The 114,808-nt window shown below is 52.6% G+C and overlaps 3 protein-coding genes across 3 annotated transcripts; 1 reads left to right on the top strand and 2 right to left on the bottom strand.

The window, feature by feature from the left end:
• Window positions 1-4,864: 4,864 nt before the first annotated feature.
• Window positions 4,865-22,791, bottom strand: Dbh (dopamine beta-hydroxylase). Its single transcript, XM_051166640.1, has 12 exons — window positions 22,441-22,791; window positions 20,075-20,221; window positions 17,873-18,130; window positions 16,634-16,810; window positions 15,554-15,656; window positions 13,505-13,671; window positions 10,652-10,795; window positions 10,376-10,414; window positions 9,969-10,028; window positions 7,236-7,363; window positions 6,674-6,833; window positions 4,865-5,701 (listed from the first exon to the last, which is right to left on the bottom strand). Exons 1-12 carry the CDS (start codon window positions 22,789-22,791, stop codon window positions 5,564-5,566), a joined length of 1,872 nt encoding a protein of 623 aa, XP_051022597.1. The 3' UTR covers window positions 4,865-5,563.
• Window positions 22,792-46,487: 23,696 nt separating this feature from the next.
• On the top strand, window positions 46,488-79,632 carry Fam163b (family with sequence similarity 163 member B). Its single transcript, XM_051166669.1, has 3 exons — window positions 46,488-46,783; window positions 77,244-77,359; window positions 78,038-79,632. Exons 2-3 carry the CDS (start codon window positions 77,267-77,269, stop codon window positions 78,446-78,448), a joined length of 504 nt encoding a protein of 167 aa, XP_051022626.1. The 5' UTR covers window positions 46,488-46,783; window positions 77,244-77,266; the 3' UTR covers window positions 78,449-79,632.
• A 2,188-nt stretch (window positions 79,633-81,820) lies between these two features.
• Adamtsl2 (ADAMTS like 2) lies at window positions 81,821-114,165 on the bottom strand. The gene is made up of 19 exons (XM_051166348.1): window positions 113,957-114,165; window positions 112,155-112,245; window positions 111,426-111,568; window positions 110,706-110,781; window positions 109,466-109,568; window positions 108,665-108,810; window positions 108,414-108,537; window positions 105,489-105,569; window positions 103,087-103,262; window positions 98,574-98,922; window positions 96,612-96,984; window positions 92,013-92,110; window positions 88,996-89,122; window positions 87,705-87,918; window positions 87,465-87,620; window positions 86,700-86,870; window positions 85,826-86,002; window positions 83,128-83,272; window positions 81,821-82,438 (listed from the first exon to the last, which is right to left on the bottom strand). Exons 2-19 carry the CDS (start codon window positions 112,242-112,244, stop codon window positions 82,320-82,322), a joined length of 2,868 nt encoding a protein of 955 aa, XP_051022305.1. The 5' UTR covers window position 112,245; window positions 113,957-114,165; the 3' UTR covers window positions 81,821-82,319.
• Between the last annotated feature and the right edge of the window lie 643 nt (window positions 114,166-114,808).

The following is a 114,808-nucleotide window of genomic DNA, read 5'->3' as shown; positions in this document are numbered from 1 at the left end:
GGCAGAGAGGGAGGGGTGGGGGATGGGGACACAGGGGGGAGGTAAGTGGAGTAGGGAGGGGGAGGGAGAAGAGGGCAAGGGAGCAAGGAAAAGGAGAGGGAAGGCCTCAGCTCCACTGCCCAGCCTTCTCTCCCCCCTCCCCCATTCTGGTTGTGTAGTCTGACCAAGACCCCTGGGTTGGGCCAACGACCACATACAGCTCACAACCTGTCCTTGGGGACAGCTCAGGACAAGGGAGGTCTGAGTGCTTTTCCAGCCTACCTCATTTCTCCCAGGCTTTGCATGCCTTTCCCATGCCTGCCTCCCCCATGCACAGTCCTTGGAAGGGTGTTGGGCCTCTGAGTGAGAGCAGCTGTCAAGAATCCCCGCTCAAGCTCACCTGCTCATCTGAAACGTCCCTGGAGTACCTTGGCCCAGGGCATCTCATCCTGCATGCATCACAGAGGCCTCAGGCCTGGCTTCCCTCACTGCTAATCTGGAGGCACATTTCACAGCTATATTTTAAAACTTTTTTTCCCCCTGGAAAATCAAGCACCACGGCTCCCACTGTGGCTGAGCACTGTCTATCAGAAACCACTGGAAAACTGATGTGAAAATGCCTCAAGTGTGGAGAGCAGAGTGTCGCTGGCAGTGGAGGGAGAGGAAAGGGGTCTTGGTCCCCTCAGATGTCTCACTGAGACACAACAGTGTTGGGGTTCAGAGGTTTCTGGGTGGAGCTGTCATTGTGGGAGGAGGTTTTTTGCCCAGCCATTCTCCGTGTACACACACAGGCTTGCTGCCCCTGTTTTCTTCAGGGCTGGAGTGAGGACTTGTGGGTAAGGTACTTGGCATGTAAGCGTGAGGACCTGAGTGTGGGAACCAGGTGTGCTGGCACAATTCTGAAACTCTAGCAGCGAGGGTGAACTCAGGTCCCCAGAACCTGCCGGCCACCCAGCTTAGATACTCAGTGAGATCCAGGTTTAATGAGTGCTCTGGCTGGTTTTGTGTGTCAACTTGACCCAAGCTGAAGTCATCATAGACGGAGGAGCCCCAGCTGAAGAAATGCCTCCATGAGATCCAGCTGTAAGGTATTTTCTCAATTAGTGATCAATGGAGGGAGGACCGAGGCCAAGGTGGGTGGTGACTTTCCTGGGCTGGTGGTCCTGGAATGTAAGAAACAGGCTGAAGAAGCCATGGGGAGCAAGCCTGCAAACAGAACCCTCCATGGCCTCCGCATCAGCTCCTACCTCCAGGTTCCTGCCTGCATGAGTGCCTGTCCTGACTTCCTCCAGTGCATTTTGATCACGGTGTCTCATCATAGCAATAGAAACCCTAACTAAGACAATAAGAGACTGTATCTCAAACAATAAGCATAAAGGTGGCAGAAGAAGACAGATGACATCAACCTCTGGTCTTTGTATGTATGGATACACATGTGCTTGAACACCCATAGATGAGTACACACAGAGAGAGATGGCTTGGTCACTAAAGGTTAGGCAAACAACTAAAAATGTAAGAGAATATGCCTGTATTAGACCAAGGCCAGCACACTATGCCACACGCCTCCCAATGGAGACGAGGAGGGTCCTCTGGCACAATGAGATGCCCAGACTCAGGCCTTGGTAGAAAAATGTCCGGTCACTTCCAGTTTCTTCCCTCCCACACATCCTAGAGGCTTCCTACGCATAGTACTGGCACCAGGCCATGTCCCTTTAGCCTGCATGGAAAGCAGCAGAAACATTCAAAGAGGAGTGAGGCACAGACAGGTGGCAGGCAGCAAGCTGCTCATATGCCATGCCCCTGAGGTAGGCCTCACCAACATGCTACATGCCCTAGGTGGTATCTCAACCACCCACGCCGCAGAGGGGACTGACAGATGGGACTGTCCCACTCTGCCTTAGCTCAGGGACTCTGCCTGGAGGACCAACCATTCCCTCTGGAGCTCCATCCAGCCTGGGTGAGCTTGTCCATTCATCTTGCCTCTACCCCGAGGGGGCCAAAGACAGCCCCTGAGTCCTGCCCTGTAACTCTTGAGGTTAAGGAAGAAAAGACAGTCAAGAGGTTCTGCATCTCTGGGAAGTGAGCTGGACAAAGCCCACAGGCGCTCCAGGCCCAACCTAACTTGGGAGGAGGGAACCAGGCTGTCTTTGGGCTGCGGTGAGCGGCAAATGTGGGCATCTGTGAAGGACGTCAGAAGAAGGCTAAACCAAGCTGTTGCCTTCATTCATCAGGTGTCCATCCTGTCAAGATATAAAATGGCCAGTGCGCTCCCTGGCCTCATGCTGTCGCAGCCACTCCTGGCCAGCTGTTCATAGCTGTGGATCCAGTCTAGCCAAATAGTGCTGAACACCCAGCATGTGGCCCCTTCTACCTTGAGTCACCTCCCACTGTCCTCCTCACTCTCCCGTCTTCAGTGTAAACGTGCTGAGTATCTGAACACCAAACTTGGACTGCTTGGGCACTGGGACTTCCGGCCTCTTCCACCGAAGACCCGATGGTGCTCTGCCTGTGAGTAAGCACTTCGCATGGCTAGCCAGGGTCTTAGCTTCCCACTAGCAAACAGGTTCCAGCCAACTGAAAGGGCTTTGGACAACTGGCAATCCGAGGAGCCTCTGTGTGTGCAAGCTTATACGTTTTAGGAGGTCGGCTACAGTTTGTAGGGTGCCACCAGTTCTGCACTGGAGGAGAAGTCTCCACCTTCTGCGTCATAAGTAGTAGGTGCTCCCCTAGCCTCCAAGACAGTAATCCCAATCTGTTCCCCACAATGATGAGAGGCTGTGTGGATGCCCCATCCAATGTGGCTGCCAGGAATCGCATACTGTTGCTGAGCCCTGGCATGAGAAAATGACACCAGAAAGGGAACTGTAAATATTTCAGTGTGTGTGTGTGTGTGTGTGTGTGTGTGTGTGTGTGTGTGTGTGCCATTACGTACATTTACACATGTGCATGCACATATATGTACATAGAGGCTAGCGGTCAAGCTTGTGTTTGCTCTACCTTGTTGACAGGGCCTCTTCCTGGAACCTGAGGCTCACTGGGTAAGCGTGGCTGACGCGTCAGCAAGCCTTGTGGATGCCTCACGCCACCCCACCCGACAGTGGTGGGACTATGAACATGCACCTTCACATGGGTCCTGGGTTGCATGACAATGGTTTTTACCAACAGAGCTGTGTCCCTACCCAACCTCCATCTCAGTTTTGAGACAGAGCATCATGCAGACCAAGCTGGCATTGAACTTGTGTAGCCAAGGATGACCTTGAAGCTTTGATCCTCCATCTCTACCTCCCAAATGCTGGGGTGACAGGTGAGATCATGTAGCTGTGCCCAGTTTTATGTGATTCTAGAGACAGAAGCCAGGGGTGTAGGCTTGGTGAACTGAGCCACATCCCTAGTCCTGGTGCTTATAATTTAAAAAAAATTAATCTAAATAATAATTAAATAGCCACTGAGACAGAGGGCTACCTGATAGCACTGCCTGGGAGCAGTTCAAGACCAGCTCATGCTAACCTTATCCTTTGCCTGGGGGCACTCTGCTTATACCCAAGGCCCTCTCAACACTGATTTAGACCAGCACACCCCATCCTCTTCTGGAAGGCTGGAGAGTCCTCTGCTCCAGGGGCTACCCAAGCCCCGTGAGGGAAAGTAATACACTCAACAGAAGTAGGAATAGCTCACACTCAGGCCTTTTTTTTTTTTTTTTTAACCACCGCAATGCAGAAGAGGGGTGGTTCTGAAAACTGGCTTTGGCTTAGAGCGTATTGGAGGGACGTGGTCTCAACAGCCTGTTACCCTATGTCCTCGTGTTCAATTCTCATAGGCGCACTCATGACTCCTGCTTGGAAAATAAAGATATGAAGGCTGGGAGCCTAGATGCTGGTGTCAGACAGACTTTTTGGGCTCCACAGCTCACTACGGGGACCTTGTCATCTAACCCCAGGGCTCTGAACCTCGGTGTCCTCGTTTGTCTAGGGAAGAGACATAGCAAGTCCTTAAAGGTTTGGGTAACCTCACGTGCCTCAACTGGCACTCATAACAACACCCTCGTCACCCTGGTGAGGCCTGTTGTGACAGAAGCAGCAGATAACCACCTTGGAGAAACAGCACGGAGACCCTAGAAGGGAAGCAGGGACAGTGGGGCTGGGCAGGCCATGTGGGTAGCAGGCAGGTTCTCTGTGGTTCTTGAGCAAGGTGCTAACTGAAGAGCCAGGAAAACGGAGGTTTTCCTGGTGGTTGGCACAGCACTAGCAGTAGGGTAGCTGTGCTGAAGGCCAGGCTCCTCAGCGCCCTGTGAGCCTTTCTTGAACTCTCTGGCTCTAGGCTACTCAGGCGGCCATTGCAGGAAGGCACAGCCATGGAGACTTCCTGCCTCCCTGTCTCTGAGTCTGTACAAATGACAAAGGGCCGAACACTGCTCTGGGCTGTCAGGCCTGGCATTTCACACCGATTACGGCCATGACTTACGGGCGCCTGGAGCCATGATTCATACCACAAGGCACAGAGAGTCCGGGCACTTTCGCTCCCCAGTAATAAAGTGCCTTGCAGAAAGGGAGGCAGTGCTTGGCTAATGTCGGAGGTGGGGGTGTGTGTGAGGGACACGAGGCTCATCCATCACCCTTCCTGCCCGAAGGAACCTGGCCTGCATTTTGCTGAAATAGCTAAAAAGAGCCCTTCCAAAGCCATCAAAGAGCTGAGCTGGCCCTTAAACAGGAGACTGAGGGAGAGGAGTCAGGGAGGTAGAGGTGACGAGAATTACAGAAGCAGACCTCAGTACAGGGGGCGACATGTGCGACACTAGAGAGCCCAGAAGGGCTCAGCACAGGGGTAGGGGCATTGACCACGTGTATGTGTCCACAGTCAGTGTGAGTGAGGGTGAGTCTCATTTTATAGGCAAGAAGACTGAGGGTCAGACAGCTACTGCTAAGTGGCTTGCTCTAGCCCTTCCTTTATTAAGGGACCAAGCCAAGTTTTCACCTACCTATTCTAGAGCCTGGCCTCTCACCAGCAGGAAAAGCAACCGGCTCTAATTGTCCCATTCTCCCACAGAGCCTGGCTCTAGCCATCTTGGCTCTCTGTCATAGAACCACTTGGGGTTTCCCTTTTAGGTGGGCGAAAATATCTATTTACTTTGCCACGAAGCGAGTCTTCTAATGAGCTAAATGCCTTGTCCTGTCTTGTCATGGGGAAGCCGCCCACTGGGAAACACGAGCCACACTGCAAAGAGATATTTAAGCAGGGCCATCCCGGCACACACCAACACAAGTTACCACTTGGAGCACTAACAGGGTGGGCTCTGTGGGACTTTGGGAGTCTGCCCCCAGCCTGGCAAGGCCGTTCTGGAGGCAGGGTAAGGTCCTATAGTGTTGAATCTGGACCCCCCAGAGTGAGTTGTCCCTACATGGAGGCAGCAGTGGGTAGATGCTGTTCAGGTCTGCTCTGTCAAGGGATTGTCAGTCACGCAGGTGTCTCGGAGGGGGAGGGAGTAGGCTCCTTGAGGGACTTCTTCACACAGGGGTGCACAGAGCTGGTGTGAGCCCATGGGGACATCATGAGGAGGGGCAGAGGAGCAGCCTCACAGAAGATGAGCCTACTTGGCCCCTGCTTTGGTTGTGATGACCACGCTACCGCGGTCAGAGGGGTTCGGAGCCTGGTGGACCGGGCAATGAAGGCTGGGTTCTTTCAGTTTGGATGTGATCTTGGGCAGAGGCTGCAGGTTCCAGTCACCCTGTAAGAAAGGGACCAGGAGGTAAACTGAGACTACCTAGCTGGTTAGGTTCTTGTCCTTAAATTCATTCGTCCCCATGCTCAACATGCCCCACCTCTTTCAAGTCACCCTTTGATGGTTACCAGCAAAGGATCCACTCGCTTCCCTAAGCTACTGTGTTCTCTGGACTCAGAAACCTGTTTCCCCACATCCATGCCTGCCCCTTCACTCAACTGTATACCTACAAGCAAGGATCAGACTTCTTGGAGCCAGGCTGTGGTTTTAGCCACCGTCTCCCCAAAAGGCTTCTGCAAAAGCCAAGGTCTAGCCTCATCAGGCTGTGCCCCAAAGTGCTCTAGGGTGAGCGAGCCTCCCCATGGCATGGGTGTTTGGGTCAGCAATTAATCCAGCATCAGAATGCTGCTGTTCGCCTCCTGCTGCAGTGCCTGCCTCCCCTGCCTAACACAGCAGGCTGGCTCTGCTGACCAGCGCTCTGGGCTGGCACTACTGCTGCTGCTGGCTGGCTCTGCTGGGAAATAAATTAGGTGTCTCTGAATCCCAGCAGGCCTCCAATAAGGAGAGAAGCTGGGCTGGGAGGCTCTTGCCCCAGACTGCTGTTTTCTTGCTTCCCCTGCCCATAGCTCTATTTTTATGTCCTGAGGAGGGTACTGGCACTCGCTCACACACCGTTCAGACAGAGGTGAGGTTAGTCCCTTGTTGCACTGTGTCCAGGAGAAGTGGCCTTCCCCTTACCGCCTAGCTGTCTGTCTGCCCGACTCTATCACCATCTGGTGTCACTTTCTCTATCTCACATGAGTGCCTCTTATTCTAAGCTCAGAGTGTCCTTCCCCAGCCCACCTGGGGTCCTCCTCAGGATATGGACAGTCCAGGGACTGGAGATTCAGGCAGTGGTGTGGTTTGTTGGTATTGGGTAGGGGCGAGCTAGTGTTGCACGTCTGTTGTGACCCACCACTTACTCCCATGCGGCCATACCTCAAAGCGGACGGCAGAGGTCTTGTTGCAATGCATGGAGATGGGGGCAAAGCCATACAGAGCCCTGAGCATGTCACGACTGAAGGAGTTCCAGGGCACAGAGGTAAACTGCTCCGGCACAGAGGCCTGAGGGCAGGTACACACCTCTTCATTGTTGAACCTGGAAGGAAAGAGAATAACTCAGCTTAAAGACAGAATGGAGGCATGGAGACCCAGCACGGCTCCCTACAGCTGTCCTGTGTCACCTCCTCCCAGCCTTGCCTCCCTTAACCACAGCCAATAAGGTCCCTTGGCCCTGCTTCCACCTCTGCATCACCTTTGATTGTTGATGATGGCTACTCTGGCAGTAGCTTGTAAAGCCGAGAGATGGATTAGTGATACCTGCCACAGGCACCTCCCAAGACACGCAGGGCTGATGGGTTGCATGCTAGCTTTGCTTCAGGAACTTAGCTTACATTCTGCATTTGGTCACCCAGCCTCCTAATAGGGCAGGGAGCAGGGTGCAGGGTACAGAGTTGGTCCCTGTTCCTCAGGGGGCAGGAAGCAGGAGGAAGCGCGTCACCTGTTTATCAGGTGGAAGTATTTCTGTAGGTAGCCCTCATCCACGGCGCTCTTGCAGAGCTCCAGCTTTGTCTGGGGGTAGTAGTGCACATAGTTGACACACATCTCCTCCAAGATTCCAAAGCCTCCCTGCAGACGAGAGAAGACCCTGTCGGCCCTCAGCACAGCACTATTGGCACCACCACCCCCTACACCTATGGCTTTCTCCTCTCTACTTGTTTCCTAATGCATCCATCTGCGCGCAGCAGTATGGGTGGCATCAAAGCCCCAGAGATAGAGCTGGGAGGGAGTCCCTGGCTCATGGGGTCTGCTGGTGGCAGAAACAAAGAAACAGGGTCTTGCTGTTCTTGCCTTACGGGCTATAGCACTGAGTCTTAGGGAGTAGGGGACAAGTCCCTGTGGTCTCCAGTGGGAGCTGACCTTACTATACGTTGCAAGCCTCATTGGCTACCAGTCATATTGGTACTGCAAGACTTTCAGTACCTGGACTAGTCTCCAGTCCCCAGGCCACCTATCCACAATATGGGAGGGACAGAGCTGGTGACATCTCCACCACTTACTTCCCATTTTCTGAGCTAGTGAACTAGCCCTGATGGGGGATTTGGGGTGGGGGTGGGGGACAGCAACTCCACACCAGGGTCAGGAAGCAGGCAGAGAGCCCAGCCCAAGGCTGTCTCAGCCTCATTCCAGGATTTTATTTGGCTGGTCAAAACTGGTGACGTGACCAGACCACAAGGATGGTGCAAAGCTTAGCTGGCCCCTCCCTGAGTGGGCAGAGCCTGGGTAGCTCTACAGAGGTGTAGAAGAAGGATGTTCACCTTAAGAAGTCAGCTTGACCTGTGTGCTAAATGGGACTTCCTGCAGTGTCCTCATTTTCCAGCTTTCTTGGCCCTCAGTGAGCATGGGAACCCATCTCCTCCCCCTCCAGCTCCCCCTCCTCCCACCCAGCTCTGTCACCTCAGAGCAGATTTGTCTCCCCTCCTCTCTCACTTTGGGAAGGAAGCTACATTTCAAAGGTCATTTTCTCCTTGGATCCACAGGTTGTCAGAGGCAGGAAGCTCAGGTCTGCTTTCTGGGAGTACCCCCCCCCCCCCGCATTTCCTCTGATCTCGGATGGAGCCACCCTAAGAAGCCAAGGAGGTCCCTTGTCTTTGGGACTTGGATCTGAAGATCTAGGATGTGCTAGGCCAGCGGCCACAACCATGCTCAGACGAGTAAGGTGCTATTTACCAGCCATGAAGCTGGCAGACAACCTCTAGCAGAGCAGGCTCAGGGGTTGGTGGGGGCGCTGACTTCCACCAATGACTGGCAGGTGCCTCCCCACCCCCACCCATAGCAGATGCACCTGCAGGAAGGAAGATGATGCCTGTGAAAGTGCCCGGGGAAATGCTTGCTTTAGAGACTGGCGTGAAACTAAGATGGATTAAACGTACGGGAAAGAATCCAGCCACAGAAAGCCGTATGTCATGTAAATCCAGTGATGAGAGAGGTCCAGAATAGAAACATCTAGAGCAAGTGGATCTGTGTTTGTTGGGCTGGGCGAGGGGACCTGACTGGAGGTGACAGCTATGGCTTGACTGTGTGCATGGATCTGTGAGCACGCTTCCAGGCAAGGAGCTGCATACTTCACACATGTCAGCTGTGCACTGTGTGAATCATCTCACAATAGAGTTATTTAAAAGACACACGTGAAACAGAGCCGGGGGGGGGGGGGGCCTGGACCTTGGCTGAAGGCGTGGTAGACTGCAGAGGACAGTGTGACAATATTGATAAGAGTTCCTGGGGCTCAGGGTGGGGGGTATGTAGCCCCTGATCTGGCCCACTCTGAACCCCACAGTTGATGTGTTAATTACCAGGTGCTCAAGAGTCAATTCAAAGGTCAGTGGGATTAATGGCTGGAAATAGTGGTGACCTCAAGAAAACAGTGGAAAGCATCTCTCACTCTGCCTCGTGTTGCCCAGCTGGATGACACATTTCCTGCACACCTCAACTTCAAATTAGTCCTTCCATGAGGAACTCTTTCTCCTCCTCCTCTTCCTCCTCCTGGGACTACACTCAGTCAAGCCAAAACAAGAATCGTGTCACTTCCCTGGAGTGGCCAGCCACACCTGCCTGCCTGTGCTGCCTTCCCTCTCACAGCTAAACATTTCCCTATCCAGAGAACAACGCTTATCCTCTGAGACTTCTGGCACTTGACCCCAGCCAAAGCTTTTCCCCATATCTCCCTGACTTTCCCTTACGTCACACCCCTCCTGTTGTCTCTGGGTGATGTTCTGGCTCTGGTAAGGTTTCTGTGACCCCATCACTGCTTATCTCCTATAGCAGGTGTGGCCTGTCTCCCCAGGTGGACTTTGAGTCCCAGAGTGCTTCCTGCCTGCTTCTCATGCCAGAGAGACACGTGGGTACCAGTGCGAACCCACTGCAGTATGTTCTTGGATGAGGGCCTGAAGCTATATTGACAGTGTCACCTCCCTGTCTGGCTCAGTGGGGCAAATGCAGTGGCCAGCATGCTGCCTGGATAACAAGCAGTGGGGATCTGGGGTAGGAGGGTTGCTAGAGACAGTGGTTCAGAAGCATACCCTACGAATGGTCAGTCCATTTGGGGAATGCCAGAGGGGCAGTCCTGCCTCTGGAAGCCTACACTCAACTACAGGAAAATGGTTAGAAATCTTTAACCAGACTCTGGGCTGTTCGCTTTTCTGTGTGGGTGGCTGGAGAAGCCAGTCCGACTTACCACCGTGGCCAGCTTCCTGTCTTCCGTGTTGTACGTGCAAGAAGTGATAAGTACGTCCCCCTGGAGAGTGAGGCAGCAGACACATTAGCACAAGCTCACCCAGTTCCTACAGGTGCCCTCAGCTCCTCCTCATGGTGCCCGGGTCACTGTGATGTGTGATCTCCCATGAGGAGCCCAGCACCCTCCCCGGCGAGATTCACAATCTAAGCATCCCTGGGACTCTTATATTCTACTAGTGGCTTCATGGCCTGGCTAGTCATGTCAGAGCCCCAGTCCTGCATGAGTAAGAACTGCATCTTGGCATGGTCATCTCCTTCCAGCATTGTTGGTGTTTGTGTGTGTGTGTGTGTGTGTGTGTGTGTGTGTGTGTGTGTGTGTGTGTGTGCGCGCGCCTTCTGGGCACTCACCGGTAAGACAGACACAACCTTCTTCAACATTCTGATCTCCTAGAGTGGGGAAGAGAGATGGAGAAGCACTGAGGGCTGACCCAGCCCCCTTGTTCTTTCCCGCCAAAGCCTCCCCGGGGTATCAGCCCTGCCTCAATCTCCCTGGGGGAATCAGGGCTGATTAAGTGCCACCACTGTTGGCACCCAGAAGCCCGGGTCAGGGTTCACCACCAAAGGTCAGAGGACCCCCCCTAGGAAACAGAAGGCCTGGGAGGCTGGTGACACACAGGTCCCCACCTGGAAGTGGGGGCTGTAGTGGTTGTCTCTGTTCACGATCTGCCTCTCTGTGCCATTCCTGGCGAGCACAGTGACCACCTTCCTGCCAGTCAGGTGTGTGTGGAGCTGTGAGGCGAAGATGTGGATCCCAGAGGGTGGCAGTGCCTGTAGGAGGAGCAGAGGCAGACCCCAGAGGGAAGTGACGAGGACCCAGAGCAGAGGCGACACCTCCCGGCTTACCAGAACACTTGCTTTTTCTAGATGATTCTCTCTGATCTCTATCCTAAACCTGCCGGAGAGTGGCTTAAGGGTATTACTGTGGCCCGAAGCCCAGGACTTTGAAGCAGTAAGCTTCAACCTGCAGCCAGACCAGAACACATCCAGAGTAGATGGTACCTCTGTCCTTTGGTCTCCTTGGAGCGCCTAAAGGCTGAGTTCTCTTTCTCCTCAGCTAGCAAACCTTTAAAGTCCACCCCCTGTTGCAGAAGAAGATCTCCCTTCTCTGTGGGCTCCCTGTCAACTGATGCTTGACAATTCCCACCATAGGCAGGGTGCCAGGCCGACCTCAAGTGCCCTATGCACAAGAGGCTGTATTCGCTCTGAGGTCACTGTGACCTTGGTCAACAGCAATGACTTTGAGCACTATGCCGGTGGCAGAAAGATGCCAGCTCTCCTGTGAGGAGGCCTCCCTTCCTCATTAGGGCATGAGGGCACCTTTCCTAATCTGCATTCACATCTTCAGATACAAAGTTTCCTCAGATACATCATGACACAGGCCACCACTCTGCCGCCCTGCATTGGTCCTCTGCTTCTTTCCTGATGCTGGCAGTTGGCATGGGATGACTCTGGACCGCTGTGCTTTCTACAACTCATCTGCCTCTACTTTCTGTCTTGCTCCGGCCAGCTACTGTCCCTACCCTTGACTTGTGGGTATCTTTATCTGCCTTGCAATGAAAACCAGGGCCCTTCATGACTAAATCTGTGGCTATCTATGTTGGGCCAGGGGCCTTTGCTAATGAACCAGGGAGGCAGGTGTGTGGCAGGTGGGATGTGATCTGTGGGCACAGGTCTCAGAAGCCAGCAGCAGCCTTCTGACCTGTCTGTTTTGACTGAGGAGGGAAATTGATTTCTTATCCTGGCCTCGGGCTAACGTCTTTGATTGAGTATAAGAGCGGCTGTGTCCAGTGTCTCAGCCTAATATTTGAAAGACCAGGTGCTCAGGTGAGGTGGACTCTTGAGAACGGTCTGTGAGTATGCTGGGAAGGAGCGTTCACTTTGAGTCCTGGCTCCGGAGTGCGGCTCTGGGTCCCGTGTCCTCTCCTAGCAGGCCTGGGTCTCCCTGACTGTGATCTAGGAACACAGACACTTTCCTGACAGGTCAGGGTTACACTGTAAGAAGCAGAGAGGCAGCCAGCAGAGAACACAGGACACACAGCAGACAATGACATCACATCTGTGAAATCAAAAGCGCTCCAGACAGAAAGGCCGATGGTGGCATGCCAGAGATATTTACAGAAGGCAAGGGCAGCTGTTAGCAGAAATGGACAGACAATGGAGTATGACTTTCACATGAACTCTGGTGCCTCATATTTGACCATGTCCCCTGGAGGGGGAGACCTGGTGGCACTCAGAGGAAGGATAGCAGGTTACCAAGAAGAGACTTGATACCCTATGAGCATATACAGGGGGAGGAAATCCCTCTCAGGAACAGTCATAGGAGAGGGGAATAAGGGGAAAATGGGAGGAAGGGAAGAATGGGAGGATACAAGGGATAGGATAACCATTAAGATGTAACAAGAATAAATTAAAAAGAATAAAAAAAAAGAGAGAGAGAAATGGACAGACAAGTGAGAGCTCCAGGTCTGTGTACTTGCTGCTTCCCAAACCATGGAGCACCATCACAACAGCCCATTGCATGAGTGGGAAGCAGCGTAGACCCTTTACTGAGCAACATGGCACCTCTAGACCTCCATGTCAGGAAACCCCGCATACCAGACCCACTGCAATTTCTTGACAGGTGGGAGGTGAGCCCAGCTAAGACAGTGGCCCAGCTGGGAATCAGCGCACCCTGGCCCAGGCTGGGAAGGAGTGTCTACTCACTACAGAAGCCAAGGCCCACCTGCTTTACCCTGCTGTGTCACCTTGTGCTTGCATAGCCTCAGGGGCACTGGGCACTTTGCTGCGTCCCATAGTCCCTGCTTGGTGGTGACACACGGCATGATGGGAGGCTGGGCAGCCTATGAAAGGTCAGTTTCATTGGAAAGGTTTGACACCCCCCATAACAAAAGCAGTGAAAATGTACTGTGTGGGGTTACTGGAGAGATGGCTCAGCTGTGAGAGTGCTTGTTGCTCTTCCAGAGGACTTGGGCTTAGTTCCCAGCACTCTGCTTGGGAGGCTTACAACCACCCAACTCCAGCTCCGTATAAGAGCTGCAACATGCTTTTCTGCCTCCATTGGAACACACACACACACACACACACACGCACACACACACACACACACACACACAGAGAGAGAGACAGAGAGAGAGGCAGAGAGACAGAGAGAGAGGCAGAGAGACAGAGAGAGAGAGAGACAGAGAGAGACAGAGAGAGAGAGAGAGAGAGAGAGAGACAGAGAGACAGAGAGAGAGGCAGAGAGAGACAGAGGCAGAGAGAGACAGAGAGAGACAGAGAGACAGAGAGAGAGGCAGAGAAAGAGAGAGAGAGAATATAATCACACACATAAATAAAATATTTAGAAGTGACGGTGTGTGGGCATGGACCAGTTCTTCCTGGAGATGGGGGTGTGCAGAGACTCGGATAACCTTGGTCTTGCTGCTCTCCCCTGGCCATCACAAGCAGAAGGACGTGTGTAGAACCCAGTCCACTTACCATCCTGGTGCACTTATCAGTGCAGTAGCCGGTCAAGACAAACTCTGTCTCCTGAGGGGGGATGGCCATCAAGGGCGTATACACCAGGCCAAGCTCCATGATGCCTGCATCGTAGCTCCGGAGAGCAGATGTGTAGTGTAGGCGGATGCCAGAGGAGTCACTCCGGCCTGTGGAAGAGGCATGTGTAAGCAGTGGCCCCTGAGGCTCCCCTTGCGGGACAGTGTTCTCAGTCACCCTTTTGGACTGAAGAGAGCATGAAAGAGAGGTGCCAGAAGCTGCTCTTAGGTCACCTGTCACTTCTATGGGAGTTTTTCATGGCAAGGACGGAGAAACTGAGCCAGGAAGACTGTTGCCTAAAACCAAAGGTCTGGGAAGGATCTGGACTTGGCCTCACAGCCAGGGCCTGGGATGCAGGGCTGGGATGCAGGGTGCTGCTGGCAGGACCTGACTCTCTTCTGCTCACTGATCCCAGGGTGCCTTCTTTTGTGCTCTCTCCACATCCCCACCACCAGGCCAACAACATTGAAACTCAAACAGCCCCTTGTGTCTCTGGGCTGATGACATCAGAGGCAAATAATAAAAAGAAGAAGCAATTGGTTAAAACTTAGATGGGGATTAAATAATGAGATAATCGTGGATTTTGATATTAATAGAAAAGCAGCCTGTCTCAAAATTCACCAAGTGACAGGAGCACCCTTATATTTGGCAAAAGATCCATAAATATACATGCAGACGATCTGGGAAGACAGACTTCCCTGACACCCAAGGAGTTTTCAAAAATCCACTTGCTCTCAGCTTTTAAATGAGCAATAAATCCCCTCTGGTGCTCAGGCCCCAGCCGCCTTCCCCTGCATGCTGCAGATAATTCCTGTGGTGGTGGAGGAGGCATGCTACAGCCAGGGGCAAGGCACTTGTGCCATTAGATTCCACATACAGCTGGGAGCTGGGTGTGGGAGTTGCACCAGCCTCACTGTGGCCCCAGTCTGTGTCTCCCAGACTCTTCCTGCTCCTCATGTGCCATTCAGAAGGAGAGGGAGGGGAAGAAGGGGGGCGGAGACCAGGAAGGGGAGACATTTGATGGGAAATGGGGTACAAGAGCAATGTAATGTTTCTTTTCTGCTGTGGTATCCTCTGTCAATCCCCTTCGTGGCCCAATCAAGTTGTTCACATTCAGGCATGGGGTCACCTAGGCACAATGGGGACTTCCTTTGTCCTTGTCCTGAGATTATGCTAAGCCTACGAGATCTGTACTAAATACCACCATAATTCCAACCATGTCACATGGACTCTAGCCCTTGCACAGGTTCTTGCCCCTCCTTTGTATGCAAACATGAACACACACACACACACACACACACACACACACACACACATGCATGCACGCAAGCACATGCACACGCAGGCATGCACACACACACACACCCCTTGTCTTCCTTCTAGAAGCTCTTCGAATCATGGTCGTGTCTTGTTTGCCTTGACATTCCCTTGTCTAACCTACTTATTCTCAGGCTCAGCAGGCTACCCCCTACTTTTCTGCAGCTCTGTGCCAGGTGAGGGGACACAAACAGGTAAGCAGGTGTGGTCCTGCCCTGGGCATTTCTGAGGTAACTGGACAGCTTGGGCTGTCAAACACAGGACACAAGCTGGGGAAGGAACCTGGTATGGAGCCGTCAGCTCCTGGCTGGCTGTCCAGCCTTCTGCATCTAAGGCCTGCTGTGTGTCTTGGGAGGAGGTAGATGACATCATGTCCACCCCATGGGACTTATGAGGCTCTGCCTTCACTGAGCGTTCAGGTGCTGCTGAGCACAGCACCAAGCCCTGCCCCGGGGTCCATGGCAAACATCACTAATCAATCAGAGCCCTGGCTTGAAGGGGCCACCCAAACCCCAGGCAGGGAACTCATTAGGCTGCTGACTACAATAAAGTAGACAAGGAGCAAAGTCCTTGTGTTGTCGATGGTGTGCACATGTGCACCTGTTTCCTCTCTGCCTGGACAGGCTGCACCCAAGCATCTGAGAGGACCAGGAGATAGGCTCTCAACACTCTTACCTTGTACCTTCCCCGGATTGTGGTAATGAACTTCCAGTCGGAGATACCTGGAGGATCCCAGGCCCCCAAAGGCGACACCAGCTTCTTCTGGATAGTAAAATGGCTGTGTAGGACAAGGATATTAGACAGGGTCCTTCGGAGGCCCTGGGACAAACCTGCTCAGCAGGGGACATCATCAAGTGGCTGGATCAGAAGGATTATCTCCTGGAGCACTGAGCCCGAGCTGAGCCCCCTCCCAGACCTTCTAGTTCTGCCCTCACCCTGGCCCAGGGGCACAGAAGGGGTTTAATAAGACTCTTGGGCACAGTTTGTTGACAACTTGACCCACCAGAGGCAGCATTAAGATTTTGCTGTGCACAGACTCCAGATGCCTACAGTGATGACAGCACACCTGCATGAGAGGTACACACGCCTGGTCACGTGCATTTTCACAGAAGGCTGGAAGGAGCTTTTTATGGTCCCAAAGGACAAAGGCAGAAGCATCCTAGAGGCAGCTGGGGCTGTTTGGAGCCTGCACTCTGCTGGTGGCCATGTGTACCTTCTTCCCTTCTGTCTCTTGGGACTTTTTTTCCCCTTGGGAGTTTTTATATGTAGTTTTGTGGATCTAGGAGCAGGGAGTTAGAATCCTGAGGCCTGGGGATGGTGCAGTGGTGTCCTAATTAACTTTAATCTGTTAAGACCACAAGGCCTACAGTCATCTGAGACAATCTCAGCTGTGGGGTTTCCTCCATCACATTGGCCTGTGGGCTTATCTACGAGGTTTGTTTTGACCACTGTGGGCAGCACCATTCCCTGGGCTGTGTAAAAATCCTATCTGAGTAGAAGATGGCCTGCAAACCAACTAGAAACCATCATCCTCCATGATTCCTGCTGTACTTCCTTGGCTACGAGCTCCTTGGTTAGAGGTGATGTTAGAATATCAGGCCGGCCCACCTTGAGTTCCTACCTTGACTTCCCTCAGTGACAGGACATGACATGGAAATGTATGTCAAGTAAATCCTTTGCTCCTCTGTTTGGTCATGGCATTCATCACAAGAACAGAAAGCAAACTAGAACTCTCACATAGCAATATGCACGTACCTTGGCACCCAGGGCCCACGCGGCCAGCACATGGCGACAATAGTTGAGTCGTTCAGGCTTCATGTTGGAGTCACAGGGCCCGCTGAATTTGGGGATGGTCTTAAACTCATCTGCGCATTGGAAGACCTCCATGTGGTGCACCAGGGCCTCGTTGCCCTGCGTGATAATGGCCTCATACTGCAGAGGAACAGATCACCTTGAGCTGCGAGGCCAGTACCCACCCAACCCTCCCTCTGTGCTGAACCAGCTGGTCCTTAGCTGCCTGGCTGTAAATAGTAAGTATGGCCTGGTGGCCCTCAGAGGAAGGATAGCAGGCTACCAAGAAGAGACTTGAAACCCTAAGAGCATATATAGGGGGAGTAGGTCCCCTCAGTCACAGACATAGGGGAGGGGAGTAGGGGGGAAGCAGGAGGGAGGGAGGAATGGGAGGATACAAGGGATGGGCTAACAATTGAGATATAATATGAGTAAATTAATAAAATAAAATTAAATTAAATTTTAAAAAAGAGTAAGTAAGGCAGCCTCAGGAACGTCAGGGCTGTCAGTGCAGAGCCAAGAGGTACCAGAACCCATCAAGAGCTCCGGGAGAAAACAGTGGGGACCTGCACAGATCATTCCTGATAAGATGGAACTAGTAGGAAGGCAGTTGTCTTTGTGTGTGTATGTGTGTGTGTGTGTGTGTGTGTGTGTGTAGGGGTGACTCTGGGTCCCCAGAAAGCCACATTGGAAGGCAAAATGGTCTCCTGGTTAGAGCCTGGGCCTCAGGCACAGCTACACAACCAGGCTACTCTTTGCTGCGTGATCCTGGGCATTCACGTGAGCTTTCTGGTTTATTCTTCCTCTTCTGTTATGCGGACAGTATTTGGTTCTGGGCACCACTGTGATGAAGTCCCTAGTTGCAGCTTTGGAGGCAATGAGTCAAGCTATTTCTACATGAGAGGAAGTGGCCAGAAAGATTGACAGTTCTAACATCAAGGGCAATTCAGAAGTAAAAATTATACACACACACACACACACACACACACACACACACACACATATATATATGATGCTTTGGTCCAGGCAAGTGAGATATGAATACAGGGGCCTTGAGGCAGATGGTGAACAGGGTCACAGGAGACCAGTACATATGTGTTGCTTCCAAAGCAGTCAGGCCAACACCTCTGACTCATGCACCATGAGAACCACAGTAACTCTGGGGCCCCGGATGGAAAGCAGAGCATCTGGACCCCCACGTACCATGATGATGTGATGTCGGGTGAAGCCTGGGGGCAGCTCAGTGATGTGACACCAGTATGTGGTCTCCTTGTTGGGGATGAGGACGTTAGGGGCCCGGATCTCCATGGTTTTCACATCCGCAGGCATGGGTGGAGTGGGGAACTCCGACTTTAGAAGCTGCACCCGCTGCAGCCCCGTATGCAGGCCTGAGATGTTGATGGCCTCCAGCGACTGGAACGGCTCTTCCAGGATCCCATATACTAGGTGGACCGTGTCATCCTGCAGCCCAGTCAAACAGAACCAGTCAATCACGCACTCAAAGCCAGCATCGGTTCAATGCTGAGTGAAAGGAACCATGTGCCCTGTCCATCCACTCCTGCCAGGTAAAGCTCCTCACTGTCATCAAATGAGACCATGAAGCTCTGCCTGCCCCCAGGATGCTTGGGAATCCTGTCTCCACCTGTCAAACACTTTTTTTTTTCTCTCACATACTCTGCATTTCCTTAACATCCAGTTATGCATCCAACCACTAGGCCCTGCTATGAGGCAGGCTGGGATTCTTCCCCTATGAAAGACCCCAAGGTCCCTGGGGGCAGAGGAAATGTGTTGGTTGGCTCACAACTGAGGAGTCGGTGACCATGGAAGGAGTCAAGAAGCCATTCTGCAGAACCCTGAGTTCGACAGTGAGCTGTGTGATGGAGTTTTCCCAACCCCCACAAGCTGGACATGTAAAGATCTACACATCATTGCCATGCTGGAGGGCCCGACCAGACCACAGAGATGGAGCTGGGTTGGTTTCCTCACAGGTTACTGTGGATGGAGGCTGGTGGCTCGGGGCAGATTCGATGCTGGATATGCCTGCAGCCGCTTTGTAGGTACCCATGGTGGACAGTTCAGTGTGCTCTGGTGGGTAGAAATCCTGAGAGCTGCTCTTGGGAAGGGCATCCTGCAGGTTCTGTGCAGAATCTCTGGAGCCAGAGCAGGCAAGCATCCTAGGCCTGCCTTGCAGCATATTCTAGAAGGTTCTCTGACTGCTCTTGCCTTGACTGCAGGAGGGCAGGGACTAGTATGACCCATTCCCAATGGCCTAGCCCTCGCCTCTTTGTGCCACGAGCTCCTGAGTTCGTCTAGCTCCTCCCTGGCTGCGATTCTTCATTTTTCTTGGAACTGGATTTGTCTGTTTAACACTCACTGACCGATGACAGATCCAAGCAAATGACCAGAGTTGTTTACTCCTTCCCTGAGATCCATTTTTAAGATGGGTATAACCCACCTTCCAGATCCTGTAGCCCAGGGGAGCCCAAGCCACCACCTCCTCTGTCCAACCATTTTACCCCAAGCTGCTATCCCCCCTGCCCTAACGTGGCTCAGAGTCACAACTGATAAACACAGAGCAGCACCCTGAAGGCCTGACAAGTCAGAACTGCCCAGCCTGCTGCTTCCCGGGCCCCTGTAAGCCCAGGGAAGCACATTGCCGGGGTTCTGCCCTTGTTTCCACCCACTGACCGAGCTGGTGCTTTTGCACATGCTGTGCTGGCCACTTCCTGGGGACTGTGAGTCCTAAGTCTCTTCCCATGGCACCAGCATCTCCACTGTGTCGCTCAGACACCACCATGGCAAACTGTCAGGCCCTGTCAGTGCTGTCAGGGTTAGGGTTGGCTAGATAATAAGAGTGCAAGGGTTCCGTCATCATAGGCAAGATGGATGAGCTTTTCCTAACTGGGGAATGGCTAAGAAGCTCAAGTGTTTTGGAGCTATGTTATAACCATGAAGTACACAATAGGCCTTGTCTGTTGGGAATCCAGTAGCTCCCAGCCTTATGTTATAGACTGAACATTGGAGGAGAAAGGGATTGACCCTGAGTCTCACCACAAGGCAGCCACTGGGTAGGGTAGAAAGCCAGGTGTGCTGTACAGAGTACTACATGGCAAGCTGATGGAAGCAGGATAGATACATCCCAGGGCAAGAGGGTTCCAGACAATGCTCACATCTGGAAAGAACACTGGCTACTTGTCGGCGAGGAGCTTCTTTGGAACCTCACGCGGCTGGCAGAGCTAGAGCCTCTCACACACCTTCCACCCACCTGGTGGCTCTCTCTCTCTCGTGGGTGTGAGTGGCTCTTTCTCACCTCAGGCTTCCCAGGGAAGGAGGGGCCTTGGCCCTACACTGTGTAGTACGCAGGGTCAATTCAGGCAAACTGTGTTCCCGGACTGGGTGGCCTACCTCAATGAGGTAATCCTTGGAGTCGCACGTGACAAAGGGCCTCTTGAAGAGCAGGGACAGGCCATCTGAAGTCCTCTGGGCCTGGAGCAGCTGGTAGTCCTGCTGGGCATCCAGGTGGATCTGCCCATCCTGGTCACTCCAGGCGTCCTGCAGGGACAGGCTCAGAGTCTGAGTGGGAAGGAGCCCACAGGCACGGTACAGTACAGCTGTTCTTCACCAGGAGAGATCACATCCACTACCCCTCGTGAGTCACAGGTTCCACAGAAACAACCTCTGGGGTCAGGGCGCTGCTGAGCCTTGCTCTTGTTGAATCTTATCTGTCTCACTCTTTTTCAGGGTTGGGGATCAAACCCAGGGCCTGGTATATGCCGGGTGATCAGTTTACACTCGAGCCAAGTTTTCTAGCCCCCATATCATATCCTGTCACTGATCCTGCTTGTACTTGCACCCCATCCTTCCAACCTGTCACACATAAGCCGGGTACCTGAGACTCCCAGGGACAGTTAGCCATACAGATTCTCAGCTTTAACACTGCAACCTGGGGAACCGTACTGTGGGTGACTAAGGGTCTGGACCAGGATTAAAAATTTGAGACTCAAACCTTGAACCTAGACTGGTGATGATGATGGCACCTGAGTGGGAAGAGGCAGGGCAGCATTTAAGGTGGCATTCACTCCCAGGTGCCCACTCCACACTTGGATAACATTGACAGCAAAAGCCGCCTTAAATACCGTACTTTAGGAATCTCCTATTTCACTCTGCTGATATCCTTGCCTGGAGAGAGGAAACTGAGGCCTGGACTGGGGAGGCTGTCCCAGCCACACTGGTGGCTGGAGTGAGCATTTCCCCAGAATGGTTCCTAGAGCCTAGATCACTGGTCGGGCCTCCCTGCCTTCCCCAGCAGGGCTCCAGGCCACTGTAAGGGAGGCTGGCTATAGGGCAGCATCCAGCAAGTTGGTCTCCCTGTTCATGAGCACCATGGGGCTCTGCTGTGAGGACTGTTGGGGCTTTTTCTGTTTAATCCTACCTCCAGGGCTACCACAGTTTGAGGGAAGCCAGAGGACATCAGTAAGGCGAAGCTCCTGCTGGGGACCCCGCTGCCTTGCAGCAGGACCAGACAGGCAGTTGGTGTTGCTTCTGGGACTCTAGAGTGTGCTCCTGAGCATACTGCAACCCAAAGAGCCCCAGTTCTTACATTTGTATTCAAAGGAATTCATTCTACAAGTGAACCTGGCAGGGGTGGAAAAGTAAAGCACCGGCCGCAGCATGGAGAAGCTGCGTTGGGAAGGGGAAGGGGGCAGCAAGCCCTCTGGGGCCCAGTAAGGCTCTTCTGTTCCCTACACATCTCAGACAGGGGCTGTGAATCCACAACCACTGTGGAGCCAGTCCTGCTCTGTCACCTCGCCTGACAGTTCTGAGCAAATGACTGGCCTCACTGTGAAACAATGCCTGTCCTGCTCAGCTCAAGAGAGCACCTCCTAGTCAGGCTCAGTGGCTCACACCTGTAATCCCAACACTGGGGAAGCTGTGGCAGAAGGCTTAACACAAATTTGAGGCCAGCCTGGTATGGAGAAGGCGCCTTCTGATTTGTTAAGGAAACCCTTGGCCATCCTTTCCCTGTAGCTGTGACCCTGAAAGTCAGTCCCTTCTGCAGAGAATGGAGGGGTGGGCCCCAGAGGAAGTGTATGGATGGGTCTCCCCTCCCTCTACTGACCCTTGCTGGGCCCTGAAGGACTCTTCAGCATGCAGGAGATTTCCTTTGTGCCACCCTTGCATGCAGACATTCAGGTAGGTTTTGAGCAGAAGAACCAGATGGATTCTGTTGGCCTTGGCTCAGCTGGCGTGATGAGGGTGGGGTTGTCCCACACCTGGGTTGTGGTGGCATCTGCATCTATTTCTACCATCATCAAGTACAGCCCAGAAGGCCTGTGTGTGCTGTGTCCCAGGCTGGTGCGCATGCTGCCTCCTCTACTAAGCCTCATACCACCACCTGGTCCACGACAGGCGTGCGTGTACTTCCAGAGTAGCACGGAGTTGTTATTTGTAAAATCAGAGCATACACAGGGTCTGTACTTATGTGGCAGGGGGTACTGTGTGGCATGTGCTTAGCCTCCTTGAGATGGCTGCAGCCATTATTTGTGGGTGCAGTCAAGGAGTCCAGGAAGAACCCCACTTACCATTTCATCATCTAGTGAGTGTCCCTATGTTGCTGAAGGGTGGGGCACAGGCTTCATTCAGACCAGTGACACCAAACACAGACGCAGTAGGCAAACTTCCTTTGCTGATTGTAGAGCATGGCTGTATGAGGCTAGCCAGCTAGGGGGAGTAGGTGTGAGGACAGGAGAGCAAGGTGGGGGAGAACTCACCGCAAAGTAGGCTCTGTCCCCATCAGTCCAGAGCATGACGAGGTCGGCGTTCTCTATCTCGCCTCGATCCGACATTCCAAACAGGACCCCAGCCATCAGCCCTTGCACCTGGAGCTGGAAGTGGATGGTCTCCTGCACATAGCTGACGTTCCACGAGAGCTCCAGGATCCCCTCAGGGTCCAGGGGGACGCGGTAGGGGAAGGGGTTCTCCGGGGGCTCTGAGCCCTGCAGCGCAGCCACCAGGATGACCAGGAAGATGGCCACAGCAGTACCGTACATGGAAGCCGCCTCACGAACATTGGGGCTGGGGAGGCTGCTGCAGCAACGCTGGTGGCTGAGGTGGGCCTGCATGGCTGAGATGAGCACCGCAGCCTCACTGGGCCATTTATGCCTGTCCAGTGGGGTTGGGCCAGGCTGCACCTAATCACATTTGTCTGGTGGGGAATTCAATTGTCCTGGTGGCCCTCCCACCAGCCAGTGCCCTGGGGCAAACACTTGCCTCCTATCTTCCCCTAATTGGCACTAATGACACATGGACAGCTCAGGAGAATCAAAGCAGAACAAGGCTGGTACCCTCCAACAAATCTCTGACGCCCATTGGAAGCAGCTCTCTTCAGCCATAGGTCCTAAGGATACCTCCAGCCAGGCCCTGCTGACTGCCGCACACGCAGCCAGGTACCATGTCCTCTCCACATGTTCCAAATGAGGTCTAAGGGGCTCCTTCCCAAGTGATGGTGAGTGGTGGGCTCCTGGCTCCTGGTGTTTTTTTTTTTTTTTTTTTTTTTTTTTTTTTTTTTTAAACAATACTGAAGGGTGGACGGATTTCAAGCTAAAAATAAAAGACAGTCCCCAAATAGCCCATGTTTAGACACTCTCTCCAGGGCCTGCTGTTCCCACTTTTTCTCCTGTTTCCCCACGGGCTCCAGCTGGTGCCACGGCTGCTACAGAAGGAGTGGGTGCGGAGCTGGGGTACAGATTGGTGTGGGGCCTCACTGGGGAAGACAGCACAGGGCAGGCAGGAAGGGAGGTGAATGGAGAAATGGGTACTCAGCGAGATGCATGGCTGTGGGGACAGTCCTTAGGGAAGGGGGGAGGGACACACCTGTTCCTCTCTCACCAAAGCTCTCAAACCCAGAGCTTCCACCAATCGGGAGTGTCAACTCTCCCATTGCTCAGTCCTGTCCTCCTTGCGATGAGTGGTTGAACATGTACTGCCTGCCACCCCTACCCCACCCCAATTCTACTTAGTCTCCTGCTTGTATCCAAAGCCATCCACCTCCAATGGAGCAGTGCGTCCTTCCCTCCTTTCTCGTTCTCCCTCCTTTTCCTCCTGCTTTGTTCCCAGAAACACAGTAGCCTAGCCCGAGCCTCCGGCAGCAGGGCCGATTCTGCGCTGAGCTCTGCTGTGAGGCAGAGGAAAAGGGACCTCAGTCCTGCACACAGGTGAACTTTCCAGACAGTCCCAGCCTTGCCCTGGGAGGCTGATAGACAGAGTGTCCAAGGCTAGTAAGCAGAGTGCTCTGCACAAGAGTCACAGGCTCCGAGGTTGGGGGGAGGGCGTAGCCACAGCATGGTTTTCAGTGAGTCCTTGGGGCCACCTGGGACAGTGAGGTTCCAGGTCCTCCCAGTGCTCAGACTCTTAAGAAGGGCAGCAGAGCTGGGCAGGGGCCTGATTGTAGCGAGTGGATCCAGGGTGAGAGCAACAGTTGCTCTCTGTTCTCAGAGGAGGAGAAGCTCAGTTCTTAGTAAACAGCAGAGTCACATACACACACACACACACACACACACACACACACACACACACACACACGTTTATTTTTAACAGATTCAAAAAGCACTCCTGTTCTGCAGCTCAGAACAAGACTGGAACGCTGGCAGAAGTGATTCAGCCAACTTCAGAAGTAACAATTACCCAGTCCTGGTCGGTAGCAGGAGAGGGAGGCAGGCCTGCCTGCTTTGCCGGTGGCATTCAGAAACCAGCCTGTGGTTGTCCCTGTCTGACACACAGGGGACAGAGCCACACGGGTATCCAGGGTCACACAGCCATCAGAGGCAAGGCAGAGTGGGCCAGGTCAGAACTCAGGGACCCCAAAATATGTTTTCTTAGCAGCATAAGGAGTAGGGGTGCCCCCTGACAGCCAAGGATCAGGAAAACCCCACAGGAGTCATGAGGATGTGCTGACCAGAGCTACGGCCTGGGAGAAAAAGCAGAGATAGAGGCAGAGCCATCAGGGTCCACGGGAATCCATAGCTAGCCTTCCTCTCTCTCTCTCTCTCTCTCTCTCTCTCTCTCTCTCTCTCTCTCTCTCTCTCTCTCTGTGTGTGTGTGTGTGTGTGTATTTTTGAGACAGGTTGTCACAATGGGGAGTAGGCTGGCCTTGAACTCACACAGATATGTCTGCCTTGCCTCTGCTTCGTGTGTGCTGGAGTTAAAAGTGTGCACCACCACACCCAGGCCTGGCATTTAACATGGGTGCTGGGGATTTGAACTCAGGTCCTCATGCTTGTGAGGCAAGCATTTTACTGTCTGAGCCATTTCCCCACCCTTTACATTTCAATATTGGTATTTAAGTTTTATTTATTGTTGTTATCACTATTCGCTGCTCCTGTTATTAATCATGAAGAGGAATGATCCAATGCTGGAAAGGGTACATTGTTCAGCTGTCCTGTCTGTGTCTTAGGGACTCTGAACTCCTACAAATACTGAGCTGGCTGGGCACACCTCCTCATGTTGTTTGGAAGGTCCAGTGCTGGGGGGCGGGGGGCATGGCTATGCCTTCCTCTCCTGCTCTTGCCTGCATCCCCACTCTGATGACTCTGCAAGGGTTTGACTGTGTCAGCTGCCCTCCCAGGGTGGGGGTGGGTTAGGGGTGGCACCCTGGACGTCACTGTCACCATGTCAGGAAACAGGCTCCGTGTACTGCTAAAGTGCCTGGCTTTGCTCCAAGGCTCACTGACGACGGCTGACCTCATTTAGAACCAATTTCAGCGTTTTAATAAGCCCCTTGCCTTCCCGAAGTTCTCTGATGCTGGAGGCCTCAGGAGCTGTAATCCCCCATTGGCTCTGCCACGTGAGGCCAACTGCAGCTTCGTCCTGGCCATGGGTGGTGACAGCCAGCACTGCAGCTACTAGAGTGGGGGGCATGGAAGCTGGCCTGCAGAGCTGATGCAGACTGGTCAGGACAGGCAGCTCCGCAGCAGGCCACAGGACCACACACTGCCAGCCAGAAGCTGAGCTCCTAGGGCAGATCAACACCAAGCTAATGACAGGCAGCATGTCTCCCTTGGGGGAGCTGGCTTCTGTTCCCTCAACCCGAGCACAGTGGCTCTGGTTGAAAGTTGAAGGGCCGTGTTTTCCCAGGGACAAACCTCAGCCCACAGGACACCAGTGCTTTGAGTTGTCCCTTACCAGGAACAGTGGCCACAAAAGAGTGAGCAGGATGGAGACCACAGGAACACATCCCAGCAGGGCTGGGACCCGTGACAGGATTCAGGAGGACCCAGCTCTCTTCGGGGCCAAGAGTATATATCTGTAAGAAAGGCCCTGTGTGGGAGGTGTCCAGCAAACCAGTGTGAACCTGAGCAGGTCACTGTGAGCAAGCCTTTAAGAGCGAGTGACCTGGACCCTTGCTTTCTCAGGGTCCATCTTCTTCTGAGCGTACTGAATAATGAGAGGGTGAAAGGGCAGGAAGCCCCCAGACATACAGACAGAAAGAAACACACACACACACACACACATGCATGCACACACGCACACACACACACACACACACACACACACACACACACACACACACATGCTCTAACAAACTTCTCTGCTTCTTTTTGAGGCTACACACAGCACATGGAGGCCAACAGTTTAGTCATCTCGGAGATCACCAACTCTATAGGAATCTGTCACCTACTTCTGACCCCAAATCTTCCAGTCTAGAGGTGAAGCTTGACCCCCAAGGATTTCCCTGTTGCAGCTATGCTGCCTGACACCCCAGGAGCTGAATGGCCAGGGGCCCAAGCCTAGGAGAGCACGAGAGAGAGAGACAAGCAATTGTTGTCCCATCTCTCCCCCGCACGGCGCTCCCTGGATCCCTGGTGTGGTGAGATTGACACAATCACGCTTGTATCCAGTCTCAGGGAAAGGTAAAGTCATGGGGCAGAGGGATCTTCTAAGTGTGATTCAGTAGAGCACCTTTGTGTGTGTATGTGTACATGTGTGCACGAGTAAGAGTGCATATGATGGGTATGTGGAAGACAAGGAACAACACCAGAGATTCTTCCTCAGGTGCCAGCCAACATTTTGTTGTTGTCCTTGAGGCAGGGACTCTCACTGTTTTGGGGTCAGCAAGTAGGCTAGGCTGGCCAGCCAGTGAGCCCTTTGGATTCACTACAGGTGTGAGCCACCATGGCACATAGCAGTGGGTCCTTGAGATTGAACCTGTGTCCTCAAGCTTGTACAGGAAACACTTGACCAACCATGCCACCGCCCAGACTCAGTGGAAGATCTTGAGGTGAGAGATGGTTATCCCGGCAAACCCTGAAGAGCCAGGGAAGCCCTAGAATAAGGTAACAGGAGGCTCGGAACCAGAGTGGATATGACAACAGCAGTGAGGTCTGGGGAAGAGACATTGCTGGCTTGACACTGAAAGGACCCCAGTCAGGGAATGTGGCCACCTCAAGATGAGTGAGAAGTAGGACCGGACTCTCCAGGCTTAGCATGAGCCTGCCCTGCTGACCCTCAGAATTGCATGTTTGAGAGCTCACTGCTGTGGCCAGAGAGGTCACTGTGCCCTCCAGCCTGGCCTCACCTCCCCAGGCTTTTCTCCTCCTCCAACTCACCCAGCTGTTTCAGCACTGAGGGCTTCAGGCCAGGCTAGAAACGGGCACTAAGGTAAGGGTTGATACATAAGATGGCCATGTGCAGGACAACCCCAGGGTGCACAGAGAGAGGCAAGGAGATGAGTATCTTTGCTTGCAGTTTCCCAAGGGCAACTTGACAAGACTAGAATGCACCCCAAACCATCATGCATGGTTTTCATCCTCACCAGTGAAGGACGCTACCAGGCATCGGTGCTCACAGGTGGGCTGAGCCTCCACAGCTAGTGTGAGGAGTGGGTGAGGACAGAGATCCACAGGGAACTGTGGGTACCAGGGATGACCCTGAAGCAGACCCATGAGAAGAGAATGACTGAGGATGCCCTGGCACTTCCTTGGCACACAGAAGGAGCCTGTTCAGGGGCTGTCACAGCTATAGCCTGTGGCTTCAAGTCTCCTGTGCTCTCTTTTCCAGTCTGTCTGCAGCCCTGTGTCTTCCCTAGATGACAGTGTGTGCTGGGTGTCCCTGTGTGTAGACTGTTGCTCTCCTGGCTGGTCAAGGCCACATGAAAGTGGTAAAGTGCTGTATAAGAGTACAGAGCGTCTTCTGGGTAGGGTGGGTTTCTACATCCACAAGATGAGGAAGAGGAGGAGGAAGAGGAGGAAAGAGGGCCTTGTTGGCCTCGGCTGCACCTCAAAGGACCGATGACTTCCTTAGGGTTCCAGAGAGAGTGAATGACAGGAGGCTGCAGTCTGAGCTGCAGGCCAATAATTGTCACTTACATCTCTGGAGCCATGCCACCTCTGTCTCAAGGATCAGGGCTGCCACATTCCATATGACACCAATGGTAGCTGCTGCCTGGCACTGCTGACACAACCTGGTGCTGCCCAGCCCTGGGACTCCCAACTCACTCAATGGCTTAAGCTGAGACAAGGAGACTCAGGTTCCAAGGTCTGAGAAGTCACCAGCCCTAACCTCTACACTCACTAGCTGGGCCACATAGGGTTAAGAAACCCAAGCTGAGGAAAAAACGCAAAGCAAAGCAGAAGTCCCTTGCAGGATGCAGCCTCCAGCTTTTCGATCAGCACTTGGCCAACTAAAAGCAAAGCTGACCCTTGACTTTTGACAATGAAATAAATGAGTGTTGCTGGGAGGAGTGTGGGACTCACTCTCTGGAGGTACAGGCAGAAGGAGGCAGAACTAAATGTTGTGCCCTCCCTGTTTAGGTATCTTTCCTCTTGCAGGGTAGGGATGGCGCCTATATGACAGTATGGGGGTGGGGGTGGCAACGGAGCTGAAGTGACAGGTGCATGGGGCATGGGGTGGGTGGGGCAAGTGAGAGCTCTGTGAATTGTCACATCAGAGACTGGGATGTACCTGTGCTAGGGACTCCATCAAGTTAGCAATCTTTGTATTACACAGTTGCAAATGCTCCTACAGTCACAAAATGAAGCCCTAGAATGTGGTTCTTAGGACTGATGGCCAATAATGTTCTTAACTACACCCTTCGGGGACATGTCCATCTTGCAGAAGGGCCTTCTCCATCTGTGTCCAGAGCTCTTTCCTTGGCACGCTGACCCACCATCCCCCGTTAAGCCTTTTGTTTCTCCTCCCTAGGCTTGGCACCCACTGTCTCTATGACCTCCCCCACTGTAGGGATGTCACACAGGAGGAATGACACAGCACGTGTGCATCCTATGTTGGGCTATTTCACACAGCACGGTGTTCTTGGGGTGCACCCATGTTGCAACAAGTGTCAGAACGTCCTTCCTGCTTAAGACTAAATAATATTCTACTGTGTTGATGGACAGCTTCTTGCTTATCTGTCATCTATGGATGGATACGTGTGTGTGTGTGTGTGTGTGTGTGTGTGTGTGTGTGTGCACAGGCAATTGTGACTGCGGACACCAGAAGTTGATGTGCAGTGTCTTCACGCAACCATTTCTCTATCTCATTGTTTGGAGACAGTTTTCTCACTGAACCTAGAACTCAGCTAGACTTGCTGACCAGTGAGCCCTGGAGACCCTCCTGCCTCTGCCTCTCCTGGACTGGGATTACTGGTATACCATCACAGCACACCTCGCTTTGGTGCTGGGATCAAACTCAGGCCCTTCTGCTTGCTTGAAGGTGTCCTAATTTGATTTTCTGTTGCTGTGATAAAATGCCCTGACAAAAAGCACCATAGGGGAGGGAGTGTTTCTTTTAGCTCACAATTCCAGGTTCATCACTGTGGAGTACTCAAGGCAGCGGAGCGGGAGGCAGCTGGTCACACCACACCCCACTCAGGAGCAGAAAGAGAATGCATGCACGCATGTCCGTGCTTGCCTCAATTTTTCCACTCCTACATAATTTAGGACCCAACCCAGGGGATAGTGTTGTCCGCTTTCAGGATTGGTTGTGATTAGAGTGAAAATGGTCCCCATAGGCTCACAAACTTGAATAATTTGTGGAACTGTTTTGAAAGGATTAGGAGGTATGACCTCGCTAGAGGAGTCGTATCACTGGGGCAAGCTTCAACATCCAAACCATTTCCAGTTCTCTCTCCCTCTCTTTCCCCTGCCACTCTCTGCCGCATGGTTGTATCTCAAGGTGTAAGCTCTCAGCTACTGCTCCAGTAGCGCCATACCTGCCTGCTGCTCCACACCATGATGGTCATGGACTCGCCCTCTGGAATGGTGATCTCCAAATGACTTTCTTCTGTAAGCTTTTCAATGGAAAAGTAACTAAGACAGTCTTCCCACGTCAGTTACAGCAACAAGACAACCCCCCACAGATGCGTCACAGGCCAGCCTGCTCTAGACAATCTCTCACCTAGACTCTCTTTCCATGCGATTCCAGGTTGTGTCAAATTGACAAAACTAATCGCTACCAGTGACCAGCCTTTACTGACGGAGCCGTCCCCTGCCTGTTTCTCCTTTTTGACTGTTGGACTCACAGTGAGAAATGATACTACTGGATTAATGTGGGTGCTATTTCTTTTTTTTTTTTTTAATTGGGAGGGGTATTAGTTACTCTTCTGTTATTGTGACAAGACACCATGAGCAACTTATAAAAGGAAGAATTTCTTTTGATCTATGCTTCCAGAAGGATAAGAGTGCCCATCATGATGGGGCACATGGCAGAAAACAGCTGCTTGAATAAGAGTGGCCCCTATGGCTCATATGTGCGCATGCTTGGGCCTCAGTAAGTGGAACTATTTAGGGAGGATTAAGAGGTGTGGCTTTTCTAGAGGAAGTGGCCATCGAAGTTTCAAAACATCATGTCAGGCCCAATCTCTGTCTCTGTCTCTGTCTCTGTCTCTGTCTCTCTCTGTGTGTGTCTCTGTCTCTGTCTCCAACTCTGTCTCTCAGTCTCTGTGTGTGTGTGTGTGTCTCTGTTTCTCTTTGTGTGTCTCTGTCTCTGTCTCCATCTCTGTCTCTCTGTCTCTGTCTCTCTGTCTCTGTCTCTGTCTCTCTCTCTCTCTCTCTCTTAGTTTTCAGGCCAGAGGTGCACTCTCAGTCACTTTTCCAGCACTGTGCCTCCCTGTGTGCCACCATGCTCCCTGCCATGATGATAATGGCGGACGCTCTGAAACTATAAGCCACAATTAAACACTTTCTCTTATAAGTTGTCTTGGTAGTGGTGTCTTCTCATGGCAATGGAACAGTAACTAAGACAGCAGGCATGGCAGCAGGGGCAGGAAGCTGAGAGCTCACATCTTGAGCCACAAGCTAGAGGCAGGGAGAGCCAGGAAGAAATAGTGTAAGGACTTAATCTCTCAAGCTCCCCCGCCGCCCCGACCTTGTGACATACTTCCTCCAGCAAGTCCACACATTCTAAGCCTCCTGAAGCAGCACCACCAACTGGGGCTCATTCTGGTCAGCAGAGGACGGGCTGCAGGGACCATAACTTCTCTGTGTCCACTTTGAATAGATAAGCACCACATACAAGCTGTAGCTCAGCTCCCAAGGGAGGACAGGCCCCAGGGTCACAAGGCCATGGCCAAGGAGAACATTTCGTCTCTGACTCTTCTGGCACCAGCTAGAAGGTTCCAGTTGTCTCCATGGAGCTCATGGCCTTCCTAAAGGTAAGTAGATTTAAGCCTCATAGATGGGCCACATTAGCTTCTGGCTTGGACTGCTTCCCTCCGGCGATAATCGGACACATCATTTCCATAAACACAAATTCAATAAGGCCCTCCGAGGCTCGCCAGCTGCCTGTCAAAGGCGACGCTTTAGAAAAGAACAGGTCTTTGAGCCCGAGGGCCTCTGACATTCATACAGCAGGAGTGGCCTTGATCTGCACGCCCTGATCCAATTTCCCTGATGCTGATCAAGTCAGGAGAGCTTCAGCCTCAGGCACTCGGGAAAGGGCAGCTTAGAATGGCCAGGGTGGGGGAGCACCACTGAGGTGGAGAGGAGACGTGGGAGCCTGGATGCTGATGAGGACGTGAGTCTGGGCAACGGCCTGTCGACGCCTGAAGGATGAGCTATCTCAGAAGGGCAGGCACCGCTGATGCCAGTGGCAAAAGCCTGCTCTGTGGAGCAAGGATCTGAAGCACGGCTTTCAGCCCTGGGGGTGGCTGAGACCATCGTGTGCTCACCGCTAAGAATTCCTTGTTTACTGCAGGGCTCGAGAAAGGTGTACCTCACAGAATCCTGAGCATCCGTAACCTTGTCTGTGTACTTGTCCCCCACACTGGACAGAGGTGTATCATAAAGGGCAATGGGAAAATGGGGGGCAGTGTTTGTGGGGTGGTTTGAACAAAAATGGCCCCCGTAGACAAGAGCTCTATTTGGAGACCAACAAAGCCAACAAATCTGGGTGCAGGGGGGACTGCAGAGACTGGTGCATCCACCAAGGACCATGCATGGAGAGGGCCTAGACCACTCCCACCTGACTCAGATATGGTTGATAGGCAGCACAGTCTCCATGTGGGTCCCATAATATGGAGAGTATGGGCTGCCTCTGACATGGACTCTGCTGCCCACTCATTGATCATTTCCCCCCTCCAGATGGTACTTGGCAGCCTGGGGTTAGATGGTAGGGGAGGAGGGTTTCTCCTTTCTGAGGACTAGGGGAGCGGGGAAGAGGTAAGAGGGAGAGGGTGGGACTGAGAGGAGACAAGGGAAGGGGCTATAACTAGGATGTATAGTGAATAAATTAAAAACAATTAAAATTCATTTAAAAAAGAAAGAAAATGGTCTCTATAGGCTCATAGGGAGTGGCACAATTCGGAGGTGTGGCCTCATTGAGGGCAGTGTGTCACTGGGGTGGGCTTTGAGGTTTCAAATGCTCAAGCCAGGCTCAGTCTCTCTCTCTCTCTCTCTCTCTCTCTCTCTCTCTCTCTGTCTCTCTCTCTCTCTCTCTCCTCTTCTCTCTTCTCTCCTTCTCTCTCCCCCCCCCCCCCCGGTGCCATGTCTGCCTGTGTGCTGCCATGCTTCCCGCCATACTGACAATGGGCTAACCCGCTGAACCGTCAGCCAGCTCTGGTTAAATGCTTTTCTTTATAAAAGTGGTCTTAGTCATGGTGTTTCTTTGTAGCAAAAGAAACCCTAACTATGACATGGGGTATAACATACTTTAGTCGGTAAGCAGGTGCTTCTGCCTGGCTGGTCATGGAACATGCTTAAGGCGTAAGCGCCTTGTGCCTTATTTCTAGTGCTCTTGGGTGGTCTCTGGTGGTTGAACAATGCCCAGGTGTCACCCAAACAACAGGTCCAGCATCTGGAGGATCCACCAGTGCTGTGCCACCCTGGTGGGGGCCTATTTAAAAAAAAAAAGATGATTTATCTATCTATCTATCTATCTATTATGTACACAATGTTGTGTTTGAATGTACAACTGCAGGCCAGAAGAGGGCACCAGATGTCATTATAGATGGTTGCTGGGAATTGAACTCAGGACCTTTGGAAGAGCAGCCAGTACTCTTAACCTCCGAACCATCTCTCCAGCCCTGAGAGGAGCTATCTTTAGTGTTACCTTTGTGGGAGGGCTCAGGGATAGAACACGCTGATGGGTTCAGCGACCAGGAACACAAAAAAATGTCTCCAGCAAATCAGACTCCTGTATGGTTCACACAGTAAGAGGGAGGCAGACACCAGAGGAAAGAGTATTCTGGGAAATGTGGGAATTGATACAGAGACATGGCAACCAATCAGGGGCTGAGAGTGGCCAGGGGCATAGGGAAGAGTCGCCATGGAGAGCAGTGGGTAGTGCCTGTGGGGTGTGGTGAACAGTGGCAATGGAGAGTTTATTGTGGTCATGAGGTAGCATGGACAGTGGTCATGTGTTAAGGTACACACTGCCCATGAGTGAGGTGGACAGGGCTCATTGGGTGGACAGATAGTGGCCATCAGGTGGAGTGGACTGTGGCCCATGGGTGGAGTGGACAGTGGTCATGGTGTGGGTAGGAGTCATGAGGTGGAGTGGACAGTGGCCATGCAAGATTTGTGGAGAGCATGGTCAGGACCACTCAGCTGTAAGGTTGCCCAGAAGCTTGGCTACTTGCTTGTTCCTGGCCATTATTTGTAGTCCTTGACCCAAGTCTGAGACCCAGAGAGGCCGCCACAGCAGAGCTATGAGCACCACACAGAGACAGCTCAAGGACCTCAAGGAAAGATGACAACTTCAATGACAGGAGAACAAGTCTCCATCACCCACCAGGGGGACATACACAGCAGCCCCTGTGCACATGCTTAAGGGAACCCTGTGTGGCCACATGCAGCTAGGATCAAGTTTAATTTAAAAGTCACATACAGGAAGAGATGGACGGCAACTTAGAACAATGACTCTAACCATATTCTTAATTAAAGGCATTACAGCTCATGAAGGTTAATTTCTGGAATCTTCCCTTGAATAATTTTTTTGACCAGGTTGACCTCTGGTAACTAAAAAAAACTCATAAAGCAAAAACCTCAGATAAAGGGACACACCTCCCCAGAAACAGACACTGCAGTGGCAGACAGCTAAACGGTGAATCTCAACCATGGAGCTGGGCACACTGCCCGCATGACCAAATGTGTGAGCTGGAAAGAGGCAGAAACGCTGATGCCTGAGGAAGCAGGGTTGATCGAATCAACAGAAGGAGACTCTAAAATAAGTATAATTACTATCCTTAAAGAGATATGTGGTTATTGTATTCATGAAGCAAGAATGGGCTTTTATATAAAAGAACTAATTAGAGATCATGGAGATTTAAAATAGACGGTCTGAAAAGCAGAGAGAGACATCTGAGAAGCAAATTAGTGCGCTGGAAGATCGGGCAGGTGCCGCCCGAGGAACGCAGAGCAAAGGGCAGAAGGGGGAAGGTGGGGGTCTTGGGCCAGCTCCAGAGGCCCCCTGTGGATGGCAGGCATTCCCAAAGGGAGAGTGGTAAGGAAAGAGTGGAGAGAGTGGCCAACTGTTCCTAAGCCACAGGACAGTAGTGTCCTTAAAGCTGCTTAACTCAGTACACAGACCCACAAGGCCCATGCTTGGCCAGTAACAGGACACAGAATCTAATATCAGAGAGAGAGCGCTTAAGAGAGGCCAAATGGGACTAAGAGTTAGAAGGAATGGGCTGGGGAGTGGCAGACTTGCCAGAGTGCTTGCCAAGCAAGTGTGAAGACCTGGCACCCATGTAAACACAGCAGAGCTCTATGTTGACTACAGTCTTAACACTATGACACATAGATACAAGGACCCTGAAGTTTCCTGGTCAATTTCATCAAATTAATGAACTCTGGGCTCAGTGAAAGGCCCTATCTCAAAAATAAGGTGAAGTTTGGAGCTGGAGAGATGACTCAACAGGTACGAGCACTTGCTGCTTTTTCTGGACACCCAAATTGGGCTCACAGCACCCATGTTGGTTGGATCACAGCTAACTGTAATTTCAGCTCCAGAGGATTAAATGCCTCCAGTCTCCACAAACATGTGTACCGATGTGCACATACCCACATGCAGACACACATACCTGCACATAATTAAAAGTAATAAAAAGAAATCTTTAAGAAAAACCAAGATGGACTGTGACTAAAGAAGATCTCTAACACTGACTTCTGGCCTTTGCACCATCTTCCTCCTCTATCCTATAAATATGCACTTGTACACAGAAATGAACAAATACCTGGAGTTTGGACACAAGAGGAGATGCCCTTGCAGGAAAAAGACCCACACCAACTTCATCCTGGCAAATCCTAAACCCAGATTTCTAGTTTTGAAATGAAATAGAAATGAGACTCAGTTAATTTATAATACCCTCTTTTCAGAAAGAGCTATTCCACAGTGTATGCTGGTTAAACTCTCTCTCTCTCTCTCTCTCTCTCTCTCTCTCACACACACACACACACACACACACACACACACACAGAGAGAGAGACAGAGACAGAGACAGAGAGAGAGATATACAGAGACAGAGATGAAGCCAAGAACAGACAGAATGAGGGGATAGTAAAAACCCAAAGAGATATAGTGTCAAGCGTAAGGAATCTTGCAACTGCCAGAGGTAGAAACTGTTGCTTTCCTTTTTTAAAAAATATACTTTATTAATTTATTCATATTACATCTCAATTGTTATCCCATCCCTTGTATCCTCCCATCCCTCCTTCCCTCCCATTTTCCCCTTATTCCCCTCCCCTATGACTGTGACTGGGGGGGGACCTCCTCCTCTGTATATGCTCATAGGGTATCAAGTCTCTTCTTGGTAGCCTGCTATCCTTCCTCTGAGTGCCACCAGGCCTCCCCACCCAGGGGACGTGGTCAAGTATGGGGCACCAGAGTTCATGTGAAAGTCAGACCCCACTCTCCACTCAACTGTGGAGAATGTCCTGTCCATTGGCTAGATCTGGGTAGGGGTTTGAAGTTTACTGCACGTATTGTCCTTGGCTGGTGCCACAGTTTGAGCAGGACTCCTCCAAAGGGCCCTAGAAACCTACAAGAAGAACATTGCTTTCCTTTTTTATGAAAGACTTTAAACATAAGAAAGCTACCATGCATGCCATCACAAGTGCTCTTTTGCTCCCCATCACCCAGGGGATGCAGATGCCGATTGCAGGTTATCTGTATCACAGAGTCAAGCAGTCTCACTTAGACTTCTTACATGCAATTCGTTTTCAAAGTCTCATATTACTGTGGAAATTGGCATAAAACACTGATTATATTTTAAACTTTGCCAGGGCTTATGTGTAGAGGTTGGAGAAAGATTTATAGGACTTAGTTTAGTCTGCCTTCATCATGCGGGTCCTGGGTATCAAACTCAGGACATCAGACTTGAGCAGCCCACAGAATTAACTTTTAAAAGGCGTTTATCTTGTAAAGCTTATAATTTATCCCAATAAATCTTCAATACGTGTATGCAAATATATTAAGTGGAATTTTCCTCACGTCAGAGCTGGGCATCTCTTGGGTCGATATCTGCGACTTTCGTTTCTGTCTCTGTCTTTTCAGGTTTGCTGTTCTCCTCTGTCACGGGGAAGCTGTGGGGTGAGGATGCTCAGCTCAGCTTCCGGCTGGATAGCCTTTCACAGCTGGCTGATCTGCATCACCAGAAAGTGTCAACCTTGACTAACTGCTTCCTCAGAGTCCTTGAACACCAGATAAAGGACTCTGGTTCTCAAGCAGTTTGAGTTCAAGACCCCTCACTTTCCGACGACCCTTAGGGATGAGTGTGAGGCCTCTACTGTGAAGTTCTACACACAGATGAAGTAAATACAAATAACGGGCTGATGCTGTGCAGGGCTGGCACTGCATCCCAGCTGACAGACACCGGAGTGACCCCAAGAAAAGTCCTGAACACATGAACAACCCAGAAACATAAGCACTTTGTAATTGAGGGTACATCTTAGCTCTCTTGGCTCCATTTTCTTCCTCTCTCGTAGCAAATATGACAAAGACTTATCTTAAAAGAGACATTGACTCAATATACACCATGAGAGCATCAGCCTATTGGCTTTTCTGTGTCAGGCTTACAAGGAGAATCTATGTATTATTAGCCCATTTTATACATGACGGGGCTATTGCACCGACTGGGTGATTAACTTGTACAAGACCACACAGTGAGGGAGACAGACAGAACCCAGGCTAACTTCTTTGAACCTCTGACACTTGGCTCCCCTTTGCCAGTTTCTTCTACTTAACCTAGAGTTGAACCCAATCTTAATTAAAGTCACAGAGGACCAAACCCCAAAGGTTGATTCATAAAAAGCCATTTAACTGAGAACGGAGGGGATGACAGAAAAAAAAAAAAAGGTCTCTGGTGGGGGAGTGACCTGCCGAGCTGAGATAATGGCGTCTGTGGTCATCCATGAAGTGGACAGCACAGGGTCCAAGAACAGACCTCTTCAGGCATAGCAGAGGAGAGCACAGCCAGCTCCTGTGCATGCAGGACAAAGGAGAAAGGTTAAACTTCTACTTTGCATCCGGCTCTCAAGATCTTGGGTGAGTTGAAAACTATCAGGCCAGCAAGACGACTCAGCAGCTGAGGGCTGCCAAGCCCGCTGACCTCAGTTTCCTCCTGGAACACATATGATGGAATGAAAAAAAAAAAAACCCCAACTCCCATGAGCTGTCCTCTGACCTCCACACATGAACCATATATGTACACAAGATAAATAAATGTGATTAAATTAAAAAAAAAAAAAAAAAGAACGATAATTGTAAAGATTCTGCAAAGGCTGTCAGACATGCAACCGTAGCTGTCCTGGGCAGATGAGAAGGGAGAGATAGTGATGAACCACGCTGTTCCTATCAGGAAGGCTTCACATGCAAATATATAAACAGCATCTTGGGTCAATATGGAGATGAGACACAGGGTGGGAACCCGAGCTGGAGAGGATGTTAGAAGGATCCAGGTGTTACTAGCTATCGGGTGATGGAGGTTAGGAACTATGCAACAGGTAGGGTCCAGATAAGGTGTGGAGGGATGGTCCTGCCTGAGGCTAGGAGGGGATACATCTCTATGGAGATGGACAATCATTCCGACTAGGCTTGAAAGAGGCTGTGTGTGAGCGGTGGGCAGGGGCAGTGAATGGACGGTGCAGGTGAGTAATGGAGCCATGTGCACATCCGGGGTAAGGAGGAGGAGTATGGGGCCTCACCAGAGCCACCTGTAACAGGAGGTGATGGCTGAGTTCTTTCCCTGGTACGGACAAACAGACAGACACCAGGGAAGACAGACAGCCAAGCAGCAAAGAAAAGACAAGGAAAAAAGAAGAGAAAAGAAAGGCAGCAACTTCTTCGTTGAGGATGTGAGAAGCAGAAAGCAGGAGTTGGCTTGGGTATTTTGGAAGGCCCCTGTGTCCTCCCCTTTCCCTATTGGCCGTGTCTACTTACCCACCCCTGGACCTTCCTGCTGTTTCTTCTCACAGAATCTTCTGGGACGGGGCGCTATCAGGGAGCCTGTCTTACTGTTCCTTGCTTACCTATGTTCCCCTAACCTTGCTTACCAGGGTACCCCTAGGAGGCTGTGAGAACTCCAGACCCCTCCTATCTTCCAGCTTATGTGATACCTACAAGGAATCTGGAAGTCACAGCAGGCTCAATGAAGTCCTGGGCGGGAGACTGTCTTCCTAGCCAGGAGAATTAGGGCAGGTAGCACTGACAGAAGCTTACTCATGGACCAGACCAAGCCCTCTGGAAGGTGCTGATGCTATGTCAGGGTGATGCTGGTCTGCAGCGGAAAGGGTAGAGGAAGGGCTAGGGTAAGGCTAGGCATTTCTGATGGATTTTTTTTCTGGGGTGGAAAAGAAGAAGCAGTAATTCTACATGGGGCTACTGTCCTTTATGCTGATGTTACGAGTTCTGTATGCAGGTGTTCCAGGCAGGACTCTGCTGTTTGCAGCTCTCCACCCCCACCCCCACCCCCAGCCTCCTAGGAACCAGAGCGTTGCCAAGGGAAAGAAAGCAAAGCCTTCCTTCGCCCGGAGGGGGAGGGGCAGCCTCTGGGGGGTTGGAGACCAAGGGCAGATAGTGTTGAAGCCAGGCAGAGAAGGCCAGCCTGAGCAGTTTCGAGTCTTCTGCCCCTACTTCTGTGAGAACCACCAAGGCCATTTGCCTGGGGTTGTCTCTGCCCCCCCACACCCCCCCCCCCCCCCCCCCCCCCCGTGACTGAAACAACTCCTGGGCACAGAAACTCCAGAGCCAGGAGCAGATCCCAGAAGGGAATGAAAGCAGGGGTGCCTGCTGGGCCTGCAGAGACACCCCACCCCACCTCCTGAGCCAGCAAGCCTGAGGGTAAGCCACCCCAACCCAGAGAAGACTGTTTGCAGTTCCATGCTGCATATGAGGAGATGGAGGTCCAAAACAGGACCAAGTGAAGAGGCCCAGGTAAGAAAAGGGTGGGCTGGAGTCCCATTGTCCCCACCCCCTGAAAGTCTGACTCACCCACTAGCTGACCAGGGCAGGTGGGGCTTTATCCTGCAGCCGTCTGCAGATTCGCTCCGACTGCCGGCACAGGTCTGGCCATGGGCTTTAGAGGACAAGGCTCCTCAGAGAGAAAGGCAGACCATCCTGTTTAGGCTGCTTCCCAGCACCCGACAGCGTACATGCACACAGTAGGTACTCAGTGAATGTGTGATGAGCCAGTCTGAGCTGGCCCCTTGCCTTCAGGACATCCAGCTCAAATAGAATCAAGCCAACAACTGTAGAAAAGGCAGCTTTGGAGAGTGCAGTGTGGGGGATGGGGAGATGTAAAGTGACTACTGAACAAACACGAGGACCCATATCAGAACCTCCCGAAACCACCAGGCACCGTGGTTGCACATTCATAGTTCCGGTCCCAAGAAAGTGGAGACCTGTCAGCTGGCACTGCTGGGCTGCCCGCTACCTCAACGCCTAGCCAGTCACCTGTCCCTTGGAGCATCTCTGAGGTTCATGGCCTCAGAATGGCCAAGGGAAGCTCGGCTGCTCACCGCTGCTTGTCTGGGTGGCTAAAATCTAGAACCCAAAGTGCTTGCTGGACACAGTGCATATGACACCACAGAGCCTCAGGCAAATGCTTTCTCTGTGAAGGTCTATCATTCATTCGGCAAATGGCCACAGAGGTGGTGCTGCCAAACAGAACACAAGAGGACGCAGAGTTCTGTCCTCACTGCTCTGCCATCCAGGGCAGTGGCAGGGGATGACATCCCAGGAAGCACTGGGGTGTGAGAGATGCACAGACACTTGGGATAGAGAGATGGAAGAGGGAGGCTGGGTATGTCACTGTCCTTGGGCTTTATGGTGGGTCACAATGGGCGATGCCCGTATTTCTGCTTAGGGCACAGAGATTTCCCTCCTGCTGTCCCAGGCCACATAGATGGGGAATTGTGACAGCCCCTAAAGCCAGAGCTTAACAACCCACACCTGTACCCTTTCATTCCATAACCACAGACAGAGTTGTGGGATTCGGGATTTCCTCCATTGTGGGATTCGGGGTTCCTTCCTGCTTCCACCTGCATGCTTCAATGGCCATGCTTTCTCCTGCTCCCCAGCTCCATCCCACTCCATCTCTCCTCTTCCTCCCCTCCTCCCCCTCCCCTTCACCCCTCCTCTTCCCCCTTTACCCTTCCTCCTCCCCTCCTCCTCCTCCCCCTTCTCTCCCTCCTCTCCCTTCACCCCTCTTCCCCCCTTCACCTCCTCTCCCCCCTTCCTCCACCTTCCTTCTCCTCCTTCCCCCTCCTCCTGCTCCTCCCCCTTCCTCCTGCTCCTCCTCCTCCACATGCTGCCTCTTCTCCCCCCCCATCCCCCCCCCCAATCCAGATTGTCAGCAGGTGTCAGGCTGGTAGCAGTGATCGATTCTGACAGGAGAACAAGGAACAAGTCCAAGTTTTCTTTCTCTGTGGCCAGGAGGGGTCCTGGGTCTGTGGACAGGTCTTAGAGGGGCAAAGCTGCCTGTAGGTGCTCAATGGAGATTGCATCTGAAGGGAAAGACCCCATCTTTCTCTGACAAAAAAAAAAGGGCGTCAGTCTTTCTTGTCATTCTATTGTCATGTCACCATATTTGCATGTGTCAATCATGGAAAGGATTCTGTGTCACACTTTTGTTAAACCCCAGTGTGTACCTCCTCACAAGGCAGTGCTAATAGAAGCAGAAAGGTACGGGAAGGTTGCTTTAACTGGGAGTTCACATAATTCAAAGAACGTCTCCCATTTTCATGGCATTATTATTATTATTATTATTATTATTATTATTATTATTATTATTACATGGTAGAATAAGGGTGCCTCCTCTCTGGGTTCAGGATATCTCCAGCAAGGTCTTCAGAGACCAGGGGAGCTGGCGGTTTTGACAGGTTTCTTGCTGTGAAGTTGTCAAAAGAAAGACTAGCTCTCCACTAGCCACTGTCAACATATCTCACAGATAGAACAGCACAGGAGATATGCCCCGCTGTCACTAAACACATCCCAACTTAAAGGGCCTCACCCTGTCAGGATCTCATTACTTTGAGACATTACTCATCTCCGAGCTTCCAGAATTCAACGTTTCGTTCTTTGGTTTCCCCACATCCAGAGTGTGTGGGGAATGAATGAATGAATGAATGAATGCTCTGTCTGGATTGGGAGAGCCACTTACCTGGGGGAAAGGAGGACGGATTAGGATCCTCCTGGTTAGGGCTTCTCTGGGGTGAAGCATCCTGAGAGCCAAGGAAGGTCCCAGAACAATAAATCCCCTGATACTAGCTTCCCCAGCCACACCCACACCACGATTTTCCAGCCTGTGACTCACATGTGGAACCCCAGGAGACCTGGGGCTGATTCCCTGTGCTACCTCCTCATCTATCGCTCTCCACGAGCTCTCAAGACAACGAACTCACTGTCACAATGTTTTAGGATGCGGCAGCAACTAAAAGCCACCACAGGTGTTCCCCGAGGAGGCTTCTGCTGGGAAGTACAGCAAGAGGCACACCGCACCCCTGTAGGCTTCACACGCCTGTGTGCACCCCACCCGCCCTCTGTCTCCCCTCACCTCTGCGGGCCTCACACACCTGTGTGCACCCCACCTGCCTGCTGTCTCACCTCACCCCTGTGGGCTTCACACGCTTGTGTGTACCCCACCTGCCCGCTGTCTCACCTCACCCCTGCGGGCTTCACACACCTATGTGCACCCCACCTGCGCTCTTTCTCCATTCTGTTGCGCACTTGTCTAACTCTCTTGGTTTCTCAGGCTCCTCAGTTTTCCTGGCCATCTCTCAAGGCTGCACAGTCTAACAGGCCTTGATCTGAGATGTGAGTGCAACCCTGCCTCAGACATCACACGATAAGCACAGTTGCCTGATAGTGTCTGAGTCCCTTGTGATTTTTAATTCATTCATTCTCTGCATGGGCTTGACCTGAGCAGATAGCTTGGAGTCAGGTAGACAATGCATGACTCTGCCTTCTGACATACTCAATCAATGTCGAACCCCTCGTGACTCCAGCCTGAGAGAGCGAGGTGATATTCAACAAGAGGAACTTTTAAACCTGCTAACCAGCCAGCACTGCCTCTCCCAACACCTCCCAAGTGTTTGAGACAGAAAGAGTCTCCGCCAGCCTTCATATCTGAGTCACAAGCTCACTCTTTCCTGAGGGTTCCCTGAAAGAGACTTGGTCATTGTTTCTGGCCTTGGCTCTGTAGGTCCTGGCAGAAGTCTTCTTCTTCCAGGAGTGCTTTGTCCCTTCAGCGATGCAGAATGACACTTCTCATCATGGGTAGAATCTGGGTGAGTGCCCTTCCAGCCAGAGAACCCAGTGCTCATTGCACAGTGTGGAGGTGGCTGCACTAGTCGCCCCCCCCCTTTTTTAAACTGCTGTGATAAGACATCTGACAAAGCAACTTACAGGAAGTATGAGGTCACAGTTTGAGGGTGCGTCCCAGCATGGTGGCAGACACACAAGGTCACATAACATCTACGGTCAGGAAGTAAGAGAGATGAGTGATGGTGCCCAGCTCATTTCTTCCTTCTGTCCAGCCCAGGACCCTGAGAATGCCCCAGGATGGTATTCCCATACTCGGAGTGTGTTTTCCAATCTCAGTGAACCCTATCTATAAACTCTTAATTCTAGGTCCTGTTATATGGAAAATATTAACCCATTGTGATGTGTAAGTACGGCTGGGTGCCCACAGTCTTCCATTGTCACTAGTTTTTTTCTCTCCCACACCCCACTAGAGAGTGCACCCTGGGCTTGAGTATCTGTAGAACACTAGAAAGAAGTTTCTGGTGTCTCTGCCTCTGATGAAGAGGTTATCAGCCCTCAGCCTTGAAGTTTCTCGCCTATCATCACAAGCAAAGGTCTCATTTCTGTAGCATACAGGACTGCTTTTACAAAAGCCATATTTGCCCAAACTGGAGAACAAGCCTTGCAAAGTGCCCTACATGTTGCCGCACGATGGACAGTTTTCGACACCTCCACCATCTGTTGGGTCTGAGTTACATCCACTAAACTATATATTAGGGAAAGATGCCGGACACAGGGCAGAAGTTGCCACGCAACTGGAAAGCCTGCTGCAGAGGAATGGCTCCCCCACCACTCACAGCCTGCTGCTGCACAACCTGGAGAATTGTGTGGTGCTAGACTTTTCAGTTCTTCTTCTTTTTTTCTTCTTCTTCTTCTTCTTCTTCTTCTTCTTCTTCTTCTTCTTCTTCTTTGTCTTTTCATACTAGAACTTGCTGTTTCAGGAAAGTTGATGGTATGTTGTTTCTATGAAGTCAGCTCAGAGGTTCCTCCTTATTCCTCCATGGCATGCTTTCATACGCAAAAAACAAATTGGGTGGTGACCACTGTGCCATTTTACAAATGAAATCTCTCTGTGCATTTCTGTCAGCTGTGTGACTTTGGGAAAGTCCTGTCACCCCTCTGTTAATGTTTTGAAGTAACGGCTCAGCTCAGCAGACAATGCACTTGTTGACTTCCAGCACCCACTAAAAGCTGGGCGTGGTGGCAAGTGTCTGTCTGTAACCCCAACCTTGGGGGAAAGTAGGCATGGGAAGATCCTGGGTACTTGCTCTCCAGCCAGTCTCCAAGCCAAATCAGGGCTTGATGGAGAGGCTTCTTTTGAAAAATTTGCCACAAATTTGACAGCATCTAAGGGTCTGAGACAATCACCAAAAGCCAGGTAGTTCTGACTGAGTGAAAACAGTAAATTCAACCAAAACAGTAAATTCCAGGTTCAGAGAGATGCTCTGTCTCAAAAAATAAGGGGAGTGACAGAAGAACACAGCCAATGTTGACCTCTGACCTCTCCATGCAACGGCACAGGCAAGCACACTGGTACTCATATGTGTCCACACATGAGATGACTATTGTACATGCTGTGAGTCATTGAGGCCAGTCATGGTTTAAATGAGCTGAACACCACTAAATAAAGTCACACTTATCACAAGGACTGGGAATTCATCTCTCTGCTCTACACAGGAAGGCATAGCGACTCGGAGCCAGAGTCAGAGTCCAGGCCACTCCCTGGGTGCTTGGCTGCTCAGACCATGACTACCACACTCACTATGGATATGGACATGTGAACAGTGGGAGTGTGGGTAAACTGGTGGGCAAATCAGGGCTTGATGGAGAGGCTTCTTTTGAAAATTTTGCCACAAATTTGACAGCATCTAAGGGTCTGAGACAATCACCAAAAGCCAGGTAGTTCTGAGTGAAAATGGCTGTAGGAGTTGATTGGCTGGCTGGCTGGCCTGTGGTTTCCTCTTAGCTCTCTGCAGAGTTTTCTCTCCTCCTCCTACACAGAAGCATCTTTATGGAGTCTATTGTCCTGTCGCTGAGTGGAAATGTAGGCAAGTGTGGTAGGCGAGTGTGGGAGACCTACACACAGGCTGAGGAGCCATGCTTGGGAGGCATGGAGCCCCAGCTCTGGTCTGCTGCCAAAGACCCTGTCATTTATTCTCACCTGCAAAAGAGGCACTGGCTGGCTCCCCCCAGCCACGCTGAGCTCACTAAATGAGACAATGTGTGCAAGTGTTTAGCGTTGCATCTGGAATGCACTGAGCACATAACAAGTGATGTTTACTGTGAGATAAATGCCTGCTGCAAGCTGGCTCTGAGTACAGTTAATTAATGAATCAAACATAGTCACCAGTCCCTGGAGAAAAGAGACAGGTGACAATTAATTACCCATCTCAAAAGGGGTTCAGATACTTAAAGGCAGGGCCAGCTCCTTTCTCCTAGTTAAGTGGGATGAAGGATGCTCCCAATTTGTTATAAGGAAACTCTCGAGTGCCGCGGGTCTGACCATTGCTGAGGAGCTCAGAGCGGACACTCGGGTGTGTGTGTGTGTGTGTGTGTGTGTGTGTGTGTGTGTGTGTGTGTGTTTTGTGTGCACATGCACATGTGGGTGTCTGGCTGAAGTACCTGTTTCCTTGGCCCTGTGGCATGTCTTGGAATGAGTTGTGGGTCTATACCCAGCCATGGACAAGGCAGAAGGAGATTCCACCAGCTCCCTGGGCCCTCAGGATGGGCCGACAAATGCCGTGCCCACCAGGACAGGGCTTCTTACAGAGCATCCAGTCAATCCTAGCTTTCATAGAGCACACCTGGTGATCCAGGGAGGCTTCTCAGAGTGTGGCGCATTTAACTCAAGCCTCATTCGGTTTACACTCCTCTGAGGTTGGGGTCTGCAGTCACAACCCACTCCTGAACATCTTCAGGGAAAGGGCTTGTCTTGGGGACATTTTTCTCAAGAGGAAGGGCCAGAAAGTTCTTCTTCATGTCCAGCTCAAATCTTCCTGGCTTTAACTCCCAATCACTAGCCTAATGCTGTACTTGGAAGTAAAGTAGCAGAGATTTGCTTCCTCCCTAGTGACTGGAGACCTGAGTCAGCCACAGGCCCCAGTCACCAACCAGCCCAGTTCAGAATATGCACCGCTACACTGGACTGACCCAGAGAATGGAAACAAATATGAGCAAAGGCGGGCATTTGTTAAACACTTAGGGTACGCTGTGCCTGTGGACAGTTTGCCTTTCATTTTCAGATCAGCTTTAAAGGCCCTGCTGTCAGTCACCCCAGAAACAAGAAAGACCAGGGACCTGCTCCAGGGATTGTGCTGTCCACAACCAGGTAAGTCCCATTGTCACAGAGACCAAACATAAGAGAGAAAGAAACAGGCTGGTGGAGATCCAGTCGGGCGCTCACCAGGGAATGTCCCCTAGACCTTGCATATGGGCGCTGCGCAGGGGACCGCAGACCAGCGTCAGCACCAGGGACAGTTCCTTGCTTGCTCCCCGCAGCCGCCGCCGACGGCGCGCGCAGGGCCGCAGCGCGCACTTCTCAGCAGGCTAGCGCGTGCGCGCCCTCCCCTCCAGCGCGCGCCCCGCGCCCGAGACTGGGCTGGAGTCGCGCGTGCCGCTCGCAGGGAGGCAGCTGGGCGTCCTGAGCCGTGGCCGCAGCGCGCAGCTGGCAGAGTCTCTCGCCTGGCCACGCACTTGCCTCCTCTGGGGCCTCCAGGAACCTCTTCGCGCCCTCCTTGGCAGCCCGGCCCCAGCAGGAGCCACCAGCCTTGGCCTGGGCTGCATTTGCCGCTACTCGCTGTGCCCGGGACAGAGGGACGCCCGCCCCGTCACGTGTGTTCAAGTCCTCCGCCAGCCGGGGCAGCGTGGTTCCCATGGTTCAAGGTAAGGACCAAGCTGGTTGGCAGGTCACGGTATGAGAGCAGGCGACGCAGGCTGGGAACCCCAGGCTCTGCGCCCACCTCTTCTGGAGTACCCACTGCAGCCTGCCCTGGCCACCTTGCATCAGGTGCTTTGACCTATCTACACAGGTGCCTGTACGGCATCACCCATCCCGTTGTGACCCATCCTCCTAGTGCTCTGAGATGGGTAGTGGGGCCCTAGCTGAGAGGCAGAGGAAGCCACAGACAGAAGAGATGCTTTATTTCCCTCCGAGGGTAACCTGCCTGGGGGAAGGGGCATGAGGAGAGAAAGTTTGTCCAGAGAGACTGGAAACCTAGTTCCATTCATGCTTTCCTACCCGAAGCTGAGATGTTTGGTTCCTGTGGTGAGACTTGCTTCCCAGCAGGTTGGTGTTGCATGCTTGACCTGGGCTACTGCTGACCTGTCCAGCCCCTGTGTGAAAGGGTTGGGGACTCCACTTGGCAGATGAAGAAACTGAGGCTTAGAGAAGTTGGTTTCTTGTCCAAGGTCACAGTTAACAGGTGGTGGAACCTTTGTCCCCCAGTTCCCACATTGTTGGAAACCTCATCGTATATAGTGAGGACAGGAGGGGCACACAAGGCAGGCAGTTGTGTTTTTCCAGCCAGAAACACCCTGAATACCAAGACTCTAAAAGCAGGTTCACATCCATTATCCTGGTTGTACTTTTTCACCTCACTCAGTGTCCTGTCCTCGCCAGGTTAGTGTCACATGGACACACATGGCTCTGCTGGTATGTCCCTGGGGCAAGAAACCTGGGTGACAAGTCCCCAAACCTTTCTCCAGGTTTCGGCATGTTCCGTTGTCCCTTCTGGGGGGAAGGTGGGGTCTAGGGGTCTGCAGGATGATGCCAGGCTGCTGCCCTGTAGCCCCCCTCCTCATACTGGTCAAGTTCTTGGCCAGCTTCCAGGGACAGCTTCCACCTCCCAGAAGTTTATGGCTGCAGAAAAGCGCCTAGGCCCGTCTCCTCACCTTCCCCATCTTGTGATAGAATTGAGAATGAATCCTCCATGACAAGGCTTAGACTCTCCAAAGTTGACACTCTGGCCAGTAGGAGGTGGCTGAAACCCTCCATGGATGCATGGGCTGCAGGCTTGCTGAGTGTGTGCAACTTTGTGTGGCTTTGAGAAGTTCTTTCTGTCCCTGAGGCCAGGGGCTAACTTCCTCCTTTCCTCTTTTCCTGTACCTTCCTTCCCTGGTCATAGAGGAGATGGAATGGTCTCACGCTGGGGTCTTTGCCCCCATCTCCTGAGCTCCTGTAGGGCTGGTTGGTGCTGACCCACTCGGAAAGCTTGGAGATGCTTCCTGAAGTGTTTCGGGTCTGGGAGAAGGAACAGCTCCCAAATTTTATTCCTGGAATACCTGTTGAGGGTGATGAGCTGGAGAACATCACTGGCTCTCTGGGGCAAGCCAACGCCATGAGATGTGGGGACCCAGGATGTGTGTGACTTCTCCACCCTTGCCTCTCCTGTAAGTGAAAGAGATCAGCAGAGCCCCAGGCCTCTACTGTGCCAGTATAGACAGCTAGTATAGAAAAAAAGAACTTACAGAAAATGTGGGCGCGGATGGAGAAGTCAAAACTTTGCCCAGCTCTGCCCATCTTCCTGGGTGACCTTGGGCCAGTCTCTGTTCCTTACTGGACCTCAGATGGAGTGAGTGGTCTCACATCCCCTGGGGTTCCTCTCAGCCACCGCTGCCCCCTCCCCCATTCCTGCCTATCTTACCTTCTAACTATTTGGCCACCCAGGTTTTGTCTAAGCCTGGTGCTGATTCTGAGTGAGGCTACACTGCCTGCAGGCCAGCAATTCAATGAAGAATGATCATAGTGCTCAAAGCAGAAATTTGTCACCTCACAGTCAATTATATTGGACTCTAATCCCTCAGGGGTTGGGGGGAAGGCAGAGTGGCAGACTGCCCAGACTGTCCCCTCCGTGCCTACCCTGCAACCACTCTGCTGCTCCTCTTCAAGCCCTGACCAGAGTGGCAGGAAAGTGGTGATTTGTATGGTGGGAATGTGGATTCAAGGGCCAGATTTTCGGCAAGTCACTCACCATCCTCATCTACAAGAATAGGGGTATTTCTGCCTTCCTGTGGGTGTTTGGTGACACCTGTGCAGGCGTGCCCTGAAGCATCGTGAGGATGTCATGGGTTGGGAATGGGCTTCCTGCCTACCTTGCTGCCGCCCTGGCTGTGATTTCCCTGCAGTCTGAGTCCTTCTGGATTCAGTCCAGAGGGGATTCATCCAGGCTGGAGCCGCAGTGCTTGCCAGCTCCTTGCCTTCTCTCCTCCAAAGCTCTTCATCCCCCCAGGAACTGGGTTCCTAGAAGAGGCTTAAGTTGCTGAAGCCACTCTGATCCACTCCTCTGCCTTGTCTCCCTTGCTGGGGCTGCCCTGAAAGGCCTGAGAAGGATCAGCTTTGCCAGCCCAAGGCACAAGGAGGCTGTGGACAGAACCCTGACTCATGGGAAGCCCGGGTACAGAGCCTGGCGTGTGAGTTCCTGATTGACACTCCTAAGATGTGACACAGAGACTGTGTCTCTAATTTCCACCGGTCCTGTAGAGGAGGAGGCTGGAGATGGACAGAGGGTGGGGGACCATAATCCAGGCTGTAATCTATGCTCTAGGAAGTCTAAACCTTGGTGGAGAATGATCAGACCTGATCTTAACACTGTGGGTTACAGTATAGAGCCTGGCTGGAGAGGAAAGGCAAGAAAGAGGCAAGGGGACTCAGAAGAGGTTACCATGTCCCTCTCAATGAGGATGGTAGGCACTGAGCAGATGCCAGCCATAGGGGGTGGTGTCATGGTGGGCTGGGATAGTGGAAATATGGCCCAGGACTAAACAAACATCACCTAGACTTTACTACACTGGAATCTGGGGTGAACTGTATGAGTGGTGGTGAGGCATCCCTCGTGGACCTGGAGTCGGGCTTTTTCTTCAGCACCAAGGTAGCACCTGATTGTACATCTCACCCAGGAGGATGCTACTGCTTGTCTTCTGGGTCCTTCCAGCCCACCTGAAGGGGGCATCTTTGGGAGTGGCTCTAGCCAGACACACCCAGTCACCTGTGCTTGTGTCCAGCTTCTCCGGTAGCAGACTGAGGAGATGGCTTGGTTGGTAAAGGGCTTGCTTGCAAGCAGGAGGACGTGAGTTTGATCTCAGAACCCATAAGCAGCAGCCAGGCCAGCTGGCATGGTAAGGAATGCTTGTAGTCCCAGAACTCTGCAGGTGGAGACAGACAGAGCCTGGGGTCTTGATGGCCAGCCACCATACTTATTTGGAAGGTTCCATGCCAGCAAGAGACCCTGCCTCAAAAACAGGGTGGACAAAGACAGAGGAATGTTATCAGATGCTGTCATCACACACACACACACACACACACACACACACACACACACACCACATGCACGTGAGAATCTGAAACCACTTCTCCTGTAGTGAGTTGGTTGGGAGAAGAGCTGCACAGCTATGTGGGAGTCAGGAGAGGATTAGATAGTGACCTGAGTAATGGTTGGGGAACAAGCCAGGCTCCTAGGATCACAGTTACGTCCACCACCTCCCATGGCTGCTGAGGGTGGCAGGGGGGCCACAGCCTTAGGAACTTGCCAGAACAATGTTTATGTTTAAGTATGTGTCCCTGGAGTGTGTACTTAATCTTTTGGTCCTGGGTTCTTTGTTTACCTTGCCTGTGGGTCGAGCTTCCTAAAAGAGTCTGTACACTGCTGGGAAACTCCCATGGTGCTCACTTCCTGGCCAAACCAGAAGATGGCCTCAGAGCAAACGAGGGATGCCCTTGTCAAACAGGCAAAGCCTGCAGTGGGCAGAGCTATCATTACCAGTGGCTTGGCTCTTTACGGCCAGCTCCAGGCTTCCTGCAGGCTACCCAGTGACGAAGCTAATCCTTGGCTATTCCTAGGCTGCTCTGCCCGGTTTCTGGGCCTGCACCCAGGTCTGGGAAGAGGCCTCTGTCTTTGGTGTTACATGCTTTTGGCATTTGGTCTGTGGCCTAGGGACTCAACAGCTAACATCTCTGGAAGTGGGTTCCCTGGCTCCCTAACTCTGGGTTAGCAAACTCCTATGCCAGCCACTGTAACAGGAACAGTCCCTGCTTACAGAAAGCAGTAATGGGTGGTCTTGTCTCTTTTATGCTATGTATTGTGTATGCTTACATATATATCTTATAATATATTCAAATATTTTTATTAAAAGAAATGTGTATTTGCTGCAAAAGGAAAATCAATTCAGTTTTTCTTGGCTTATTATGTGCAGACTAAAAGCTCTTGAATCTTTGCTGCGGCCTAGATGCTGCTCTGCAGCCACACTGGACCTCAGTGTTCCTGTTCATGACTGGTCCTTTCTTGTGCTTTGTATTGACCCCTGCCCCCATGCAGGGGATAGGCTTTGGGGCTTTTATCTTCTGTTACAAAGCCCTAGCCCCAGCCTGACTTTCTGGTCCAGTCGTTTGCAGGGCACAGCTGTTGACTCACAAATTTACCTAGTTGCATTGGCAATGGGCCTGTGTGCCCATCCACCGGTTCTGTCTGTTATAGACTTGACTGGGGTGTGAGCCTTGAGTGGAAGGCCTTAGTGGCTGGCCGGGGGGAAGAGAGTGTGGGAAGAGGATGTGAACAGGATTAAACTGTAGTGTGGGAAGGTTCTGGGTGGATGGCAGCGTGAGGCAGGGAGGCAGGTACCCTAGATTCTGTGGAAATCATCTCAGGATGGAGCCGTCAGGGAAAGCACCCCGGATGCAGAATCAGAGCTGAGCCCTACTGGGTGAGTGTAGAGTCAAGGGAGCAGGTACTGCACAGAGGCCAGACACTGCTGCCATCGCTGGAGGCGAGAAAGGCTATCCGAGAGTGCTCGCTGGAAGTCAGTGAGCTTCAGAAGTGGCCCTGGTTTTTCTCCGAGGAAAAGAAAGTACTGGAAAGGGCTAGTCCCAGGTGCCCCATTGGCTTTTGACTGTATCTCTGTGGGTGTGATTAAGATCTCATCTCCTATGCTTTGGTTCCTAAGGCAGGCTTAGACAGCCTCCCCCTCCTGGCACTGGCCAAAAGACCCTCTACTGCAGGTGCCCTCACATCCCTGCCCAGTCATTTCACTTGTTGCTGGACCACCCAACATGCCTGGCGATACACCCCCTTAGTACTTGTTTGTTTTTAGTGTGCCAGGAGTAGCAGGAAGCAAGGAGGGCAGGCTATAGAGCTCTGGGTAGCAGTGGGCAGGGCGGGGGGTGGGGGGGGGTGGGGTGGGAGGCGGACACTGGGAGCACCATAAACTCTCGTAGTATGTGTCTGAGGCTCACCTTACAGTGTTTGAAATGTAATTATTTACACTGTGTTTTCCAAATCCCTTCACTCAGGGTTGGCATACACACTCTCTCTGGGAACATCCAGGAAGTTTCCTAAGGCAAAATAAAGATGTTCACTTTTCCAGTATATATGCAGACACCCACTTAGGGTTCCTTTTTCTGGCCTATTCTTCGAGAGCCCACAGTCCAGGCTGGCTTACCCCAGGACTGGCACTATGCCTTCCATGTGTGAGAGGCCTTGATCACACCTCCTTTGAAAGACGATGGGGTGGGGGTGTGGAGGGTAGTCTCTTTCTCTAGAATGTGCTGTCGTTGTCACGAGGGTAACAGAAGGACTGTTGGTGTTTACCTGTGTCTGGCGTTTGTTTGGTTAAAACACTCATTACGTGGGAAGCTCCATATAAACCCACTTACAAAATTAAAGCATCCAGCCGTCTGTGATTTTTACCTTCAGGAGGCTTCCCACATGAGACACCCTCTAATTACAAAACAGAACTCCATTGCAGAAGGTTGTTCCGTGGCACGGTGTCTTGGGAAATCACTCTCGTAGTTGTTCATATTCCCACTGGTCTGTGTCTTGCTTTCTCCTCGGAAGCCCCTACTTCACTGCTCAAGAGATAGGGACGGGGAGAGGAAAAGAAGAGAGGAGTGGGAGGCATGGGAAGAGATAGGGTCTGCTGTCAGCCGGACCCTTAGAAGTTACCCAGGGCCTGCTGGTGAAAACAGCCAGGTTACTAATCCTCTTTTTGCTCCAGTTTCCTGGCATATAAAGACAGGGGTATTTTCTCCTTCTGTCACCAGGGATGATCCCGGGCCCCTGCAGGAGCATGGGTCATTCTGGAGTCTCTGGGCATGGATCGGGGAGAAAGGCTGCTGACCAGCTCCTGTGCCGTGTGTGGCTTAAAATCACTGCTTAAAACCAATCCTATCTCTACTGAAATTCAGACACCCCGTTGCAGCCCCCAGAGCCCTGAATGGGATGGATCTATCCTCTCAACGTTAGCTTATCTCCTGCCTCTGCTGTGCCCTGCATGGTGGCTTCTGTGCCATTTCTGAAACTCTCTGAGACTCATCCCCTGAGATTCTTCCTGCTGCCTGTCACTGTCCGGTCTGTTCCCTTCTGGTCATGTCTGCATCGAATCTGGGCAGTCTTGAGGCCAGGTGCTGCCCATTACACCCTCCCCAACCCCAGCAGCCCGTGGAGTGCCTGGGACAAGATGGACACTGTGGTGGGGCGTTCCATGTGTTATGAGGGAGCAGTGGCTAGTGTGTGGCCCTGAATGGCCTCCAGATTGGGACATTCATCATTAGAACCAGAAGTGGCATCTGCCTAGGGAAGGACCGCCTCCAGCACCCCTGTCCGGTGTCCTCAGAACAGACGAGCATTACAGGACACAGCTACCTGGTTATATTCCTGGGGGCTACTGTGTCTTTTGCAGCTCCCCTGGCACAGGGCTGCCAGTGGCAGAGGGTGACTCAAGGTCGGAGAGCCTCACTCCATCAAACCGAGGGCTCAACACTACCTTGTAAAGATTATTTAATCTGCAAGATGGGCCTATTCAGTGTGCTTTTGCTCACTTGAAAATCCCGAAGTCCTGTTTCGTTTGTTGGTTCGTGTGTCTGGTGTTTTTGTTTTTGAGACAGGGTCTTACCGGGTAGCCCAGGCTGTCCTCAAACTCAGGGCAGTCCGCTAGCTTCCAGCTTGTGAAAAGTCATATTGAACATGTGCCTCACCACATCCACGTGAGCCCCATTTCTTAAGATGAAGATGCTCCAGGCAGGTCTGTGCTGAACCTTGCTGGTCAAGGCTGTGGCAGTCATGCACATGGGGACACACTTAAACACATGCATGCACACATGGAAGACATGCACACAGCAGATACACTCAGAGACACACATGCACACACAGGCACACACATGGACACTCACAGATGTATTCACACATGGCACGCACATAGCAGATACGCAGAGACACGCACATGGTGACAGACACGCATGCCAGTCAGCTAGGGGAGGAGATGAAGGAGCCAGTGAGGCTGAGGCTGCATGGTGGGCAGATGGCATAGGACGCTGGTGCTTGGGGCTCGGCCTTAGATGTCCCCCTCTAGGAGAACTTAAAGTGCTGCTATGGAAGAAAAAGAGGCAGAGACTCAGCTTGGTGTTTGAGGCCTTGCAGTCCTTCCCTCACTCTTGGGCAGGCTGGCTGATATCTGTGTGACAGCTGGGACCCTGGAGACCACTCTGTTCCTGTCTTCTTCCTGTGTGTCAACAAGACAGCACACACACACACACACACACACACACACACACACACACACACACAGGGAGACATGCAGACACACATGCACACAGCAGGCACATGCAGAGACATACACATGAGGACACATACAAACATGCACACACAGACATGCACAACAGGGGCAAATGCAGACACATACACGCAAATACACAAGTACACACAGACATGAATATGTACACAGAAGAGACACACTGAGACATACACATGGAGACACACATGCAGAAACACAGAAAATACACATATGCAGACACACAGTCATACACATATATAAACACACACATACAGAAGTACACATGTGCACACAGACACACACCCAGAGGCATATGCAGTCTCCCCCTGTACCCTCCGTAGACACAGTGCCTGAAGACACTGTCTAGCTCCCATTTTTTGAAGGCACATGACACAGGTTTCTGGAAGATCCTATGCCTCCTGATGGGCTGCTTTCACTTGGCTATTTCAACTGTATGGCACCCTCATGTTCTCTGGCCATCAACTCTTAGGGAAGCTTCATCAAGCCCTACCTTTTGGGTAACAAAGTGCCACTGGACATTTTCTCAGCCACCCTTGCTTTATTGTTATGCCTCAGGCTGAGTAGCAAGGCTAATAGCTCATGTATGTATCAGTCAGTTATTGGCATCCTAACTGTGTAACAAGCTGTCCTGACAGCTAGCAACAGAATAGCAAGCGAAGTTCTCCTTGCTCACAGGCCTGGAAGTAGCTGGGGGCTGTCCCACTCATTATGGGTGTCCAGTTTAGGCCCTCGGGGCTCTTCCACAGCTTCTGTCTGTGAGCATACGCTTTCTGAGCATAATCGCTGGATCCCAGGAATGCGTAATGCATACTTCTTCAAGAGTTTGCCTAGAACTTCGATGTGGTCCCTTTTGCCCCTGTTTCATTGGTTAAGTCATATGACCAAGGCCAAGGTCAGCAAGGTAAGACTCTTGCCCATGGTAGTACAAGGTCCATTGCAGGGGAGAGAGGAGCTTGCTGGGTCTGTGTTTTTAGATAGTCCCTAAGAGTTGCTAGGCTCAAGCCCTCCAGATACGATATCATGACTAGGTCTTACAGAGATGAAAGCTCATGGCTGGCACCTGCTGTCTGATCTGCCCCAGTTCCACTGATCTGGAGACATGATGGGGAGGAACAAGGAATAAGCCCCTTTCCCTCATCTTCCCTCCAGCTTGAGCAGAGGGAATGGGTGTGGCAGTCACAGCTGGTAAAGCCCCGTGCTGGCCCAGAGTGGGCACTCTGTCCGTGCTCACGCAATTAATGCTGGCATTGCTTTCCCAGGCTTAGCCCTGAACAGATGCTGGGGAGAGGGAGACAAGGTGGAGGAGTGGGGACCCCCCCCCCTCACCCTGCTGTCTCAGGACCACTTCAGTCCTGCTAACGTCTCCACATGAGAACCCAGATGAAGTCATGGGCCATGGGGAAGAAGAGGCAGGAGGGAGGTGAGGTTGAAAGGAGGCAGGGTGAGGCATGCCCCTCCCAGCAAGGAATGGGTGGGTAAGAAGTCAAGGGAAGGGGGAGATGCTTCAGCTGGTAGGCAGACTATCCTGCCTGCTGTCCCTAGGCACAGAGCTTCTGAGGGCTTGGAAGAGCATCTCAGGCCAGTAGTGCAAGAACCCTGTACCGGGAGGGTACCTAGTGGTCAAGAGAGCTCCCCAAAGGGCAGGTCTAAGCTGAGACCAGAAGATGAACCTGAGGCAGTGGTAAGGCCTGAGGTGGTTCTGGGGAGATGGAGTGGCAGGTGGAGGCCAGGAGGAAGTAGGACTGAATGCAAGTGAAGCCCTAAGGGGCCAGAATGGAGGGGTGTGTGAGTCCAGGCAGGGAGGGAGACAGAGGCCAGGAACCTGAGCAGACGAAGGGAAGGGCCTAGGACACAGGTGGGCACCATGCCAGCTCTTTACCAGCCCAGGGTTCTGCTGAACGGGAATCTCGGGACACCCCTGTCTTATCAGCCTGAGGGGTGGCCCTAAAAGGACCTGAGGTTCAACTTACCCCTCTGTTGTTTGCAGTGACTTTGGTGCCCCCCCCCATAGGAAATAAGATTGGGTTTCTCTGACCTGAGAGCCCAGCCTCAACTTCGGAGCATCAAAGACCACAGATTGTACCCCAGCATAGAAGTGACAGGGCCTTGTGCAAGGCTGAAGACAGCCCCACCTTCTTATGTCAATACCGGGGCTGGGGATAGGCACCTCTGTATCCATGAGAACTGCAGGTGACCTTATAAACAACCAAAATGTGTTTTTACTGATTTATTCATTTATATACCTTAGTGACAAGTGAGACTTATGAACAAAAGCATGTTCAGGTCACTGAGCCTAGCTGGTGTCTGGCTGCACTGTGGCCCTGTACTCTGGGATCTTGTAGCTTAGCTGGGGAGGCAGTTCAGATGTCACCCCAGATTAGCCATTCACGTTGGAGGTGACTTTGTTCCTTTCTGTATAGGAAGCTCTGAGTTGGCAGGTTGTCTTTGGGTTTAACTGATTGCCGATGGCTGTCATTCCATTATGTCCTATCTGCCAGTGCCACCTGCCCGAAGTCCACTGCTGTGCTCGCCTCCCTTCCTGAGCGTCCTGAGCCTTTGTCCTGTGCTTTTTAGGCTCTCTCTGGATATTGCAGTAAATGTGCCTGGCTGTTGTTTCCCTTAAGTCCCATCCTGACTGCAGTTGGCTGAGCTTTCGGGACCTAAAGGTTTATCATTGTTTTGTGTGTGTGTGTGTGTGTGTGTGTGTTTGTGTTTCACGTGTGATAAGGTGTGCTTATGAGGGTCAAAGGACAACTTACAGAGTCAGTTCTTTGTTTCCATCATGTGGGTGCCAGGGATTGAACTCAGGCCGTCAGCCTTGGCAGCAAGCACTGATCCATCTTGCTGGCATAAGACCCTATGGAAATATACAAATACCTAAGCCTCATCAAGGTGAAAATCCACGATGTGTGGTACCCAGGAAAAGACACCTAGTGTCAGAGAAGCAAACCACCTACGGTGAAGAGAATTCTGTGAGGTAAGACCAGAGCAGCTTTTAGCCCAAACCCTCCAGTGTTCCTAGGATCATGATCCTTCCTATGTAATGGTGACTTTTCTCTCATCGACCTTGGAATTCACTAGACTGATTGGCCTGGAAGTCCCAGAGATCCTTCCTCCCCAGCACTGAGGTTGTTAAAGGCAGATGCCACCATGACAAGGTTTTACTCACGTGCTAGGGGTCAAATTCCATTCTCATGCTTACACAGCAAGCTCTCTACCCGCCTGAGCTCTGCCTCTCAGGCCACAAGGACTTCTCTAACGATCAGATCCATCGAGCTGTGGGCCTTCATGGGATGCTCTCTGCCCCGTCACCCCGGCTCACCTTCAGGCCTCGGCATCCTGTTGGCCCTCTCTTAGCGCCCTTCTTCCTGTTAGCGCCCTCCATTCTCCCTCCTTCCACTCCCTAGAGTTAACATGTATCCACACTGCCCATGAGACTAAAGCCACACAAGGCTGGTGTCTTAGTCAGGGTTTCTATCACTGTAATGAAACACCAAGGCTGAAAGGCCAGTTAGGGAGAAAAGGGTTTACTCGGCTTACACTTCCACATTGTAGGTCCTCAAGCCAGGGCAGGAACTCAGACAGGACTGATGCAGAGACCACGGAGGGGTGTTGCTTACTGGCTTTCTCCCCATGGCTTGCTCAGACTACTTTCTTCTAGAACTCAGGACCGCCAGCTCAGGGATGACCCCACCCACAAAGGGCTGGGCTACCACCCATCGGTCACTAACCAAGATAACTCTAGCTTGCGTCAAGCTGACATAAAAGCAGCCAGTCCAGGTGAGGACATGGCGGTAGGCCCAGGATGTGCTGGAACTCCGTGAGTAGTGGCTGCCACATTGTAGGTAGATGTCTGTTGCCTTCACACCCCGAAAGTGCCTGATCTCATTTGAATTGTGGGCGCGTTTTAAAGGCCAAGGGTGTGGTGTGGACAGTGACTGCTCCTGGATTGCGGAAGAGGGGGCAAGGGTAGGACTCGGGGAAGACTCGCTCAAGGGGCTGGCTGCACGGTGATGGCTTTGCCTAAGAAGCCGAGCTGGAGGGAGTCCAGGGTTGGCCAGCGAAGTCCCCAAGACAAGAAAAAAAAAATACTAGGGCTGTGCTTGGCAGGCTGGTGAGTAAGCTCCTTCTTAGATGAATTCAAGGAGTCTTGGGGCTCCGGGAGTCTTCAAGAGGAATAGAGAGTGGGTTGTGGAAAGTGGAAAGCCACCCTGGAGAGCGCTGGAACACAGATGTTTGGACCAAGAACCAGCAGTTCTGTGTTCAAGAGATGCCATAGGAGAAGGTGTGCTGCAGAGAAAACCAAGGTGGCTGTTCTGGAAAGTGTGAGGGGTGGCCTGTTCTTACACACAGAGGACAGAACATCCCACCCACCGCCCTGCAGACCCCGGGGAACTGACCACGCGCCCTAGAGCAGCTCTCGTCCTTTCTCCTTAGCTCCTTAGCACCTGTGCTGGTCGGGGAGGTGAATGTGACTAAGACAGGCCCACCCACAGCTCAAACTTTGCAAAGGAAACAGAGAGGGGAGGTCAGTGGCGCCACTAAGGCCCCAACAGTGCCAGACCATGGCTGCACACGAGGCTTGAGCTAGGGACATGTCCAGCCTGCTCAACAGCCCTGCTCCCTGGGGCTCAATGGGCAGGATCGTGGCCTGCTTACCAGCAGACACTCAACCCAGCCCTGTGCTCATCACACAGTTAGCATGCCATATGGAGAGGGGCTACCTGAAAAGTCCCATAATTGTCTTAAAATGAGGGACCTAACCACGAGTGGTGGCACATCCCTGTCATCCAAGCACTTTGGAGGATGAAACAATAGAATCCTGAGTTTGAGGCCAACTTGGACTACACAGAAAGTTCTAGGCCAGCCTGGGCTGCATGGTTAGATCCTGCCACAGTAAACAAAATAAGGGTAGGTACCAAAACACAAGAATACTATGACGGGAGGAATGTTTACATTTCTGTTCAAGGCTTTCTGACACTCAGGCAGACATGATGTCAAGGTGCCCAAAACTCTGAGGGAAAAGATGACACTCACAGGCCTGAGTGTGGGCTGCCTGGAGCGCAAGGTGTCTGGGTGGGTGGGGGGAGGGGGTGGGGAAGGGGGTGTGGGCGTGGCTAAAGCCCAGGCCTGGTGCACACCACCCAAGTGTGGTTTTGTGCAAGGCTGAAGGGACAGGTTTGTTTCGAAGCTAGGCTGCCTCCTGTGACAGTATTCACTCCCACCTGTTAGCTAGTACTCCAATCCATCCCGGAGCCTGGCTGGAGCCCTCTCCTTTCCCAAAGCCCTCCTGACTTAATGACTCAGGGATTCAGCTCTTGCTCTATTTGTGTCTGTTCCCACCCTGTCTTTCCAGAGCCCCGAGCCAAATCCAGGGTTGGACCCAGTATTATACCAGAGACCCATGACTATGCCCAATGGTTGACTGAGTCCTTACCTAGAGAAATGAAAGCCCTGGGAGATGCCAGAGGCAGAGGCACCTATGGGATGTTGGTGTGTGTGTGTGTGTGTGTGTGTGTGTGTGTGCAAAAACAGCTCAGTCCTGGTCCAGCCTCAGACCCAAGTAAAAGCTTTAATAGTTCTAGTCACAGCCACAGCCTAGCTCCAACCCCAGCCCTAGCCCCAATCATAGCTCTAGCCTCAGATGGCCAGCCTGAGATCCAGCCCCAACCCCAGCCCCAGCTCTAGCCTCACACCCAGCCTCACTCTAGCCCCAGTCCCAGCTGTTACCCATGCCCCAGCCCCGAGGTCCAGACCCAGCTCAGCCACATACTTCCTGGCAGTATACCCATGGCAAGTGACATTGCTTCAGGAACTGGTTTCTTGTCCTGCAAGCTGAGGCCATTGACTCCAGTTCCAGGGACACGATGGTGAGGCTTTAATGAGGTGTCAAGAACACTCTACTTTGCACTTTGGAGGCTTCAGTTGTGACCATGCCAGTGTTAAAGGCAAATACATGGAGATATCTTGGGCAGCAAGGTTTCCTGGTGGCGCACAGCTGTTAAGGTTTCCCAGTGGCACACATCTGGTAAGGTTTTCCAGTGGCACACATCTGGTAAGGTTTCCCAGTGGCACACAGCTTGTAAGGTTTCCCAGTGGCACATAGTTTGTAAGGTTTCCCAGTGGCACACAGCTGGCAAGGTTTCCCAGTGGCACACAGCTGGCAAGGTTTCCCAGTGGCACACAGCTGGTAAGGTTTTCCAGTGGCACACATCTGGCAAGGTTTCCCAGTGGCACACACAGCTGGTAAGGTTTCCCAGTGGCACACAGCTGGTAAGATTTCCCAGTGGCACACAGCTGGCAAGGTTTCCCAGTGGCACACATCTGGTAAGGTTTCCCAGTGGCACACAGCTTGTAAGGTTTTCCAGTGGCACATAGTTTGTAAGGTTTCCCAGTGGCACACATCTGGTAAGGTTTCCCAGTGGCACACATTTGGTATGGTTTTCCAGTGGCACACAGCTTGTAAGGTTTCCCAGTGGCACACAGCTGGTAAGGTTTCCCAGTGGCACACAGCTGGCGAGGTTTCCCAGTGGCACACAGCTGCTAAGGTTTCCCAGTGGCACACAGCTGGTAAGGTTTCCCAGTGGCACACAGCTGGTAAGATTTCCCAGTGGCACACAGCTGGCAAGGTTTCCCAGTGGCACATAGCTTGTAAGGTTTCCCAGTGGCTCACAGCTGGTAAGGTTTCCCAGTGGCACACAGCTAGCAAGGTTTCCCAGTGGCACACAGCTGGTAAGGTTTCCCAGTGGCACACAGCTGGCAAGGTTTCCCAGTGGCCCACAGCTGGTAAGATTTCCCAGTGGCACACAGCTAGCAAGGTTTCCCAGTGGCCCACAGCTGGTAAGGTTTCTCAGTGGCACATAGCTTGTAAGGTTTCCCAGTGGCACACAGCTGGCAAGGTTTCCCAGTGGCACACAGCTGGTAAGGTTTCCCAGTGGCACACAGCTTGTAAGGTTTCCTAGTGGCACACAGCTTGTAAGGTTTTCCAGTGGCACACAGCTGGCAAGGTTTCCCAGTGGTCCACAGCTGGTAAGGTTTCCCAGTGGCACACATCTGCTAAGGTTTCCCAGTGGCACACATTTGGTATGGTTTTCCAGTGGCACACAGCTTGTAAGGTTTCCCAGTGGCACACATCTGGTAAGGTTTCCCAGTGGCACACATTTGGTATGGTTTTCCAGTGGCACACAGCTTGTAAGGTTTCCCAGTGGCACACAGCTGGTAAGATTTCCCAGTGGCACACAGCTGGTAAGGTTTCCCAGTGGCACACAGCTGGCAAGGTTTCCCAGTGGCACACAGCTGTTAAGGGCTAGAAGCAGCTCTGCTCAGGCTCCCTTCTTCCCTCTGCTTTCTGCTTTGTGGTCCTCACCAGAGCCATGAATCTATCCACTGGGTACCCCATAGTGAGGCTTCTCCTCAAGCAACCCAGGAGAGGGCTCTATCCTGAGGCTCTCAGAGACAGGAAGAGCCATCCATATTCCCTTATGCAAGAGGATGTCTCAGAGATTAGGAACCTGATAGAACGCTTTCCCAGTGTGCAGGAAGCCCTGGGTTCCATCTGCATGAACTGGCTATGGTAGTACACATCTTAATCCCAGTGTTCAGGAGGAGCCAAGAGGATCAGAAGTGCAAGGTCATCTTTGGCCAGCCTGGAAGTGTGAGGCCTTTTGAAATCATCCATCATCCATCCATCCATCCATCCATCCATCCACCTATCCATCCATCTATCCATCCCCAAGAGATAATGGTACGCCATGACCCCAACCCCTGCTTGCCTTCCAGTGTGCTTCACCACACACAGGCATTGGTGAAGTGTCTGCCGTCTGTCACAGCCTGTGTCTCTCAGGGTGAGGCCATGATATAGCCCTTTGTGGAGCCTGAAACATTAGAAAGTCTGTTTTGAAAGAAATGGAGCTGGTACCCACGGAGGCCAAGCATACAGCAGAGCTACAAGGAGAGACACAGCAGGGCCTTCCAGATCAGAGGAAGCTAGCCACCTGCATGTCCAACACTGTCCTTGAGCAGGGGCAGCTGGCCAGGCCTAGGAGGGACAGAGTTGGGATCCAAGGTGTAAGACTTATATTCTGGGCACCTTGTTGGAATGGTCTTGCCTTGGGGCTCTTTGGTTAGTCCCTGAGCTGTCTGTGTCAGCATTCTCTCAGAACTGGTGAAGTGTGCCTGGGGCCAGCTCAGAAGCCATCAAGATAGAGCCAGCCGCCAGGATACAGAGCCCCAGAAGAAGGTAGATAGACAATGATTGGGGACTGGCTGGCAGTGTCTCCAGCAGGTAACAGACTAGAGAGCTCTGGTTGTGTCTTATTCAGTTACTGTCCCCCAGCTACCAAGGACCTGAGCCTCCTGGGGTTAATTGTAATGTGGCCCCCCACCCCCGCACAGAACAGTGCCCGGCAGGCATGAGACCAGCCTCCGTTCTAAGCAAACGTGAAGCCTGCCGCGATGCTAGATCGAAGGCTGCAGTGCAGGGGCCATAGCCAAGGTGTAGACAAACCGTCTGCTGTGAGACTGATGGTCTCACAGCTGCCACCACTTGGCATGCATGGCAGCAGCTAATGCAGTGCTGCAGGGAGGGAGGGGCAGGGGAGGGAGTACTAAGCCTTTGAGAACAGCCCAGAATGGCCAGGCTTGGCATAACAGGGCTTTGCATGGACGCTGGGGGAACCCACATGGTGACACAGAACGGTAAGTCTCAGAGGTTGCCCTCTCAGTGTCCTGAAAGACATGGGGGACAGTGTCCAGTGGCTGCCAGCTGGGGTTTGGGGATTTTCTTGCATTCCCAGGACTGTCAGGCAGAAGTGGCGGGGCAGGCAAAGGCCCAGTGTATGTGGTGTGAGTACATGTGTCTGGTCCAAATGTCCAGTTGGCTCAAGCAAGCTGAGGGGGGACTGTGGACCTGGTGTTTCCCTTACCCATTCGTCTCATTCTGGGACAGGAGAGACTAGCAGGATGGATGCCCCACCCACCAGCTTGGATGCAACTTCTCCACCATCCCCTGCCCACTGAGTTGAGACCCTCCCTCTCCACAGCCATTATATAGAGGGGTCAGGAGCCAGGTGCTTTACCAGCCCCTCAGGCCTCACATCATTGAGTCCTGGGGTGCATCTATGGGGGAGGGTCTCAGGGCCCCTCTTCAGAGCTTTGCTAAAGCGGGACTTGAATTTGAGGCACCTGAGCTGGCCGCCAGCCAGCCGTGCTTGCACCCTCCCTTGCTCTTTGTGAAGATGTTTCAGCCATACCTAACACACTGTGAGGGTTAACTGAGTGCTGGGCGCGGTACATGGTTAGTAAATGGGGCCACATTGGGGTGGGGTGCTGGGGGGGAGGGGGCTAATGGTTCTAGCCATCTGGGCCTGGCACCACCCTGACCCCCTTTACCCACATTCCAGGCCCTGAACTGGAACCAAGAGCTATGTTGAGCTCTTGGGAAAGGAAGTTGTGCTGAAAAAAAAAAAAAAAAAAAAAAAAAAAAAAACAAACCAACAAAAAACAGAAAACCAACAGCAGCAAGAAGGTTTTTGAAACCTGACATCTGTACTTGTTGTTTTTAAAGGGGGGGAAAAACTGCATCCTCAGAAAAGCCCTGAATGGAACAGGAGCTCTCTTGGCTGGGAGTAGGCAGGCGCCGGTAGGGCCTACAGAAGTCAGACCCCTCCTCACACTGCTACACTCAGGACACTGTGGTGTCCCCCCCCCCCCCCAACTCAGCCCATATCAATTGCATACCAGTACAGCCCCCACTGTATGCTACAGTGCTGCCCCCTTGTGGCCGGAGGTCTGCCAACAGGTGGAAGGCCAATTTTGTTTGTCTTTGCTGGGGTGGGTTTGGGGATGAGGAGACAGTATACCCATGTCCTCACACCTGCAGGCAGCTGGACCTGGGCATGAGAGAAGACACCAGCTCTGGGTAGCATGCTTACCCTTGCTCACCCATATCTTTACTGCGTGACTGCGTGTGCTTTTTCTCCCAATACTGACCTGTGCTATTTCCTGTGTATAGAATGGACTAATAACAGCCCTGCCCGGATGCCCTCGGGACTGAAGAGTAGAGACTAGTACAGAGACTAACTATGGGGCATGTGCTTACTGTTAAGAAGAGGCACTGGGAGCACAGCCAGGGTGTTTGAGTGAGGTCATGACCTCTGTACCAAAGTGAGGGTTTGGGAGGGAGGCCCAGTGGAGCAACTTAATAGCAAGGTTAGAGACCTGGGTTGGGCGATTGCTCATGCCTGGAATATTTCTGAGCATCCTCCTGTTGACTCGGTTGGAATCAGCAAGGTTGTCAGTTGAAAGGCTGGCTACGGAGATGGAAGCCAGCTGTGCGCATGCTCCTGGACAGGTGTGTGGCTATTTTAGCGCACCGGTAGCTGGGGGTGGGGGTGCTGAGCCTTTCCCTGAGCAGCAGCTGAGCTCAGCCCCAGAAGCCTGTGTGTGATAGTATGAATGAAAATGGCACCACAGACTCACAGGGACTGGCACTATTGGGAGGTGTGACCTTGTTGGAGGAAGTGCATCACTGGCGAGGCTTTGAGGTCTCAGAAGCTCGAGCCAGGCCTGGTGCGTCTCACTCTCTTCCTGTTGCCTGTGGATCCGGATGTAGAGCTCTCAGCTTCCTTTCGTATCGCCATGCTTCCCGCCATGTTGACAATGAACTAAACCTCTGAACTGTAAAGCCAGCCCCAGGTAAATGTTTTCTCTTATGAGGGCAGCCTTGGTTATGGTGTCTCTACATAGCAACAGAAAGCCTAACTAAGACCCTGTCCCTCACTGTGTACCCGTCTGTACTCCCTCCTACCCTCTTGAGGCTGGAAGCAAAGCTCCCTCTTTAGTGAGGCAGAGGCATCCCTCGCTACACAGGAGGGAGTGAGCTGTGCCCTCCTATGTCACTTAGCCCAGCCTCTGAACCCCACTTGTGGACACAGCCCACACAGTATCCTCAGCCTGAGGCCACAGATGCAGGCGTGCGGTGTTCAGCCCAAGGAGGGGGCTTCTCACTTTTTCCCTGATTGTGTGTGATGGGGGGGATCAGATGAGGATAGCCTCAGGCTCCTCACCAGGTCCTGTCTCTTCCTTGCCTTTGTTTTTATACACGTGTGTGTGTGTGTGTGTGTGTGTGTGTGTGTGTGTGTGTGTGATACTAACATCATGTCTTCCTCTATTGTCCATCTTATTTCTTGAGACACTGTCTTTCACTAAGTCTTCAGTTTTACTGGTTCCACCAGACTCTCTGGCTAACTCCCTCCCAGCGCTGGGATTATAGCCTGAGTCAGGGCACAGGGCTATGTGAGTACTGGGGACCAAACTGGTCCTCCTGGTGTCACAGCAAGCACTTTACCCATGGGGCCATCTTCCTGGCCCCCGTTTTCCTCTCACTCTCCCCCTCCCTCCACTCTGTTCTCTCCGTCTCTCTCTTCCTCAGAGAGATCCAAGAGAAAGACATAAAGGCCCCGTCTAGGAATCTGCATCCTAAATCAGTGGATTAGGCTAGCTCCTGGAGAAAGCCCACCAAAAGAGGACACCGCAGACTTCAGCCATATGCATGGAGCAAGCAACCACCCACACAAGGAGCCAGCTACATCCCTCAGCCAGAAGCATGATATTCTCTCCCTCCCTCCCTCCCTCTCCTCTCTCTCTCTCTCTCTCTCTCTGTGTGTGTGTGTGTGTGTGTGTGTGTGTGTGTGTGTGTGTGTGTGTGTGTGCCCCAAGCCTGGGCAAAATGGAGGATCTCTCCATGAGGCTTGAAGCAACCCCATCGGGGAGGGATATCAAGAACTGGGAGAGCTCAGCTCCTTCCTATTTCCTGCTTTCCTCTCACCTAGCCAGCCTGCCTTCTTCTCTGCTCCTGTCTTCACCCCCAGCCAATAGGCTCTCCTGCCCAGCTCTGAGACACACGCCCATGTTGACGGGACAGGGTTTCTGCCTTGGGAATCCTGCCTTTGAAGCTTTTTGGCTTTTGGCTGGTTGGGGCTCATCAGCATGTGACCTTCCATAGTGGACTCCACAGGGCTCTGAGCTCCGGGAAGGCTCTTCGAGGCACAGAGTCTCAGAGCCCATTGAATGTCAGCATCTCTGCTTGCTTGACGGGTGCTTTCACCCTTCTGGTCCATTTATTCCTACAGAATCTGGGTCAGGTCATCTCTGGAAAGAGATGTGAGGAGGCTTGAGGTGACTCTGCCTACTGGTTCACTCTGCCACCAGGAAAGGTCATCCACCTAGTGGGGAGCCCTATGGTGAAATGGGCTAAGCCCAGCAGCTTTGGCCAGGCTCAGTGGTCTGGGGCTCACTCTGAGCTATTCAGCTGGGGTCTGAGATCTTCCACCCACAACACCCTGGAGATGGCTGGTAGAATGTATGGGCCCCTATGCTCCTTCTGGGGGACCCTTTGGGTGTTCAAGCCACCAAGCAGGCAGGCAGGGCATCCCTGTGTTTCCCGAGCCCACGTCTCCCTAACCAACCCTAGGTCTAGGTGCATTATCTCCTTGAGTTGTCGTGGAATTTTCTGGGGGGTCTTCCACAGATTGTGAGTGCTGGAAACCTTCCTGGGTCCTTGGGACACTGGTGGGGCTTAGCAGTGCGGGGGGGGGGGGAGTGGGGGACACACATTCCAACACTGTTGGCAGCTGCCCTCTAGCCAGCCGCCTCTTGTCAGCCCGCCTCTTGTGGTGGGCTCTGCTTAGTGTCTCTGAGACCAACCCAGCCACACAGAGCTGCTGAACGCTTTCCCATCTATTTATTATTGAACGAAGGCAGGAATCTGGGAGCCCGCAGAGCGTGAAATTGGGAGCAAATGCAGAGTAGGTCTAGACAGGAACCCTGCAGGCCGCTTTCTGCTCGCTCAGGACCGCAGGGCCCTCGGGCTACCAGGTAGCAGAAAGACTTGTAACCAGACAGATGTGTTTTGGGGGGAGGGAAAGGGTTCTGAGTCCCCATAAGCCCTTGCCCAGACTCTGGCAAGGAAAAAGAGGCTGTGAGGCAGCCAGTCTGGATTTCCAGACAGAGCCATCTCTCTCTGTCCTGGCCTCAGTTTCTCCATCTGGAAGTGAGCAGGAGCAGCACCCCTGCTAGATTGGAAGAGACCCCCTCATTAAACTAGCAAATTTCAGGACCACCATGGCCCAGGCAGCTGTGTCTGCTAGGCCTGTCCTCCATTCTGGTGCTCTGTGGTGTTGAAAGTCCCTGGGCCCAGTGAGGCCGCTGGGTTTTCACCTGGCTCCAGAGCACTGCCCTTCACAAAACCTTCCTATGTGCCCTGTATCCTGTGGGGCACTGTCAGGGGCTAAAGTCGGATGCAAAAGCCTTCCAAGGCTAGAAGGCAAAGTGGGCACAGTGAGGAGAGCTGAGAAAGGAGAAAGGAGTGGGTTAAACACAGGATGCATAGTCCAGATGGCAGCTAGTGAGGGGGGCTCCTGCCAGAGGAGGGAGCTCACGGGAGGAGGCAGGTGGAGGCGTCTGGTTCTGCTGCCAGGTGTTTCCTGCCTTGTCTCCGCCCCCCATCCCCCACCCCCCACGTTTGGGCCTCTACACAGGAGACACCGGGAGCTTGTAACATGGCTATTCTCCAGGCTGGCTGCCTAGACATGGCTTATGGGAAAACCGCTGTCACTCACCAGAATAGCCCCCCATACAGATTCCAAAACTGGGTGGAGGGTCCACAGAGTTGCTCCACCTCACACTCTGTCCTTGAAGAAATCAGGGATGGGACCGGGGAGCACGTGTTTATAAGGCCGTAAACCAGTTTATGGTCCCAGGGGGGCAATTAACAGTTCAGCAAGAGCCTTGCCAAGTTGCATTGGCTGGCATGAGAAGCCTGCAGAGTCGCCTTGGGCGTGCAGACAGGCCAGGCCGCAGGGTGGTCTCTGCCAGCTTGTCCTGGGCCCCTCGGGCTCTTTTCCTCCTCTCCATCCCTCAAGGACCAGCCTAGAAGCCCAGCCCCCTCCTCTTTCCCAGGCTCCTCCCAGTGGGTGCCCTCCAACTCCCTCCCTGAGCCCCAAAGCCTTCCTGTTCTCCTTAGGTACTCAGGTTAGCTTTTCTCCAAACCTGTTGGGAAGCCTCCCCCCAGGCACAGATAAACGAACCAGAAGCCCTTTCCCCTGCCTCCTTGGCGCAGAGCTGGGCACTTCTTAAATTCATAGTCCTCACCTTTGGGTGTATATCTAAATCACTAAGACCCCTTGCAGGTTGGTTTTAAAGAAAAAAAAAAAAATCAAACAATGTGGAGTTGAGGGAAGCCTTTGAATAAACTATACAGAGTCAGCATTGCAAATGAGGGAGCAGGGGCCCAGGAGAAGGCCTCTGACCTGAGGTGGGGGGAGGGGGGAGGGCGGGGATTGCAGCTGTGGGAAGTCCTAACCCTTGAGGAGAAAAATAGGGAAGAACTCAAGAGCAGCGGAGAGAGGTGGAAGGAAATGGCCCCAAGTCTGTGCTCTCCTTCCGTTGACTAAAAACATGCAACATGGCTCCTTCTGTTTTTTTTTTTTTTTTTTTAAACTATGTGGTACACACTGAAGAAATTCAGGAAGGCTTTCTGGATTAGGCAAACATATGTTGGGCTCTGGTGGATGTGGAAGTGTGGAAAAGGGTATCCCAGAGGAAGAGCAGGCGGATAGAGCCAAGGGAGGTCTGGTCACCCCGAGACTGTTGGTAGTTAACTGTAGATGATGTCAGGCTGAGTGTGAGCAGAGCTGCCAGTGGCCTGTGTGGCTGTGCTGGGCCAGCTCTGAGACCTGGCGCCCACTGTGGGTGGGTGTGTATCTGCAGGGCGAAGCTGAGACGCTCCAGATGGATGGCCTGGGTGTTGGAGCGGCGGCTGCTGACAGCCCTGGGCACCTGGCCTGAGCTGGCACCCTTCCCACCATGCCGCCAGGCCGCCTGCCGCTGGAAAGGAACCCAGGCCCCAAGAAGCAGCAAAAAGCAGCCTGGGTCCTGAGGGCCAAGCTAGGGATGTGTGTCTCTCAGACCTGGGAGGGGCTTTATTGTGAGTGTGGCCAGATCCCTTGGAGACCCACCCGAAGAAGGATTCATGCCTAAAGTATGGCATCATCCTGTCCCTCACAGAATCCTCAGTGTTTCCTAGCCTTCCAAGAGAGGAAACCGAGGCATGAAAAAACAGAGGCATTTGAGCCTGTCCAGTGACTGGCGAAGAGTTAGGCTGGCATTCAGGTTTTTGTGTACATTGTGTGGAACACTCCTTTCCCTGTCCCGAAGAGGCCCCTCAGTCCTGTCATGCTTCTTGCGTGTTCTCACCTTCCTCCAGCCCCAGCCCTGTGTCCATGGGGGCATGGAGGCACCCCAGACTGGAGCCTATGCTGTCCATAGAACCCAACTCCAGTCCTTGGGCTGTTGGTGAGCCTGCATGCGAGCCCCAGTGGTGTGTGGGTCATTGCAGGACATTGAATCTTGACCTTCAGGGCACCAAAGTCCAGCCTGCCAGCCACTTGCTACCTACTTGGCTTCTCTGAGTGCCACAAGTTCAGTTCCCACCAGTATGGTGGCCCAAGGGGCTACCTGTAGTCATCTGTCCTGGGTGTGAACAGCATCTTTACAGGCTCAGGACCTCTCCACATCTGTGTCTATTTCTTCCTTCCTCTGCAGCTCCTTGTGATTTTCCACACATTTCGGCTGAAAATACCAGCCAGCCTTGGCCCCCGTGTGCTTTACGCAAGTCATTGACCAGCAGGGACCAGAGGATCTTCTATTTCCATTTCCCAGGAAAGGTCTGTGTTCGCCTCAAGCCCATTTATACCTCCGCTGTAATCCAGGGACAAGCAAGAACAGTATAAATGCACAGAGAAGTGTCTGTCTGACAAGCATTAAGCTACCGCTGTGTGCCAGGCTGACACATGCAGAACAGCCTCACCTTAGTTAGGACATTGTTTGGTTTGGTGACCCTCCTCAGCCCTCTTCCTGCAGCATCAGAGTTCCAGTGTCTACCACCCCCTTCCCAGCTTCTCAGATGACTAAGGAGGACTTCGGGAGATCTCTTCAGTGACCCAGAAAAAAGATCAATGTTCCTTGCGCCCCAACAGAGGCATGAGAGCAGGGTGGTTGAATCCAGTGTCCCCAGTGACTGCCTTTTTGGGTTTGCCCTACTGTGAGAGGCATGCCAAGGACCTGGACAGTTCTCTAGCCACCTCCACTGCATGCCTGCTCCCAGCTCCTGCTTTGCAGGCCTGCAGTCCTAGCAAGGCCAGCTAGCCAGTTGGCCCCAGCCTCCTGAGAAGCCAAGGTGGTGGGGGTCGGGGGGGGGGGCTAGAGCTGCCAGGCAGCATGCCCAGGAATGTGGAGGGTCCCTGGCAGCTACTTCTCTGTCTGTGTCTTCAACATATCTGCACCCAATTGCCTCACATTTTGGGGCTGTCTGGACTTGCCTGTTTTTTGGAGTTGCCCCTATATCTCTCTGTATCTGTATCTCTTGCCTTGTTACTCTGGGTCTGTCTGGACCTGCCTGTCATCTGTCTTCTGGGGTCTGAATTCCAGTCCCAGCCTCTGAATTACAGCATGGTCTAAGAGACTCTCCCTGGCAGTAGATGTCCATGCCTCTTCCATCTATACCCAAGCCGCCCCCTCTAACACTACTGAGCCATCTGACCTTCCCAAGTCCGGCTTCAAAGTATGTGGGGACACCTCATACACACCCTCCCCCACCTGGACTGGACAGTAAGCAGCAAATCACCGGTCTGCCGGTTGCTCTCATACACTCCTGGAAGAGGATTTAATCAACTCAAATGCGAACAAGCCTTTGCAGCCAGGTTTAGCAGGGACTTAGAAACATATGCACCTCAGGGCATCTCCTTGTGCGTGTTTCTGAGACAGCCAAAGGTGGGCAGCAGTGTCTGTAGGGCCCAGCTTGGTGATCTTGTGTTTTTCTGCCGGAAGGAGCATGGCTTGGGTGTGAGGAGGCCAGGCAGGCCTCACAGTGGATCCGGAGGGCTCCCTAAGGCCACCACTGTAGCACTGGCCAGATTGAAGCATGAAGCAAAGGAAAAGCAGAATGACCTAACAGCAGCAGCTTTGTTTGAGAAGAGAAGGGGAAACGTGTGTGTGCCTGGAATGAGACCATGGAAGGAGAAATGCAGAGCTAAGTCACGCTGCTGCTTCCAGGGCAGAGCAGAGGAAGGAAGGAGGGAAGGAGGGAGGAAGGGAAAGAGGGAGGAAGGAGGAAAGGACTCCAAAGGCACCTGGATCTATGCTGTGGTCTGCAGAAGCGAACATTTTCTAGAATTGAAAAAGGCAAATTTTAATTGATTTTTAGATTAAAAAGCAAATGAGAAGCTGGGTGTGGTGGTGGCGCACACCTTTAATCCCAGCACTTGGGAGGCAGAGGCAGGTGGATCTCTGTGAGTTCGAGGCCAGCCTGGTCTACAAAGTGAGTCCAGGACAGCCAAAGCTACACAGAGAAACTCTATCTCGAAAAACCAAAAAAGAAAAAAAAAAAAGAAAAAAAAAAAGAAAGAAAGAAAGAAAAGAAGAGAAATGAGCCTGAATGCAGAGTTGGTGGGACAGCACTGTTAAGAATTGTTTGTGGTGACCTGAAAATCTTTGGATTTGACTCCATCCCCAGGGGAGCAAACACAGAGACACCGGTGGCTTTCAGAAGGCTTCAGTGGGGTGACTAACACTGCTGTTTCAAAATTGCTACAGATACAAAGGGAAAAGCAAGGAAAGTTAGGTTATTAAAAAAGATTAAATTTTAATGAGTAAAACTCAAACCAAAAAGCCAGAATCCGGAGTTTAAGTGTAAACACCAGCAGGGTGTATTCTGAAAATACAAAGCATGCTGGCGGGCGGTGCCCACCAAGTCTCCACATTCAGAAAGTAGAGTCTGGAGGACTGCGGGGTTTGAGGTTAGCTTGGTCTACATGAGGCTGTGTCTCGGGGGGATGGTTCGGTGGGTAAGAGCTGTGCACCCATGAAGATCTGAGTTTGGGACCCCAGTTCCCATGTACAATGCTGCGGGCGTGGCCCTGTAGCTGTAGCCTCAGCACTGGGGCTAGGGCCTTAGAGCCAGGAGGCCGCTATCTCGTTCTCCCCAGCAAATAAATAAGTAGCAACCCTGCCCCAAGGGGATGAGGCAGGTACACACATTAATTAATTAGTTCATAATAAAAGGTCCCTGCGTTCAGGTTGCTGTGAACTTCATGTGAACACTGATCTCAGGACAATGGCTGAAGTCAGCCAGCGGTGAGTGCTGCTGTGAGCCTCAGACAGTGGGTGGGGTCAGGCCTCCTCTAGAAGGTGATGGCTAAGAACTGGGCATGCATGCTTTCCCTCTTCAGATGAGGCTTGGTGATTGGTCACCAGCTCAGTGAGCTCTTCGTGTGTGAAAGAACCTGAGTCAATGATTTGAGGGAAGTGATACTTTCCAGGAGGGAAGCCCCATGATGGAAGAACTGGACCAGAACCATTGTCAACACAACATCACGAGAAGGGGAGCCAACGTTAGGTGACGTCAGGAGGCCAGCTTAGAGTAGCCGTGAAGGACCTGTTAACTGCCGCACGAGAAAACACGCCAACCCCAATGCATAGAAAATTCTGTGAGATGGACAACTGACTCCATGTCTTTCCTTCATGTGGAAGGGAGGTGAGAGGAGGACGGTTAAGAACAGAGGCATTCTGGAATGGAAGGTCCTAGCACAAGTGGGTCCTAATGTGTGCAGGCCCACTGTAAGGGCTGCGTCTTTGCAGATGGGAAGGCCAAGCATAGCACAGGCTTTTCTGTCCTCTCAGAGTCCCCTCTGTCATCTGTACAGAGGTGTTTATGGGTAGACTGAGGTATGCTAGCTTTCCTTTAGAATATTCCAGTTACTCCCTCCATGGCATTTCCTGCACTCCCTACAAAACCAGAAAGTCTTGGAAAGCAGAGGAAGTGATGGGCTTGCCCACATCCTGGGGCTGCTCAGGGAAGAGGCCTGGAAGACAGAAGGACTGTGGGAAGCTCTTAAGTCTTGCTTCAACCAGCACTGGCCATGATGGAATGATCATCTTGCCAAAGAGACTGCAAAGGAGACTCTGTGTCCTGAGGATGGGCTGACAGTCAGCACAGGCCCCACTGGGGTGGGCCCAGCAAGCATCACCCCGAGTGCTGGGCTGTGAGCTTCCTGCAGTGACCAGCTCATGCCACCGGAGCCTCGGAAATCTGTCTTCTAAGAATTTAGCCTGGAAACGTCATTGAGGTTGGTTTTGCGACATGGGGGGCCTTGCCATCACTTCTTTATGATATGTTGTATAATAAATATTAGACTGTAAAGGGCTTCTCTACCCCAGCTAGTTCCCAAATAATTGAAACAGAGACCTTTGGTGGTTTATAAAAGCTTCAAGGCACAATACCTGGGCAGGTATCAACCCTTTAAGCTGTTTTGCTATTCCCCAGCTACACACCCCGAGTTACTTGCCCTGATTGTTCCTGTCTGGGCTGCTTCTGTTCTGTTAGGGCAGCCCTCATGGCCACGTGCTCCTGGTCCACGCTGCCCCATGGCTACTGCCTTGTCTCTGGCTCCTTTCCTGCTTCCTTCCCCTCTGGCTACATCTTCTGCTTCCTCCCTCTCTTCTTTCTGTCCTCATGGTCCCTCTCTGACCCCAAGCTCTGAAACCTAGGCTCTGGCTACCTCTCTTCTGCCCAGTTACAGGCCTCAGTAACTTTATTAACCAATCAGCTTTAAATTAGGTGGAACAAGGTTTACACAACAAAGATGGGTGCCCTGAGAATACACTCATCTGGGAGGCAACCAGATCTTGGGGGGCCCTAAACCTAGACCCCCTCGTTCAGATCTAGCCAGTGGATAGACAGCTCATTTTCCACAGTTGTGGGGTTATGCCTCTGACATGTTATGCCTCTGACATGAACTCTGGTGCCCCAATTTGATCACTTCCTCTTGGTGAGGAGGCCTGGTGGCACTCAGAGGAAGGGGAAGCAGGCTATCAGGATGAGGCCTGATAGGCTGTGGTCATATGCTGGGGGAGGAGGTCCCCTTCTGTCACAGACTTAGGGGAGGGGAACAGGAGAAAAGAAGTAGGAAAGGGGGAACAGGGAGATACAAATGAGGGAATAAAAATTGGCATATAATCTGAGTAAATTACTTTAAAAAAAAAAAACAACACACACTAGAATATATAGCACCAGAGCAACTGGCAACATCACTGAGAATATATTTTTATAGCTATAAATTTCCTAAATAAAAAGAATTTTTTTCAGTCTCATGAGATGAAAAAGTTCTAGAAAGAAAATTACTTGATGTATTAAAACTGGACACTCAATAGTAAGGATAGGACTGGAGAGATGGCTCCACCAGTGAGCCACCTGCTGCTCAAACACAAGAACCTGAGTCTTTTACCCCCGGCACACAAAGCCAGGTGCAGTGTGCACATTTGTAATCCCAGCACTGGGAAGATGGAGAGAGGTGGATGGGGGGTGGAGTGGTGATGGAGTGGGGTGGGGGTGGGGGACAGGGACAGGGGTGGGGCATCCTGGCCAGCCATTTCAACCACTTGGCAAATGCCAAGCTGATGACGGAACCCATCAAAACAAAACAAAACTGTACAGTTCCACCCTCTGCCCCCATCCCACTGCACAGCAGAGGCTGTCAAGGAGGCTCAGTGGGTAGAGACCCTTGTGGCCTAGCCTGACAACCCGGGTTCCATCTGGGACACACGTGGTGGGAGAGAGCTGACTCCCATAGGTTTTCCTCTGATCTCCACATGATACAAGCACACAAATGAACAAAACCAAGATGGACAGCTCCTAATAAAAACCACTGGAGATGGCCCTCTAGCCTCCATGCACGGCAAGTACATGCAACCAAACCAATACAGACCCGTGCACAGCTACACAGAGACAGTAAAGATGGTAAATGTATGTGATTTTACCACCGCTAAATATGTGAAACCTTTGCCTGGGTTAAGCAGTGTGATATGTCAAAAACTACACTATAGAGGAAAATGTGGCCCAGTGTGGTGGCACATGCCTTTAATCCCAGCACTCGGGAAGCAGAGGCAGGCAGATCGCCGTGAGTTTGAGGCCAGCCAGGTCTACAAAGTGAGTCCAGGACAGTCAAGGGTACACAGAGTAACCCTGTCTCAAAAAAACCAAAAAGAAGAAGAGGAGGAGGAGGAAGAGGAAGAGGAAGAAGAAGAAGAAGAAGAAGAAGAAGAAGAAGAAGAAGAAGAAGAAGAAGAAGAAGAAGAAGAAGAAGAAAACGTGTAAATGTGGAAAAATAGGCAACGAGCCAGGTAGGCTGCATCTGATTTGGCACTTATTAGTTTGTTTGTTTCTTAGACAGGGTCTCTTGTATTCCAGGATGACCTCAGACTTGCTGTGTTGCTGGAGTTGACTTTGAACTCCTGATCCTCCTGCCTCCACCTCCCTGCTGTGATCACAGGTCTGTGCCACCATGCCGTGCTTTGGGTACATTTTTTTAAGTGGCAGTGTCAGACTAGGCTGGAAAGGGAGAGTATTATACCTAATGCTAAAAGACATGCTCAAGAAAGCTTTGCTTTTGGACAAGAGAGATGGCTCAGTCAGTAAAGTGCATGCCTTGCAAGCATAAGGCGACTCTCACTCCACCCGGTTCCACTTCCTAGCATTCATGATGGCACATCTGTAACCCTAGCTCTGGGGAATCAGAAACAAGAGCTCATTGGCCAGCCAGCTAGCCAGTCTGTGAGCTTCAGGCCCGGTAAGAGATTTGTCTCCAAAAGGAAGGTGGGAAATAGATGAAGATGCCTGATACTGATATTGACCTGTGGCCTTCGCACTCACATGTCAACACACATGTGCGCAGACACTGTGCACACATACACACACACACACACAGAGAGAGAGAGACAGACAGACAGACAGACAGACAGACACACACACACACACACACACACACACACACACACACACACACACACACACACACACAGAGAGATAAAGACAGAGACCGAGAGACCGAGACAGAGAAACAGACAGAAAGACAGAGACAGAGAGACTATTTAGTTCAGAGGCTGGATTTATGGCTCTGTGGTTAAGGGCACCAGCAGCTCTTCCAAAGGATTCTGATTCCCAGAACCCACATAGCAGCTCACAGCTGTCTGTAACTCAAGTCCCAGGAGTCTAATGCTTTCTTTCTTTCTTTCTTTCTTTCTTTCTTTCTTTCTTTCTTTCTTTCTTTCTTTCTTTCTTTCTTTTCTGTCTTTCTTTCTTTTTTCTTTCTTTTTTTTCTTTTCTTCTTTTCTTCTTTCTTTCGTTCTTCTTTCCTTTTCTTTCTTTCTTTCTTTCTTTCTTTCTTTCTTTCTTTCTTTCTTCTTTCTTTCTTTCAAGACAGCGTTTCCCTGTGTAGCCTTGGCTGTCCTGGACTCGCTTTGTAGGCCAGATTGGCCTCGAACTCACAGCGATCCACCTTCCTCTGCCTCCCGAGTGCTGGGATTAAAGGCGTGCGCCACCACGCCTGGATGGGTCTAATGCCTTCTTACAGCCTCTATGAGCACCACATATAAGGTATACAGACATGCATGCAGGGAAAGCCTATACACATAAAATTTAAAGCAAACTTCAATGTCAGGATATTAGCATTCACCTCTTGCAGCTAGGGAAACTGAGGCTGAGAGGTAGAGCTGGGCTTGGAGGCTTGGATCTCTCTGCCTCTCACATGCCAGGCTGATCTCTGGTGTGCATAGAGATCTCTGATCTCTGGTATGCACATCCTTCCCCCTGCCTCTGGTCTTGTGGAGTAGAGTAGTGGCTATTGCACAGAGGCACTAACGATGCTGTGGCCTGTGGTATCTTTTGCAGACTGTTGATGGAGAAGTGGGCGGATGACAGCCGGCACTGTGGTCATCACTGGGGGCATCTTGGCAACTGTGATTCTGCTCTGTATCATCGCTGTTCTGTGCTACTGTCGGCTTCAGGTACTTACTCCCGAGGGATGGAGAAGGGGACCTGGTTGAAACTGAGCCTGAAGGGTGGCGATGCAGAGGGAGCACCCTAAAAAAACAGATAGGGTCAGGGCCTAGGTTGTGGTGCAGAAGGGTACAGCCAGACTTCCTCATGGGAGATGCTCAGCAGTGGGGCTGGGATATCACTGTGCCGGCTGCCCAACTCACTTGAAGCTGAGGCTGAGGCTCAGAGAGAGTCAAGGACTTAGTTAGTAGCACACAGCTACCCTCTAGGTGAGCAGCAGTGACTAGCATGCTACCCTTGTATAGCCTCTGCCTGAGCTTTAGGGGTTTCTGAGGCCCCGCATCTTCCTGAGAGGAAGGGAAATCTATATATACAAGGCGTACCTAGTACCTATGACTCAACTCTAGGATCTGAAATGGCTTATCCATCTCTGCCACTTTCAGGTTTCTTAACCACCTATACCTCAGTTTACTTGCCTGCAAGTTGGAAAGTAGAGTTGCATCCAGCTGTGTGGGTGAAACAGATAAGTAACAGATTGCAGAGACTTCTGAGTGGGCTGGGGTAGTTTCTGGGTTGTGATGGAGTAGGCGGAGGTGCCTGGGCAGAGGCACCTTCAACTCTTGAGGGCCACCCTCAGTTGACGTTGGTGGGAAGTGCACTGTAGTCACCTGGCCCTCTGCCCACAGTATTACTGCTGCAAGAAGGACGAATCGGAGGAGGACGAGGAGGAGCCCGACTTCGCTGTGCACTCACAGCTGCCGCCCCTGCATTCCAACCGCAACCTTGTGTTGACCAACGGGCCTGCTCTCTATCCAGCTGCTGCCACCTCTTTCAGCCAAAAGTCCCCACAGGCCCGTGCCCTCTGCCGCAGCTGCTCACACTACGAGCCGCCCACCTTCTTCCTGCAGGAGCCAGAGGACGACGAATTTGAGGGTGTGCGCAACGGTGGGGGCCGCGTGGCCTACAAAAGCATCAGCCAGGAGGACATGGAGCTGCCCCCTACAAGCTTCGGGGGCCTGCAGGCGCTCAACCCTAACCGCCTCTCCGCCATGCGTGAGGCCTTTTCCAGAAGCCGCAGCGTAAGCACCGATGTGTGACAGGCCTCCATCCTGCCGGGGCACCCAGCTCTGGAGGGTCCTGAGATCATGGCACGATCCCCATGGCATACCCTGGCCCCAAGCCCAGACCTCTGCTCAGTCAAGTCTTCCCTGCGTCCCTGTCCTGGGGGCTCCAGGCGTGGGGAACCCCCAGGCCCTCTACAGGGATAAAGCCCAATGAACCAGATCTGGCAGTTGTGGGTAGGGACGGCTGGCTCAAGAAGGGAGGCAGGGATAGGAGGGTAAGGTAAGGCTGTGTTGGAGCACAGGGGCCAGGTCCTGCTTCCAGGAAGTGAGAGGGTGGGTAAGGCCAACTCCAGCAACTTGTCTGTCTCTGGCTTCATGGTCTTAGCCCGTCACTCCCTCACCAGGCCTTGGCCTTCCTACCTGCTCAACGGAGCACAGGCCTCACTGGCTGCCAGTGGCTCTACAAGCACGAACCTTCCTTAGAGACTGTGGACGGAATAAATATTCTGTTCCTTTCCCATCCCTCTCCCTACCCTCTCTCCGTTCCTTCTCCCAGCCCGTCTGTCTCACACTCCTGAACCTAGGTGCCGAGCCTCTGCCCCAAGCTTGAGATGCTCGTTGCTCTGGCCTCCCTGAAGATGGACAAGACTCCTCCCTACAGAAGGGAGACTTTAGGAGACAGCAGTGCTCTTGGATGCTTGCTCTGTCCCGATCTGCTTTTGGTTGAGAGAGGAAGCACAGCCACAGAGGACACTGGGAGGGTTGACACTAAAACGTACACATCCAGCGCTTAGCCCTAAACCCAGGCAACCGACAGACACAATCCAGCGAGGTTGCTGAGGTGCTGGAGGTGGCCCTGCTGTGCACTAGTGGGTCTTACATGTCAACTTGCCGTGACTCTTAGGTCATTCTACCCATGGGCTTGCCTCCCCATCTATGTAGTTTGGGGGTGGGGGGCTGGCTGACGAAAGCCCTTTGAACTCTAGTCCCTCAGTGGGGGAAGCCGAGCTATAGACCATACACTTCGTGTCTCCTGCTTGAAACGAGACCCCAGGCCCAGCCAGCCAGAGCTCGCCACCCCTGTGCGGAAGCCTCATCTCTACCCATGCTGCTCCAGGTCCTCAACTGGCAGAGGAATTGGTGTCAGGTGACCACCCCTTGAAGGTGCCCCAAGCCTAGGACCCTAGCCATCCGGAGTGTAGTTCTCTGCTCCGAAAGAAGCACTGTTCTTGGCAGCCTAGCCTCAAGAGTCCCTTTGGGGACTTCTTTCATCCCCCAGGCCCTGCCACGGAGCTCCAGAGGGGAGCAAGTTCCCCCGTGAAGGTGCCTTCCTATGGGACAGTGGCCATCCCTCAGCCAGGTACCACAGCAGGGCCCTGCACATTTACCACAGGCAGCTGAACCATGCTAGTGAGCGTCTGCTGTTTTTGGCATTCTGAACTTTTCTCCTGTTCTTTTTCCTGCCTCATCCTGGTCTAGCTAACAGACCCCATCCTTAGAATCACAGAAGTCCTCAGCCTGTCCTTTCCTCTCTACTTCCTTTGTCTCACTCCTCCTGTGGCATCTGTCCCTTGCATTGCTTGGGGTATGGGTGAGGTAGGGAGGGGTGTGCTGGGTTGTTCCGTCTTTTCCTCCTATCCCCCCTTTCTTTTTTCTTTCTTTCTTTCTTTTTTTTTTTAAACCTCCACCATCTCTGTATAGATCCATAGACGTCTTCCAAGTGAATTAAGCATCTATCCCTGCCACTCACTCAGCACCACCATGAGATCCGCCAGGGACCCACACAGCACCCTGAAAAAAGTAAAAGCCAATAAATTTGTTTCCCATAGCATGGTGCATGGCTGTTTGTCTGTCCAGTTTACAGGGCACCTTCCAGCGTAGACCCTGCCTGGAACCAGAGTCCACCTTCCCAGGCCAAGCTGCTGGGCTCCAGCTCTACCCAGAGGGGCTGGGAGCAGCTTTCAGCCAGGCAGGGCATCATAACAAGCCGCCTTTGTCTTCCAGTGCCCCCCTGTGGCTTCCATGACTGCTGTTAACCAGGACAAGTGGCTGACTGTCTGAGAGGTTACATCAGCATAGCAGGACACTCATGATAGCCACCTCAGAGAGATGAAAATTAGCCAGTGCTGGTGGCATACCTGACACAGAACCTGGCATAGGAGCACACGGAAGGCCAATAGGAAGGAGTATAGGATGAAGTAGAGAGGGGGAGATGAGGAAGGGAAGAAGCCTGGAAGAGAGGTACAGGAAGGACTTTGGTGGCAGAGGCCCCAGCTCCTGAGGCACAAGGACACTGTTATGTCTGAGCCCAACAAGTGACCTGAAGCACAACCGCCTCCCAAAGAGCCAACTTCTGGATTTGGGGCACTAAAATAAGATCTCCAGGAACAGCTATCCCAATTCATCCCCTGTGGTACAAGCATACATAGAAGCAACGATGCCCTGGGCTGTGTCACTGCCTCAGTTTCCCCCCAAACCTGAAGCCCTTCAGGAACAGAGCTTTTGGGCAGATCTGCCCTGGGGCAGACTGACCCCAAAGCACAGGAGGCAGCCACCAGGCTCCCTACTACCTGGGTCCAAAGGACTCCTGCAGGGTGCTGAGACTAACTGACTGTGGCCATCTCATACTCAGCCCTGTCCTCCCTGCCTCCCTGGGTGCCAGTGTGTGTGTGTGTGTGTGTGTGTGTGTGTGTGTGCGTGCGTCTGTGTCTGTGCACGTGGATGTGTGCTTATGTGCACTGTTTCCCACTCTCTTTCACTCAAGAGAAGGCAGTCTGAAGCAGCACCCCTCCCCTGCAGGCCCCTGTGTCTCTGCAGCCACAAGAAGCCACCGTGATGTGGGAAGCTGTGTTCATGGCCCTGCGGATGGTCCTTGACAGAAGTGGATGACCTTACGTGACACCTGAGCCCACAGTGGCCAGTGCCCTTGGTGGCCCTGTCCTGTATCTTCTAGCTTTCCTCTTCCCTGTGCCCGCCCCAGCATTCCTCTAGGCCTGTGTTCCATGCTGGCCGTGAGCCCCAGACCCAGGACAGCTAAAAACAAAAACAAAAACAAAAACACCTGGAGATTCATGCCAGTTACTACCACAATGCTGTCCTGCTGCCCCCAGAGCCTCTCCCTGTACACTCCTTGCTCTTTCTGGTTGCCTTTTGTCTACTTTGTGGACAGCTCTGCCCTGTTCTTACCCACCCCTGCACCTGCAAAGAACTCCACACAGCCTCAAAGGCCCAGGGCTGCCCACCACTTCTGCCCAAAGTGACTGAAACCCCATCATGCTGTCATAAATACAGTCACTTTATTAAAATGCACCAGTAAGTAGTGAGGAGGCTGGCAGGGACACCGCAGGGACAAGGACCATCCCTCCCATCCACAGGATGGGCCATCCCATCCCATCCCATGCACAGGAACTCCAGAAGGGGAGACACAGTGGCACTAATGCCTTAGGAAGGCTTCCTTCAATACTTCCAGAAACAAGACAGCCTGGGCTCCTCAGCTGACCCAAGGCCGCTCCTCACCCAAGACAGGCAAAGAAAGGATACTCTTTCCTTCCTGGGTCATCTGAAAGTCAACTTGAGTGGGTTCTGCCACCTCAGAGAAGGGCCTGGAAAATGGGCAGGTACTGCCTACTCTGGTTTCTGGGCTCTGGGCCTTCCGGGGTGGGCACAGACACAGGCTCCTGGGAGTAAATGTACAACTTCCTGCAGCAGGGTGGCTCCATCTGAGAAGGGGCCCATGACCACTGGAGGCTCTCCGCTGAGGCAGAGACAAGGCCACAGTGTCAAAGTCCCTTCTTGTCAGTTATACTTTGTGTCACATCTTCAACAGCCCAGAGTCCCCTGGAGGGTGGCTGTCCAAAGAGAGCCCCCAGGATGGCGTGCTCACGTCTCAGGGTTATAGCACCAGCTAGGAATGGGGAGTCCTGCAGGAATGGCAGCAAGCTTTGCTGTAGTACCAGTGGCCACAGAGGTTCACTTTGATGGCCAGTGCGCAGTTGGTGCCCGGCTGGTCCTGGCAGCTGTCATCTGGGGATGGGACACAGTACAAGAAGGAAGGATGAAATGCCAGAAGACCAAAGAGGAACAGCTCCCGGGATCCCCAACTCTTGCCACATTATCTCCCCAAAAGGTAGGGTCTCACTAGGGGTAGCCCAGCAGGCACACTATGAGCAGGTCAACAGAATAAGATCCAGAGGACCCCAGCTGCTACAGCTCACCTGTTCTATGTCACAGCCACCCCTTTCCTAATCCAAGTCTCTCTCCAGGAAAATATGGATCCCACTAAGTGATTTGATTTGATCACCTGAGGGGTAAAACCCTAGGATTTGGGGGAATCCTTGACCTCCTCTGAAAAGTCCAAACACCTTCAAGGTAGAATCCAGCTGCCCCAGCACTTGGCATCTGCTTTGGAGACCGGGCCTTGTCCTTGTCTGTCTTTCCAGGTACCCAAGCCAGAGACCATGCGTGAGACCTCCCTGGCTCCTGGCAGTCAGTACCTGAGGTTCAGGCTGGGTCATCTCGGTCCCTGGTCCCACAGCTTCCCAACCACACTTCAAGTCAGTGCTTTTTCCAAGACACAGGTCCTCTCCTGTGGACACACCTATGGGTCTCTCTAGCTGCTTCCCAGCTGATGCCTGTTGGTCCCCCCAGCCCCTGGATGTGCCCCCCCCCACTCTAGCCAGCTCCCGCCCTGTGCCCAGCCTCTTCCTTCTCACCCGGGGGCTCTGTGGGACATGGCTGCAGGTCACAGGCTTGTCTGCCAACAGGCTTCACCAGTGGGTCACAGCCGCGGACAATGTCGGTTCCCTGGTAACACTTCACGTCTCGCATCCTCACACCCACGCCGCATGTCTTGGTGCACTGGTGTGGGACAGGCAGACAGACAGACAAATAGGTGTGTCATAAGGCTCCCCATAGGGACAAAGACAGGAAACCCCATCACTCAGCACTATGTCTTCTGCACCCTAACCGTCCCACAGGCTAGCCAGGACACAGCAGCCCCTTGGGTTGGGGCTGAGTAGAGGTAAGTGGGTGAAAGGCATTGTCTGGCTTCTCTGCCTCAGTTTTCTCAGCTTTGCAGTGAGAGGGTGGCCTCTCCTGTGCCGACTACGACCTGACCTGCCGGATGCTCAGGTTCCATCTGTCCCAGATTAGTGACACAGAGAGTTTGCCATTGGCCAATCAATGTAACTTCCAGAGCCGTCACTCTGAGTCCAGATGTTTCCCTCTGAAAGCCCGAGCTACCCAGAATATCAGGGACATCTGCTGATCCCAATTACCCTGCTATTCCCCTGCCAAGATCCCTCAGGCAGTGGTTCCCTGATGTGGTGACCCCACATTACCCAGGCATGCCTGGGGCCTGAGGTATGGGGAGGCCCCCCCACCCCAGGCTCACCCCTTGTCTGGTTACCAGACACAGAGGAGCTGATGATGGCTGGCACGTGGCCACCTCCCTGCTCACCCACCCTGAGGAGAGGAGAGGCTAGCTTGGCACAGGCACAGAGGACACCCTGCCTTTGCAGAAGCCCCTGGGTTCCTGGCAGATCCTGGTATGTGCTCCTCTGTCCCTGGGAATGAAAAAAACCTCTGAGTCGATGCCTCCTGAGGGAGCAGCTACAGAGAAGGGCACTGCCGGAGCCAGGGGCAGGAAGGACAGACTCCCACATGTCCACCACTCACGTACTCCATCCTGCTCCTGCTATCTCATCATATGGGAAGAAGCCCTCCCTCAGGGCTCAGGGCTTCTCCTTATTCCTTCTCCCCCCTTCCCATTGTCCAACACAGTCCCAGACTTCCTAGGCCCTGGCCACACAGCTACCCTGAGACCAGACCTCCAGTTGTGCTCACTCAGTTCAGAGGGGACCTTCGCTCCAGAGACGTGTTTGTGTGTGTGTGTGTGTGTGTGTGTGTGTGTGTGTGTGTGTGTGTGTGTACACGCACGCGCATCTCTGCCTGCTTCCCCTAATGATGCTTGCTGGTCCTCAAGCTCTGCCACACACATTTTAGGCAATCGCAGCCATACCTCCTTTCTTCTTACCTTGAAGGTGCTGCTTAGTAGTGGGCACCTCAGTGTGTATGTGTGTGTGTGTGTGTGTGTGTGTGTGTGTGTGTGTGTGTGTGTGTGTGTACCCTGGAGTTCCCAAGCCCATGCATGAGAAGGGCAGCCACTGGGGTCTCACCCCTCAGAGTCCTTAGACTTTCAAGTCTTGGATTTGCGACCCACCCATTCCAGCAGATGAGCCCAGGGAGGACCTATGTGTCCTATAGAACAGCAAAAGGAAGGCTCTGGGCTCCTGCCCCCGACTCTAGAACTCCACAGTGTTCCTAAGCATCCAGAGTTGATCTATGTGGGACCCAACACCATAGGCAGCTGGAAACCTGGGCTGCCCTGCTGGCCACAGGAGTTCTGGCCCCAGCTTGCCCAGGAATGTTAAAAGATGGCTCTGAGCCGCCCCCCCCAGGTCCTTCCTGTGGGTGGACATGGAGGAGGAAATGGTGTGTAGATGTCAACATGAATTAACAATAACTGACATCTAGGTGTGACTGCCTCTGGGATGTTATGAAAGCTCAAGATGCTGGCAAGCCCCAAGGCCTGGCATGACCTCTCAGGCAGATAAAGAGCACCTGAGGTTTGGTTACTGCTGTGTCAATCAGAGACTAGACAAGGAGCTACCCACCCTCCTAGTCACTGCCTCTCTGCCTGCCCCTCACTAGCCTGTGATTGAGGCTACTCACACCTCAGTCTGTCTCCCTGCTCTGCACTCCTGGCCCCATGTCTAACGCACCTCAAACTCTGGCCCCAGGTTGGAAAGCTCTCTCAGCTTCAGTTTATTCCTTCCATAAACGCCATTAGAAGAGAGATTTGGGCACACGTGCTGGGCCACAGCTGCCTGCAGCTATCTCTGTGACAACAGGTAAGGGCTCTGTTCTTGCATTAGAGATAAGAGTTGGGCTCTATTCTGCCTAGCGTGCTAAACTTGCTGCTCTGCCCACTGACTCAGTGTCCTAACCTAGGGCACACATCCTGCCACCTGTAACAAATCTCATGCCCCCGCCTTAGCCGTGTCTCAGGCAATCTTACCCTCTGTGTCCTCCAGGGATTGGGCGACACTTGAGAGAGTACCAAGCATATTACGCTACCAAACACACAACTTACAAGTCTCAGTTTTAAGTCAGAAGTAACCAGGCCCGGACAGGCCCACGAAAAGAGTTGAAGGGACAGCAGGCTAAGATCAGAAAATGCCTCTGGGCAGCTAGCTCCCCACCAGCTGGTCTAGAAGGATCCAGGGACAAACGCCCTGGATGACTGAAGCTTAGAGGAAGGCTTGACAGACATGGGCCAAGAGGGATGTTCTGTGGCAGCATCAGAGCCCAGGCCTGGTGTAAAGCCTCTAGGGCTTTCTGGGTACTCACCTCTGACCAGGGGCTGGTGTACCACTTGAAGCAAGGTCTCTCGAAGCACGTACTTTCCTCAGGGGGCTTCCTGGCTAACCCACACTCGGGGCCACTGCGCATCTGTGGCTTCCCGTTGGCCAGCTCCATGCAGAGGACCAACCGCTTTTTCACTCCACGCCCACACGTAGTGTTGCACTGAGAAGGGCCAGACAGATTGGTCAGTGGCCAGCAGCAGAGAACCAGAACCCTGACCACAGCACCTCTGGTGGTCGAGGTTTGGTCAGCGATATTGGGTGGAAGTCTAAGTAAACACTTGCAGCTGGGGGGTTGGCTGAGAACTCTTCGGTAACCATTCGGCCCCATCCAGATTTGATCAAAAGCAATTAGGCACCAAACCATCTGTTTTGAAACAAATTGGCTAATGTAATTTGGCCAAGGATGATCAGGCCAAAATCAATTCTGCAGAAAGCAATTTGGCTCAAGATTATTTCGTTAATAGTGGCTGCCTGAAACCATTGACTGAGAGCAACTGTCTGAAATGGTAACTTGGTGACAATGACAGGTTGAGACAGAAGACAAATGGGTCGTGAGAGCAAAAGGTCATCAAGGCATCCATGGGCTGAAAGTGCACGCAGCCAGTATACTCTGTCTCTGCCTTTGTGTCTACTAGGGCCCAGTGAGAAGACATGGGGACCTGCACACACCCCTGGGGGAAGAGACAGGAAGTGCTCGTACTTCCTTTTTTGGCTTTTTTCCAAATTAATTGTTAGTCAAATGTTCTTCATAGCATGGTATGAATTTTTCGTTGTGACCGGCCATTGGCACTCAGGCGAACTCTCCCCCATCCTCTGTGATCCAGGGAGAGGCCCTATACAGGCTCCTGGGTACTCACCCGTTCCCAGTCCTGAGCCAGCCAGTGTGCTGGGCAGTTCTTGTCCCCACAGGGGTGGATGGCCAGAGGCTTTGTCTCCATCTGGCACTGGGACTCGGGGACCACCCGTCCATCACTGGTCTTACAGTACACGTGTCGGATAGTGCGGCCCTGCCCACAGCTTCCACTGCACTGCAAGAGGGAGCAACAGGGGCTGGTAGGAAAGCAGGGGCCATCCCACAAGGCCCCAACCTGCATCATCCCCAAATAAGAGAAACAGCTTCCAGGGCAGTGTGGGGAAACAGTTTGCCATAGTAACCACTTTTAAAATAACATTTCTGTTCTAATTACAGAAATAACACACTCAGTGCAAAACACACAGAGAAAAAAGCAGAGCTCAAAAGGCCATCTAAGCCCCACCACCAGAGAGGACCCAATCTTGCATATGAGCAGCTCTGTTCCAGTTCAGAGAGACAGATGGAGACAGAGACAGGGAGGGAACAGCAGAGAGACAGAGACAGGGAAAGGCATGCAGACAGAGAGAAACGGAGACAAGGCGAGATGGAGTCAGGAGGGGTAGAGACAGAGAGGTCGTTAATGGGGTGGTGATGTCCACTCTTGTTTCTGGACAGGGGTTTGAGTCCCTAAAAGAGTGGATGGGAGGTCATTATATTCTTATTCTTCTCCTGTCTTTACTCTAAATAGATGAGGAAACTTAGGCATAGCAAAGCAGCCCTCGGGGTCAGAGTCCCGTCACCAAGCCCATACCCTAAACCTGCCCCTCACCGGTCCCCAGTCTGAGACAGTCCACTGGCGGTCACAGGGAGGCCCTGTGCAGTTTTTCTCTCCCACAGGCCTGGTGCTGGGGTCACACAGCTTCTCGTCCTCAGAGCAGCGGATGTCTCTGGTCACGACACTGCGCTCCCCACACTTGGCTGTGCACTACAAGGAAGTCAGGGTGAAACGCTTCGTGATGCATCTGTTCTCAGGCACCGGGTGCCGCCCCAGCATCTGTAAGCTGCTCACCTCTGACCACTCCGACATCTCCCACTGTGGCCCGCAGGCTGGGTTTCGGCACGTCTTGCGCTCCTCGGGCCGTACGGCCTCTGTGGCCTCACACAGGTCACTGTACACGGAGCTGTCAAAGCCAGGGGACAGCATCTTCCAGCAGCGCACGATGCGGAACTGATGGCCCTCACCACAGGTGCGTGAGCACTCGCTCCAGCTGCTGGTCTCCCACCTGCCTCAGGAGCGAGGACAGCCCTCAGTGGCCCCAAATCACACAGGCCAAACGAGACTGGAAGGAGGTGAGGCCCACCAGTGAGGACTGCGCCGATAATAGCCTTGTGTTAGATAACACTAAGTGGAATAGTGGGTGAGTATCCTACAAGTGTCCATGGCCTTCAGGGACCCTGGCCACCATCACCTACCCTCACCTCTAGACCTTCTTCCTTTGTCCTTTCTGTCCCCTGCCCCCATGCCTTTCACACTTGACGCCCTTCAGGTTCATACTCCAGTGGCCTAGAGCCCCAGATCTCGCTTGCCCTGTTGGGTGACACAAGTGACTTTGGCCCCTCTGGATTCTGATTCTTCATAGGCAAAGGTGGAAGTGAACCAAAGTTATGACTCTAGCTCTCTACCCAGAGACGGGCCTGTCCAGTGTGCAGGATGACCACCTGTCTCTACCTCCTATACTGAGTGGGGTTAAAAAAGACCAGAGTGCCCTCCATGCAGGTCCTCTGAGAAGACACACTTGGAGAAGACTCTAAATCAAGCGCAGGCCAGCTGGATCTGGTTTTTGGTGTTGTTGTTGTTTTGTTTGTTTGTTTGTTTCTCCAGAAAGGAACAAATGCCCAGATGTGGTAGCCAGAAGAAAAGAGGAAATGTGACCATGATGGGGAGCAAGAAATACATAGCTCTGTGGAAGTGACACCCAAGCTCTTACTCTGCCTTGAAGACAAGATAAGAGACATGGGGGCTAGAAAGATGATGCTCCACTCATGTCCCAGGGAGGACTCCTTAGCTTATAAAGATCCTAGTTGCACAGGAGAGCCTCAGTGCAAAGATAGGCCTCTAGTATAGAGACTAATGTGGGGGAAAACTATGGTGTAAAGTGGTTAGTGACCATCCCACCATGTGCCCTGCTCTGCTCCTCCAGAGCCCTAGTGTGAACACATACACACACACACACACACACACACACACACACACACACACACACACACACACACATGCGTGCGCACACACGCACACACACACATACACATGAAGTCACGCACTTATTCTGACACCCAGCTTGGTGCTCAGGGACAGGTACCTGGGCTGGCACTCCCTCCCAGCGCAGAACTCATGGACAGGCTCAGGACGGGTCAGGGCATCACAGTAGCTGTCATCCACTTCAACGCCATCATAGCGAACACACATGGCGTATGTGGACATGACTCCTAGATTCAGGGTAAGAGAAGAGTCTGTAAACTGTGTGGCTAACAGTGAATGCCTTGGACGCCAGCAGATGGATGAGCTTTGTGATCTTGGACTAGGCCACATGATCAGAGATCTGCTTCTTGCATTGGGGATGGTAAAAGCCTAGAGTTGGGGCTGGGCAAGCTCTGCAAGCCAGCGTCTCCATCTTTGCCCAGACCCTCCAGCGCAGCCCAGGCATCTAGATCACCTGCCAGAAACCTAGACGGGCCTTACAGAGACTGAGTCAGATACAATCAGGTACCCTGATGTGTATTTGTCTGACAAATCCCATTTGTGGCAGATGAACAGGTAAGCAGGTTGAAAAACCAAACCATGGCAGTATGACAGCCCTGGCCCCAGACTTACTAAAAGTCTCCCACCAGGTACCTCCTAATGCCTTTAACTATCTGTGTGGGCTTTTCTGAGATTCCTGAGTTTTAAAATACCAAGGGGATAAGGAGGGTCACATACACACACACAAGACCAGCCTTCGTTTAACCATATATAGTCAGTCCCTGGCCACACCTTCTTTTCTTCCTCCTTGGACCTACTTCCTACAGCTAAGAGCAAGCCTGTGAGTGGGCTCTCTAGAGTGTGAGCACCTCCTGCTCTGGAATGCAATGAGGCAGGCTTGTGCTTTGCTGGGCAAAGCCAATGTGGAGCTGTGTATGAAAGAAGCTCTCAGAGTTTTTAGTGTGTCTACCTTCCCAGGGGTGTCTGAGCCCCAGTGGCCTCTGCTGCTCCAAACCCCAGTCCTGGGCAGAACCATGAATTCTGGGAAGGAACCATACATGTGTTTTGTTTTGTTTTGTTTTGTTTTGTTTTCCATGAGGGCCAAGCCAGGCTGCAATTACTGGTTTCTCTCCTGCCAGTGCTGGGCTGTGCAGCCTTCAGCCTGCTGGAGGAGGAGGCAGCTTCCTGGCCAGGTCTGCTTGGAACATTTCAGGCCTCAGAGACACTAGCTCTGGGACCCCAGGAACATACAGACAGGGCTGGGGACTTGTGTAGCTGCCCCCAAGTACCTGGTTATGGGTTGGTTTGACATCATGGAATGGAAGCACACAGAAGAAAATTCAAATCCCACCTAGCAGGGCTACCAGATTTGTCATGAACCCAGATTGCTCATTTCCAGAATGGGAAATTTCCGGAAAGGCTACAAAATCAAGATGTCATTTTTCTGGGCACCTTTTCCTTACACCTGTCCTGAGTGGGGACCATCTCAACACCTCTAAACCACAGAGCCCTTGCCTTGAGCTTAAGTGCATTTTGAGCCCTGATCCGTGAAACCTACCAGACCGGATGTCCAGCCTCAGTAACAAGCCTACCCTTTGCTCCTGGGAAGCTTTGTTGGGACCCGGGGGACCCAGCGACAGTCTAGAAGCCATACCCTGAGTCCCAAGCTAAGTCCAAGACCACCTGACAACATTGCTGTTCCAAAAGAAAAAAAAAAAAAACCTAAGATCCTCACAGTGGCGGGGGTTTCAGAGTGCAGAGAAGGCAGGGCCCTGCAACCCAGCATACCTTCAAGAACAGGTCTCAGCATGAGGGAAACGGGAGAGAAGTGGGTTCACCAGGACTCTCTCCAGAACATCTGCAGACATTGTGTGCATCCACAGCTGGCAAAACCCACACGCCCTGGCCTCACTCCTTCAGCTTGGTTGTGGTTGTAGACATCAAAATGTAGGCCTGCGAAGAGCAGTGCCTTCCCTAGTGAGGTTCGGCCAGAAGGAGCTGAGGAGGTGAATCATCCACAGTGTAGAGCCTCCTCTTTCCTTTCTGCCAGTGTCGCTCAGTTGGGTCTGTGCCTCCTCAGGTGACAGGAGCCTCTCTACTTCTGACATCCCTGTCTAAGCAGAGCGCATAACTTCCCTAGTCCCTTTCCTGTCCTACCTAGTCCCTTTCTTCCTGTGTCCCGCTCTGCACTTTGAGCCACATAGAACAGGCATGCTCCCTGGCCTAGCCACTGTCTAAGTGTTGAAAGATAATGGTGTCATGTTCTTCTCCCTGCAAACGTCACCTACCAGGGCTCATTTATCAGGCCCCTTGCCACCAAAGCCACCTCAACCTGGAGACATCTCAAGTGATGTCACCTCCCCGGCCTCCAGAATGTTTCCACAGTCACAACACATAGGATGTCCCATTGCCGGGATGGCCAGAAGGATCCTTAGCATGCCCAAACCCACAGCGTCTGCCATCAAGTTTGGTCCTGATGATCAGTCCCTATGGAAGACAGGTCACAAGGTTTATCTATCTGCTGGAGCCAGTGGACTGGCCGTTCCTGGCCTTGGCACAGCTTCAGCCTTGTCCCAGAGCCCCTCAGCAGGGCTGTATCAGTGGTTCTTACTGGCTGAGTGTGGGCCAGGCAGGTGGTTTCTTCCTATTTATCCAACAAGCACTTTGCCATGGTACATTCTAGTCACAGCTAGAGAGCAGTAGAAATTCCATGGGAGCTTGGGGTCTCATACAGTAGCCAGTATGCTTCAAATGCTCCCACACCACAACTTGTATTTTTGCTTCCAAATTGTTATGGACAGGGCATCATTATGTGTTTGGGGACAGGGCCAGCATGGGCAGAACCTCAAAGATGAAAGGTCTCCGTCTTCACTTTGAGGAGTCCCTCTCCTGAGATGTCAGAGAATAACTAGGGCTCACCAGAGGGGCCTGGACCTGATTGCTGTCCAGTACGCCATGGGAACAAGGATGCTTTTGTGACCCCCCCCCCCACACACACACACACCAACTCCTGCCATCCCATACTACCTCCCAGATCAAGAAGGCAGACAAGGTTCCTGGAGTGGCTTGGGACTGCAAGTGTATGCGTGAGCCTCCAGCTAAAAAGGCGACCCAGAGAAAGTGGCCCAGGCTCAGTACCTGTGGTGCACGTGGCACTGCAGGGCTCGTGAGATGAGAGCTTCCACCGGTACATGTCAGCTGGGCTCACACCTTGTTTGCGCGCCTTGGGTCTGGTCCTGAAACACAACCAAACAGAGGATGTAGTAAGGGAGCTGGCTGCTTCTGGGCTTCACTCTCATGTGATTGGGTCTCCCTCTGAGGATTTACTCTCCTTAAAGACAGACACACTTTCCTGGGCTCCAGCCAGTACCCTTTACTGAAGACCGGGGTCCCTACCCTCTGGAACAGAAAAGAAGACATCCATGTCGGCTCTGAGCAGACACAGGCATTTCCCATTTCAGAACCTAAACAGGCTGCATGGAGGCACCCTGTTCTTTTTCTCACAGGTCTCTCACTACATCTTACATAGGCCGGCAGATTCCTTCCTCGCACTGGAGAAGGAATCTCAGGAGACCCTCAGAGGCTGAGACGTTCCAGAGTTTTCCCTGGCTGCCTCCCTCAGCTGGGGCTCTGATGAATGGGGGACACCAACCATTCAGCTTCCAATGTTCAAATTCACAAAGCCCAGCAGCAGTAGGGAGAGGGGTCTGGTTCCATACTGCAGCTCAGGTCAGTGATGGTTGCACAAGCCAGCTGACAGGAAGAGGCGCGCTAGGGGCCAGGCAGCTAACAGCTACAATTCTTGGCCAGAACTCTGGTGGCCATAGCCAAGTATTGTTAGGACTGCTAGCTTCTTTGAAGCAGCCTCAACACCCCCTGGGCAGGCTATTTGGGACTCTGCAGGGGGAGGAAGTGGCTGCTGCACTTACCTCCGCCCTAGGTGGCTTCAAGACCTAGCCACTCAAATAAGAGCCCAGCTCCTGAGTCTCATGGCCCCCAGAGCCAAGAGGAGCAGTTAAGGAGGCAACCCCATCACAGCAGCTCCCTCTGGCAGACTCTACTTTCCTCAGAACTAAGAGGGGCTAGCTAAGGGCTTCACAGGACTTAAAAAGGACCAGACTCTTTCCTGGGGACCACAGTCACTGGAGGATTGTGGGTGTTATAGGCCATTACATTCTGAATGCCATTCTGGCTGAATCTGTGGTAGAGACATCTGTCAGGGCTGTTAGTCAAGTGGGTGAGAACTGCGCCTGTGTTCTGCTCTGATTGGCTCATGTTTCCCAAGAGAGTGCTTTGGGGATGAATGCTACCCTGATAGCATGTCACGCTCTGAGAACCGAGGAAATGATCTCCCAACAGGAGCCTCAGTCATGAGTTTACTGATGTGAGTCTATAAATTCTCAGGAGAGGGTGGAGGCAGAAAGGAGGAAGACTAGGGCCTGGGCCACCTCTCCTGGGGTTTCAAACCAACCCTTGAGCTGGGTTCTGTGCCAGGGAAGCTCTGCCCTGCCCCCTGATTACAAACAAAACTTTAACACGGGGCATCTCAAAGCAAAGGATCCTTTTCTGAGTTCCCAGTGGGACCCACTTAAAGAACAAAGTCTCAGGGGGAAAGATTGGGTGAAAAGAACCAGTCCCTAAGACTTGAACCGGACAACACTGAGCCACCGGTACCCCTCCCCCTCACCTCCACGGCCTTCTGCAGCCTTAAATTCCTCCCAATAACACAAAGAGAAGATGCGTTTGGTGTAGAAGCCTCCATCTTTACATAATTACACACTCCAGCCACAGCCTGCATGACTCATCCCTAACTCGAGAGCTAGCCGCCAGGTTCAAAATAACCCTTTGGATTTTAAGCCCTAAAGGTATTTCTGGAGGGGCTGTCTACACCCACTCTCCAGCACGTGTGGGGTGCTGGGTGCTGCATGAATCGCGGTGCAGCGCCCATCATCGGGCTTGCTTGCTGGAAGGTGCAGCAAGAAGCCCCACACTCTGGAAACCATCACCACCCCAATATGGAAGGGCCCTGCCCTCGGTCAGGATGGTTTCCAAGATACCGGTGGCCACTGTTTTTGGGGTTTTGCCCAGTGCCTGGCAGGACACAGGCTCCTGAAATCCCCAGAGAACACAAGCTCTGAAATGACTGTGTTTGTTTATAAATGAACCAGAAATTCTCTTCCTATCCCGCTCCAGGCTTCAGAGGGGGGATGTGTGCCTCTGCATCCCAGACGCCTGTTCCCAAAGTGTCTGGTGACAGCCCCTCCCGGGATTGTTTGAAGCCTCTCTAGAAGATGAAAATAGCCCTTCCTTTCTTGAGCTGCCCCTTTGATTTCACCCGCTCCCAGGGCAGACTCGACTTCCTGTGTTTGGACAACACGCCGAGATGTGGCTATTTCGGCTTGGTGGTTTCCCCCACGGCCTCCCTCAGTCCGTTATCTCCCCAGACCATCTTTGGTCCCCACCAGCAGCATCCTTTGATGGCAGCCGGTTGGGCATCTCCCTAGGCTGCCCTTTTCTGAGTGCTGACAACCTGTTTTAATGACTGACTCTGGGAATCCAGTATGTCCCACCGGGAGAAGGGTCAGGGTAAGAACAGACAGACACTTTGAAATGTGGCTTAAGGATTCTGGACCATGGGGACTCCAGTGAGACACACTTAGAGCACCCATTCAGAACAAGCCAATCCTCTCGGGGGGGGGGGGGGGGGGGGGGAATCAGTCCTTAAGTCTTGATCCAGGCAACATGAAGGTGCCTATTTATGTCCTAGCCTGCTCTCAACAGCTTGAATGTGAGTTTGGCCTGGGAAGCATCACATTGCTGAACCACCAGGCAGGCCTCTGACACACGGGGAAACTGAGGCCTGGAAGAGAATATGGATGTATCCAACTCCCATGGAGTGACCTGCTCTTTCGCTCTACCACATAGTCACCTACATGGCCCATGTCACAGCCAAATAAAGGAGAAGATCTTTGTGCCACCTGATACACCTACATAGAACACTGTGTTAGTCATTGGTCATCATTAGGGCTGCGGGTCCTGGGAAGCTTCCCCTATGCCTTGGAGACTCCGTGACTGACTAGGAGCATCTGTCCCTGGAGCCTTTGTTGAGCATCACATGTGAATACACCATCATCATCCCTGTTGTCCCAAAGGAAGATCCAGAGAGCTGGCAGCTGAGTGGCTGGTCCACTGCCTGTGACTTCTCTCACACTCCAGCCCTGTGCCCCAGGGTAAAGCTCCTCGTGCATTGCCAGCCACTGGGTCCCCCAAACTAGGCAGATGCCCCTAGAAGCTTTGACAGTGCCAAGTAAGTGGCCAGCCATGTGTAGCCCTAAGAGAGGAGAGCAAGCATCCCATCCCATCTAGCCAGAGCTCATCAGCGGGGTCCCTGGCATGCACCCCATCCCTTGGAGAGGCCTCAGAAGACGGTGTGAGAGGAGAGGCCTCAGAAGATGGTGTGAGAGGAGAGGCAGCGCCAGATCCTTCAGCTTTACCACCCTCGGATCCTAGAAACGTGGGAGAGGTGACCTAAACCCTGCTACCTTAAGAGTGACTGTCATGCCGGGGGTGGTGGTGCATGCCTTTAATCCCAGCACTCGGGAGGCAGAGGCAGGTGGATCACTGTGAGTTCGAGGCCAACCTGGTCTACAAAGTGAGTCCAGGACAGTCAAGGCTACACAGAGAAACCCTGTCCTGAAAAAAAAGAAGTGACTGTCATATCTTCCATCAACCCCTATCCCAATCTCAGAACTCAGCCTCCCTTTAGCTGGCTAGGGGTCAGCTCAAGGTTTTGAGTGGATTCCCAGGAAACCAAACAAAACCAGTAGGCTAGCTCCTATCTTCATTCCTCATCCACCACCAGAAGCTAAAGATTCTGGTCCTAGGTGTTTACCCAAGCCAGGCACCTGAGAAATCATGTTAGTTCCTGGAGATGTTCTCCATGGGAGGAGGTAGAGGCATGGAAGGGCCAGGGTCACCCAAACCCAAACAACACTAGCCCAGACAGGCTGAGGCCTCAGGCCCCTGCAGCCTAGCCCTGGCTGTCCAGGCATCCTTGAACCCTCCTCTTTGTGTCTCTCCAGGCTCACTCTCCTAGCAGGTGTCCCAGCCCTGATTTGCTAGGCATCCTGGCCACAGCAGCTGTAACCCTGGCCCACTACACTAATAGCTCCTTCTTCTTGCTTTGATTCAGGGTCTCCCTGTCACAGGAGGAGCCTCAGATTCTGCTATCATCTTCTCTTTGCTTGGGTTGACTCCACATTCACCTGAGGGGCTGCATGCAGAGTCCGTCTTGAGCCTAATAGCCATGTCTCAAAGGCTGTTCAGACACAGAGCCCCGGATCCCAATTCCTTAGGCTCTGTGAGCCGAACATGGCTTCCCTGTTCTGAGTTCCTTCCCAGGAGCCTAACGCCATGGGTAGTTGCGATAGCTCTCTAATCTATGCATATAAAGTGCTGAGTCCATGCCAGCATCAGGAGGCTGTTAGCAACAAACCTTCAGCATGCTTCAACTCAGGGTCAGCAATATGAGCTGAAGCAATTCTAGCTGGGGACACCTAGACCCATGAGCCTGTCTTTCAGAAAGACATGTTACAGTTTAGGCTTCTAACCTCGTGTCAGATTCTTTTACTCTCTCCTACTTACCTCTAGGTCCCTGGCCCTTCTGCCCAGATGCCCCTGTAATGACCCCCTACTCCATAGGGCACTAAAATAGGGCAAGGAAGAAGTGCCTCTTACCTAGCCTTGTGAGTCCTGTTCCCAGCGAAGGTGGGGAGGCTGGCACTGGTGTTGGGGAATGGGGCCTCAGAGGATGTATTGTTGATCCTGTCGCCGCTCAGCCCCAGGTAAGACCCGTTGATCAAGTAGGCAGCAGGCCCCTCGGTTTCCTCATAATCCACATAGAGGCTCTCAGCTGGGGAGCTTCTGGGGGCGCCCTGGGCAAAGATGCTGTTCATGGTCTCATTGAGAGAGAACTCTTCTGAGTCAGAGCCGGTGCCCAAGAGCTGATCGGAGATGGCGTTGGCTGAGAGAAGCTCCTGGGAGGTGAAACGTGCATCGACCTCCTGGTCATCCTTGTCCCCTGAGAGAGCTATCCCAGTGGCATTGTGCTCTGCAGAGAGACAGGTATGTAAGCAGCTGGGGCTGCTATTGTGTTGCTCTTTGCTGCCCCTCCTCCTCCAGATTCCTGTGTGTGGCAGGTGAGTTATGTAATGGGGATGAGGGGGAAAAACAGAAGCCCCCCAGGCTCTACTCCATCAGACACAGTTGGCCAACATCACCAAGTGATAGGAAACTGAACAGCCACGGCCCATGGTTAGGCGGTTGTCCCCGGAGACCAGGCTCAGCTGGAAAGCCCAGCATAAGAGCTGATTCATAAGAGGATCTCTATAGACTCATGAAATGATCTAACGTGGATTTAAGGTGACTCTTAAATGACTAGTGTCTGGCTAGGAAGAGCGAGCACAGACACAAACGTTAAGAAGTACAGCATAGGAGGGAAGCATGTGAGAGTCAGCACAGCCACCAGCTGCATCCATTTCCTGGGCCCTGATGCTATCCAAGTGAGCCATGGGGCAGACCAGCTGCCTTTGGCTTCCAGTTCTACCCAGTGGAAGAGTCGGCAGAGCCCCTCCTCTCTCTAAGCCTGTCTCTTCCATCAGACTCAGACAGTTATAGATGGTTTGCCCTCTACAAATGTGGGGTCTACATCCTAAGAGTCATAGAGCGAAGGATCAAAAATTTTTGAAAAAGAATTCCATACTGGCCGGATCTGGTGGCACACAATTGTAATCCCAGCACTGGGGTGGCAGAGGCAGAGGCAGAGGCAGAGGCAGAGGCAGATGGATCTCTATGAATTTGACACCAGCCTGATCTACCTAACAATTTCCAGTGAGATCCTGTCTTACAGGAGGAAGAGAAGGAAAAAGAGGAGGAGGAAGAAGAGGGAGGAGTAGGGAGGAGGAGAGGAGGAGGGGGAGAGGAGGAGGAAGAGGAGGGAGAGGAGGAGGAAGAATTGCATCTATGTTAAGCTGATTTTGACAATTAATATTCATTGTTGACTTGACAGGGTCTAGAGACACCAAGGAGACAGGAGTCTGCACTTGTCTGTGAAGTATTATCTAGATTAAGTCTCTTGAGGAGGGAAGACCTGCCAGAGCTGTGGGCAGCACCATCCCATGTGAAAGGAGACAGTGAACACCAGCTTCCATCTCTCTCTGCTTCCTGACTGCAGATGCAGTGTAACCAGCTGCCTCAAGCTCTTGCAGCCATGGTGGACTCTATCTCCTGGAATTGTGAGCTTCTGTCAGGTATCTGTCACAGCAGCAAGGTCCTGTCATGTGTCATCTTGCTAGACTTAATACCATTGCTACCCACAGCACATGCGCTAGTCTAGTACAGCGGTAATGATTCATGGTACATGGAAGATGCTTAGGTTCTATGCAAGCAAAGCACTGTATACAGGGACTTAAGAGCTGAGAATTTTACTGTGCAAGAGGATTCTATAATCAATGAGCAGATATTGAGCTATGACTGTATACCTCAGACTTAACACTGTGCCTGCCCAGAGAGAACGTGCAAGCAGCTGGATGTTCTCCTTAGCCTCTTCTGCAGACATCAAAGAGACCAACACTTCTCACCTCAGTCCTCTGCCCCTGAGGAGGCAGAACCTTTCCCATACCCGCTATTCCTCTTTCTCACCTTGGAAGCCTTTGCCCCTGGGAGGTCCCTCACAGAGCCCACCGCTGGCTCGCTTGCACACCTCGTTGGTCTCCTGGCCTCTGCTCGGTCCTAGCCCCACCTCAGAGGATGGAGGCTGAAACAGCTGGTGGTTCAGGCCCAGCCTCTCTGAGGAGGTCTGGCGGTAGAGTGAGCCGTTGTGCTGCATGAAGCCCAGCAGTCTGGCACGGTCCAGCTCCTGCCTCTCTGTGCTCTCAGAGGCTGGTTCGGAGAAGCTATAATAGACAGGCTGCAGGTGGTGCATGTGTGGTGGCTGCAGCAATGTGTACTCGAAGGTGATGGAGGGGCTTTTGCCATTCTGGTTCCACACCTGGGAAGGAAAAGGAAGTGAGACCAGGCTTCTTCCCTCACTCCTACTTAGCACCAAAGGCCCCTTGAGACCAAGCGACCCTGGTGACAGTAGCATCTTCCCAGAGAATCACACTTGATCCAAGACTGTGGGTTCATGCAAATGTACTAGGACAGCCATGCCCAGGCCTTGTGAATGAGGCACACCAAAAGGGGTAGAGGGGCCGGTCACCTTGGGGCACAGAATAGGGAATGCACTGCATGTCACTTCCATTGCAGGCCAGAAATCCTAACAGCACTGGTCTCATTGCATCTACCCTGGACTTCTAGGGCAGCCGATAAAGAACTAAAGCCCAGACCATGCCTCCATTCAGGACAGCACTGACAGGCCGGCTGGTCACAGAGCTCCTGGGCCTCTGCAGAGACCACAAGCCCAGTGTGACCTCTCCTTTAGACAGACTTCAAAGGCTTTGTTCAGAGTCACCACCCTGAGATCTGGAAGCTGACAGTAGTGGATTTGGCAGGAGGATTAACTGCTCACGGGGCCATAGACCTGCCTGGCTGGAGCACAGAGCACACCAAGGCCCTGGAAAAGTGGCAATGAACAAACCACAGGAAGCTAAGCAGTGCCAAGACAAGCCATAGCAAGACACCAAGGGGAGGATGACCACCACTGGAATGACATCTCAAGGGTGGCTAGGGACAGGAGCAGGGACTATGAAAGGCACTTCACTGGAACAAGATGGCAAAGAGAGTCAACATCACTTCAGGCTAACCAGATGGCTGTGGGTGTGGTCAAGAGAAAAAGAAAGAAAGAAAGAAAGAAAGAAAGAAAGAAAGAAAGAAAGAAAGAAAGAAAGAAAGGAACTTTGAGGCCTTAAGCTTCAGGGCAGAAAGGGTGGAGGACAGAAAGAATGAACCCAGTCAGCTGCTCACCCTGCTGGGTCTGCTGCACCAGAGAGAGGCAGGCTGGGCCAGTGGGACCCACTGCACAGAGAGATCTGGGTCAAGATGCTTGGAAATGGTGAAATTTCAATTGTTCTGCATGGTCTAGAACTGGAAAGGGACTGTTCTTCCCTCAACAGCTAATGCTGCCCTAGGAAAGATGGTGTGGAAAACATCCCTTCCTAACCTTGGCCTTTCTCTGGGCCTTATCTGGTCTCCTCTCCTGTCCACAAAAGCAATGGCTCTCATAAAGTCATGTCATTCAGCCACCAAGGAAGGTCCTAGAGAATGAAGAATAGATGGCCCTGGGCCTTCGGCACCATCACAGGCCCTAGGAGCACCATTGGCTGTGGAATAGTATGCTGCCCTGCTAACAGGCAGGGTGGAGTGGGTGAGGCCCACACTGAGTGAAGATGCAAGAGGGGTGACTCCAGGGCAAGCAGTTCACTCAGTGACCACTTCTACCAGAGAGCCCCAGAACGTTCTGTTCACTAGGGGGTGGCCAAGTGACACCAATGTCATTTAGAAGGACAACGTGGGACACTCTAACATGATAGAGCTGGGGGCAAGAGGTGATGACAAGTTCTGGACTCTCTAGCAGCTGTAGATATGAGCAGGCCTTGAACTAAGAACAGTAACAGAGGAGCTGGGTAGGTGGCTCAGTAGGTAAGCATGAGGGCATGAATTCAAAACCCCAATGCCCATGTAAATGCTGGGTACTTCTGCAACACCACTGTTGGGGCTCAGAAAGAGGCAGATCCCTGGAGCTTGCTAGCTGGCCAGCCAAACCGAAGCAGTGAGCTTCAGGCTCAGTGAGAGACCCTATGTCAAGAGAATAAGGCCAATGGGGTGGGGGGAAAATGTCTGGAGTCTTTCTGTGGCCTCCCAGTGCAGTTTTTGGTCTCTTCCCTGTTTCCCCTGCTTTCTGTTACACACATGCACACACACACACACACACACACACACACACACACACACCAATCACAAGGCAGACTCAACATCTCAGCATCTCAATGGTAGTCAGTAAGAGTGACAAGACACAGAGACAGGTAACAGAAGAGAAAACACCACACACACATACACACACACACACACACACACACGCACATACACACACACACACCAATCACAAGGCAGACTCAACATCCTCAACATCTCAATGGCAGTCAGTAAGAGTGACAAGACACAGACACAGGTAACAGAAGAGAAAACACACACACACATGCACACACACACACACACACACACACACACACACACACACACACACCAATCACAAGGCAGACTCAACATCTCAACATCTCAATGGCAGTCAGTAAGAGTGACAAGACACAGACACAGGTAACGGAAGAGAACACACACACACACACCTTGGGAATGGATGGACGGGCCAAAAGAGGTCCTTTTTGATTGGCACAGGCCAAGCTGGAGGAGAAGGAGGCAGATTATGACCCTTTCTTCCATTTCTTGAACCAATTTCTAGACGCGGAATGCACTGACTGAGAGAGGAACCCACAGTTTCTCCCCTAAAGGACCAACAACTGTTTAATAAGCTCACCTGTTGCCTACAGACAAGTTTGGACACTCTGGAGCGGTGTCTGAGTTGTCATTGTTGACTGTGGACCCTAACCACCACTGAGTGTCATCCTCAATACAAGCATTTGGATGAGTAGTGACCAGAGGGGTAGCCAGCACAGTGTCCACTGGGTCCCTCATCCCCAAATGCATAAGTGATGGTCACAGCCCTCTATAGACAGTGCTAAGTGAATACCCCCAACATATCCAAGAAAGAAAACCTGAAATGCCACTGCCTCCTGGACTATCACAGATGTCAGTGCTCTGCATCATGACCTCAAAAGCAGAAAGCACACGCCACACACTCAGTCCCACAGCTGACTCCAGCGATCTGTCACCAGGGTACTGCTGGGTGCTGTAAGCCCAACCAAGCAGTGAGCCTTACTGAGGTTCGTACAGATGCAATGATGTTTCTAGAGCACATTAACATGGCCTTGGGTTGAGCACATTTTAGCTCAGATGTGGTAAATAGTTTCCTTCTATTCCTCCAAGGGTAGTTCCCATCTACCTGTGTAGATCACAGCACATGTACACAGCTGTGATCCAGTCACCCTGCAATTCAAAACAGCAGGACCATTCTATAGCATAGGACACTGTGCATGCTGGTACTGTAGCTTGCTGCCTCGACCATGAGCAGGAATTCTTGAGGTAGCTCATCTACACCCAGTAACATGTCTAGTCTGCACAGCAGGTAACTTAAAATGTTGCCTACACTGTGTGGAACACAGTAGAGTAGGCTCTGGATGGGCCCACTCGGATTGCACGGTCTGCCCCAGGAGCAGCAGAGATGCCTGTGCGGGTGAGATTCGCAGTGTGTCATGGAATGTCTGCATGTCCTAGGGATGTCTCCAGCACAACAGGGAAGCCGACGAGCAGCCATGTCCAGACAGAGCTGCCTTCGCTATCCCATAGCGTACAGGCAAATGACTACATAACCTCTCTAGGTTCTGTTCCTGTGACATGAGGCTACAGAGGCCACTGTGGTGGCATCTAGAAGTCCCAAAGACAGATGGGAGGTCTTAGGCCATGTCAGAACACTCTTCTTGATGGCCCTGGTTTCAGGGACATTCACCCTGTGTAGCCATGGATCTGAGGTAAGAAGCTACAGTGGCTCGTGTTTCTTGAGGCCAGCAGTGGAAAAACACTAGCTACACAAGAGATCCAAACCCTGCCTCGCCTGCTGCTCAGAGCCCTGAGAATCCAGCAGAGGAAGGAGCCACAAACAAACAGCATTGCTGTACCAGTGGAGGCGATATAGACCCGAAAGACATAAAGACCCAACTGAAACATGGGAAGTGGATCCAGCTGCCTGTCCTTAGCTTCCCAGAAGGTTCCCGATGATCACACATTGGGCTGACACAGAACAGAGGTCCTGAATGAATGAATGAATGAGTGAGTGAATGAGTGAATGAATGAATGAGTGAGTGAGTGAATGAATGAATGAGAAAGCAATCAGTGAGTAGCTAAATGAATGAACGCCCCCAACCCCACCACACACACACACACACACACACACACACACACACACACACACACACACACACACAAAACCACCCTAGGTTGCAGCAAAATAAGGCTGTGTGTTCAAGCCCTCAAGTCCCCACCTGCAGCTTGATTCTGGGAAGCCCACGACCCCTACTGTCTCTGAAGCCTGTGGCACACGCACCATGACATTCAGGCCCTGGTTGGTGGGTCCCTGTGCCACAATGTACTCAATGCCAGTCTCATAGACATCCATGGGCCGGCGGTACTTGACCACTGTACCAGCGATGTTGAAGTTCTTGGGGCTGTCCACCTTGTAGTTGCCATTGAAGAAGTAGAAGCCAGCTTCATCTGCAAGGGCTGAAAGAACAAAAATCACTGAGTCACATGGGCTAGATGGACTGAGCAGAAAGGAGAGAGAGAGAGACACAGGGAGGAGCCAGCACACAGGCTCCAAGAATGGTGGCCAGCCTCGCCCTCCCTCTCCGTAATGACCCTAACACAGGAAATTCAATGTCACAGGGAATCAGACAGACACTGTGCCTGGGGCCAGCATGTGGCCCTGGCCAGTGAGAGCCTAAGAGACACAAACATACTTTCCTATCAGTCTAAAACAAACAACCACAGGCCAGTCTGAGTGGCTGGAAGAGCCAACAGCGAAGGCTGGCCCTGCCCTTCTGGCTGCCTTGGATGGGCCAAAGGGATTGCCAGGTAACGAGCTAGAGCCATGGCCAAGCGGTCAGTCTGGACCAGGAGGGTCTGCGGCCATGAACAACAGGTACCAGCCAGATACTAGACTAGACTGTACAACCTGACTGTGACCCTGGTTGTGATACCAACTTCAGTTCTCCCAGAAAGAGACCTCAGTGCCTCATCCAGGGTGCCCAGTGAGTGACGCTATAGCCTGGCCTGGCCAGTGTGGAGTGTTCTCCAGAGGGCTTTCCCTGGGACCACCCCGAGCTGTCCAGTCTTGTCTTCCTATTAGAAAGAATGGCACTCAGGGGTGCCCAATTAGTCACTCAATTAGTATGTCTGTCCTGCTGGGCTTAACACCTGCTTGCAGCACAATCAGGCAAGACCAGAGTCTAGACACACGCTATCACCATTTCCCTCAGGCAGGACATGGCTGGAGGCAACTGAAAGCCACGATCAGAAGGGAGTATGCTCACAACGCCCCAATAGCCCATTTCCCAGCTGCCCAGGGGCCAAACACTGGCCTGGAAGCTGGCCTCTCTTGAAGCTAAGGGGGCTAAGTAAAAGTTTTCTGAGCTCAGTTGAGGGCTGGAGAAGAAAGGGAGGAGGCCGTCTCAGCACTGGGGGACATTCTGTCTTCTAGAGGGCGTCCTTAAAGCCGGTTCCAGGAACTGGCCCGCCAGAGGAGCGAGTGCAGTTTCCAAAGGCCCTGATGCAATCCAAGCAGAGGAGCCGGGGCAATTAATTTATTATCAGACAGACGCAACAAGCAGGACGTGTCTGAAAAATACCCTTAACGTAATAACGTCAGGACATAGCGTCAAGTCCAAGTCCAGCTGGGGCCTGGTTGTCCCGACTCAGCTTCCAGATCTGTGGCCAGGGTTCAGCTTGAGGCATGCATCCAAAACCTGTTTCCTGACAGCGAGGACCTTCCTTCCTGCGGCTTTCCCAGCCCTTGGTATTTCCAGTGTCTGCTTCAAGAATGAGAACTTTGCAGCCAGCTCAGAAAACACGTCTCCTGGCCTCCCTGCAGCCCTAGTGAGCAAGCAGACGGCAGAGCCACCGGCCTGGCTGGAGGCCTGGCTCTCCGTGCTCAGCCCACAGATGTCCCCAGCAGTGTGGGCCTGGGGCCAGCCATGTGCAAACGCCCTGGGAGCCTGGCAGAGGACGGGAGAGCCCAACATTGGGCTCAGCCTGAGGATGTTCAGCACACACCCTTCCCCTTTTCTGGATCCGTAGAGCAGAGCTCTGAGCTGTCGTGCTCACCTACCTGAGGTGTGGGAAGGAAAGACTTGTCATTTTGGAGAACTGCTCCTTAAGACAGCTTGGACCTTGGGTCCATCCCACATAGGACAGAGCCGAGGACAGAATGGCTCGGAGCTACTGGTACCTGCCCACATGGAGTTTCAGCTACCAGCTTCACACACCACCCAGCCAAAGACTGTCACCAACATGGGGGCCTCACCACTGTGCAGTATCTCCAGAATATCTGAGGTAGCAGCCACTTCCGCTGTAGTGTGCCGCTTCCCACAGGAAACTGAGCATAGTCAGCCTGATTCGACAGATAGACCCATGATCAAATCCTTCCTCAGCAGCTCATGACCTTGGAGAGGCCACCATGTCTCTCTCCGCTCTGTGACTTACTCCTCCAATAGACCCTACCTCTGGCTCCCTGAATCCTTTCTGGACCAGCACCTCTAGTGATGGGGAATTCACTGTCTGATGTCACACCCTCTCTCTTGTCCAGCACCTCTAAGGACAAGGTCCCCATCCCCAACAGCTGGCTTTGCAGCTGTTCCTTTCCACCTGGCTTGTCTCACTACCCACAAAAGAGACCAAAGGCCAGGTGCCCTACTCCCTCCATGCACGCACCCCTCAACTCCACCTACGCACCCAGCACATCTGCTGACTTCTTCCTCTCCACAACCTGGATGTCTCGGGCACCAGCAGGGATATGGGTCACCAAGGAGTAACCTGTGGGCATAGGAACATCTGTGAGCAAAGCCAGGGACGGCGGGGCATAGAGGGAGCTGCCATTTCTCCCCTGCAAAGCCACTCCTGGGTGTCAGCGCCATCTCTGAGCTCTGGATAGTAAGGGGCACCTGCCTAGGGGTTGTCCCAGCCATAAATGTGTGGTCTCACCTAGCCCTGACGAACTCCTCATGTCTTTCAGAGGACGCTGACCCTCTTCTGGGGCCCTTTCCCAAGTACATTCTTTCTCCACCAAGGCCATTGGCCTGCCCCAGCCCTGCCCTCCCCAAAGGGACACAGTGGACCACAGGGACATTAAACAGGCTGACGTCCACAGACTTGGGTCATGCCCTGGTTTGTCACTTAATTTTCCTCATCTCATCCAGAGACAACACAACACCAGCACTATGTAGTCATGACTATTGGCCGCTCCATCTCCTGATAGCGTCTTGTTGATGGTCGAGGCTTGATGCATCCACACAGAAAGCCTCAAATAGAAGAAGGCCACCCTCCAAGGGCTACTGTCCACATGCCTGAGCTCAGGCCCCATCATCCAGGCCTTGATCTGGTGGGGAGGCAGCCACACAACACCAAACACAAAAGAGAGCAAAGTGGGGCTGGGAACAAAGTGCCTGGCAGGGACCCTAGCAGGAAACACAGTCAACAAGATCAGAGCCATCTCCTGCAGAGGAGAGTGTCTCAAAAGGACAGGGACTGGCAAAGTCGGTGTCATGTTACCCTAGGAAGGTGACCCTCTTCCAGGGCCCTTTCCCAGCAAGAACAATGGCCTTCCCTGGCACCCGCCCCCAAGTGACACAGTGGACTACAGGGACTATGGTGCTTTCCTGAATTCTCCAGTAGAAGGCCGCAGAGTCCACACGCAAGCCACCCAGGCCCAGATGTCCCCGCCTTGGCCCTGACCTCACCCTCACCTTAGAGGTCCTTGAAGGGCCTGCCCTGACAGTGTCTCACATCTGGCTCCTTGGGAACCAGGGGTGAGGGGCTCTGAACTGTAGCATTGAACTATTTACGTGGTGCTCACTGCCGCATTGTACTTAACTGGGGACAGAAATGCCCATGTGGTGGCCCTGGGCAGAAAGCAGGAAAGAGGCCCGTGATGCCCGAGCCGGGCAACAAGATACTGATTGAGGCCTAACTGGTTATTTTGCTGAGACAAGGTCTCTCTATGTGAGCCTGGCTGGCCTAGAATTTGCTATGTAAAACACAGCAGTGATTCTCCTGCCTCTGCCTCCCACATGTTGGGATTACAGGCATGCACCACCACATACCTGGCTTTTAATTTTTCTTATTTTTTTTCTTCTTATTATTATTCTATCTGTATTGGTGTTCTGCCTCCATGTATGTCAGTGTAAGGGTGTCAGATTCCCTGGAACTAGAATTACAGACAGTTGTGAATTGCCATGTAGGTGCTGAGATTTGAACCTGGGTCATTTGGAAGAGCAGCCAGTACTCTTAACCACTGAGCCATCTCTCCAGCCCTTGGCTTTTAATTTTTAAATTAGCAAGTGGTTCACAAGACTCCTGAGCAGTTAACACTGTTAACACTTGACCCCTGTGAGCTTCGGGACATGGCTGGGGAGCACAGACCTGTCGGGGCACACATGTGGCTCTACAGCTAGGACCCAGGGCCTGGCTGCTCCAGCTGGGACCCAGGCCCATAGAATCATAGGTCCCCTTAAACCTTTGTTCTCTCTGCAGGTTTGGGCAATAGTGGCAGCCACGGCCTCATAGCAATGTCCCAGATATGAATGAGTTAATGCTGAACAGACCTGGCTCTGTGCCTGGTTGGGAAACACTCAGCCAAATTAGGGGGATCATTTTCACGTCAGCCCCAGTCTCCCGAGAGGGAGTTCCACCAGCAGCACAGAGCCTGTCTACAGCCTGTGGCATCTGACATGAGCTGAGTGCTCTCCAGGAGAGGCATTTCCTGGCCTCTGACCTCTATCTCCATCTCTGCCCTGAGTCCAGCAGAAAGTTGTACAGGCAGGGGTAATAGGGAACGGGGAGGAAGAACAAACAAACAGCCCATCTTCACCACATCCCATCTTCAGCAGGTCTCAAAACCCACCATACAAGAGAGACACTTAGCATACAGATTCACCCCACTACACACAAGCAGCTCCTGTGCCCACCCTCCTGTGTTAATCTCCTCCCTAGGCCATGTATCTGTGCTTTGTTCTTGGTGGCCTTCTGCAGAGACTCAGTGACCACCCCTCATGTGGGGGCAGCCAAGGCTTCCTGGCCTCCTGGGCCCTTCGGTGGTCTCAAAAGGACTCCCTTCACCCCCACCCCGAAAGAACTTGAGCAGGAATTTCCACACTAGACCTCAGTTTCTCCTTGCTAAGTGGGTATCAAGTGGCCCTCCTCTGTGATAACTTAGTTTGCCTCCACACACACTTCTTGGGACCCAGCAAAGCATTTGCTTGTGCACTGACCATCACAAGGAGGCATAAAGATCTGTCTCATGCACAGATCCCGGACACGAGAGTCAGGCCAGAGCCAGAGGCAAACACAGGGTCAGTAAACACAACACTCAAGAGGGGGAGTCTCAGGATGGCCCAGAATCAGTCTACACACTCCATGACTCGTGGCTCAGCTCCCCCCTGTCCTGGGATGTAGCCTTCCCTAAAGGCTGCCTCAAAGGTCGAATGAGATTCCCCGGCTAAGTGTCCTCTGGTATACAAGTGAGGTAAAGAGCTCTTTTTTGGTGCCACCTCTGCCTGGGCCTGGGCAGAGAATGAGAGAACCCACGAGAGGAAGCAGCTGACCCTGGACACCTACCTGGCACGCGGTGGGCAGGGATACCCCCACCCAAGCTGCCCTTACCAAGATGACTGTTGCCCTTCCGGTAGTTGCCTGTCACGTGGGTACAGCTGCTCCCATCCCCCTGGCAGACACCGCACTTGTCCAGTGTGTGGGTGGAGAAGAGCACTCCATCACAGCCAATGGGCTGCAAGAAGCAATGAGAGAGGCTGCTGAGAGGGCACTGTGGCTAGCACAGGGGCGCCACTGCCTCTGACAGGCAGGGTGGCCAGCACAGTGAGAACAGCCATACTTTTGGTACAATGTTTAACAACCTCACATTTTCCAGACACGCAAACCCCTCTCAGGTCGGTGAGCTTGCAGGAAGTGCCATCTCGAGCTGGCACCATGAGCTGCCGCTGGCCGTCCACGGTGGTGCAGTGCAGGTCACATGGCTTACTGGAGATGTGGACATAGTCATCTGGGGGATGAGCAGAGGGTCTCAGGGGAGGGTGTGCTCGACTCACCCCTCCTACTGAGATAGCGCCCCTTCCCGTTAAATAGATGGGGAAACTGAGCCTTGCAAAGAAGGAGCTTGACAAAGTATTGACAAAGTATTGGTAGCAGAAATGAAGTGAGACACTGGTCTTCTGGCCCAGTCCAAGCTCTGGGTTCCAACTTCTGCCTCCTTGTGAGAAGGCATCACACTTGACATCCACAGAAGGGTTTCCCATGACAGAGGGACTGAACACCTCAACACTTCCACTGGCTGAGGGGAGAGGGAGGGGGGTAGAAAGGTGAGCCAGGAAGAGCAAACATGCCCCTGGTCCCATGGGACCTTATCAAGTCCCCGTTTGGGGTTGTCTGGTCTGGTTCCTGTCCAAGCCCTGAGGACAGCAGGAGAGTCCCGACCTCTGAGGGCGGGCGGCCCTGCAGGAAACTCAGCTCTATAATCTGTCCCTGGTGATGTCATGGGTCATGGGGGAGGGAGGGGACAGAACTCCACACCCTCTTCTAGAGAAGTAGGGTCTCCTCTGAGCTCTGTAAATGACCTCCAGAGCCTTCAACAGGGTCTAGCTCTAAGCCTCAGTTTCCCTACACGCCACCAACCAAGCTTATTCCTGAGGCTCAGGTACCTGGGTAAAGGGGCTTCCACTGGTAGGCACGGCCGTCATACACACGGGAGTTGAAGGAGACACACTGCTCTTCACGGAAGCTCCTCCCTTCCGGTGGACACTCCTGAAAGAAGAAGGCAGGCGGGGCTCCAGGAGGGGCTGAGCAGGAAACAGCTACAACCAGATGACCCTGCGGGGGGGGGGGGGCCCAACCCCCACTGCTCCTGGCCTTACTCTACCCGGTCATTTTCAGCTACTCAGAATGGAGCTGTGACTGTTCTTCCTGTACTCCTGTGTATCAGCCTCATCAGCCTCCGTTATACGCTGCATATGCCTCTGCATCCCTCTGACCTTCTCAGCCACGCTGTGGAACGGATGGGACAGCGATGGCTCCACCCACACACACCCCCATCCTCTGGCAGACCTTGTCAGCATCTCCATATATGCGTACAGATCCCCAGAGTGCCTACTGCTAATCCAGTGCATTCATGGCTACGCACAGGAACCAAATCAGGAGGGGAACTCTATAAAAGAAGAACCCTGAATTTGCAGGGGGCAATTCCCCATGCTAGAGCTGGAGTCCAAACTGAACCAGAGTCTGTCCCCTTCAGGAACTCGTGGATGTCCACTGAATTCTACACCATGACTAGCTGCATCTACTAGCTTCCCTTCATCTCTCAAACCCCACTTGTTCACAAAGACAGACTTCTAGCAGTTTAGCCAGGCAAGCCAAGTAGGACTGGGAGAGCTGGCCTCTCCACCACCACCACCCCCTGATGGCTCTTGGAAAGGCAGCTGGGTTTCAGGGTTGCCTTTGGTCACATAGAGAGTGCGCCACACAAGCCATGCAGAATCAATGCTTCTCCCCAAGCCTCTGCCACCTTGCTGTCCAGCCAAGGCACACCACCTGAGAGCTGGGGCAAGAGAGGCCCAGGGAGGCTGCCTAGCAAGACTGCTTCACGGGTAGAAAGAGGGGACAGCAGTTGTGGCTGCCTGGTGTGCAAATGTCCAAGGCAGAGAGGGATTGCGGTGGGAGTCCCCAGCTTCTGAAGTTCCAGGACCAGGTGGGAGTCCAAGCGTCCTACCACACCCAGCATGCATGGGCCAGAGTATGCAACATCTAATGCCTGATGGACTCAGGCATGAGCCTGGATATCAGCCAGCCTACTCCGGCCTCTCCCTGAAAGGACAGTGCCAGCACAGGATGTCCGTGGTCCAGGGACAAGAGCAGGGCCTCAGGGCTGCAGGCAGCTGGCCTTACCTGCACTCTGCAGAGCTGGTACCGTTTGGACGTGCCCACACAGGTCCTGTTCCCTGCGCCCGGAACAGACTTCCTCCTGGTGGGAAAATGTGGTACTGAGCCAGGGCTGGAGTGGCAGCCATAGGTCCTGACACCTGTTCTGCCATGTCCTAGCTTCCAGTAGCTTCCCTGACTCACTAGGATGGCACCTGATGGCCCTCCATATTCTCAACAACAGAGCTTGTACTGTACAGAACCAACGAGGAGCAACCATGTTACAGAGGCCTGTGCTAACATGCGAATTCATGTGGTGTCACGTGTGCCCAGAAACATGAGCTGGCTCCTCTCCACATGATGCCACCGATGAGGAAATTGATGCTCAGAGAGGTTAGGTGACCTACCCAAGTTCACACAGCTTAGAAGTAGCAGAGGCGAGATTCGAACCCAGGTACCTCTGAGAGCAAAGGCTTTTTAACACTCTGCCTGTGCTGTGTTCTTTCCTGCTTCTTCGGTTCATGCCTCAGAAGTAAAGGGACCCTAAAAAACGGATCTCGCTTTCTGACACTCCCTCTCCGGCACCCCAGAACACTGTCACCAAGAATCTGTCAGAAGGCCCATGCTCAGTGGAGGCCAATAGAAAGAGAGGCCCATGCACATCAAATGCAAGCTTAGAAGAAAAGCCACCAGAGCGCGGGCAAGGCTGCCCCTCCTGACAAAACCTTGGGGTTTCAACCAACTCACCTCTGTTGCAGACAGTGGCGCTCCTGGGACGTCACCCCACCCCCACAGCTTCGGGAACACGCTGTCCACTTGGTCCACTCCCCCCACCAGTAGGCAGTGGCGTCAGCACCTCCCTCCAGGCTGTTGGATGTGGGGCTGTTGTCCTGGGTGAAAAGCCCCCCAATAGTGAGCAGAAGGCTCAACCGCAACACAGAAGCAACCTACTTCCTGAAAACACGGCATCACTAGCAGCTGAGGGGAAAGCAGATGGCGCAGCTTCCTGTAGGGCTGCTGGTGGAGTCTCTAAGATAGCCTGGTGACCCCATGTGCCCCGCCCCCATCTTCAGGCCTGAGCATCTTGGGATTTGGGCAGTGCATGAAGCATGTCTAACCTGTCTTGCTTTCTCCCTCACAGCTCACACTTCACCTGCATCTGCAGCCTCACCCCACACACACCTCCTGTCCACGTGCCTTCCTCAAGGCCCTCGCTTGAAAGAGACACCAGACACACCTCACTCTCCAGCTAGCTGCTCAGGGACTCCAGGACAGTCAGAATGCCAGGGAAGGAAGGGGCTGGTCTGACCGGCTCTCTGAACAAGTTTCTGGAGCCAAAAAGAATACCGGGACCCTTGGCCATGTGGCCACCCCTACTACACAACACTTCCAAGTCAGCCCACTTGAGAGTGAGGTCACCACCTGACTGACAACCCAGAGGAGGTATGCATCAGGGACATGCTACATACTACTCACCGAGGCCTCAGTAGATGCCGTACCCCCAGCCACAAGTGCCATGGCCAGCAATGGCCAAGCCCAGTGTGAATGCTGCCATCTGCCGTCCATCCTGCAAAGCAAGACCCCATCACTCCCAGGTGAGGCTCTGCTGTGGAGACGAGCCCTCAGCCCTCGGGGGGTTTGCCCAGTGCTCCTAGTGGTAAGGTTATCTGGGATCCTATGGCAGCGGCTGCCATCTGAGAAAGACTGAGCCATCCATCTGGGCTCAGCAAGCAGTTTGGTAAGTGATTACAGATGTCTGCCCTGCTTAGGCATAAAGGGATGGTATGAGTGCCAAGTCTGAGCCACCCTTCTTCTGAGGACTTCTGCCAGGCTTTGCCCCTGGAGGGTGGCTGTGGGGAACAGAGACGGTAGAGGAGGTGGGAGGCCCGGCCTTGTAGAGAGGTCACTATAAAGAGAGATATGAACAGGGCTCGGCCCCTTGCCTTGTCCAGAGCACCTTGGGAGTTTTCCCTGCTTGACACTGGCTGGTCACCTGAAGGAGCACCCCCCCCCCCCTAGAATTCATGAGCTATAGGAGGGGATCCTTCCTTTTCCTCCCCGCCTTCGCTTGTCCCCTGCCCCATGGTCCTCAGGCAATGGCAGCCTTCCCTTCTCAGAGGAATGCTTTCAGAGCCTCAGACAGGGGACAGTTCAGGAGTCTGGGCCCTTCTCTCTTGAGAGAAGTGGGGGAAATGCAGAAGGAGACACAACTTATGCCTGTGTGTAAATGGCCCAGGACCCCTGCTCCTGACTCCCTCCCAACAAACCAGCCCCTCAAAACCAAACACCCACCAAGGGTTAAGGTGAATCAAATCAAATCAAAGAGAGCTTGCAGCCCTGATGTCCCACCTCTCAGAACCGCTCCCATGAGCCTCAGCGCCAACCCTCTCTCAGAAGGAAGGGAAGCTAATGACCTCTATCCAGAGTTTGTTTCAGGTGGGTGTCATCGGCCAGTAAATTAGACAATGGGTTAAAATCCCAAGCCCTAGGATAAGCTGTGCAGCAAGACAGCCTACTACCCCCACATCGCAGAGCAAACTTAGTGGCTCAACACAGCACCCAGGGGAAGAAAGTCTGGAGATTGTCTGGACCCTTGCAGCTTTGATGACAACTGTCCTTCTGTCCTTCTCTCTCCCTCCCTCCCTCTTTCTTCATCTTTCTTTCTCCAAGCACCTACAGGTGTGCGGAAGCGAGGCCAGCAACACCCTTACAGCAGATGTGCTCACACAGGCTTGCAATGATAATGGAGATCCTGAAATGAATCCCCTTTATCCCAGCGGCTGCCCACCACGTCCCCTACCCCATCTGTCTGAACCTCCCCTGCACGTCTCCATCTCTACCTCATCAATACCCCAGCCCAGAGTCCCTATCCCACACAGTCCCAGTGGCTTCCATGGTTCCTGCCGCTGCCAAAGACAGGTGCCCAGTCAGCCTCACATTTGGTTTTCATTAAGGCTCTCAGACACTGCTGGATTCCAGCCAAGTCCAGCTCAAACAGGATCCATCTCTCCCTAGGGTCCAAAACCTTCAACAGGCCCACAGCGTGGGTTTGCAGCACAGAGAGCAACTGCTAGTACCGGAGGCTGTCGCCTCGGGGGGGCCACCCTGCCACTGTGTGGTGCAGGTTGCTCCCTCTTTCTCTGTGGTTGCACACCCTCACCAGGGACTAGGACATTCCCCCAGCCCCACTCTGAACAACTGGCTGGCCAGGGAAGAGCTACACCTCACACCTCCCAGAGACCACAATCACGAGCAGGGACAATTCTGTGGTGGCCTACCTCACCCAGGGTCAGCAGGTTGTCCTCCCCGAGAAAGGAGTGAGAGCTAGCTGCCAGGTGCACGGTGCAGGAAGGTGAGTGCAGAGATGTGCGGGCTCTGTCTGTCTCCTGTCCTGCTTCCCCAGCGGCCTCCCTCTCCCACTTCAAAGAGCATTCAAGGGAGGGGGTTCCCAGGAGGGGCGCTCAGCCCAGTGGCTGCTCTGTGGCCGCAGCTGCCTTTATAGCTGTCAGGCAGACGGGGAGGAACTCACACTTCCCACCGCTGCTCCCCCGCCCAGCCTGCTGGCGGCTGGCCGGGCGCACACTTTAACCCGCTCTGCGCCTCTGGAGCGGGGCCAGGCTGTCCAGCTGCCTGCTGGCGGCTGCCACCACAGTCCAGGAGCAGTGAGTTAGCCTGAGACTAGTTTGCCCGGGTCCAGAGTGACTGACCCTAATGAATCATGCGGAGGGAGGTTGGCTGTGGTGGAGTGGAGCCCCCCCTGCCCCACCCATGTAACTTCAGTTTCCAGAGGGGGCTGGAAGCCATGTGGTGTCCAGGCCTCCGGCTCCTGTTCACAGGGAAGACACAGAGGTCTGGAATGGTATATGTGTCCAGGCCACCCTCCCTCCTTGGAAAACAGACCTAAACAGCTGAGGAACTGAGGGGCATTGGGAGAGCAACACCAACGGCTCCAGAGAGAGGAAGAGATGGCTACAGCCTGCTGACCTGACGGACGTCTAGGAGGACCAGGTTGAGGGAAGGCATGGGATGATCAGCAGATGTTTGGTACCAGCTTGGCTGGACCCCCCACCAGCTGGGCAGCTACTGGCTGGCAAGCTGGACTCCAGGGCTCTCGTTCTCTGAGCTGGAGC

Source organism: Acomys russatus, chromosome 24 (genome assembly GCF_903995435.1).
Source record: "Acomys russatus chromosome 24, mAcoRus1.1, whole genome shotgun sequence".
In the NCBI taxonomy this organism is placed as follows: domain Eukaryota; kingdom Metazoa; phylum Chordata; class Mammalia; order Rodentia; family Muridae; genus Acomys; species Acomys russatus.
The sequence above is the reverse complement of the archived record's forward strand: the minus strand, read 5'-3'. Positions and strand labels throughout refer to the sequence as shown.

Excerpts from the sequence above, each read along its gene's own strand:
- Dbh (XM_051166640.1), bottom strand. The coding sequence starts at position 22,791 with ATGCAGGCCCACCTCAGCCACCAGCGTTGCTGCAGCAGCCTCCCCAGC. Across the intron at positions 16,811-17,872 it reads CCCGACATCACATCATCATG|TATGAGGCCATTATCACGCA; the intron begins GTACGTGGGGGT and ends GTTCCTCTGCAG. Across the intron at positions 10,415-10,651 it reads ACTACAGCCCCCACTTCCAG|GAGATCAGAATGTTGAAGAA; the intron begins GTGGGGACCTGT and ends TCCCCACTCTAG.
- Fam163b (XM_051166669.1), top strand. The coding sequence starts at position 77,267 with ATGACAGCCGGCACTGTGGTCATCACTGGGGGCATCTTGGCAACTGTG. Across the intron at positions 77,360-78,037 it reads TGTGCTACTGTCGGCTTCAG|TATTACTGCTGCAAGAAGGA; the intron begins GTACTTACTCCC and ends CTCTGCCCACAG.
- Adamtsl2 (XM_051166348.1), bottom strand. The coding sequence starts at position 112,244 with ATGGACGGCAGATGGCAGCATTCACACTGGGCTTGGCCATTGCTGGCC. Across the intron at positions 111,569-112,154 it reads CGGCATCTACTGAGGCCTCG|GACAACAGCCCCACATCCAA; the intron begins GTGAGTAGTATG and ends CTTTTCACCCAG. Across the intron at positions 108,538-108,664 it reads GCGTGTCTGGAAAATGTGAG|CCCATTGGCTGTGATGGAGT; the intron begins GTTGTTAAACAT and ends TGCTTCTTGCAG.